At 40.5% G+C, this 117770-nt stretch overlaps 4 protein-coding genes across 8 annotated transcripts; 3 read left to right on the plus strand and 1 right to left on the minus strand.

Annotated features, from left to right (window-relative positions):
- Positions 1–14508: 14508 nt before the first annotated feature.
- Positions 14509–25922, minus strand: LOC128510426 (protein Wnt-7a). The gene is made up of 4 exons (XM_053482699.1): positions 25835–25922; positions 24274–24500; positions 19555–19826; positions 14509–15893 (listed from the first exon to the last, which is right to left on the minus strand). Exons 1-4 carry the CDS (start codon positions 25903–25905, stop codon positions 15411–15413), a joined length of 1053 nt encoding a protein of 350 aa, XP_053338674.1. The 5' UTR covers positions 25906–25922; the 3' UTR covers positions 14509–15410.
- A 2945-nt stretch (positions 25923–28867) lies between these two features.
- fbxw12 (F-box and WD repeat domain containing 12) lies at positions 28868–36379 on the plus strand. Its single transcript, XM_053482725.1, has 10 exons — positions 28868–29037; positions 31450–31487; positions 31576–31745; positions 31872–31993; positions 32447–32653; positions 32739–32903; positions 33258–33468; positions 34106–34287; positions 34372–34502; positions 35043–36379. Exons 1-10 carry the CDS (start codon positions 28939–28941, stop codon positions 35140–35142), a joined length of 1425 nt encoding a protein of 474 aa, XP_053338700.1. The 5' UTR covers positions 28868–28938; the 3' UTR covers positions 35143–36379.
- A 6792-nt stretch (positions 36380–43171) lies between these two features.
- On the plus strand, positions 43172–49657 carry adtrp1 (androgen dependent TFPI regulating protein 1). 2 transcript variants are annotated; one of them, XM_053482726.1, is made up of 6 exons: positions 43172–43357; positions 46607–46747; positions 46840–46941; positions 47742–47857; positions 48438–48598; positions 48868–49657. In XM_053482726.1, exons 1-6 carry the CDS (start codon positions 43172–43174, stop codon positions 48909–48911), a joined length of 750 nt encoding a protein of 249 aa, XP_053338701.1. In that variant the 3' UTR covers positions 48912–49657. The 2 variants fall into 2 exon arrangements, with proteins under 2 accessions (XP_053338701.1, XP_053338702.1); XM_053482727.1 differs by having other exon boundaries at positions 48883–49657.
- Positions 49658–62215: 12558 nt separating this feature from the next.
- LOC128510484 (nuclear receptor coactivator 3-like) lies at positions 62216–111229 on the plus strand. 4 transcript variants are annotated; one of them, XM_053482807.1, is made up of 22 exons: positions 62216–62345; positions 93206–93256; positions 93527–93631; positions 93726–93886; positions 97163–97263; positions 97348–97522; positions 97762–97938; positions 98174–98260; positions 100523–100663; positions 101229–101376; positions 101465–102030; positions 102112–103196; positions 103284–103395; positions 103926–104138; positions 104224–104326; positions 106505–106676; positions 106828–107163; positions 107240–107356; positions 108549–108759; positions 108997–109180; positions 109427–109565; positions 110355–111229. In XM_053482807.1, the coding sequence occupies exons 3-22, from the start codon at positions 93546–93548 to the stop codon at positions 110364–110366; spliced, it is 4326 nt and encodes a 1441-aa protein (XP_053338782.1). In that variant the 5' UTR covers positions 62216–62345; positions 93206–93256; positions 93527–93545; the 3' UTR covers positions 110367–111229. The 4 variants fall into 4 exon arrangements, with proteins under 4 accessions (XP_053338782.1, XP_053338787.1, XP_053338786.1 ...); XM_053482812.1 differs by having other exon boundaries at positions 108552–108759; XM_053482811.1 differs by lacking the exon at positions 62216–62345 and adding an exon at positions 69011–69029.
- The last annotated feature ends 6541 nt before the right edge of the window (positions 111230–117770 follow it).

The following is a 117770-nucleotide window of genomic DNA, read 5'->3' on the forward strand; positions in this document are numbered from 1 at the left end:
ATAAACACACCCCCGTCCTCAGAACCACAATGCTGAAAATGTCAAACTGTGAAAGAGCGCTTCCTCAGCATGGTATGTGATAAGTCATTTAGTAACGCAGCTCAGTCGCCTTGTACCTCCAGGTTCCGGGTTCGATTCCTGCCCTGGGTCTGTGTGCATGTTCGCCCTGTGCTTGATGAGTTTCCTCTGGGTACACTGGTTTCCTCCCACAGTCCACGACATGGCCTAGGTGGGCTAGGTAGCTCAGTGGTTAAGGTATTGGACTATATTTCAGAAGGTCCCAGGTTCACAGCCACAAGCAAGTTTCCAATGTTGGGCCCTTGGGTTGAGTCCCCTTTACCCATCTGCTCAGATGTATAATGAGACAATGTAAGTCACTCTGGATAAGCGTGTCTGCTAAATATACATGGAGATTAGGCTAATTCCAAATTGCTCTTTTAGTGTGTGTGTGATTGTCCTGCGATGGATTGGTACCCTGTCCAGGCTTGTGCCCTAAGTCACCTAGGATAGGCTCCAGGCCCCACATGACTCTGCATACAGGATAAAACGGCAGAGACGATGAGACAACAATGAGCTGAGCTGTTACAAAGCGTCATCTGCCATACAGTAAATAGACATTTTAATTAGGGTGCCAATATTTTGATAGCTAGTCTGGTTTAGGTATTGGTTTTAAAAATTGCTTTTAAAATTATCATTAAATTGTTGTGTAGCTGAAAATATGTAGTGATTTAAACTTATATTTATATAAAAATACAGTAAGTTTAACAAACGATCTGAAGATGATCAGTAGAGGTTCACGTTAATGAGACTTTTTGTATGCAAGCGTGAACAAAAGTGTCGGGTTACAAACATTTTCCCAACTATCTAGATTTTCATGAACACAACATTTCTTGTTTTAAGAGGGTAAGGCATTGGACTGCTGACCGGAAGGTCACAGGTTCAAACCCCACCACCATCAAGCTACCACTGTTGGGCCCCCGAGCGAGGCCCTTAACCCTCAACTGCTCAGATAAATAATGAGATAAAATGCAAGTCGCTCGGGATAAGGGCATCTGCTAAATGCCGTAAATGTAAATATGGGAATGTGGGCATTTCCTAACTGTGTATATTTTAGTCCATAAAAGGAAGAAAGTCTCAAACAGGAAGTGTGTTGCATGACTGTCTGAGATTGTCAGATATCTAACAATAAAATCTTTTTTTTGGTGTTTATTTTTCGAAGCGTGTCTTATACGCGAGTTCATACATGTACCCAAAGACATGAATTCGTATTTGGTAAGAGGAAGTAAAAGCGTAATATCCTATGTTTTATTGTTGCTTTTTTTTAAACACATGAGTGATTAAGGCCGTGACAGAAGCAGGATGCAGTCGAGACTTGTTTCAACCTGCGTATTCTTCTCAAAATCAGCTCCGAGTCAACAAAACACACCGAGTAATTAATCATGTTAGTTACACTCAGGCTGACAGAGAGCGCTCAGGTTCTCCTGCACAGGTACAGAGGCTCCGGGGTGTGCTGTAGGAGGAAAACAATCAGCTTCGGTGTGGGAACAGGAGGTCTGCTCCATCGCACCACGCTGTCGGTGATTATTTTACTACAACAGCAAGAAGACAGTGTTTATCCCAAAGCAGTGAAACATAAAAGAATTTTTAAATCTCTACATTTAGACTCAAATCTTTATTTACTGTTCCTGCTGCCTATTTTTACTTTATTTCACATAAATATTGTTGAAAAAAAAAAGCAAGCTGCAGTTTAAGTGTTTGTTAAAAAAAAGTGTAAATATACTTTTTGCTTTCACCATGAGGGCGGGGTTTTATGGGGGCGGAGCCATACCATAAACATAAAAAATGTGATCCAAGATGGTGGCTTCTGGAACATTCCAATGTGCAGCTCCTTGACTGTAAACTACCCTGGGTTCTAAATCACATCAAACTTCCAGAATGTTCCATTTTAGCAAAATAGATTTTTTGTAACAGTCAAGTTTTTTTTATTTTTACAGTTTTCTGACTACATTAATTCACCTTAGCTGTTAGTTTTAATCGAAGTTTTTTTTCCCAATTAGTGTTCAACATGAACTAATTAGCAGAAATTAGTTTGCTAGCAATCATGAACACTGATAGCACGTGAGGCAGTCAGTAACAGCCTACTGATAGCTTTAAGCGCTAACTTGCAAGAAAACGCTACCATTTACAAATATGCTAGTGTGCTAGGAATTTTTTTCTCAATACGTTCTCTGTAGGTTAAATCGTTAAAGCTTTTATTTGACATTTTGCTGTATGGCTACAAAAGATGAAAATTCCAAGATGAAAATATTTAAATTAAAACGTTGATAATTTATTTGAAGTCGACTCTTGTATTTTAGGTCTTCTGTAATGACAAGTTTGATATTTTTATCATCTGATGCTTTGTTTTGGAAAATTTGAATTACAGTACATGAATAATATGATCTTGGGATAACGGTGAATAAATCAATGCTAAAGCAACGCCCGAGCAACAGAATATTAACCTTTACTTGCAGCGTTTATGTCACGTAATTTATCGTTCACACAACCTCCAAACTGCAGAATGTCCAGGTTGACAGAAGGGATCTTAGACATAATTCCGCCCACAGCTGGACATCCTGTACACGCTCACACTGCCCATGCTAGGGTTGTTTTGGTTAGTGTGTTTTTGTTAGTGTGTTTTTGTGTGTGTGTGTGTGTGTGGAGTTTGCATGTTCTCCCTGTGCTTGGTGGGCACGCTGTGTACCCTGGGATTGGCTCCAGCCCTCCTGTGACCCTGTACAGGATAAGCGATATGGAGAATGAATGAGTAATGTGGGCATGTAACCATTGCCGCAATGTTCCGAGAGCCACAAATTCCTCCTGTTCAACAACCTTTTTATCTGAGATTTCACCATCGCCAGGATTGTTTAAAGCTCGAGCTAATGAACCCTTACAGAACCTTTAAAAAAACATTTTTCAAGAAAATACTAAGAAGATGTTCTAATAACAATGATAATTATAAAAACGTGTGGGTGTGCATGTGTGTGTGTGTGTGTGTGTGTGTAACAGGGTATTATAAGTTACATAACCACCCTGAAGTTGATTTAGTATTTAGCAATATTTAGTCCATTAAAGAATGACACACTCGGCTCTTTAATCTCTTTATCGTTAAATTTAATGTTCTTGAGAGTTCCTGTCCTCACTCAGCAGCACCTCTTCATCTCTTTCTCTTGACATTTAAAAGACAAATGAAAGAGTGACGTGGGAAATCTCCTCCATTCTGAAGTTGGTCTGAAAACTTGAAGTTCCCACAAAGCCCTGACACTGGAGACTCCTTCTGTCTCCATTAAGGAAAACTTCACGGTTTAATTTCATGTGTTTATGATCAGTGGAGCGTCCAGCGCACTCGTCCGTGTGAATGAGCTGTTACTATGGAAACGATAACGTATTAGAATGAGTGCATTAAAATAAACCTGTGATTTGCAGCTAGAAGTTTTAAAGGCATCTATTCAGGACTTTCGAGCTTCTCTTAAGCAAATCGAGTCTGTAATGGTTAATGGATTTATAACATTTAAACAAAACACAGTTTTGGGTTGTTAAAGCTGAGCTGCGCATTAGCTGCTAATGAGGCTTTAACAACAGCAGTGTAAAGACAATGTGGCTAATAACCTTTGTGTGTGTGTGTGTGTGTGTGTGTGTGTGTAGTGGTAATGTCTTTACAGCCCTGCATAACGTCCTGCGAATGGCTATTCAGGCTCATTGCTCTTCCCACCCTGGTGCTGCTGTCGTCTCTCGGCTCTGTCCCGAGAGAAGGATCCGGGTTAGGTCACCTCTCCCTTTAGGATGAGAATGTCACCGCACTACATTCGACTCCTGAAACGCCATTGACAACAGAGGACGGCGGTGGAGTTAGCATTGGCATCGGTGTCGTTTTCCTCCTCTGGGACACGGTTTGAAAGCCGTCCTTTTGACTTTGACACCTCTTCTGAGTCGACACACAAACGGACGAGGACGGCTGTGAAACCCGGGACGCTCCTCCAACAATGACGGACTTTTAATTTGTCTCTGTTGAACCCTGCCTTTAGGGCCCATTGTAACCTTCTCAAAGTTCCCGGGCTTGTAAAAGAATCTGACGTGCAGCTAGCGAAGCTCGATAGCCGTGGTTACAGGTTAATACGGATCGCCAATGGGGGCGGAGCTTACTATTACAGCCTTTGTTGGTCGGCTAACAAAGATGCATCTGGCTTCACTCCCGCACCTTTTGTCCTGTTCAGTTTCACCATTAACATGACTGAGCACTGCATCCAGCTGGCCTGCTCCAACACTGAGCGTGACCTTTGACCTCTCTCTGAACTGCTTACTGCAGGAACAGAGGCCAGGGTATTTAGTTTTAAGTGCATTAATTGTAGTCTAAAACCATGTGCTATAAAATATTTATTAAATTTAGTTGTAAATCACAAGATCTGTTTAAAATCATGCAAAATTAGTCAAATATTTTTCTGTTTCATTGTATGTTATTTAAATGAAACAGATAAAATTCCAAAAATATTAAATTCTTTTTTTTTTTGTGATTAAAAAATTAAAATATGCTTTTCCAACAAATATTTCAGTCTGTCTCTTGATATTGTCCTTAATATGAAATAAATACTTTAATTTAACCTGTCTAATCTATGTAAAAACTATTAAATTTAGACATATTTTATCAAACAAAGGCTCATTAGTATAGAAAAATGTTTTTTTTTAAATGCACAATGAAAACAGCAGCAGTGAAAAGAAAAATGTTAGAATATCAGCAATAAATTAAGAGTGAAGTTAATTGTTATAAAAAATATTTGGCATTCCTCCCCTAATCATTGATATTATACTGTAACATGGAAGTGTGCTGGTATGACAATAAAGAATCCTTGAATCCTTGAAAAGTAAAAAAAAAAAAAAGTTAAATGCCATGAAATAGAAAAAAAAGCACTGTTTGCACTATATTAAGTTTGGTTTTAAGCTTTATAAAGGAAACTGGTGCGTCTTTCATAATTATATACTGATATACAGATCAGGAAACTAGCTCTTTAGAAATTATACTGTATAGGATGAGATGGTTGTGGAGTGGGCAGAGTTAAATGCCATCTTATTTATTTAAGAATTAATGAACTTAAACCTCATTATTATTATATATGCATTTTTTTCCCTCAAAAATTCTGAAAAAAAAAAACAGGTTTGACCAACTTTGCTATTTTTCTGCATTTTTATTACTAGGCGTGTCCTCAGGGTACAGAAGAGAAGTGGCCTTAGCTCGATTGTGTCTGATCAGAAACTACAACCAGTCAGGTTAAACGCATCAGAAATTTCTATTTTGTTGAAAAAAAAAACCCTGTTAATCAAAAATAATTAACCTCCTCATAACCAGCCAAAAGCATGCTCAGAAATGCTCCAAAGGAAATCAACTGCTATCTAGAGTCAAGACAGTGAAGCAGGAAAAAACAAGCTCTGTGATTTTTGTGCATGTAAGGACCTCCAAAAAGGATGCTGAAAAAAATGCATCACACTCAATATGATGTTATTCAGGAAGCTTCTAGCCAATTTTCGGCATAAGTTTAAGTTAAAATCCCTTTACACTTTTGCATCTTGCGATCATATGGGCCCAGGTTGTGTTTGCGGTTGTTTAAATCCACTAGGAGGAGTTTATCAAAATCTATTGCGTGTGTTATGCAAACAACCCAAAATAACGGACCTCCTGTTGAGTAGAGCCCATGACATACACGATAAAAATTGTTTTGCCCAGTGATTCAATTCAATGCAATTTTATTTATATAGCGCATTTAACAATGGTCATTGTCTCAAAGCAGCTTCACAAAGTGAAAAGAAAATACGATCTATAAATCTCCAGAGTTTAATGTGTATATGTGGAAGTGAGTATAAGATATGCACCAGATTCTCCTGTACAGACCCTGAGCCACGCTCTTGGCCCAGACCCAGTGTGGTGATTTTCATGAGGTTTTAAGCATGTTAAAACCTCCAAAAATGCGGATGTTTAAAAAACAATCACTTCATACACTATGACATAATAGGGCTGATGTCATGGTGCTTGGGCCCTAATAATTAATGGTTTAATTGTTTGTCCCAGGAAAATCGATACATTCGTGTGCTCCTACTTTACAATTCCTTCAGGAATTGTCTCTAGTTTTAATTACTATGTTTAAAACATCCAAATAAATAATATAAAAGAATAGTTTTTCATATATTTAAGATGATTTAATTATGGAAATTATTTCAATTTAAATTCATAAGATTTAATTTTCATGATAGAAAAATGAGCCGCGATCACAAATCTAACCGTGGACTGATGGCAAAATCAATGAAATGGTCTAAACACTAATGCCATCTTTAACCCCAACCAATTAGCCCCACCCACAGTTTAACCTGTTTTAATTTATTAATAACATGCAGTCATAAGGTTTTACTTTGCCGTAAACCACACCTTTATCCCCGCCCAACACACTCTTCTGTTATAAGTTATATGAAAAGGTACAAACACTAGCCCCGCCCACAGTCACATTATTGTTGTATGGTACGATAGTGACTCTATATCTGATCTGACCCTTAACCCCGCCTACAACCCAACGTTTTGCTGAATTGTTAGAAAGGCTACGAACGCAAACTCTGGTCCTAAACACAACCCTAAACGTTTATTTTATATACTTGTCTTTGTAATAAAAGGCACAGATAATATCCTGAAGTTCATATATCGCCCCCCCCCCATCCACAACCCCTTACAGATTTCACCCAACCCTGCCCTTAACCCCACCTACAACTCAAACCTTTATACTGTAAGTAGCTACAATAATCTGTGCAAATTGAAAGTCTGAATATTTTATACACTTTATTAATTTAAACCTGAGGATAATTTTAATGACCTAATTACATGTTTAATTGAGTTCCCCTCACCCTTCTCTGCCCTTATGTGCATTATATACTGTAGTTTTATCTTATTCATGGTGTTGATCTCTGTATGAAAGGTGACATTGTGTTTTTCCTACAATAAGATGCTGTCATGTTTTCCAGGAACGTTTTGAAATGTAAGAGGCTTTCTTTCCTGTCTCGAGACCATCTTGCCCGGGCCTGTTTTAAATGTATCGTAGCAGAAAGCCATGAAACAATTTAAGCTGATACTGCCAGTTTCAATTACTAAACCATGTGCGCTCAGTCATTATGCTATCAATCTTCCATCTCCTGCACATGCAGTATGTTCATGCTAACCAGCTCGAAAACAAAATCTAGAGGTGGGATGGTGGGGGGGTGGGGGGGGGTGTTGATGGTGTTAAAAAGCATCCCGAAGGGCACAGGAAGAAATGATAAAACATATTTTTTCCATAAATGATGTTACAGGTTCTCATGAAGTCCAAATGTAAATACACAAAAAGCATGATGACTTTTCTTTAACAAGTACAAGTTAACATTTAATTGTTAACGAATTGCTGTTATTCATTTACTAATGCATTTCTCATGGTCTGTAATGGTACCTTACTGGCAATGTATTGTTCCTAATGTGTTTAATGTGTTCTACTGGTGTGTAATAGGAGTTTATTGTGTAACTTGTGACATGTAATGTATTGATTGAATTAAACTGAATGTGGTTTAATTTAATGTGTGATTTAAAAATGGTATGTATTGGTGGTTTAGTGGAAATATCCTGTTCTTCGTTGACTGTAATGTATTTCTGAAAGTCTGCAGTTCAATAAAAAAAAAATAATAATAATAATAATAATAATATATATATATATATATATATATATATATATATATATATATATATATATATATATAATTAAAAAAGTTGTTTATAACGAGGTTGAAGCTGTTTCTCTTAAACTTTAACAGCAATGTGTTGTTCCAAATGAAGTTTAATGTCTTTCTAATCATCAATGAGAGTTTAATGGACTGTGTTAGGTTTTCTGTTGGTCTTTAATGGTGATTTAATGGAAATGCATTTGTTTGTATTTTGGTTTAATGTGTTTCTGGTGGCCTGGTGGTGATCATATTAAGGTTTAATGTGATCTTTTCGGTCTGGAATGGAGGTATAATAAATGTTTGGTTCCTAATGGGGTTTGTTTGGTTTCTAGTGGTCTGTAATGGGGGGGGTTCAATGGAATGTTTGTTTTTGCATTGAAGTTTGATGTGTTTGTCCTGATTAACAACTGAACTTTATTGGAATGTGTTGTTTCTAATAAGGTTTAATTGGATTGGAGTGATCTGTACTGAAAATTAAATGGAATGTGTTGATTGGACTGAGAAAAAAAGTGTTTCATTTGGTCTGTAGAAGAACCATTTAATTGAATATATTGATCCTCCATCCATCCATCTAAGAACCTCTGTAGTCCAACTAGGGACCGTGGAGGCCAATGGTAACCATTGGAAGCCAATGAGGACAATTGTGTTTATTCCCATTTGTACAACTGTGGTAGGACCTCCCACAATTTGGAAACGCCAATTAGCCTAATCTGCATGCTTTTGGATTGTGGGAAGAAACCAAAGAATCTATAGGAAACCCACCAAGCACAGTGGGTTAACTCCATGCACAAGTAAAGTTAACTCCATGCACACAGACTGAATTCAGGAATCGAACCTGGGACCTGGAATTGCAAGGCGCCAATGCTAAGCACTAAGCCACCATGCCGCCATATTGTTCCTGTTGTGGTTTTTTCATATTTCTGGGGGTGTGTACATGAGTAAATGTGGTTTAATGGGAATATGTTGTTTCTAAGGGGTTTAATGTGTTTCTGGTTATTTGTAATGAAAGTTTAATGGAAAGTGTTGCTTGTACTGAGACAAGGGACAAGCAACACTTTCCAGGGAGAATCTTTCTAATGGGGTTTATTGTACATGTTACGGTCTGTAAAGGAAGTTTAATAGAGAATGTTGTTTATACTGAGGGTTAATGTGTTTGTAGTGGTCTGTAATTGGGCTTCAATGTTTTTTTCTAATGGGGTTTAATATGTGCATGGTGGTCTGTAATGAATATTTAATGCAAAGTTTTGTTGGTACTGAGAATTTAAAGTTTTTTGTTGGTCTTAATAACAGTTTAATGGGAATTTGTTGTTCCTAAGAATAGAATGGAATAGAATAGAAGAGTCTTTATTGTCATTGCAACAAGTACAACAAAGAGGTTTAATGTGTTTCTTGAGGATTGAAAGGAAAGTCTTAATGGAAAGTTGCCTTTGTCCTGAGGTTTAGTGGGTTTCTAGTGGTCTTAAGTGGAAGGTTAATTAGAAATTTTGGTCCGAGTTAATTTATAGCTGTTGTATATACTTTGTGTGATTTTTGCCCAGATTGGCTCTGCTTTATGGGAAATATAACACCCCCCTCCCCTGCAGTCTGAAGTACAGAAATATTTATTTATTTATTTATTTATTTTTTAATGAGATAAACAGCTGTCCTACTGCTAATATTCTTGTCCTTCTAAACACTATCGCTTTTTAGAAAAGGATAAAAGTTGAGCTGTTATGATTAAATATAACCGTAACCCTGAGTTTAACCAGGTGGACCGTTTGTCTGTTTGTTTTGTCATGGCATTGGTATGAAAGTGAAATCACGGGCATCACGTCACACGCCGAAGGGCCTGCAGGAGTGTTAATTATTAACACGAGCGCTCCACAGATGCAACCCTGAGACAACCCCCGCTCCGACTGTAGTCTTTATCAGGTCTATCAGGTCGCTCCGAGGGAAGTCGTGTCGTTTCAAACGCCGTCGTCTACAGCGAGCTGTCGTCATGACAGGACCGATCAAATCTATCATTAAATCCATTACTTTAAAGTCACGCTGTAGCTCAAAGGTTCAGCCGTAACAACCTGCAGGACGTGAGAGTGTTTTATTCCTGTAGTTTCGAGACTGATTTACACTTCATTATAGGAAAATTTACTTTTAAAGTATGAATGAAGTAATGAACATTCGGTGTGTGTGTGTGTGTGTGTGTGTGTTACAGTAAAATCCTGAGTGATGATCTGTTATGATGAAGAAGAGTCACTGTTACAATCCTGTAGTTGATTATTTTCCCCTAAAAGTGTGTTCGATTAGTGTTTTATTTCTTTTACACCACAGCAACAATTATTTTTTTCTCTTATAAACGCATTTATGTTCAGAATAAAACCTTAGATTTATAAATGTACACTGTTTTTTGGAACATTGTTTATACTATAAATTCAAATAATAAATAAATGACAGTTTGACGTGAGATGCCAAGTTTTAATATCCATTTAAAATAATTAGTTTCTTTTTATTACATACTAACATTAAAGTATACTTACCCAGACAACCAGGAATAAATAAAATTTTAAATAAAATAAAATATTTTAAGTGGTTCATCGAATCTGTGATTTTCTTTAAAAAAAAAATTGCACTGCTGCAAGAATTATATATATATATATATATATTTTAAAGTGGTTCTCTTTACATTTTTGCTCAAATCGAAACATGTTTAGATTTTTCCTGCAGTCATCAAAATAAAAAAAAATATAGAAAAGGACACAAAAACTTAGACAAGTTCACTTAGATATTTCTCACTTTTGCAAAATTTCAAATTGTGGATGAAAATTTTAAATGGAAAAAAAAAATTTGAACCAAATATTAGACTTGATTTGACTTGTTTCTGCTTCTGATTTTCTAATTTTAGAAGAATTTTTAAAAGTATCATTTGTTGTTAATGTTTTAAATGTTGATCGGTTGGCAGAAGGACAGCGATTCATCTCATGAAGTTGCATAAGATAGAAGAGTTTGAAGGAGAAAAAAAAGAAAAAGAAAGTGGTTTAGCTTTAATGTTCTAAACGTTTCACGTCTAGCGCCACTTCACTTCAGACCCTGATTGATATGCAGGAGGAGTGTGAAGCATGCATGAGGGACCACTATACCCCACACACAAGCGCGGGAAAGTATCATATGGGGTTCTCGGATGCTTAACAATCCCACAACACACAGTGCGGAATGCACGCGAGCCACCTTCAAAGAGCGCCGTTGCTAACGTTCGCTTAGAACGCTGGCTCCTCCTGTCTCGGACGCCACACTTTAAGTGTTTTCTCGAGTTTGTCTCGGTGCTGCGCTAATCCCAGTGTCTAGTGATGTTCCCTTCGGGCTCTACCGAGCTCTTCTTGGAATGTTTACAAGCAGCAGTCCGGCCTACATGTTGGCAAAACACGTCGGATCGCTCGAACCAACAAATGTGACGGGAAACAAAATGGCGTTAACGCTAACACACATCACGGCGGTTATCTCGCAAAGGCCAACGTGATACAGAGAGTATGCGAAGAACGTGTTCGAGAGGCACAAGTTTTCACACCGCACATCTCAGGTGCTGTACATGTCCAAACCAGACGAGACAGAGAGAGAGAAAAAAGTACGACTGATGGAATTATGTGTCATGATTTATGGACTAGCAGAGCGTGAAGTGAAAAACACATTCGCAGCGTTCTCCTTCTCTTCATTTCATTCAACATTCAGAGAAACGTTTTTATCTTCCCGTCCCAATTAGGCGTGTTTAAAGCCGTCGTTTATCTTCACGTCCATGCGTAATGAGACTTTATGAGAGAGCATCAGCAGCCAGGATTTTTGATTAATGATAATAAATTCAAGAGAAGAAAAACAAGAAGAAAAAAAAAGGCCTGTGGAACGTTCTGGAAAAAAAAGGGCCGCCTCGAGCAGGAATTTTTGGTCCAGGTTCAAAATTCAAAGCTTTTAAAGATCCGTATCAGAATATGAAGCCATGGCAGAACTCCAGCATGAGCTCCTGACTCGTCTACAAACCCGAATCAAAGCTTCCACATCAGAGCAGGACGAACATCAAGCGCTTTCTGTTTGTCTATCCCAAGCAGTGTGTGTGTGTGTGTGTCTGTTTGTAAAAACAGTCCTGAGAACATAATTGTTTTTCTTGATCTCTTGTACGACAGAGAACATCTCCAGCGCAGCTCGTCAAACTAAACCCACACAAACCGGAGATTAAGAGAGAGTGATGTCGCACCCGCAGCGCCGCCAGGTCCCGCGCTCTGATTGGCTGATCGGTCAGAAGGTGTTGATTTATTCTTTGTAACAGTAGCGTGGGTTTATATTAATAAGCTCGTTGTCGTTTCCATAGTAACAGATTGTTCACAGGTTGGTCTACAGCGTACGTGCCACTGATAATAATAATAAAAAAAATCGTAACGAGTGATCACAACATTTATTTTTTACGTCACATAACATGTTTTACGATAATCAAATTTGATAAGAAACTTCGAGAAAAAGCATGCTGTGCAACATTTAATGTGTATTATGTTACTAAATATCAATTCTTATAATGAATTTTCTTTTTTAATTTTAAAAACAGTTTGATTGTTTGGTGCAAAATTCCAGTCAGAGGTTTGAATTTGTAATCTTAGATGCTAATATCCTTTCAACTTCAAAAACAGTTATTATATATTGTATAAGTCAATAAGCAACATTTAGTTTGTAATTTGGTAAAAAGTAACTGTAATCGCTATGGTTTAAGAGGAATAAAGCGCCTGAGGTCAGAAAAAGGTTCCAAAAAAAAAACAAAGGAAGAAAAATGTTTAATTAAAACCCCCTTCATGATGAAATAATCTGGAATACAACTGATGTCTTAGCGTGTGTTAATCTGATTAATTCACGGCCACACCATACCAAACTTCACCGCCACGCCCCATAAGCCCCCCAACCCCCCACCCCCACCCGAGTGATGCCGTATTTTAAAAGTCAGCTGTAATTTTTCCCTTTAAGGCCTCAGACAGCGTGATCGATCCCCTCAAAGTTAAATGGCCCTGAGTGACTTTACTTTTCACTATAAATGAGCTCGAATTAATCGTTAACTCTGCTCTCCGCTCATAGGACGACCTAACGATGCAGCCGCCGTCCTCAGTGATGCAAACGAGCGCGCATAAAGCTTTACGCTTTTACAAAACCGCGTGATTTATACCTTTAACTGTTCTCTTGGTTTTCTGGTTTAACTTTAACTAAACGCTCCGCTCAGACCTGCTTTAATTCAATCCTCTCGATTCTTCCGACAGCAGCACAGAGATCTTCCATCCGTACATCCTTACATCTTTACATCTTCACTTTGAGTTCCAGGTTTTGGAAGTTAGTATGCAGGACATGTGCGCGGTTCTGGAGCGTTAGCGTTTGGCCCGGCTCTGCATTTCGCGTCTCTCTGAACGGGTTGTTGTAGCAACACACAGTTTAAGGGTGTGAAGTGAAATGAAGAGGAAGTCAGAGTCGTCCATCACCTGAGAGTCGCCAGAGATAAACAAGTTCTCACCGGGACGCCTTTAGAACACTCTTTAGGCGCTCTGATTTAGGAAAAAACATTCTCCTGTTAATGAGAACCATAAGAACAATGTTGGAATGATTAAATACAATCAGATTCATTTGCATGTTGTTAAATGCACAAATCCTTTCCAAACTCTAGAACCGTTAAGTGTTCCCCTTAAGGAAAAGCCTTTATTCTCCAAAGAACCCAAGGAGAACCTTGTCTATTTAAAATAACTTTTTGTAAAAGGAACCACTAAAGAAGGCTTTTTGTATCTAGATTTTTTTTTCTCCTTATTTCTTCTCACAATCTAGAACCCATGAGGAGTTTAACATTTAGTTTCTTGGTTCTAAGTGAGCTTTTAGGATTGAAGGTTCTTCAAACTGTCTTATAAAAAACACTTTTTCGGAAGTTCTAGATACAACGTTTAAGCATTCCCTGTTCTCTGTCTGTGCCTCTGCTGAAAACCATGAAGCTTTCAAGTAGAACTTTCATGACATTTTGAAAGCAAAGAACCCTTGTTTATTAAATAAACCCCTTAAAGAACCTTTTGTGCAGTACAAAATCTCTAGAACCTGTCAGGAGTTTAAAAATGACCTTCCCAAAGCTTGATGTACACTTCAGAACAGGACTTGTCCCTTCTTTAAAGTGTCTCATCTAAAACCCTTTATGATAAGGATAAAGGTTCTACCAGAGGAACCTTGAACTAGAACCATGTGTCATGTGTGGAACATTTATCTATCAGGTACGGTTTTATTAAAAGCAAGGTTTCTGCAAGGGTTCTTTGAAGGGTTTTATGGATCATGGTTCTGCTTCGTCTTTTACAAGGGGTTCTACTTGTACTTTGGAAGAACCAAGAAGCTAAATGTTACACGACCATTAGGTTCTAGATATTAATAAAAATAAAAAATAAAACATTGAGTGTGAATTTAGGAGAATGTATTACACACTCTTACATTCTTACATAATGGGCACCTTTTCTGCTGAGGAGAACCATGTGCTGTAGGGTTCTCTGTAGAACAGATCAGTCAATTCAGGTATTTCCATTAAGATTTATGTAAATGAACAGTTTTGTTCAGAGTAACAAAATAAATCTGGATTATATGATTTGAAATAATTTATGGATGTTGAGGATTCTCTCAGAGGGAGAACCGAAGAACCTCATAAGGGTTAATATAATTTAAAGAAATAGTGGTAGTAGTAATTTCAGTTTGAGATGTAAATATATTCTAAAATAAAATTCTAGCCAACTCGCATCCCGATCGGCTCAGACGTTCTCCCCGATGAGGCGAATCCTCGACACCTGGATGATAAAAACAGACGAAGCCGCTGGAATGCGTTAGGTTGATTTTAATGGCGCTAACATCTGCGAGTAGAACCGTGTAAAAGTCACCCATAATTCCACAGAAGTGTCGCGGGAGCGAACCGAGGGGCAGTGTGCACGACCAACAGGAGAAAAAACCGACAGTATAAATAAAACATTCATATAAAAATACAAATACTCTTTTCACAAAATATACTCTGAGTGTAAAGTTCATTTCGTCTGGACTTTTATCGCTACTGCGGTTAAAAATATACATCGAGGTTTTAATCAGGAGTTATTCCACTAGCGCACTGTGCGTGATAATCCAGACTAGCAGCAATATAGAGCGGAGATTATTTATAAAAAGGCATGCTGTTGCTACAAAGGAAAAATCCGGCATGCCAGGAGTGTTTCAGTGTGAGTCGGGTTTCAGTAGTAATGTGTTCAGTAGTATTTTCAGCTTCCAGTGTGAATCGAAACAGCTCTCGCTACCCACGTTTCATATCTCAAGCCAAAATAAATGAATAAATAAATAAAACTCATTTCTTTAAATGAATTCTCGTTTTGTTGAGCGTGTACACGCTCATTATCATCGATCGCGGGTGGAGAAAAGTCTTAATAGCGGAGCATTAAACACGTTTCAGACAGCTCCAGACTCGCCCGGACGCCGCGGGGCCTCGCAGGTCAACAAACCCGCCAGAGTGCTCGGAATGCACCGGGATGGACGTCGCTCAGGCCAGGAAGTAATCAGAAAGTCATCCAGTGGTTATATTGTGCAAAGTAAAAAGGATATCGTCATTAGCGCTAGCATCGAAACCGCCATTCCGAGGTGATTCGGCGCGGCTTCGCTCACTTGCACGTGTACACCTCTGTCCTCTCGCTGCAGGTGTTGCATTTGACGTAGCAGCACCACAGGAACTTGCAGTTGCATTGCCACACCCGCGAGTACTGGTGCGTGTTGTAGCCCCGCCCACAGCACATCAGGTCGCAGCTGTTGGAGTGATGCGTGATGGTCTTGTTGCACACCCGCCCGTGCGTCCCCACGCTGCCCGTCACAGGGTCCGGTTCGCAGTAGCTCGGCGACTTCTCGATGAACACCAGGTCCGTGTCCATGGGCTTGCGGTAAGAGAACGGCTTCTTGATCTTCAGGAAGGTGGGACGCTTGTTGCGGCTGGCTTTGACCGGCTCCACGTGCACCGCCTGCAGGTACTTGTCCTTTAGGATGTAGCCCAGCTCGCGGAACTTGGGCAGAGTTGTCCAACATGTTTTGGTGGTGCAGGAACCCGACACGCCGTGACACTTACACTCCAGATGCATGTTCCGCTCCAGGACCTGTTCAGAGGGGAACATGTGGAACAATTCAGGGGTTTATATAAAGCACAAAAAACCTGTAAAGTCAGATTTGGCTACTAAAAGTGTTTCCTGCTCTCAAGGTATTGAGAACCGTCTGACCAGAGACGTCCACTCAATCCATAATCACACCTGATTCAATTTCACCTGTTAAACATTCTACCTAAATTGTCCACCTGGACCTGTTCCCTAAAACCTATTCCTTTGCAGTCAGGCATTTTGTTAGAAGCTTCAAATTTCTCTAAATCCATACTGTATGCTTTAGAGTTCTCAGTGTCTATATAGGGGCTTTTAAAGAGCTTTGTAAAGAGTTCCTAGAATGCTTGTTTCCATTGTACGGTTTTATATAAAAGTTAACAGTCCTACACAAGGCGTTCGAGTCAAAGCAGGACTTTTGATAGCAGTGTAGAATAACAGAACAGGGGCCAGGGGTAGCTCAGTGGTTAAGGCATTGGGCTACGGTTCGGAAGGTCCCAGGTTCAAACCCCACAACCACCAAGTTGCCACTGTTGGGCCCTTGATCGCGGCCCTTAACCCTCAACTGCTCAGATGTATAATGAGATAAAAATGTAAGTCGCTCTGGATAGGAGTGTCTGCCAAATGCCTAAAGGTAAAGAACACAGCTCTAAACCTAAAAACTCGTAGAAAACTTTTGCTCTTAGGTAGCAAGGTAGAAAGTTTTTATTTCTGAAAAGCCAGGCTCCCAGGAAAATCCTTTAACGGCCCCAAAACATGTGGAATTGGTTGGTGATCGAATTAAAGAAAGAGCCATTATGGGAGTTCCTGGAAGACCAGCATTTCAGATGTTGTTGTGTGACTTTTAAGGGTGTGTAGCAACTGCTAACGTTGTCGCTTGTGGGTGTGAGACAGTCACCAGACACAACAACAATCACTGGCGCTTCCTTAAAGCCTTCATGTGTCTTCCAAACGTCTCTGTACACATTTTTTCTGAGAGGTTGTATATGACAGGAGAAGATGAAGTAACGATTATACGTGTCAAACAGTCAACTGGAACTAATTGCAAAGTAGGAGTTTGTGAGCCGGGACCTGAAGGAGCGTCGCAGTAGAGCTGGACACAAGTACACAAGTCCTGCACTTAAGTAGAAGTAGAGATTCCCCAGGACAAATAATACTCAAGTAACAGTAGACCCACTCTACAGTATATACTTACGTACCTAAGTAACAGTACACAAGTACTCAACTTCAAATTCACTTTGTATACAGAAATGTAGTTAAGTAAAGCACAGATTTCTGCGGTACTTTTAAAGAGTGTAAAAGTAAAAAGTATTATATACAGTAATAAAACTACTAAAGTAAAGTACAGACACATGGAACATGTAATATGTACAGTATCGGAGAACACGAACTCAGTTACCTCCCACTTCTGCACCAGGCTGAGTAGTTTTTAAAGTGTTTTTCTTTAAATCTAAAAATGAATTTAAATGATGCAGACAGCTGGGTAGTTTGATCAGATCTGTTAACTGAAACGCTCAAGATATTAGATTTCCCTTTTCGGTCTAATAATCCTCATAACATTCCACGAACTTGTCCGATTTTACACCCGACCTGAAGAAAAGGAGTTAAGTGAAACTGCTTTAAATGTCACTTTAAAAGTTACCCTGCGAGACGAGGCCAGCGTTTTAAACCGTGTTCTCACCCTCGCACAAAGTTCCTCTCTTTCCTCCTCACACACCACCAATCAACATGACCTTTTCAGAGCCACTTAGCCGTTAAATGCAGTGGCTAAAACGACCGATGGCTTTTGTTATCTCCTGTTTAGCGGTGAGCAACGACAGCCAAGATGTCATTACATCAGCCAGCATACATTAAGACTCCGAGAGAGGAAACGTCCCAACAGAGGCTTCTTTTAGCAGCCGAGAGACAAAACCTACAGATAGAATGAACCTGGAAGCAAACTCGGGCCACTAAAAGCCAATTTAGTCGTGTAGATAAGCCAGTGTGAATCAGACATGAGCCAAAAAGACGGAGAGAGAAGGGGGAAAAAAAAGAGCATGGATGACTGAGGAGCCATGAATCGTCTTTATAAGAACTCGTGGAACAAACAAGAGACAAGACGGAGACTTCTTTTCCTCCTCATTAAACCCAAGCACTGGGATTTATTGAGCTGGAAGCGATGTTGGGCGTCTGAACACGCTGAATTGTACCGCTATTGATGCGAAGAAGAAAAGATGCATGACACACACACACCCACCCACACACACACACACACACACACACAAATACACACACACACACACATACACATACAAAAAAAGCTTTTATGGAGACGATTTAGCCTGGAGATATGAACTCGCACCACATCAAAGACCGCAGGAGGTGGGACGGAGAGAGGCAGAGTGGGAGAGAGGGACAAGTTTCATGCGATGCAGGTGAAAGTGAAAAAAAAAGAAAGTCATTTAGAGAAGCTAAAAGGTCTGACACACAAAGGCAGGGCGTGGAAGAGATGAAACATGTCGCCGTTTTTCACCATTAGCCGGAGAGATAAAACCTATAGGGGATCGCGGTGTGAGTCAGTGCCTTGTAAACTGAGCAGAACATGGGGGAGCCAATGCTTTTGTCTAGATCCTCTGATCTGCTCTGGTAATCAAACTCTGCCACTTAAACTGCTCTTAGCCCCTAAAAGCTTCTCATTATTGAGCTGCCAGCTCGAACTCGAACTCGCCCTCGGACTCGGTGCCAGGATGCTGACGCCCGAGCGCGAAGATGCCAAGAGCACTAGCGCAGAGCCTGTCTCCGCCCCGACTTCCTTCTAGATCCGTGAAGTGCATCAGGTTTAATTCGAGGTCAGGATTTGCGTTAGCTCTCAGCAAATCACAGGTTTATATTCTAATAATATAATTGAGTCTGTAGTAACAGCTGATACACACAGCACATCAGACAAAAAAAGGCACGCATTCCGTCAGGAGAAATGTGCAGTTACAGTATTATCACATTCATGGAAGGAGTCTCCAGTGTCAGTGCTGGTTCAGGAGGCAACCTGTTGCACTGGGATTCCACAATATACTGCACAAAGAAAAGAAATGAACTCTTAGCTCCGCCCGGTTCGTCTCGAACGCCCCTCGTATGTGTACAGTATAGTATGTACGGTTCGAATCAAACTTTGACTCAGTGTTCAGAAAGAAGTATGATATTCTACTCCTTTCTAAATTATTTGCTATCTTTACTAAGTTGCCATGCTACAGGAGGAATAATCATCTTTTGATGATTTTGTCTGTGCACTTAGCATTAATAACCTTATCAGCTAGCGCAGCGTTAGCGCGAGAGGCAGAGTGTTCCTGACTGATAAACATGATGGGGACATTTACATTTAAGCATTTTGGTAGACACCCTTATCCGACTTAAATTTTTATCTCATTAGACATCTGAGCAGTTTAGGGGTTAAGGGCCTCGCTCAAGGGCCCAACAGTGACATGGGGTCATGGGGTTCGGATCTGGGACCTTCTGAAACCTTCCGAACCTTCCGAACCTCGTCCAATGAACCACTGAGCGACCCCTGACCCTAACATCCAACGTCCTGAAAATCACAGACCGCTCCTTTAATATAAACCACACTAGCGCTTCTTGTTTCTATTCTACTTTAAAGAATGATCTGGTTTGTGTTTTTCATCTGTAATCTACGTACCTTTCGTCCCACCTCGTTGTTATGGAGGTTCATGAGCGTCCTGGCGCTCTGTTTGATCTCCCGAGCGTCCATGAACACCTTGGAGAAGCCGAGGCCGTAGCGGATATCGGCCGAGCAGCCGCCCCACTTCCACCCGTCCGCCCGGCCGTGGAACCCCTGCTTTTCCTTATCGCAGCTGCACTCGCTCAGGTTCCCCTGCGTGCATGCTGCTGTGATGGCGTGGGCCACGCCCGCTGCAATGATGGCGTACGTGAATGCGGCTTCTTTACTGCCTGAAACAGACCAACACACACTTCAATAACTAAATAATAACTCATCACCACTGCAACAGACCGTACCATTTCCCCACACGTGTGAACCCCTCACCTCCACTGTCACACAGGAACAGCTTAGCATCTGAGAAAAACTTTTTAAAACATTTTTCTAACCAGTTATTCACATACATAACTTTTCTTGAACATGTAACACCGTAACATGTAACGAAAGCTGCTAAGCACATGTAGCTGGCGATCGCGAGCAGCCTCTCATTGTCTTTGAGCTAATTTCATGTTCGTTAAAGGCTGGCAGGCGCTTGCTAGCGTTTCATTAACTACACGTTTAACACACTGTATAATCACGTTTTATACAGTAGCTGAATCATCTGTGTCAGAAAAACATCAAACATGATGGAGACGGATTTTATGTGAGGTGTGTGTAACCTGATCTGTACACACACACACACCAACACACACACACACACACACTAGCTTCGGATGTGTATTGACAAGCACAGTTACTGATTCTTCACGGAGTGTATTATTTACACACCTGCATTCTGCATGAGCGTTGTTCATTGTCAAAGTGACAGGTGTGTGTGTGTTTTCACAGATACAAAACCATCTTTGACTATTTTCTTAAAAACTAACAGTAAACCCCGCCCCCTCGTCAGCCATCTTGGTGACGCTTCTAAACCGTTATTGATTTTTAATCCTCGAACGCTTTCACTCTGAACAAACGTGATCTTTGGTTAAGATCATTTAATATATAAAACAACATAGAGGTATTATATTTACCAACAAGGTGACAGAGGGGGCGGGGCTTGTGTGTGTCCAGTCTCTGATTTCCAGTTTTTTAGAGTTCACTAATAATATCAAATTCTTTTTAAATTAAGTCTTTAACTGCTAGGTGTGTGAAATCGTTTAGAACCTTCCAGTGTTGCTGCAGGTACTCGGATCGCTTGTCACTCGTATATACAGTAATTATTGATATACATGAGTTGCTTTATAGTTTGGTAAATATTCTACAGTTTCTGTCTCGTTACAAAAATCCCAACTTTAAGAAAGGAGAGAGAGAGAGAGAGAGATCCTGAGGTTATCACACATCTTCCTTTTGATAAATCATTTACACACACCGGAGTGTTTTGTGTAATCGGGGTGTAAATAATGTAACTTAAAACAAAAAATAAAACTGAAATCATCAGCTCATGCTTTATAATTATATAAAACATATAAAATATAGAGAATATTCTTAATAATAATAATAATAATTATAATAATAATAATAACAAATATATTTTTTACTTAATTATTGTTACTGATAATTTTTTATGTAAATATATATTTTTTTATTATATTTTATAAATATATACTGTATAGTTATATTGTATTTAATACTTAATTATTTTAATAACAATGTGCGACGACTATCCTTATTTTAACATGTTTACCAGATTTTTTATTTGTTTCTTTTTTATATATTATATAATAGTATATAATAATAAATATTTATAAATATTTGTATAATTGCTTTAGCTTAATTGTGTACTTTAACTGTGTATGATTTTTGTAACTTTTTAATAATATTTTCAAAATATTTCTATTTGTTTATATGTAAATAGGTTTTATGTCAACATTTGGTGGAAAAAAACAGAATAAAAGATCTTCTTGTTTGGTCTAAGTGGAACTTTATGAACACATTCTGAGTTAAAACTTTCTCTCTGAGACGTAACGAACAGGAATTTATTTTCTGGTTTAAGAAAAAAAAGGAAAGAGGGATTCTCCTGCACTTTAATCGCACTAAATAACAGAAATGTGTAGAACGTGTGCAGCAGAACGTGACAAACGCAAACAGACGTGTTGACGGTTTAGTCTGAACTCTTCTCGCGTCAAGCCTCTGTGCCGGGTGGCGGAGCTTCAATATTCATTTACAAAACCAACAAGGACACACCTGGAACTCTGTCTACCTGCATGACCTGAGGGAACCAAACACACACTCATCTCATCTCACAGACATCTCAGGCATGCAGAACCGTTCCCTCGCTTCGTGTGCTTCTCAGACCTGCTGCTGGAAAACCTCGAAACATTTACACGTCTTCAGGGTTCTTCACCTGCTCTTCTGCTAGAGAGTTCTAGTTAGAATTCTAATACAACGTGCTAAGAACGATTTTAAGCAGATTTAAACTGTGGAAATTTTTATGTAGAATTCTGTGTAGAACTATTCTACGTCAAGAACTATTTTATGCTGCCAAGAGCCATTAATTATCTAATGAGCAGCTTAACCTTCAAGGTTCAATGTAGAAAGTTCAGAACAGGTTCCATGTAGAACCATTTAAGTGAAGATAAACCCTTAGCAGCTTTTACACTTTTGAAGGTTCTATAGAGAACTCTCCAGCAAAGAGGTTTTACTTTTCAGTGGCTGAGAACCTTTACAGTAATTATCCACTAAACCATTACAGCTATTAAACCAAGCAGGTTCTAAGCCTTAAAGCCTTGATATAGAACCTTCAAACAAAAAAGTTCCTCTCATGCAGAATCATTTAAGTGGCTAAGACTCCCTACCTGCTTCTACCCACTTAAAGGTTCTGTGGCGATCTCTCCAATTAAGAGCTTTTCAGTTAAAAGTCTTCTGAGAACCCTTTCACACCGTAAAGTGTTCAACAGAACGCAGCAGAATGCTTACCTGGTTGGAAACCAGGAACCTAAGAACCCTGTGCAGCTTCAGTACCGCATCCTAAACCAGTTATAAACTGTCATAGAAACCAGAAGTTTCTTTAATGGTTGATTGGATTATTAAGACGTCATAGTTTCCAAATGGTTCTGTGTGGAACTGTTTGTGAGAGAAAAGCACTTAAACTCACTGATTGTTAACAGAGAGCCAGGGACTGTCGGGAAACTTCAGTTAAACTAATAGAAGATATAGAACAAGTTTCCTTAAAGGTTTTGGTGCTTTTAGTTTTAGAAGAAAGCCCTTGTGTGAGGTTCTACCATGAGCCTGTTATGTTCATCATTATGACTAAACCATACAAAGCACAAGACGTTTCATTTGTAAGCTAAAAGTTTCTTTGAAGCTTACTACAAAGGCTCCACAAGAAACCCTTTCTGATAGAGAAACACACAATCTGGAGTTCTCCAGTGGTTCCCCATGGACTCTTGGGGTAGTTAAAGATTTGCAGCTTTCCAAAAGGCTTCTTCTTGGATGTCTTCATGAAAGGGAAACCCTCTGTAGTAGGAACTACATAGACTTTTAAAAAGAACCCTTCAGAGATTACATGTGGAGTTCAAAGGTTTATTGATAACTATACATTTATTGCTTTCTAAAATTATTCAAATTAGAACCATTTCTTGTAGGAAAACGAAAAGAAAACAAAAATGCTTATAAAGCGGATTGTGGAAAGTGAACACATTTTGGAAGATCTTTACTTGTGACTTTTTCATATCTCTACACAGAACCTTTAAAGAAACTTCTTTTAGTGCTTTGTTTTTTTCAAAAAGTTACAAACATGATTACTGTACACTCTTTAAAAGTTTTTCAAAAGGTTTTTAAAGGGTTCTTGAAGGTTTGTAGCTTTCTAAAATGGTTCTTTAAGGGATCATTATGGGAAACAAGGGTTCTTACTCTTCTGTAGGACACTAAAGGTATTTTATTTCTTATTCAGGAAAGTGATGCAGATAATGTGTGTGTGTGTGTGTGTGTGTGTGTGTTAAATAATCACAAAAGGTTTCAGTACAGAATGAAATGTTCACACTGGCCAGAGGTAGAGTTTGGTGAGAAGGTTGTTTCTCTCTTTCTTTCTCTCTCTCTCTCTCTCTCTCTCTCTTTTAAATCGGAGATTATACAGATTATTGCTGATGTTTTGAGAATGTAAAAGATTTGGGTGTGTGTTTAATTACTAAGAGTATTTTGTAACTCTGAGAAACACAAGAGTGGGTTTTTGGAATGAAATATAAGTGCTGTGATCCTGAACTCACACCAGGAGTTTGATTCAGGAGTTGATTCAGAAGTTGATTCAGGAGTTGATTCAGGAGCTCATGCATTTCGCAGCTTTTCCTTCAGCGTTAAAGGTTTAGCTGTGTGTTTTCACATGTTGTCGTTTCAACTGTTTTTCGCCTGGGGTTCAGGAGCGAGCTGTTACTCAACTCTCAGAGCACATTTTCTTTACAGTCACACTGTTACGCAACAGGTGTTGTGTTCCCGAGCACAGAAGGAATCGAATCCTACAGGGTTAAATGAACACCTAGAAACTGCATAAACTCTTGTGGAGAGAGAAAGAGAGAGAGAGAGAGAGAGAGAGAACATCTGGGGTGATGAATGAGTCCTGAATTAATGAAAAGGACATCATGTTTAATTTTACAGCGTGCGGTGCTGAAGGAACTCCTGCACTGTTGCATTATGCATGCATTCCTGCACATCTCCACCTCAACACATAACAACAACAACAAAAATTTGCATTTTCCAACATACCCACTTTGAGCTCTTTTCCGAAGACGGTTCTCTCGCCGAGGGCAGAACAGTTCCAGCGGCCGTTCCTGAATTGAAACTGGCACTCATTGATGCCCATTTGCACTCCCTCTCCTATGACTATAATGGCATCCGGGCGACTCTGGCAGATGATCCTCTGTCGAGGTGCGAGTCCTGGGATTTTGTTGCAGATGATGCTCGCTCCCAGCGCTATCACTGATGAGAACCCTCTACAGCAGATTTAACAGAGACACAGAACGTCAATCTGCTAAGTGATTACACAGGTCCACGTGCTGACCGTGATATACACAGGATGGACAAAAGCATTGATTTATCACTCACATCCTGCGCTTACTGTAGACTGTCAGAGTGAACGGTACCAGCCTGAACCTTCCCTTATGGACATCAACATTTAAAATCACATCGGCTCAACTTCAGGAACATTAATGAACCTTTAAATGTAATGTAAAAAAAAGCTGATTACAGTCGCACCGTGTGCGTCTTTTACGGGTTAATAAGGGAACAACAAGGCCCTCTACGGTACCCTTATAGTAATGGGGGCAATTAGGACAACTTTTCTTCTGAGACAGTGGATGGTGTATAATTATGGATTCTGTTGTTACTTTATTTGTTATTGCTCTATTGCTCATATGTGTGTCTGTATCGTTATTACAGGTTATTAAGGCATTAGAGGATTAACGAGCAGATAAAAATACAATAAAAATTCCTGTCTTTATATCTATCTATGCAAACAACTACAAGTATTGGCACCCTGCTTATCTATATACCTAGTTATCTCTCTATCCCCTTTTTAATCTTTCTTTCTATCTATCCAATAAATTGTCCAAATATTTGCATTTTATCTATCTATCTATCTATCTATCTATCTATCTATCTATCTATCTATCTATCTATCCAAACAACTCTACAAGTATTGGCACCCTGCTTATCTACAGTATATACCTATTTATCTATCTAGCCCCCTTTTCAATCTTTCTTGCTATGTCTTTCTATCTATCCAATCAGTTGTACAAGTACTGGCACCCTTTTTTATTTATCTATGTCTGTCTATATATTTACATATCCAAACAACTCTACAAGTATTGGCACCCTATTTATCTATTGAAATTGAAGGGTCCAAGGATAAGTTATTTTTAGGTTTTTATAACGAATTATTCTATAAGATTATTATTATTATTATTATTATTATTATTATTATTATACTCCTGGTACCCCGAGCGGTGTTGATTGTCATGTGGAGTATTTGTTTATATTAATAGTAAATCTGTGAGCTGAGATGAGTCTAATGATCCTGAGAGATGTTTAGAGCTGATACACTGCAGCTCGATGCAATAATCTTTATTTATTTGTTGTTGTTTATTTTCCGAGTTTACAGTGTTTTTTGAAAAAGCGCACCGAGCTCGTGCAGGGATTTACACGTTTCACACACACACACACACACACACACACACCCGACTGAGGGATATACCGTGTGTATAGCGTGCTGTGTATGTGTGTGTGTGTGTGTGTGCAGACCCATAGCTCAGTGTGTACAGTCACTCACCCGATCTTCAGGTAGATGATCCCGAGACAGAGGAGAATGCGTGATATCCACCGGCGCGACCTGCGGCTCATGATGAGGAGTGAGAGGAACACACACACACACACACACACACACACACACACAGCCGAATGTTTGATTTCAGGTGTCAGAAGCGGGTTCCAGTGTAAAGTTCCTTCATGTGCAGGAGGTCCGGGTCAGGGTCCGAGCGGAGGGCGGGAGGCTCGTGAGGGGTTCAAGAGCTCCAGGAGGTTCTCGGGAGGTGTGGAGGTGGTGTTCAGGAGGTTCTCAGGAGGTTCTCAGGTGTGTTCAGGTGGTTCTCAGGTGGTTCTCAGGTGGTTCTCAGGTGGTGTTGCGGGCGCATGGTGTCGGGTCTCAGTGAGGAAGATGAAGCTGATGAAGATCTCTCCTCTCCTTCTCTCTGCTCTCAGCCTGTGTGTCTGTGTGTCTGCCTCCTCCTGCGGGACCTGCGACTCTGTCTGCCTCCTCCTCCTTCACTGTGTGTGTGTGTGTGGGTGTGTTCTACAGTACACAGATCTGAGCCCACCTGTGGAGGATGAGAGCTACTGCAGGGATGCTGCCTCACCTGCTCTCTAGAGATCATTAAAACATTACATTTAGATAAATTATATTATTCAGTCCTATTTATTATTTTTGTTACTCCTCCTCCTCCTTACCATCATCATCATCATATTATTATTATTATTCTTTATTGATTTGTGCATCTTAAAGCAGATTAGTCAGTAACTATTAGGAACAAGGAACAAGGAACACTTTTACAGTACTAATCGTAACCTTTATTTCTTCTAAAGGTGTTTTACAGGGATGACGAGTGTAAAATCCTGGTAGTTTCATAGTTGCAGATCCACAAAGGTTTCACTCTTTAAAAGAAATACGGGGTTCGACGTGGGTTCTGGATGATTTTATGGATCACAGTTTTTATGAGGAATTTTAAGTAAAATTAATTGTATAAAATCAGACATTTCTTTCATTTCAACATCTCATATGAAGTTGTTTCAACTGGAAAAAGCCTCATTATGAAGCTAAGGATCCTAACAGGTTAATAGGATAATTAATTAAGGTTTCTGTGCTTCAAAAGAAAAAAACCCATCCGCACTTAAACTCTTAGATTATTATTCACTAGAACTAAGAGAACAGATACAACAGTGTTCCTCAAGGGTTCTTTAAATGATTCTTAAGCCAGATTTCTAAAAATGTTTCTTTCTCTCTCTCTCTCTCTCTCTCTCTCTCTATATATATATATATATATATATACACACACACAAACACACACTTTTAGAAACAGTACCTTTGTCACAGCACTCTATGTGGAACACCAACACTGGAGTCAACTTATAGACTTTAAACATTCCCAAAAATCAACATAACAAAAGGCACATCAGGGCAGCATTGTGGCCTCACACCTCCACAGTGAGGGTTCAATTCTCATCTTGGGTCTGTGCATGTGAAGTTTCCATGTTCTCCCCATGATCGGTGGGTTTCCTCCGGGCACTCTGGTTTCCTTCCCCAGTCCAGACACATGCATGGCAGGCTAATCCCAATTGCTTGTGTCCAAGCTGAAGCCCCCCTCATGACCGAGGTCTCCTTAAAAAGGCTCCAGGCCTTCTGCAACCTTCCTGCGATAAGTGCTATAGAGAATAAATTACCAGAACTTCAGGATACTAGGATGTTTTTTTTTAAAGAATTCCTTAAGGGGTTCCTCATTAATTATTTGAATAGTTAACCGTTTGTCACATTTTCTGAAAGCACTTCACAAAATGTTTTATGATAAGTATGATTCCACATGGTAACTTTAAATAAAGCTTTAGTCTGCCATGTGTAGCTAGAAGAAGTAAGAATGTCTTATCTGGGGGAAAACCTAGAGTTGTTCAGAGGTTCCTCATGGTTTCAGTCTAATAATTAATAATAATAATTAGAACTTTATTAATCCCAGAGGGAAATTGCTTCTTTGCATATCCCAGCGTAACTGGGGTCAGAGCGCAGGGTCAGCCATGATAGTTGAAGTGTTTGTGAGTTTTTAAGGCATTCTGTTCTTCAAAGATTGTCAATACATTTTTTATTTTTGTTGCATTTACAATGTCTTTTTATCAGTTTCATTATAAAACTGTAAATCAGGCGAAAAGTTGTTAAGTTTACATGTTTTAAAGGTTTTCAGTCCTTGTGATGTAACAAACATTTCAGAGATCTACAGAAGCTGATGAAGAAGGTGGTTTACAGAACTTAACAAAACTTTACAGACCAGATCTTCTGATTTTTAGGTTGTTGGTTCTAATCCCGAAGTCCCAGAGAGCAAAAGGTGTGTTTTTAAGCAGGTCTCTGATCTGCTCAGGGATCAGGTGCTTGGAAAGCACTTCGTTTGGGTTCATACTTTAGATCAAATAAATTATATAAATAATAATAAAAAAGTGAGGAAAGACGTGACGTTAATCATAGCTGTTATTATTGCTATTAATCATAACTGCTATTATTGCGCCCCCTGCTGACTGAAAGAATTCATTACTCTTATAATAAACGGTGTATTCGGATATCAAAACGGTTTAATACATGTTTAGAATAATTAAATAATGAAACTGTATATGCAGGTAGCATTAAATTGCTTTCTAGCAATTATATATATATATATATTATTTATTTTTGTTAATAAATTATATATATATATATATATATATATATATATATATATATATATATATATATATATATATAATTTATTTAAAAAAATGAATATTACATTTTGATATTAAAATGTTAAATATATTTAGAAATTAAATAAATATTACATAAATATTAAATTAAATGAATATTAAATAATATTAAATAAATAACATATAATTAAATATTTTTTAAAATAATAAAATATTAAATATTTTTATTATATAACATTTATATTTTATATTACATTTATTATTTATTATATTACATTTTAATAATTGGTTAGTAGTTAGTTAGTATCTGCGCGGCACAGATTTTAAAAACGCGATTCTAACAGAATGTCCTAGGAGGCCTGCCGTAGCTTTCGAAGTGCCGCAGAAACAGATGGGCGTTCGTGCACTTTATTTTTGTTTATTCTCATAAAGACGCACACGATGGAACACAACGAGCAGAGTTTAACTTTAGACTGTTTAATAAGTATATTTTCTTTTCTCAGTGAAGACGATCTAATCAAAGTGTCGTGCGTTTGTAAGGTAAGGCGCTGTTACACAACGCGGAAGTTCAGGTGGCAGTAATTCGTTCCCCACCCGTATTCCGACAGGCCTCGCCCCTTCTGCAGGGATTAGCTAGTTATGTTTGGACCGTTTGATGTTTTGACAGATTGTATCCAATTACTGCGCGGGAGGCGGGGTTAATCAAACGCGGAAGAGAAAAGAGAATAAATACAAGTTGAGTTTTCAGTGAATCCTTTCGAGTTAAAGATCAAACTTCAAAATCACTTTATTGGTCAAAACATTAAATACTCTCTGTAGCTCGAAATTTACTGTTTTTATGTTCATGTTTTTATGATACTTTTTGTAGTAATTTATTTAATTTAATGAGTTAAATGTTAATATAAATAACTTAGTGCAAGTAAAATGAGCTGTATGGAAAATAAGATGTTTGTAATAAACTACTGAAATGACCAAAAATCTCGACCTGCAGATGAAGTTTTGCACAGACGGTCCTCGGGGTCAAGTGTCGGAAACTGAAAGCGGCTTGATAACATTCTTGGGACCCAAAGTGACGTCTTCACTATAATCTCACACAAAATGCAAAACCAACCCACAAAAATATGTAAACTCACTTCGCTTGGCTTTCCACTGATGCAAACAAGTTCAGACTGGCTCCCGGGCGTACACGCGGCTTTACCTGGCGTTCGGGCCGACGCAGTTTGGTCGATCGTTTGCCAAAAATGCTTTGTATGCCGCGGCGAGTTTAAATTCTTAAAGCTAAATTTCCTGAGGGAGAGCATTCGTATGCCGAGGTTCAGCTGCACGTATATTATAAAAACCAACAGAAAGAATGCGTTCATCTTTTTATTTTTTACTTCTTTAGCAGTGCGATCTTTTTGGTTAATACTTGAAAATGCTATTTTTAGATATATTCATGAATCTTACATTCACATTGTCACTTTTAGGAGTATAAATTTTCTATAAATTTTTCTCTGCCACAGTAATAAATGTGATTTAAATAATTTTCCCAACTTTATATTTTAATGGCCAAATTCTGCATTCATAAATATAAACTTTCTAAATATTTTCCTGAACTATCACCTTCGCTCTGTAAAATCCAAAACCTCGTTCACTTATTAAATCTAATAGAAAACCAGAAATATTATTTATTTAAACCATAATTTCTTTTAATTGTGTAAAGCTGCTTTGCAACAATTGTTAAAAGTGCTACACACAAAAAAAAAATTAAAAGAAAAAAAAATTAAATCTTTTCTGTTACCGTCTCAGCATTCAGATGTAGTCAATGTGATTTGTTTCCCCATTTAGGTTATTTTTTCAATTTTTTAAAATAAGTAATTAATTTGTTAATTTGCTCAAAATTGTTTATTCTATTCTTATCATTTATTTATATATTTTCTACATTTTGTATATCTATATGTCTTGTTATGTCGACTCTGGATAGTTAATTGTATAATTATACTTTTACACCTGAATCTCGCACCTTATACTTTTATTCTTTAAATTTTACTCACTATAAAAAAAATTGACAGATGTGAAATTAGCAAAAGTGTGAAGACAGATTTCATGCAAACATTAAAGCATAACCTAAAATAGAATCGTTAATAAATATTCAGTAAAAAAAAAGTAACATAGTTGAAGATGGTTAACGTCCAGTTTTATGTCTTAAATGTATACATCTTATATGGTTTGTATATTTTTTGTTAATCTGTAAATATAGTGATTTTAAGTTTAACATTTTCTTCTGAGTGCAATAAATTTTTTCATTCATTATTTTATTTTATCTTATCTTTCCTTTTATTAATATTAAATTTTTTATTTGAATTTAACATCACTGTAGGAAAAACATCAAACATCATTTACATCAAGCGAATAATGTTTATATATATATATATATATATATATATATATATATATATAAACATTTTGGTTATATATACACAGTGGAACCTTGGATTGTGACCATAATTTTTTCCGAAGCCTGTTTGTATATCAAAACACTCGTATATCAAAGTGATTTTCCCCCGTAAGAAATAATGAAAACTCTGATTATTCGTTCCACAACCCAAAAATATTGTGACTGTGTACATGATTTGTCAATCAGTGCGCTCGATTTATGAGTCCGCGCGCTCGGTTTAGTATTTGTTGTGAACATTTTGGTTCAGTTATTTTTTACATTTTCACATTTAAACAGTGAGTCTCTCTAATGACACTTGCTTTTGCTTGATTTTTCCTCTCCTGCACTGCTACAGCCAGTTTAACGTCTTTCTTTCACCACATTCACTGCACTTGGACACAAAATAAATTTTTTTTTAGCAATGCTGTTTATAATAAACAGTATACGTGCACACATCCGTTGACTATAAGTGTGATGGACTCGTATAAATGATATTTATTTCTATTTGTTTCTTTCAAATGTCACATGTTGCTCAGGACTGGAATGAAGCTGCAGAGACACAGTGGTTATGGAGGTAAACTATCACTCTGCTATCCTTTTATCCTAACATGTTTCTTAATATTTAAACAAAAAATATAAATATGAAAATGTTCTCGGTTCAGAGAGATGTGCCTGCGTCGCTGGGGTTTCTGTAACGTGGCCCAGCTGCTCTCAGACACGACCTCGTACACGTGGAAGCGTTATTACCTCCATCGCTCCTCCCTGGAGCTGAACATGAAGTGCGGCCGATCAGGAGGAGATTACAGCTGTAACAGCCTGAGGGGACACACAGGTACACAACATCTGCTTCTGCTGGCTCTTTCCTCAGGAACAGTGCTTCGGATTCCTAAAAAGCGCTCAGAGGAATCGGCGAGAGAGGAATGCATGTATTTTTCTAAATAATTTGTCGTTCTTTAAGGCCGGATCGTCGGCTTCTCGTACCTGATGGGAAACAGCGCTTTACACGACATGTGGAACGTCACGCCGATCGTCTGCAGCGCCTCCTCTGACGGAACACTCAAAGCCTGGGACATACACAAGGTCAGATCCACTTTTATAACCATGCTCAACCTTTTTAACAGGTGTTTGTGTCATTAAATTATTTTTTTAAGGTATTTATTTGCATAGAAAACCAGCACTGATGCCGGTGATGTGAGTGTTGTTGCATCATAAAGTGTGAGAACCAATCAGGGATCAGTATGCAAATGAAGGCCATGTAACATGAGAGGAGTCTATTTTTCTTAAATTGTTTAATGATGTTTATTATTCATTTTTAAATTCTTTATTATAAAGAAACCATGTCTTATCTAAAAATTCAAATAAAAAGCAAACATATTGTTTAAGTGAATTAGGTGTGGCATGTTTAATTAGCATATTCCTATATCAAACCTATATTCCTGTATGAGAGAAAACTATTGGCACCCCTGTCTATTTATTACGGTATAATAACTGATTTGTAAATGTAAAGACTTTAAATTGCGTTTCATGTCGCAGGGTGTTCCTCTGTGGTCCAGCTCCGCTCAGAACCCGCTGACCCGTATCATCACGGACCCAGAGCAGAGCATTGTGATCACGTCGGACAGCGCCGGGACGATCAGCACGTGGCAGGGACGGACGGGAGAGCCGCTGAACTCCTTCACCTCGGGCTCGTCTCAGTGCACGTTAATGACCTTCAGCACAGAGGGAAACGCTTTCGTTACGGTAACCAGTGTAGACTCTGTACACACACACACTTTCACATAGCTACAAATGACTAAACACTCGTCTGCTTCTGTTCGTGTTCGAGGTGGGAACTTCGCTGGGGTCTCTCCTCGTCCTGACGTCACCGCAGCTGTCTGAAACATCTCGGCACGTGGTGTGCGACTCGTTCGCTCTGAACGTCCTCCTCTCTTCTCCTGATAAGAAGTGGATCCTCGCTGCATCTAAGGACAACTCGGACCTGAGCCCGAAGGTGAAAACGTTCAAACTTCTCGCACTGGAGACTCCTTTCTTACATGCTACTGTTACTAAACATCTCATTACTGTAAGGAATCTTTACTGAAGTGTGCGCTTTACCCTGTGAAGGCGCTGTTGCCATGGAAACGATAACAAATCAGAAAGAGCGCTAATACAAACCTGCACTCCTGTCAGAGCTGCTGTTATAGAGAATTAATCACTGTGTGTGACATCTGTGACCGCTCATTTGTGTGTGTGTGTGTGTGTGCGTGTGTGCGTGCGCGCGCATTACTTATACTCATGTTTTAATAAATCTGCTTTTCACTTTCTGGGGCAGTGAACTTATTATTGTGTGTGTTTCTGACGGCAGGTTTTCAGCACTCAGAGTGTGTGTAGTCCTGAGAAAGACTCTGAAGCTGTGTGTGTGTGTTTGCCGGTCCGTGGCTGCGCGTCTGCGGCGTTCTTCCCCTCTCAGGCCGCGCGAGTGGCCGTGGTTCACAGCGGCTCCGAGCTCAGACTCAACATGCTGTCTGTGTTCGAGTTCAGCCTGAAGAAGTCCAGATACAAGCAGGAGGCTCAGGGTACGAGTGTGAACCTCAGACACTGCCGACGGCCCTGTGCAAAAGTTTACACACCCTTCACATGAAGGAATGCCATTTATAAAAGTTCAAGCCTTTAAATATATTTTTTCAGACATTGCTTTATTTTAATTCTTTTACATTTTTTAACAGCCTCTCAATATTAAACTAATAATAATAAAACTGAAAAATAACAGTTTAATGCAAATATCCTTTTATAAGTGTCACATCATTGTTTTCCTCCTCATGTTTTTCCCCTTTCTTTTTATTTTGTCTACAGAAATGTTTTTAAATAATTTATAAAACCCATTTTGTCCCATTAAATATCACGAGGAGCTGCTAACTTTTGCACTAAAATATTGTTTGGAACTTTCTTTTTTTAAAGCCTGTTTTAAAATAATGCATATAAGTTATTTAATATTTATATGTATTTACTAAATGATATTATGTGATTATTATATTGTTATCATGATTTCAGTTTATTAATGTAATATAGATTTAATAATAATTGTAATTATAATAATTATTCAGCTTAACATTTAATAACATCATTGGTATTATAATTGGTTAATGTTATTATTGTACTATTACTTATAATGTATGTAGTTTTGTTTATACATATATATTTTTTCTGCTTCAGCTCAGCAGGTCGAATCTTTCCGTCTGGATTTAAGCAGCTGGAACTCGGACCTGACTCTCCAGACGAAAGGGAACAGCATGGTTCTGATTGCAGACGGTACCGACCTGAAGGTCTACACCCTTAAAGGCGAGCTAATCTCCAGCTTTAAGGAGCATCTCCAGCCCATCACGTCTGTGTGTGTGGTGAGAACTTCCTCATCCTCCTCTCTCACATCAACCCTCAGGGAAACGAAATGAAACACATTTACGCTCCTCTGATCCCTGCAGGACGATTTCCGGGTTGTCACAGCGTCGCGTGATTTATCTCTGCGAGTGCTGACCTGGAGGAAGGACAGAGAGAAAGGGTTAATGCTGGAGAGTCAGTATCACCTGCTGGGTGGCTCTCACACCATGTCCAGGTACGGGCGCAACTTCATCACCCGCATCTGCCCCTCAGCCTCATGTGTGTCTTTTATCTTATCTTACAAATTTATCAATAAATGTAGCTTACAATCAAAAACATTTTAATGGTAAGTCTGTCATTTCTTTTTTACTAAATGTTTAAAGAATAAATTAGTTAATTAGTCATTTATTTTAAATAATCACAGTAACATTAAACCACTTTGATTTGGTAATAAAATGGAAAAAAAAAAAAGAAAGAAAAGAATTAAAGCCAGTTTCCCAAAGTGTGGGCTGCTGCCCCTCGTGGCCAGTGAAGGTAGTGCAGGTGGGCAATGAAAGGGCATTTACTATAAATAAACAAAATATTTAGTTTAAAATTATCATACAATATTTACATTAGTTAAATATTTACATTCAAAAAAGCAATCGAAACCCTCGTCTCATTTCAGGCCATTTAAATCTAAACAGTTTCATATTTTAAGATTTTCTTAAACATGATAATTACTGTGTGAAGCTCCTTCTGCAGAACTCTGATCATGTGACGTGTTTATTTGCAGAGGATTCACTGCGGTGGCGTGCGATTATGCGAGCATCGTCGCCTCGGTGGAAGCCGTTAATGGAAAGGACGTCCTGAAGGCCTACGTCTTTAATTCTTGAACAGATCTGGAACAGACATTTACAGCCTCCAGATTAAAATACGCCTTAATGCGCTGCTTGTGCTCGAGCATGTTTATTGATGTGTTTTAGAGTGAGCATCGCTGTGCACTTTGAAAGGTTTAACATATCTTTTTTCCCTTTAAAAATTTGTTACTAGAGTAATTTGTAGAAACAGGGTGTACTGGGTTTGTAATGGTGAGATCATTCATTGCTCGGTGAGTGATAATGATGATGATGATGATGATGATGATAATTTGAATTACTATGCCTGCCATAAAGCTGCTTCACAGAAAATCCACTAGATTTTGATTCCTAATGAACAAGCCAGAGGTTACAGTGCTGAGGAAGTAAAAAGCTTCCTGAGATGATGTGAGAAGAAACCTCTGGAAGAATCGCTCAAAATGGAACCCGTGTTCTCCTGGATGATAATGGATAGTGTGATTATAAATCATTACAGTATAGTCATGTAGTGAAAAAGTCAGCATCCTCCTGAGACTATTCACAGCTTCAGGAGACGAGGTTTAAGTGCAGAAAGCTCCAGGAACACACGGGTTGGCAGGGATACAGGAGCTGTATCCTGCATCACTAATTTGAGACACAAACCAACATTCACACACGCATTCACAAAAGCCAATTAGTCTAACCTGCATGTCTTTGGACTGTGGAGGAAATCCACCAAGCATGGGGAGAACATGCAAACTCCATGCAGACAGATCGGACCCTGGAGGTGGAAGGCAACAGTGCTAGCCACTACACCACAGTGCCGCCTTACGAGCGCAATATGAAGTGTTGTCTGATCTATCTTGTCAACATGCTGCGTTGGCCTGCGGACCTGCCACTTATGTTTTTTGTTTTTCTCACCATTCAGTGTAACCCAGCACATCTGGCACCACAGCCACGGCGTGTGTAAAGTCACAAGGACGATCAAACATGTTTAATTTGAACATTAACTAAAGCTCTTTTTCTCTATCTGCGTGATGCATATGCATTATTCTGCTGAATTAGCTTTGTGGATAATTGCATGAATTAACAGGTGTACTGATGTAAAATAAAGCACTACACATACTTGCGCAATATCTGTGCTGCGTTGACGCGCCTAATGCACCGCAGTCTGTCTGATTTTCATTTTGAGGTACAGTTTTCAATTCAATTCAATTCAATTTTATTTGTATAGCGCCTTTAACAATGGTCATTGTTTCAAAGCAGCTTCACAAAAATAAAAAGAAAATTTATGGAAGTGTGTATGTGTGAGAAAAATGTGTCTAAATAATAATGAGATTGTCTCTGTTGACGCTCATGACGCAGCTTCTGTTGGATTCTGACCGTTTAGAACTTGCGCTGGGAAGCGCTTTAATTCCTGCACGAGACGAAAATAATAAATATAAACAAATAACTATGTAAATGTATAAATAATAACTCCAGTTTCCTATGAAATGTGACACGTATTTACATTTACACACTGAAATATTAGTTTATTTTTTTCGCAGGATGTTTAAAATACAGTGACGATAAGTTAAGGCTTCAGTTCTAACTGCAAGATATTATTATTTAAAAAAAAACATGGTTACATTTACATTTCAGTGACGCTATAATTAAATAAGTATGAAGTTAATTTATTTGCACATGTCTAATAATACAGTTTACAGTCCGACACATTCTGCAAAGCGATTTGTTTCTGTACAACACTTTTAATTAGCATAATGTATTATAAATTTAATCTGTTCCGGAGGCGAATTCTTAAGATGAAATCTTGTATTGTGAGACACATTGTCCCAGAGGAAATAATCTAAATGGGGACAATCCGTTCCAGCCACCCAAAAATATTACCAATTTCCAACCTTATCCATATTGTTGCATATAAAAAAAATCTAAACATTTAGAAGAGACATGTAAATGAAGTCAAATATAAAATAAACACTAAATCTCATTTAACAATAATTTTTGATTCTTCTTGGCACCCTCTGCTTTAAAATCCAAACTAAAAGCGGCTCCTTTTAGTTCTTGCTACCGTCTTTAATAACCTTCTTGGGACCTGCGGTGCTACGTCTTCACTAAATCTCACACAAAATGCAAATAATAATAATAATAATAGTAATAATAACCCCACAAAAAATACATAGCTTGGCTTTGCTTAGCTTTCCACGTACACATACAAGTTTTGAACAGCTCTCGGACGTACACGCAACGTAGCTGGCATTCGGTTTAACTCAGTTCCGTCACGCGTATGGCTAAAATGCTTCATATGCTAAAGCGAATTTCTTTGAATATAGTTTGTATGCCGAGGTACCTCTGTACAGTGGAACCTCGGATTACGAGCATAATTCGTTCGGGAAGCGGGCTCGTATTTCAAAACACTCGTAAATTAAAGCACATTTTTCCATAAGAAATACAGTGGAACCTCGGATTACGAGTAACGTGGTTTACGAGTGTTTTGCAAGACGAGCAACAATTTTTTATAATTTTTTACTTAAAAAACGAGCATTGTCTTAGTTAACGAGCACCGAGTATCATGTTTTACGCATGCGCTTCTTGTTTTAACAACGAGCGTTACGTCATCACAAGTGAGCCAACGGTTTTTCTCTCTCTTGCAGCAGAATTGTAGGTAATCGTCTCTCCTGCTGGGTGAATACACACACGCGCTGTGTGTGTGTGTGTGTGTGTGAGATGTGCGTGTGCGCGCGCACACACACACACACACATTAACCGAGAGACCGTTTTTAAAACCGTTTAAAAATTACCAAGGAACATCGCTAGTCACACTCGCGTGAGTGCATACTAACGGGATTACTACTGTAAAGTAAAACAACAACAACAACAACAAAAATTAAACAGCTCCTCACCTTTGAAAACAGTCGCGACAGAGAAGAGTTTGTGTGTTTATTTGGCAACCTGAGAGAAGGGGAGCTGTAAAGCCGAGACCTATCGTCTCCCCTGCTGGGTCTTAGTGCCTGCAGTGTTTTTGCGTGCGCGTGTTTGTGTCTGTGTAAGGCAGAGAGTTTGTGTGTTTGTTTGGCAACCTGAGAGAAGGGGGCCGTAAACGCGAGCGAGCCCCCCCTTCATCTCCCCTCCTCTCAGGTTGCCAAATAAACACACAAACTTCTCTCTGTCGCGATTGTTTTCAAAGGTGAGGAGCTGTTTAATTTGTTTTTTGTTGTTGTTGTTTTACTTACAGCAGTGATCCTGTTAGTATGCGCTCACGTGAGTGTGACTAGGAATGTTCCTTGCTAATTTTTAAATGGTTTTAAAAACGGTCTATCCCTTAATATGTGTGTGTGTGTGTGTGTGTGCGCGCGCACATTTTACACACATACACTCTGCATGCACAAACGAAAACCCTTACCTGTCGGGGTTTAATTTTACATTTTTTTAAGGTAAAGTACAGGTTAATTTGTTTTATTTTTACTTTATATTTTGTATTAATTATATTTATGTATTTTTTTTTTGGGCTGTAGAACTAATAATTTAAATTTCCATTATTTCCTATGGGAAAATAAAATTTGGTTTAAGAGTGTTTTGGAATATGAGCCCACTTCTGGAACGAATTAAGCTCGTAATCCGAGGTTCCACTGTAATTGAAATTAAAATTCGTTCCACAGCCCAAAAAAAATACATAAAAATAATTAACACAAAATATAAAGTCAAAACAAAACAAATTAACCTGCATGTTACCTTCAAAAAAAGTAAAAATAAATCCCGACAGATAAGTGTTTCCGTTTGTGCACGCAGGCGCTGTGTGTGTGTAATGTGCATGCACACACACACATCAACAGAGAGACATTGCTAGTCACACTCGCGTGAGTGAATACTAACGGAAACACCACTGTAAAGTAACAAAACAAACAAACAAATGAACCTGCACTTTACCTTTGGAAAGAATCGCGACAGAGCGGAGTTTCTGTGTAAGGCAGAGTGTGTGTATCTGTATGTGTGTGGGAAGGACGAGGGGGTGGGAGGGGTTCTGTAAAGGTGAGAGTGTGTCTGTGTGTATGTTGGTGTAAGTGAAGGAGCACGGTGTCAAATTACGCGCGCGCACACACACACACACACACACACACACATACACTCTCTCACCTTTACAGCCCCTTCCCACCCCCTCCTACTCTCGGCATATGTATAGTAGAGCAGTCAGACCATTGAACATGTGATTTTTTTTCCTACACTGCCAGGACAAAAAGTTTATTTTGATTAATTAATTAATTAATTACTGTAGAAGGGTCATTATTGGGCTGCTTCAAACAAAGGAAACAACCAACGATGTAACTAATGAAATCTCAGAGTCTGCGACTTCTTTCTGTGCAGGCAGTGTGTATAACTGTGCTGTAAGCTACATTTCCTGGAGGCAGGATTTGAAGATGTGATCTTAGTTCAGATGTCATCTTCACAGAAGCTTTAATTAAGAAAAATAAATCCTGAAAGAACAAAGTGAATCACCAATTACCAACCCCCAACCATCACCACTACCACCGAACCCCAAGAGAAATTTATAATTTAATGTTATTTTTTTTCTAATTTAACCTTAATGAAAAACTTTTCCTTTCAGATACACATGGTTCGCAAAAAAAGAAGACAGAAGACAGACAGGTGTTTAAAGTTAAAAGGTTCCTCTGTCGCTGCTAAAGATGACATCGCTCTCACCAGCCTGAGCGGCAGGTCAACAGTCTCAACAGAACGTCATCATGGATGTAGCATTGCTCATGATCTCGGAAGACAAGCTTCCTTTTAGCATTTTGGAAGGATCCGGGTTCCAAAAGTTTGTGGCTGCGATCAGTCCCAAGTACCCAAGACTTTTCCAGAATAAAGTAGGAATGAGTTGCGTTCCAGCAGCTACGCAACAAAGACGTAGACAGCAGTTTCACACGTGAGCTTGAAGCCGTGCTCCTGAGCTATGGGCTGTCCCCACAAAACATCGGTTACCTCATAGTTTACGAGGCCAAGAGCACGATCACAACACACACCGCGTTCTGCGACCACAAGCTCATGCACAGCAGCCTATGGAACGACCCAGACGAAGACAACATACATGACTTCCTCAACAGTCTGGGGTCTGCCCTGGACATCTCAGAAGTCCAGATGGGCACGAATGTTGATTGCTATAGCAGCCTGTTAACCTTAGGGATCAAGAAAGCTCTGAAGACCTCAAAGTCTGCAAACTACGTCTTTTCTCAGGTCTGAGATGTCGTGGTCTTTTTCTGACAAAATGCCTACTGGAATAACATTCTCATGCAGGACTGTAAGTTCTCTTTCACAGATCCTCACAGCTACAGCAGGTACAGTTGGAGTTCCACCTTTGCTGCTCTTCATCAGCTGCTTTCCCAGAATGCCTGGGACGGCGCGATGGCTGTTATCGTCTCTTTCCCATGGTCACTTGCATAGTTCAAGCCAATAGAAATAAACTTCCTCAGTACACTATAGAGGGACTGTTGCTTTATAGAGGGAGCCTGAGTTTAAGGGATTGAGGACACAGAACTGGATTGTAAACAGCCTTACTTTTTACTTCTACTCCTTACATTTTAAAAATAGCCTCGTTACTCCTATTTTGTTTCAGCTTGTCATTCAAAAAACAAACAAACCAAAAAACATCTGGATAAATCGCGCCATCCGGATGGAGCAAATTTGATTGTGGTTGGATGAGAAGTATAAACATACCATTCCGACACCCTATTGGTTGGTATGCGATCCATCGCACCTGCAATGACGTAAATAGCAATAAAATAGCATTTTCGGTTGATAAGGTTGTGATAAGTAGACGAAGATGTCCGTGATAGAGACTCAAGATTCGAGCGAAATGTCACAACCAAGCACCAGCGAGGAAGGTAACAGCACCAGGAAGCTAACAGGAATGATATATATATATATATATATATATATATATATATACATTTTTAGATTAAATCACTTGTATTAATCCTTCACTCTGACAGCACTAATGTTTATTGTAGACAACCATACAAGGGTAATTGTTACTTAGCCTGCCCTGGGTGCACTAATTTTCCTGTATGTTGCCCTCACAGATTCCTGCAGATAAGCTTGGATGTACATTAACATTCCAATAAAGATTACCGATGATACGCCTCTGAAGTTTGACTTTTTGCACCATTAAAATACTTATAGGCAACTAGTTATCATATCTTCTTCTCCATGAAACATGTTAATGCTCAGTAGTACACATATATGGTTCTTTAATGTATTTGCATTGTACTAAAATGCATTCTTTTGCAATTGCCATATACAGAATCCCAAATCACTATGGCCGTTAAAAAATACAACAACAACACAACAACACATTTTTCTTTTTGTTTATGAGGTGTTAGTGCAGTATATAGGCCCGTGGCACAGCCTAATCTTTTATCCTTAATGCTTTTCCCCCTCACGTTACTTTTACTTTTATACCTTTACTTGTAAAAAAGCTTGAGTTGATACTTCAACTTCTAAAGAAGTCTTTTTAAACCCTAGTATCTATACTCCTACGCAAGTAATGAATGTGAATACTTTTGACACCACTGGTGACCGGTAGCATCAGTACATCTTCATTATCTTCAACAACTCATGCAAAAAAAAAAAAAAAAGCACAATAACATTTTTGTAAATAATACAAAGCAGGTGACAATAATCAGATTAGAGTAAGTAAATAATGTTTATTTGAGATTGGAGTCCTGGTTTTAGCTTCTTTTTTTTTTTTTTTTGCTTTTTTATTTAACCACATCCGCATTTAAAAGGCATCTATTTTTTAGGCTTTTTAAATGTAAAGTATGCTTAGTTAAGCTGTTATAAACACTTTGGCTGAAGATTAAAGATAACAGATGTGAGCTTTGCTAGGTTTCCATCTGACCAGGTGTAAAAACAGCAGGTAAAGAACAGAATCCTTATGAATACCTCAACATCAGATACCTGGAATAGACATGTTTTATTTATATTAATTTTATTTAAAAGAAAATTATATATATAAAATATCAAATAAAATATAATATATATTTTTATAATTCTATTTAAATAAATAAATGTGTATTTTATATTATAAGTATTTTACATACAAATAATTCAAACTTTATCTCAACTTATAAATTACAATTACACGTGAGCTACTATTGTAGAGCAGTGCTAAGACTATACAGAATGGTCCTGCATGCTAGTTTACTAAGGGAAACTTTCAAATCTAAAACCCTAAAAACCAGACCTCTCTTTATTTTCAATGAAATTAATTACATTTTATTTGTGTAGCACTTTTAACAATTGTCATTGTCGCAAAGCAGCTTAACGCAGTGAGTATTTTTACAGGAGACCAAGAAAATAATGTTCTCCCTTCACAAAAACACATGGAGAAAATGAGATAAAGCTCCTTAATGTATGTCAGGAATTTCAGCATCATCACTAAAAATGTAATGGACCCTCTAGCAAGCACCCCCTCCCCTCCCCCCCAACTTATCATTACTACTATTTATTTTTTATTTCCTTATTTGATTGTACATTGTACTGTTGGCTCGGTGTTGACAGGAATATAACAAATAAACTAAACTTCAACTAGATTGATTTATTTGTATTCATAAAGTATCATGTTAATGTTATTGTAATTATTTTGTACACTTATTCTGTGATTTGCTTGTTTGAATTCTCAAAAATTCTAGTATTTCAATGTCAAATTGTTTGTATCATGATAAAAAACAAAACAAAAAAAGGAACTCCCTGATTCATGGAGGCGGACATCTTTCCCCTGCACACGTGTGTTACAGGAAAATCAGTCCGGGGAGAGAAGTGGGCCGAAGAAAAGGTTCCGAATTTCCCAGTTAAAACGGTGAACGGGTTATTATTATTATTATTAGTAGTATTAGTAGTAGTATTTCGCTCGCTTCCCACATATTATTTATGGTTTGTAAAGTTTATTTGGTTATTTTATAAAGCTGACATACCGCTACTTCCGTGTCACGACGTTTGTTTTTGAGGCTCGACCAATCACAGCGCGGTATTCCATGAGAGGGCGTGGTTTACCGCGAGGAACATGACGTGATGCGGAAGTATTTGTTCAGAATGAAAGATGGCGGGCGGCTCCGCTGCTCTCAGGGCCGCTGTGAGCTCGAAATACTGTCTGTTTGCGCACGCGGTCATCTTCGCCTGGTACGTGTTCACTCTGGATGCGAACTGCGCCATAGCAAGGTCGGGGTTACACCCGGGGGCGCGCGCTTACGGAGGCAGGTGGAAGTATTTAACCTTCATCAACCTGGTGAGTCGTAGAGGAGTCGTAGAGGAGTCGTAGAGGGGTCGTGAGCCATGTAATACACTAATTAGTGTTCAAAACTTCCTGTTTTATTTTCAAGCGTGTAAAAGCCTGCAGACCTTTAACTTCAGTCCTTTCACATGGACAAGAGAAGACATTAGACATAACTGTTAGTTAAGATATTACTCAGTTATTACAGAAAAAGCTGTTTTATAATCTAATAAACGATTGAACACAGTAATGATTGTGTACAATAATATTTTTTGCCGTTTTAAACAACTATAATTAATTTCTTATATTATTTCTGACATTTGCACCAACAGAAGATATATTTTTTAAACTTCTAATCTAATTATTTCTAGGTTCAAGTTGACTTTATTCACCAGGTGCTAGGGCTATAAACTGTATCACAATATCAGTGTTTCATATCGGGCGATATCGATAATTATTGATATTTTTATGACCCATTTAAAATAAGGACCAGAAGAAAAATAAATTACATTTAAACATTTTTATTTTAAACTTAACCTTCCTCTGATCTTAGTCCCCTCAGTTATTAAAACAGTAATGTCAATAACCGTGGAAAACTCAAATTATTAAAATGTAAACATAAGTCTAAAGTCACATCGAACACTTAACAATTATCTCTTAACATTTACGGTGCAAAATGAAAGAAAATGTAAGAAATGTGTAATAAAGTGTAATAAAATAAGTGCATTTTCTGCTTTTGAAGAGGAATCCAGCAGACCAGCACGAGACAACGACATGGCGCAACCAAACGTGATACTGTTACATGATTGACGTTACTGTATCACTCCCTAAGTTGCTAGGTTACCAGAGAGCGAGTGCCTTTGTTAATGCAACTGTCACGGGCAACCGGAAGCGGAGCAGAAGACTAGCAGTTAGCCCTTGTAGCGTGGACGGTAAATCCAAACGCGGAAATAGCGCGAACAGGCAGGATAACCACGCGAGTCATTGTAAGAACTCTCTCACGCCGAGAGCAAGAGTTTACACAATTATACCCGCTGTCGCGGAAATGTGAGATGAGCTGGAATATAGAGCCTGAACCTGTTTTCTTTTAGTAGTTTTTGGTTTGATTTAAGTACGGAATCCACCCAGAAGTTTGTAATATCGCCTGACAACGCAGAAAATAAAAGAATAGACATAAATCGACTCGTTTGTCTTTCCCATCACTGCATGGGCATGAATTAACGGGCTGTTGCGCTGCCGCGAGAAACGACAAAATAAAGCGGATAAGCTAACACCGCGTTCTAGCAACACGCACTCAATCAGGAATTGGACCCAAAATCACATAAGATCCGGCGAAGCGTCGGAAACAGCATGGGCAGACTCAATTACTGAGCGATGTGAAGCGCCATCTTGTCTCCTTTTATACTTCCTGAATTGCGACCACCGTATCACTTCAGGGTCGAGCGAGTGCGCATGACAGCAACCAAACTAGCTTCGCGACCTCTGTTTTCTTCCGACAAAGAATCCAAATTATCGAACGTTTTATCGAACACATTTTTTTATTGATATCGATCACGTGTCTATCGCGATACATATCGTTATCGTTTTATCGCCCAGCCCTAATCCATGCTACCGGTCATTTTGACTTACTTATCTACAGTTCTACTCATGTGAAAACACATTCCACTACTGTGACGTCATTTATTAAATAAATTAAAACTCCACACTTTGGCTACGTTTACACTGCAGGTCTCGATGCCCAGTTCTGATTTGTTGCCTATATCTGATTTTTTTGACCGTCTGTTTACACGTTCTTTCAACTATGACTCATATCCGATACACGTGTTTACACTTGCCATACCACCTGAAACATCACGCATACTTAAAGGGAGGTTCTTGCGTACAGAAATGACGCACAGAACGCAATGCCTTAAGAAATCCGATCTGTCTGTTTACACGACAATCACATTAGCACATATCTATATCTGATTTATTTCCACATATGAAGGAGGCCCGAAACCGATCTCGAAATATCGGAATGCTTCCGTTTTTTTTTTTCTTTACACGGACATAGAACATATCCGATATGTTTCCACAATTTACCGTGACCCAATTCCGATTTTTTGCTCATATGCGACACATATCGGATATGTTCTATGTCTGTGTAAACAGGAAAAAAAAAAAACGCATGCATTCCGATATTTCGAGATCGGCCTCAGAGAGAGATCCGTGTTTCCAAAGATATCTTCAGGTCTCCAGTTTTGGATTTTACGATCTTTCCATCGTTCTTTTTAATTTTCCCTCATTTTTGTTCCAGTTATTTTTCTTCTCCTATTTGCTCTTGTTCCTGTTTGTCCCTGTTCCTTTTCTGTTTGCTTTTCCAGCTGTGTTAAAGGCCAGTCGCTTCTGCGTCCACGTGTGTGAGAGCTGTGTTTCTAAACCTCACTGACCCCTAGGATTACTAACCTACCAAAAACAGAACGTGATTGCGTTTATGAGTAAAAAGCTCTGTCTTCTAATAAATAACCAGAATTTTCCTGATTAGTGGGCCTAGTGTTTGAATCTGTGATTCATGTTTATAAAATACAGTTAAACATCATGAGCCGGCCTCCGAGTGGCGCAGTGGTAAAGCGCTCGCCCTATCAACAGGAGATCGCTAGTTCGAACCCCGGGTGATGCTGTTTTCCTGTTACAGCCGGAGGCACAGAGAGAGCTGATTGGCCGAGCTCTCTCAGGAGGGAGGGATGAGAGGTACTTGCGCTCCCACATTAATCACGGCTCTACAGCTAATCAGGGGCGTCTGTGAGCTCGGCTAGCGCTTTCCTCCGAGTGTGTTACTCCGCCCCTAACGGTGCGTGAGCGAGCAGTTCGAAAAGATGCGGTCGGCTGACGTCACGTGGTTTGGAGGAAACACGGGATAGTCTTCGCCCTCCCGGCTGAGTGGTGGTAGTAGCTTAATGTGGGAGCCCCCTAGTGACGGGGAGGAATTGGCCACGACTAAATTAGGGGAGAAAATTGGAAAAAACAAACAAACAAAAAAAAACATCATGAGCCTTTATTGTCCTTTCTCTGTATTAAGTGAAACGAAATGTGGTTTCTTCAGGACAAATAAAGACAGATAAAGTTCACAGAACGAGGCAGATAAGATGCAGGACATAAAGCAGAAATCCCCTAGAGGACAGATGAAAGATTAAATCAAAAGAACATGGAGGTACAAACTTTTGCTTGTGCTGTTTCGTTGTTGTTAAATATCCCTGTTTGACTCGAACCCTGTTTGTGTCACAGGTGATGCAGACGGTGTTTTTCGGACTCTGTGTTTTAAACGATTTAATCCGCGCGGCGTTCCCGGGGAAAAGCAGCATCTCGGCGTTCCTCGTCTCGGCGCAGGACTTCCTCTTCACCGTTCTAGCTTTTCCCATCGGAACTGTGAGTGTCCCAGATTCCAGATCTGATATTAAACGTCTTTTATTTTCTTTAAGTAATGAGGTTTGTTATGAACTTCTTTTTTTTTTTTTCAGTTTGTCTTCACTTCCTTCTGGTCCATCTACTCCTACGACCGGGAGCTAGTCTTCCCCAAGGTTTTAGATGACATCATCCCTACATGGCTTAATCACGCTATGGTACGAGTCGTCCTCGGGGTCGGGGTTCAAGCTGGTTAGGGAACAATAATCAATTATTGATACTGTTTAGTTAATTATTTAAACAGTTCTAGTGGCAACATCACAACAAATTACTTATTGGGGAAATTAATAAAAGCTAAAAAAAACAAAAAAAACAATAAGGCTGTCATCTCACTGTTCGTATTCGAAAAGAGACGGCTAAAAAATACAATCATCAATGCTGTGCCTCACCAGAACTGTAAGTGTGCACATGGTAATAGATATCTGACCCGTGATCAGTTAATGTATTTTAATTGGTTAATTTTTCCAGATGACAATCAATAGATTCATTATCAATCAACATATTTATGAGTTAATACCATATGGCTTGTCATTATTACATTTTTGTCACATCAGATTGAGTTTCAGGACGTGTCCACATCCCAGCTTTGCGTTTTATCCCACAACACAATATTGTGTATTTGTTTATTTCTTAGTATGTGTGTTGTATGTGATGTGTTATCGTTTCTATAGTAACCACTCGCTTATTAATTTTTCTGTGAGGAGAAATGTATGTGTAACATTAGAGGAAGGAGTCTCCAGTGTCAGTGCTTATGTTACACCCAGAGGTGAAGCTGTAACGTTGATGAGTTTTGTAAATGATGATTTATCTTATTAACATTAAGAAAGAGAGAATGAAAGACTGTGTAGCTGCGATAGCGCAAGTGTTTATCACACTGCGTATTGTTTTTCTCTTTATTAGTTCTCCTGATGTTAAGTATTTATTATTTCTGACAGTAAGGTGTTCTCCTCCTCCACAGCACACTGTGATCCTGCCGCTGCTCCTGGTCCAGATGTTCCTCCAGCATCACAAACACCCGAGTCGTTCCACAGGGATCCTCACCCTGGCGCTCTTCATGGCGCTCTACTTGGCGTGGTAATTCTCTCGATCAGAGCAAACGAGCGAGAAAATAAAACCTGTTTCACTCACACACACACACACACACACACACACACCCTGCTGGAGGTGCTGAGTGGACAGATTGGGGTTTAGTCTGGATTATGGAACAGGTCCAAAACTTATACCCGAAATCAAGGCTTTCACTGAGTGAAGTAAAGAAATCAAACAGGAGCATAAAAGCATAAACACAATCCACACAATCGCCACCACAAAAAGGGTTCAAAGTGATTTCCTGCTTAGTTTATATTTTCACATGAGCAGGATTTCGATTAGGCCGAAACACTCCGTGATTAATTACCATAATAATTAGAATAAAAAAAAGGCTTTAGAATTATAATCCTTTCTGTGATTTAAATAAAAAAGGTAAATTTAAAATTTAGAACTGCACTTTCAACATACGGAACTTTACTGAATTTTATAACAATAATAATAATAATAATAATAATAACGGATCAAGTCCAGCATTTTATAAATGTTCTGTAATTTATCTGTGTGTTTAGTGTGTTTATCACAGCGATCTTTATACACTGTGTGTGTGTGTGTGTGTGTGCTGTAGGGTGTTGTGGGTGCATCACGTGTCGGGGATCTGGGTTTACCCCATCATGGCTCACCTCAGTCCCGTGGGTCTCGTGGTGTTCCTGGGCGTGTCGTCTCTCAGCATGGCTCCTATTTACCTGCTGGGGGAGAAACTCAGCCGCGTGGTTTGGGGTTCTACAGGTGAGGCGGCTCTGTGATCACATCTCACGTCATTAGTGTACGCTTCTGTGTACGAGCGCTTTCACACTTATCAGTGTTTATGGTGAAAGTCAAGAAAGAAGAAGGCGGAGCTGAGCTCGTAGTCATGGATACGTAAATTCTTTGATGAGTAAATTTATAATAAAATTTAATGAAATAACAGAGCTAGTGCTGAATTAATCTGTTTTTATGAATGTTATCTTTTCTTATATGAAAGATCCATAGATATTAAAACAGTTTTTCACTTTCAGTCTGTTCTCTCAAAGCAAATCAGAAAAAGAAGAAGAAGAAATGAAGAAGAGACTAAAGAGCGCAGCATCAGGATCCTTCACCAGCACTGAGAGAGAGCTCCGCTGTAGCACTGAGACATTTTACATGAAGGGATTTACGGTCAATAATATAAACATGTCCAAAGCTAAGGGTGATTCAATAGTTGTACAAACTGTACACGTCAGTCACCGTACATTCGATTAAAAAAAATAAAAAAAAATTAAGTGGGTAATTCACTGATTGTTTATTGAGATGATTCGTTAAGTGTTGGTGTGGATGATTCCATAGTCGCACACTCACGTGATTCACGCAGATTATTCCATATGTGTACGTGTAGGTGATTCACTGAGTGTCTCCTCAGGCAACTCATCGTCACGGCAGTGTTTATGTTGAACATCAGGATCATTTGCACATTTATGTCCATTTTAAAGCTGCTTTTACACGAGGTCTTTTTTTTTTTTAAATAAATAAATAAAAAGCGATATTAATGTCAATATCCAAAATGTTTTGTGTAAAATGTCTGGTGAAGGTTAAAGAGTCGATCACAGACTAATTCACTACTGTTCAATGTTTTTATGTCTGTTCTTTTAAACCCTAAAGTTCTGTATGTTGTGCTCTCCTAAAACTCTCCTAAACCTTTCCCCAACCAGCTCCTGGAATCATTGATCATGTTTTTAAACACAAATGAATAGCATGACATCATCATTTTATGCTGAATTCTAATGTGACTGAATGAAGTCTGATTTTAATAAAAGATAGAGATATATTTCATATTCTGACGTTGTCTCTCATTATTGCGGTGCTACTTTAAGTGTTTATAGGCTGACACAGACCATACATGTTTCTAAAAATGTACATTACACGTGTAAGAATCTGTGTTAAAGTGAAGAGAAAAACTAAAATAAAGGCACTATAGCAAATACAGTGTGTTGTATAAACATTCTGAGTACACGCCCATCTTTGGCAGACACTACTGAATATTAATGAGTATGCAAAATGCATTGGTCACATGACAAGGTGTCAAAACAAATAAGATGTCATAAACCAGGGGCGTTTCTAGGATTTTCAGTTCAGGGGGGCTCAGCCCACATGGATGTTTATCACATAATTGTCTTGTTCAGAATCAGAACTCAAATGAGTCTCTTCTTGATCACACACACTGTTTACCGTATAAACCTTTTTCTATGTACAGGTACAATCAGGAAACAGCATATAACTTTAAACTTCCATTGATTATCAATATAAACACCACACCTATGAGGCTGGACGATGGAATAAACTGTGTGGTGCCAATAATGTCCAACATTTATCTGTTCATTCTTTGACAATACTGCTGCATTTTGTTGGAAACTAACAGACATAAACAATGTGATAAATAGTTTCTGAGAACTGGAGATCACATGGGAGTCGGGTTCAAATGAGCCGCAGGTGAGAATAGAAGGTTTTTTTTATTCATGTGGCTTGAAAAACCTTCCATTTACAGTTAAATATAAATATTAAAACTTTGATCATCATGTTATCTAGTTTAATTTAGTGTTTTAGATACATAAATAAGACAGTAGGTTCTCTATTCAACCCCTTAAAATGTTATAGCTACTAGGCCATTTATTCTAATTCATTCATATAGACAAACATTGTTTTAATGTAATTAAACAAAGCATCTTTTTAATATCATTCTTTTTTGTTTCTGTTTATTCAAAAAAGTAAAAAAAAAATGTAATCAAAGTGACGGAAAAACCCTACTCTAAAGGTAATAAATGTATTTTATGATTTGGGACATTATTTAATACAATACAATATTTATTATGAAAAATATTTTTTTTTCTATACTCGTTAAAGCGAGTGCACTGGATGCTGTCCGTCACTATTTTTAATCATTTATGTGTATAACTCTATGGTAGTAAATGCCATATGCACTGTGTAATGTTTTATATAGACAGTTAGGTTTTGATTGTTGTATAAAGTAGACTACAGGTTTATAGAGTATGATGTATTAGGGGCTTCATGTTCACTAGAGGAAACAGCTGGTGTGATGAGCGTGAACACAGCGAAGATTTAACTCATTAATCCGTCAGGACATTTAGTGAACTGTATTTATAAGAAGGGACTTGAACTGATGCAGGTATAAAAATTTATCAAAAAACACACACCTGGCCGTAATCCTCCCTCTGTGATGGTGAATTAAAGACCCGCTGAATTACAGGGAGGAGCCGAAGGAGCCGAAGTCTGTCACCGCTTTCATATCAAATTTAAAGGGGACGATGGGGGACCAGCAATTTGAGCAAGTTCATGGAGAATTTTTAGGGGGGCTGAGTACAATGTATAATACAAAAATAGCCTAGCGACGCCCATGTCATAAACCCAAACAAGTGAAGGTTTTATTTTGGCAGATTCCGTAAAAAGCTTGCGTCTTTTTTTCTGGGGTCTCAGGTCACATGATCTCAGAGCCATGGCCAGGAGGTTGGACCTAATTAGCATACTACAAGTACAGGATGCACAAAACAGCTTTTTATAGGTTGATGTGCAAGGCCAAGACAGTAACAGTATCACTCGCCATTTTTATAAATATTCTTATTTATTGTGTACTTGTGTCGTCTAAATCAATCTTTAACGCTTAAACATCATTTTAGAAAGAAACTAGTAAGATTGCGAGAAAATGAGAAAACCACAGATTCTGATAAGGAGAGTTGTGACGTCAGAGTATTTGGAGGAAATTTAATATTTTTTAGAATAAGGTGTCCAAGTTATAGAAAAAAACTTTAAATAAATAAAATGCGTACGCAGAGCGTCCAGCACAGACGTCCCTGTGACTGACATGTTGCCATAGCAACCACTGTCAGAGCTGCTGTTTACAGGAAACTAACCTGACCAGCTTCTGACCAATCAGAATCCAGACTTCATAATTACAGTAGGTTAATCAAGAATCGAAATGATTACGCCTCCGTCCTGCTTCTGCCTGATCGCTGACTTTCTCATGCTGTTTCAGAATTAAGTGGATTAAGGGATTAAACCCGAGCAGTCAGAAAGAGCACCGTATCTTTACTAATGACACGTGAAAAGCTTTTCGCTTGATATTAATAAGGAGCGACGGTGAGGAGACGAGCTGCTGATGGAATACTGGACAAACAGAACCGGGGTTTTTTATTTTTGTTTGTTTTAATGTGTGATGTTGATTCAGGTTTAAAGATCTGAGACTCCGAGATCCGTGTGTGTGTGTGTGTGCGTGTGTATGAGAAACCTGAAACACAGTGTACGCTCCCTGATCTTACACATAACTTATTTATCTATTTATACAGATCAGATCCAGCAGAGCAGCAGAATATTTAAAAAACATTTAAAAACAGTATAAAAATGCATGCGGTATGAAAAATGAAAACTACAACGAGCAGCTCTGAGTGCAGTAAAGTACATTAAATGTGCATTATATCCAGTGTACATGTATAAAGAGCTTCAGACCTAATTTATGTCTTATTTGCCTATTTTTATTTCTTATTTAGAATATTTATTAGTTTATAGTACAATTACTGATCGTGGATTTTTGTTTTTATTAATGCTCTTTATCGTACATCACCGTTTTCATGCTCATGTTAGCTATTTAGAGATTTTGTTTTGGTTAAATATCCAGCGACAGTTTTATTTCCTTATTATTGCTGATTATTTTCCTTGTATTCCACAGAAGTTTAATAATAATGCAATCTTTATTCATTCATGAATGTCATAGTTTTTTGGTACTTTTATAGCTACACTTTCTTTTCCTGTTGTCACTTACGTTACAGCAGCTATAAACACTCGAACCCTCACCAGTCATTAAGTTTATAATATAAATATTACAGCATGTTTTATCATGTGACTGTGAAACTACAGCTGTGTTAGACTCCCCTGACCTGAATATAAAATAATAAGTTTAGACTCCAATAACCCAACATAACCATCAAAAGAACCCTTGAGGAACCACACAGAAGATGGAGCTGCAGTTAGCACTCACTTGGTTAGACGATCTCACTTATCAAAAGGAGCCATGAAACAATAAATGTTTGGCAGGAAGACAAGACACGCCCTGATCTCAGCCTGCTTTGTTGTTGTAGACGTCTCTGTCATCTCCATAGACTCCTAATCCAGATCCTCTCAGGGTTTTTCTGTCTAACACAGAGCTGAAGCCACCCAGACGTCTAGCTGAACTTCTCAGAGTTCTCCTCCTCTTACAGCTCCACACTCACTCCTCGTGGTGTTTAGTTCTGGGTCCAGAGTGCACAGGAAACACCAATATTCAACATTCATTTGTGATGAGTTTCCCTGTTTCCTGTTTCGAGGTAAGGATGATGATGTCAGCGATGAAGAACACGGTGGTTCCTACCTCATCCCCTTCCACACGCACTGCTCCATCAGACGCCGCTACTCCTCCTGGTACCTGAAATAATGAATCACGATGGAGTTTATACAAGTGTGAAAAAGAGGATGGAGTGTGGAAGTGATGAAGCCTGCGCTCACAGGGGGACACGCCCACAAGGGGACAGTAAATTAATACTAAATTATAAAAAGGAACATAATAATAAAAAGCTTAAAGTCGCCATTTAGCAATTAAAAACTGATAAACAATTTGTTTTTAATTCAATTCGATTCAATTTTATTTATTTAGCGCTTTTAACAGTGGTCAGCTCCACAAAATTTAATTTAAATTTTTATGTTTTATCTAAAAAAAACCTTTAAAAAATTAGAACACTTTTAATAAGCACTGTTGTGCGTCCAGAGTCAATCCTGAGAAATCTGAAATATTCCAAATGAGCGATCTTATTATAGACACTATAATAATATAATAACAGCTCTTAACTGATATCTGATTCTGGAATGATTGACAGTCCCAGAGCTGTTTTGTGCTCTCTGATATTAACTAATCCCCTAGAAGCCCCGCCCTCTTTCCCTAATTTCAGATTAGTGATATTTCAGCCTGTTGTCTCGTCTTATCTTGTCTTATCTCGTCTTATCTCGTCTTATCTCGTCTTACCTCATCGCTGTATTGCCGTTAAAAGTTGTAGTGATGTGGCGTCCTCCGTTTGTGTAACAATAAATATAGAATGTTTTGAGTTAACATACATTTTAACATAACATGAATTTCTATGATTTTGTTCTCCTTGGCTAACAGTACACACACACACACACACACACACACACACACACACACACACACACACACTCTATTAGAAGTGAGTAAGTGAATGACACTAAGGTCTTTAATGATCATGGCGTGGTGACGATCACTTCAGAATGAAACGCTGTCGCTGGTTGTAAAACAAAATCAGCAACATTTCCACCATCACATTGTGAAACTCCGTTGGAAAGCCGAGATTTCTTTTTTCATCAGATTCTTGTGTCTTTAGGATCACAGACGAGTTACTGGCCACGGCACGACCCTCAACTGAAATTATACAGAGGTACGGCGTCATTCAGCAGGTCCGCAGGTAACCGAAGCGTCAGTTCCAGTTCTTTTATTGGTAACCATGGTAACCATGGTAGTCTAATTAGCTCAGTGTCTGTCCTTGTTAAGGTGTGGTGTGAGGACACTCGTTACCCTGCAGCGACCTGGAAAAGATGCCGTCTGCAGACACCGTCTACTCTGAGTCTGATAGACCCATGGGCTCTCCTAAAGAGGAGGGGTAACTCAGGGGTTAAGGGATTGGACTGCGGTTCGGAAGGTCCCAGGTTCAAACCCCATGTGTAAGGATATATACAATGATGGAGACTTTGAATTATGTACAGTACAGTAAGGATAAGAGCAGTTGTCAAATGCTGTAAACTTAAACGTAGGAGGCTTCCTAGAAGTGTGGGTCTGATCACTAACTGTCAGTCTCAGTGAAAAGGGCGTGGCCTCATTACAGATGGAGAACGTCAGAGAGGGTCAGGACGTCTAGGAGACGAAGACGAGCGTCCTAAAGCATGTTTTACTGGACCTGAGGAGGAACGCCATGGACGAGCAGAACATCCGCTATCGTCTGGGGTTAAACACTAAAGTCTGTGTTTCATTCTGATGCACAAATAAATATTATAAACGTTATGATCTCATGTCTGTTATTTTGGTTCCTCTCAGACCTGGTTAATGATTTTCAGGACGGAGGAGTTGCTTTGTGGTTTCTAAGTCTGTGGCGTATGAGAAGTAAAACACTTCGCTTTAACACACAGTAACTTTAACACTGTAGTTGATTGTTTTACTCTAACAGTTTTCTGTTTCCTCCTTTTTTTCACTCAATAATAAATAGTTTTAAACCGCAGATTGTTTTGCTCATCAAACAATTTGTGTCATCGTGTAATCAGGATGAATTCCTTGCCCTGGTGTGTGTGTGTGTGTGTGTGTGTGTGTTGATCTTTAGTCTATTATTTTTCTCTTTTTTGAACTTTATTTACAGCAGGTTTTTTTATTGTCAGTGCAGCATGTCTCCACCAGAGGGCGACATTGACCCTATAAACTTGGTGTTCATCATAACTCCTTAGAGCTTCACAAAATCTGAGGTGTTTCCACACAGCTACTGAATGACAATGAACAAATCAGAGAATTCACAAATCATGTGTTTTATGCATTTTCATTTGTTTATGTAAAAAAAAAAAGTAAAATAAATTACACTATGTATGTGTGTGTGTGGGCGACATGGTGGCGTAGTGGTCGCCTTGTACCACCAGGGCCTGGGGTTCGATTCCCACCCCTCAGGGTCAGTGTGTGTGTGTGTGTGTGTGTGTGTGTGTGGTGGGTTTCCTCCGGGTACTCCGGTTTCCTCCCACAGTCCAGATTAGGCTAATTAGCGTTCCCAAATTTCCCGTTCTCAACTCTACTTGCCGCCAGTAGATTCAAGATTCAAGATTCAAATAACTTTATTAATCCCAGAGGGAAATTGCTTGAAGTAAAGCGCTTCTCTTCAGACTGCTCGCTCACACGCCGCTGAGAGCAGCATAACACACTCGCACGACATCGCTATTGATGTCAGAGTGCTGGAGCCCCTCCCATCCCGCCACTCTGAGAGAGCTCAGCCAATCAGCTCTCTCTAAGCTCTCGGCTGCGTCACCCGGGATCATTATCACCTGTTACGTGATGCGTCTCACACACACACACACACACACACACACACACACACACCACTCTGATGATGCAACACAGTGCCATGCAGAAATGTAATGAAGTAAAAGTACAGATATTTGCTGTAGGATGTAATGGAGTAAAAGTTAAAAGTATCCTTTAATAAAATGACTCAAGTGAAATACAGATAGATGAAATATGTACTTAAGTACAGTAACAAAGTGACAATACTCAGTTTTTGGTAGGTCTTGACCACAACAGACCAGGAACATCCCACAGGACCTGCTGTTTTCCAGCCAGTCGTCTAGACATCACAATCTGGTCCTTGATTATTAAGAACTTTAAATTTAATTTTAAGAAATAAAGTCTACTTGTGCTACCAGCCTAACACCGCTCAGTTTTTATATTAACGATCAGTGTTACACCACAGAGTTCTATTGATCAGAAGGTGTTGATTAATTCTCTGTAACAGCAGCTCTGACAGTAGTGCAGGTTTATATTACTTAGCGCACGCGCAGCTGATGATAAACAGATTTTAAAAACTTAAAATGTATTTTCTGAAAGCAGAAATGAGTTTCTGTAACGTACGAAAGTGGTTGATTGCAATAGCACAACACACAGGATGTTAAGCGTGGCTAATAATTTCAGTGACACTAAACCGAAAACAATCACCTACTGTAGTTTCATCTGTTTCTTTTGTTTTGTTTTTTGTCTTGTTGTCGTCTATCGTCGAGAAAACGCGGTGGCCTAATTTAAGCAAATTAAATCATTATATCGAGTCGTTAGTTTGGTCGCTATGTTAATCCAGTGTTACTAATGACACGTCTTATACGCGCTCCTCATTAACTCGTGCGTGTGTGCGGAAGAAAAACCTAAACAGACGAGTGAGACGTTCAGTGTTAATGACGTGAAAAGTTTAACGCACATTACAGCCCTGGTTTTTAGATAAATATGAAATATTCTCGCCAAACTTTCCCGCGCGTTCATTTACTCAGCTACAACCAGCGAGCATAAATCTGCGTGCGATTTGCGGCGCAATTTCCATATAAATGAGCTTCATTAAAAGGCGAGAACTTTCTGATTTAACGCGCCTCATTTGAAATTCTCTATTTAATAAGACACGTCATTAGCTAGAGTGGAGACTAATAGCTCACAATTAGCTGTGTGTGTGTGTGTGTGTGTGTGTGTGTGTGCCAGCTGTGCTCCATGCATTATACTATTAATAACTATAATAAACTTATTTACATTCAAGCGCCAGTTTATTAGGTATATGATGCAGTAAGTGAAAAGTGCAGTGTGTGTAAAAGGCTTTCAAACATCCAATACAGCAAAAAAATAAATAAACAAAAATGTAATTAATTCCCTTAGAGAAATTTCTGCCGTTCATCTGCATGCTAAATCCCGATTGGATTTTATATTTTATGATGCAACAACACTCCTGAGCCAATATTCATGTTTAATATTCATACAGATAAATTTGTAGATTATAAATGTAAATGTGGAAAAATTTAATAAAAAATTAATTTAAAACAATATACTTTTTTAAAGAAAAAAAATTCTATTGAAATTAATTTATACAATTTTTTTTTTTTTTTTACATTTTTACATTTAGGCAGACATAAGTGTGTGTGTGTGTGTGTGTGTGTGTGTGTATGTGTGTGTGTGATGTGAAGTGAGGTCACTGTTCCTGCCCTGAAGTTGATTATTTACTCTAACAGCACTTCCTGGTCCAGTCCTGTGTTTTATTCCGTGTAGCTTAAACCACTAAAGTAAATAAAAACTTTCACTTTTGAGCTATAAAAGTAAAAAAAACTCTTTTAAAAAAATCTCTTCTGATAAAGAAGTCACATGTGCACTGATCCTGATGCTTCATACAGTATGTTTGAGTTTTGCACATCATCTTTTTCTCCCTTTTTATTATTCCTTCATGTTTGTTTTAATATTATTGTGATTTTTTTAAATCTGGTTAATTTATTGTCACATTTTTTTTTTTTACAAATAAATATTTCACACATTGTGCTTTTAATTCTTATACCTGTACTTAACCTGTTAGCTCTCTTTCTTCTTGTCTTATTATCCTTCATTTCTTTCTCTCTTCTCTTCTTTCTTTTTGCTGATCTTTATCTCTCATCTGTTATCTGTCCATTTAAAAAATCACATTGTCTCTATCGTTCTTTCCTCTTTTTCGCCTCCTTTGTATTTGCTCTCTCTATTCCAGCATTGCATTTTATCACACCGTTTATTTCACTTTTCTCCCTCTGTTTATTTCTCTCTCTCTCTCTCTCACTCTCTTTGTTCACTCTATCTCTCTATTTCCCATTCACTCTCCTTCTTTCTTTTTTCTTTCTCCATTTCTTTCCCTTTTTTCTTCATTTATTTTTTTCATTCATCTTCTTTTTCTTTTCTCACTTCTCCATCATTATTTTCCGACTTTTGCTCCTTTATCTCTCTTTTCTCAATGTATTCCCTTTTGTTCTTCCATCTGTCAGTGTATTCCGTTTTCTTTGTTGACTTCTACCTGTCTTTCCTTTACTCTTTTTTTTCTTTTTTGTCTTCTACCTGTCCTTCCATTCCTTTACTCTTTCTATTCTCCGTTATCCAATTTCTCTCTGTTTTCTCTCTATCTTTATTATTTTTTCTTTTTTATCTCTCTCATCTGTTCATCTATTCCTTTTCTTCCCTCTATTTCTTTTCTTCTCCTCTTCTCCTCTCTCTCCCTCGCCTCCCTCGGCACTACCTGATCCGAGTGTGATGCCAGCGTGAGGCAGTGAGGCGTCTCCATGGTAACGGGTTAGGATGAGAGCTGTGGCTGTATCAGGGAGCTCAGGCCCGGGTTCAGTCTCGTCCACGCGCTGACCCTCGTCTCCCCTCTCCCATATGGACCTACTGCATCACACTGCTGCGCAGGGTCCTAGTGCCCACCTACTCACATTCTCACTCTCTCACTCTCTTATTCTCTAAATCACAGTCAGACTCTCCTTCACACACACACACACACACACACACACACACACACACACACACACACACACACTCTCACACTCAGTCTTCCTTTAAAATTTAGTAATGAATAATATTACTGTTGTTCCCATTATTAAAAATACATAACTTAAAAAAATACATAACTTGCTTGTATTTCTTAAATGGAAAAATAAATGACTTAAAAAGATATGATTTAACAGGAAGGAACGTTTTTTTAATTAAAATTGACTATGTTAAAATGTTATGTCTGTAGTAGGTTAATAATTTAGTTTTTACATTTTTGTGCTGGTTCTGAGTTCATTAAACCCGACCTTAGTGAGACGTTGGAGCTGATTCTGTGTCTCGTCTCATATTTACGACTGAACGCTGCACAGACTTGATCGATCTCACACTGACTTCTCTGAAACTCCTGAACATGTTCCCACGGTGAGGTTTATACTGAGACCTTTCAGAAACGCTCCATCATCATTCTCAGAACTCATTGTTAAAATTAATTATGTTTTAAAACATCTATTGTGAGAACAGCCCGGTGTACTGGAAACAAAATACAGGAATAATTTGAGTGTGTGAGGTCAGGAATTTATATGGAATTATTACATTTTATTTGTCACATTCACAGCCATACACGGTATACTATGCAGTGAAATGCTTATACGACCACTCATGACCTAAAGTGTATAAATTACATAAGTTAATAGGTTACATTTTTCTATAGAAAACAATACAATTTTGATAATTAATTATGCATTATTTTATAATAGTAACTTTTAATAGCATGAGAATTAAATCATAATATAAAATATTTTAAAAGGTTTTTTGATGTAATATTTAATACATTATTTATACATAAAATATCTTAAATGCATACATTTATAGCAATTATTAATATAATAACTATAAGTATTAGCATTTGTTTAACACAAATTAAATTAAATACATAAAACATAGAAATATATACAATTTTATACATTATATAATATAAAATAACTTTCAATACCCTAAAAATGTTATTAAATATAATTTAATAATTAAAATAAATATATTTAATAATTTAATAAGTACATTTTCGTTCTTTCGTCCAATAATAACAATTATATGTAAATGCTATATGCATGCTTTTAAAATAAAATAAAATAAATGTCTATATTGTAGTTACATAAAATATGCGCTTAATTACATTTTTGCACATTATTACACTAAATTATTAATCTGTATAAATAAATGAAAGGTTTTGTCTGTACAGTGGTCAGAACTCGGTCTTTCTAAGATATCTTTATGTCTCATACACTGTTATCGTTACACTTGAGGACCAGAAACCAGTCTGTCTGTAAGTTTGTTTGTCTATTCAGACAGATTTTGTTGCAGCATCATGCAAAATTGGCTGGACAGAATTTAATGAATCTTTGGCATTCCTTTAGTACAGTACTTGCCTGGAGTTAATCCTGCGGCCTAAATTAAATCAAAACATTGAGTAGAAGTGAAGTTATGAGCAGTTATGTGCCAGATTTTAAACCACAAGTTTTGACAGCGTACTTCACAAGTGTCAAACTGTGGGCGTGTCTTAAATCCACCAATGGACAAAATTAAATGAATCTCCTGCAGTCCTTAGATCTCTGCCTGAAGTTTAATCTGCACCATCAGTGAATCTAAATGTGGAGTAAAAGTGATGTTATGAACAGTTATGTGTGGGATTTAATAATCTACTGTAAAATAATCTACTAATGCGCTACTGTCTCAATGTAAACAAACACCTGCACCAATAGATATTAATTAGAAAAGATAAAGTGAATATTTTGACTGGGATTAGTTCATATTTTCACTTTGGCTGAAATAACAGCGCTGAAGTGGTATAAGTGAATTTTAACATGCTGGAGTGGTTTTAAGACAAAACTTCATCTTTATCCTTTGATCTACTTTTTCCATTTCTCATCTGTGATTCACTCTCCGATTACCGAACAGGGAGTGTATTTGTCTGAGCACCAAAGAAGGACAACTTAGTGTAAACAAGGCGTAAGATACTCAACCTTACAGAATGGGATTTCTTTGTATTAATAAGTTAGACAGAGAGTTCTGCTGTACAGAGAGACACACAGACATGGACGTGGGCTTCAACCTCAAATAATAATATAATAATAATAATAATAATATTACTGATTACATTAAAAATCAGCAGATTATTTACCTTTTTTTACCTATTTTTACAATTTTTAACCGTCAAAAATATTTTTATATTTTATTATTATACTAGCATAAAATATATACAATTATATACAATTATATAAATACATAAAAAATGTTATTGTTAACTAATTCAAATTCTGTAATACCCTAAAATGAAATTTGATTAACTTTATAATTTAATCAATGTAATTATTGATCTTTAGTGCAATGATGATATACTTTTCTTTTTTTACACAACATATGTGGCTGATTTTTATTTATTTTTTGCACATTGTTACTCTGGTTAAATAAATTATTGCTGTTAATTAGGAATATAATTGTCAACTAACAGAATGAAAATTAATAAATATATTACATAAACATAAAATGCACAGTGCATTGATATAATTATATAATTATGATAGTTACATAAATAAGGTTTAAAATGTGGGTAAAATATAATTTATAAATTAATATCTGATTTTAATTTTGATAAATAAGATGTAAACTATGACTGGATGGTGCTGTGCAGTGTAAACACGTGTAGGTGTGTGATGTTACACAGCTGTGTGAGTATGAAGGTTATAAGTGTGTGTGTGTAATGAAGGCTTTGTGCTGGATCTATCAGGTGAGCAGCGCTATAAATAAACCTCTCTCTCTCTCTCTCTCTCTCCCTCTCTCTCTCCCCCTCTGTCTCTCTCTCTCTCTCCCTCCCTCTCTCAGTCTCTCTCTCTCTCAGTCTCTCTCTCTCTCTCTCCCTCCCTCTCTCAGTCTCTCTCTCTCTCAGTCTCTCTCTCTCTCTCTCTCAGTCTCTCTCTCTCTCTCTCCTTCCCTCTCTCTCTCCCTCTGTGTCTCCCTCTCTCCCTCTCTCTTTCCCTCTCTCTCTCTCTCAGTCTCTCTCTCTCTCTCTCTCTCTCAGTCTCCACAGGACTGTATTATCGCTCCACGCCGCAGTGCACGCTGGGACATGTAGTTTATTGTGAACGGCACGCGCGTTGAGAAGCGTAAGGCCACGCGCGGCTTCAGACCACATTACCCAGAATGCACCGGCGTCGGCTTCCAAGCTGGCTGACTCGCTCTCGGCAGCGTCTCTCATTTAAACAAACAGCCTCGGAAGATGGCGGAGACAGGAGCGGAGCTGGGCTAGAGAGACAGCGGGGACACGGCGGAGACACGGCGGGGACACACAGGGGACACCGCGGGGACACAGAGATCAGTAGCAGGATTATTCCTGTGTGTGGGAGGAGGAGGAAGCTGGTAAGGTTGATTTTCTGGAGAGCAGTGGACTGTGCGTTAGTGATGATGTTGAAGTGTTCCTCCAGGCTGTTAGAGAGATCTGTGATGTTAAGTTACTGTTTAACACTTTCATGTCTTTAGATTCTGTCTGTTTTTACTGATTTTATGAATTGCATAAAGTTCCAGGTTAAATGCATGAGAAGTTATTAACATGCATAAATGCTGCAAAGTCAAAGTTTGGATAAAATCTGTAAGAGACTCCATCTTCATACATACATACATGTTGCTGTGTGTGTGTGTGTGTGTGTGTGAGAGAGAGACAGAGAGGTTAATGCATGATATGCATGATGATGCATGATGTTCTCCTCCTCCTCCATGCAGGTAATAATGACTTTCCCCTGTCACACACTGTAAGGTTGCACAGGTGCATGCATGCATTAGACCGGCAGGTGAGACTCGCCTTCACGTTTCATCATCGCGACTTAATGCATAAAGGTTTCATTAAGAGGCAGCGACCCTTCTCCTCCGACTCTTCTGTTCCACATTAAACCTCGGCAGGTCAGACAGATTGTTCAGCAGGTGTGTGTGTGTGTGTGAAATCAGGAGTCGAGGTGCCCGAGACGAAACGAGACGAAACGAGACAAGGCTCTGCATGCTCATGCACATCTTTATTTATTTATTTATTATTTTTTTTAGTGGTTAGTGTTGGAGGCGCTGCATGCCGGGCGTCTCTGCATGCACCAGGATGCACACACTCGTGGATATTAACGTGGGGTAAAATTTCGCTCGTCTCATACGGACCAGCCTGTGATGAACCTGATTCATTTCTGCTGTGGAGAAACAGGGAGACGTGTTGCATCGTACTAACAGTTATGAGAGGAATTGGGATGTTTCGTGTCAGGAATGCTTTATTCCTTTTAAAAGCACATTATTTACACTGTGAGCACTTGTCGGATAAGGCTGAAGGTCATTCCTGCACTAGTTAAAGATAATGACTGCACTGGTCACGTCTGTGTCTGAGTGTGTAGAGTTCGAGCTTTGTTTACCTTCAAGTCAGAATAACCATGTTTAATATCAAAGTTTTCATGGATTATTATCGTAACCCTGCTTTTATTTTAGTTAAGCGCGACCCTGTCTTGTGAGGAATGTAGTTAGTTTGGCGTTTGTGGGCGTGGCCGATCCAGGATGTGTTTTAAACAGTTTCAGCGTGGGGGCGTGGCTCGTTTTACAGCTAACAAGTTTAAGACCAATTAAATAACGAACTAATCAGAGAGAGAAATTCTACAGTGACCTTCGCAAGTGTAACCCTCAGGTTAAGGGGTTTTCGCTGTGGACGTGAAGCTACAGTAACGTCACGTTAATGATAATAATAATTGTTCAAAAAGTCTTGAATAGAATGTTTAATGTTTTTTGTGCTAGAAAGTTGTAATAGTTTAATAGCCTACTAAAAAAGATAATTTTTCTTTGGTCAAAAGTTTTTTTTTTTTTTTTTTTGGTAAAATGAAAGTAAAACAAAAAGTGAACACCAGAAAACCCCGTCGTCTCCTGCGTTCCAGCATGCAGCAGAATAAAGGTCGATACTGTCGCATTAAATCAGCTTTTAATATTTTCAGTAAGATAAAGTTTGAAAACTATAAAGACATTTCAAAATAGATATTTAAACACACAGAAATCTAATGACCTTTCAGGTTAGCTAAGCTTTTGGAAAAAATTATAAGATTTAAAATTTAAAAGTTTTAGTTTTTAAAAAAACTAAAACTTTAGCTCTAACCTGACAGCTGATATTTATGTGTAACAGAAGAACAGTCATATAAAAGTCTCTAATAAATCAGTCCAAAGAGTTTCTAACAGTCTGACTTTAACAGGAAACTGAGCTAAGTTAAGCCTTTATTTGTCACATATACTTTACTGCACAGTGGAATTCCTTCTTCCCAGCGTAACTGGGGTCAGAGCGCGGGGTCGGCCATGATACAGCGCCCCCTGGAGCAGACAGGGTTGAAGGCCTCGCTCAGGAGCCCAACAGTGGCAACCTGGTGGAGCTGGGGATCGAACCGGCGACCTTCCGATCAGTAACAAGGATTTGCATGTTTTGATGTTGAAAAGAGATTAAGGGTGTGTTCACACTTGTAGTTCGGACCAAAGTATGAAATGATTACATTAGTGTAAAGTCCTGGTTTGCTAGGCGTTCTGTATCAGCCTGAGAGATCCAACAGAATGTGTGTGTGTGTGTGTTTATTATATACAGTGAACGCAGCCACGCTGTACTATCACGTGCGCTCCTGTGCTCTCATGCGCGGTCCATAGTGAATGTTCTGGGACAATCATCAATTTAAACATTTAATCGTAGCTAGGACTTCCTCCTCTACGTCAGACGTCACAGACACAGAGCGGAGCAGTGAGAGTTCTCAGCTTCAGTCTTCATCATGAGATGACGCTCGCGGGGCAGACTCGATTTGTTCACATATTTTTGGTACGTGGTGTTTATTAGGCAGCCGAGACAGGTGGTTACCGAGAGAATCCAGTCATTTCTCAAAAAAAATAAAAAAATTTTCAAAATAAAATATCATTCAGACTCAGATAATACATAGAACGGAAATATTTAATTATTTATTTATCTATATCTATGTATCTATCTATAATCAAATAGAATCAAATAGAATCGAATCACCCTGCACATGATTCCCAGCTCTAGCGCCCCATCGAGCGCCGCTGCAGGTCCCGGGTCAGCGTTAGTCCAGACATATGGCAGGCTGCGCGCTCTCGGGCGTCTGGTCTGTGAGTCCTGGAGATCGTTAGACCGTTTTTCATTCCTGTCGCGCTGATCTTTTGTGCTTCATGACCGAGGTTTTATTTTTGCTCACTTTATGCAAATATGTTCAGACTCCACCGCGAGTGTGCCGTAAGAGTTAAGAGGATGTAAAGTGGCGCGGCATAGCGCCCGCTGTGAGTTCAGACCGAGACTAATGCTTCTCGACGGAGCACTTGTCATATTTTATCTTTATTTATCAACTGTTCTGTACAAAGCTCCAGGCAGATATTAATGAAGTGTAATCACCCACTTTCCTCATTCTCGCTTTATTAAAGTGTTCTCTAACGCAGGACGCTGCTCTTATTCCGGTTCAGATCCCACTTTTAAACCTGCTTGTTGCATCGCGGCGCGACACACCACTGAGTGTTTATTACGGCGGATTATTATAGAAGCGTCCTGGAGAAGCGTCCTGCTTGTTGTGTTCCATGTTCATGTCAGATGGTGACTTGGGGTTATACGCATCATAGAGTTTTTTTTTCTCATCCTGTCTGAAAGACATGGAGAGAGAACATTACCGTCTCATCTTTATCTCCATACGGTTCTCAAAGTTCTCCGCATTCCACGCTCCTCCACGTTATTTATGAAGTGTAGACAAGAGAGCCACAACAAATCAGTTCCAGAGAAAGATAATGCAGCGCTTGGAACAAATGGTTCCTCAAGGAGTTCTTTGGAAATGGCATTGCTCTCGAGTTCTCGGGGTTCCACCGCTCTCGGGGTTCTCTCTATTAACTGGTCTACAGATCTCAGGTTCTTTTTAGAAACTGCTCTATGGCTTTCCGGTTCTTTCCAGGAACTGCTCTAAGGCTCTTGGGTTCTTTCTAGAAACTGTTCCATGGCTCTCAGGTTCTTTTTAGGAACCCGCTCTATGGCTCTTTCTAGGAACCTGCTCCATGGTTCTCAGGCTCTTTTTTGAAACCTGCTCTACGGCTCTTAAGTTCTGTGTTTAATTCTTAAAAGTTCCTCTGATAGTATTTTACTGTTACATCTGTTTGAAATTTAGTGGCTAGTCCCAATGCTTGAAGCTGAATTCCAGTTAATTTTAGCTAAATCTTATGCCTCGTTATTCCCTCCAAGGTTTAGCCTGTGATGTCATAACAACAAGGCTACTCACTCCACCAACACTAAACGCACAAACTTCTACACTTTAAAGTGAAAATATCCTATATATGAGAAGTATTTGCTTTGGATCAGTCCACCTAAAGAGCAGCGTTAACTTTCTGTGACGCTAAAAACATCATGACATTATTAGCGCCAACGATGAAGAGTTCATGTCTGTGTCCAACTTAAACAAGCCAGAAGTCGGAAATGACATTATCAAGTTTTGTCCTCATTTCGAGTTTTAAGCTTCATTAAGTGACTCATGTTTGCTATGTTTTTGTTTGTTGCTTAGCAACCGTGTTTAACAATATAAACCAACAGCACAAACTCCAGTGTTTTGGTTTCTCCATCCTGATCCGCGTTCTCCTCTAAGAGGTCTTACAGGAACTCGAGAGGATCTGTTCGTAAGAGAGAAGTCTGGCGGTCATGAAGGTCGCCAGTTTGTCGCGTTAGCGAGGGCGTCGTAAACTCGTGACCCGTCCAATTAGCAGTGTCCGCGCCCCTGTTGTTTGGTGTAGCAGCGAGCGGGTCAGTAAATCGTGAGCTGAGACACGGCCGCGCTGCCGAGCCCCGTGTGGTCTGATGGAGGAGTCAGGAGTGATGGATGGAGGTGTGTGTGTGTGTTGGGGGGACGGGTCATGCGCGCGGGGGGTTACAGCAGTGCTACAGCAGGAAATTTTAGTTTATCTTTCTATTGAGATCTAATGAGATTTCTCATTTAGTTTCCTTTTCAGTTCTTCCTGACTTCTCTGGGTTTTCTTTCCCGCTGGCGCCAGCTTGCATTCCCTCCTCTTCAGTCCATCAGCGTGGATTAAAGATAAATTCACTGTCCTTTGCCCTTTTTTACTTTTTTTTTTCTCCTGATGAGTAAATTTTGATCATCTCCAAGAATTTGTGCTAAAAGATCTGACACATCCTGTGAAGAACGCCACGAGCCTAGGATCACTCCTCTGGCTTTAAGTGCGGCAGGTTTTCATTTTTACGATGCAGGACTTCTCGAGTCATATCAAAAAATGTGGAGAGTGGCCTAAGAGTCTCATCAGACCTGAGAATTTTGTTTCTCATGGTCTGAGAGTCCTTCTGGTGCCTTGTGGCAAACTCCAGACGGGCTGCCATGTGCCTTTACTAAGGAGTGTCTTCCGTCTGGCCACTCGACCATATAGACCTGATTGGTGGATTGCTGCAGAGATGGTTGTCCTTCTGGAAGGTTCTCCTCTCTCCACAGAGGACCTCTGGAGCTCTGACAGAGTGACCATCAGGTTCTTGGTCACCTCCCTGACTAAGGACCTTCTCCCTGATCGCTCAGTTTAGATGGCCGGCCAGCTCTAGGAAGAGTTCTGGTGGTTTCGAACTTCTTCCACTTACAGATGATGGAGGTCACTGTGCTCATTGGGACCTTCAAAGCAGCAGAGATGTTTCTGTAACCTTCCTCAATCCTGTCTCGGAGGTCTACAGACAATTCCTTTGACTTCATGCTGGGTTTGTGCTCTGACATGAACCGTCACCTGTGAGACCTTATATAGACAGGTGTGTGTCTCTCCAAATCATGTTTAATCAACTGAATTTACCACAAGTGGACTCCAGTTAAGCTGCAGAAACATCTCAAGGATGATCAGGGGGAACAGGATGATCAGGGGAAACAGGATGAGCCTGAACTCAATTATGAGCTTCATGGCAAAGGGTGTGAATACTTATGGACATGTGCTTTCTCAATTTTTTTATTTTTAATACGTTTGCAAAAATCTCAAGTAAACTTTTTTCATGTTGTCATTATGGAGTGTTGTGTGTAGAATTCTGAGAAAAAATAATTTAATCCATTTTAGAATAAAGATGTGACATAACAACATGTGGAAAATGTGATGTGCTGTGAATACTTTCTGGATGCACTGTGTGTGTGTGTGTGTGTGTGTGTGTGTGTGTGTGTGTGTGTATAGTAAGCTTGTTTAAACTCATCTCGGCTCTCTGTGAGGTTTTTGTGGGCGGAGCTACACGTTGGGCCACATCAGTTCAGTTTCTGAGCACTTTTATTGGGGACGTGGACGGGGACAGGGGACAGGGAATGTGTCCCCTCACAGCGGTGCAAGTGTGTGTGTGTGGGGCCTTCAAACTGTGTTTTCCTTTAAAAATAATAAAATCTGAGAGTTATTTCAGCGATATCATCTCGCGAGTGTGTGAAAGCTGTTTCTCTCTGTTGCGTAACCGCATTCAGCCGTGACCTGCACCGTCAGGACGTCGTACAAAAATCTGACTCGGATCGGATTCCTCTGAGCGTGACCACGGAGTGACGTTCAGCTTAAACTCGTGTCCCGGGTCTTTCTGTCTTTATATCATCATATAATAATAATAATAATAATAATAATAATACAGTTTATGAAGCCGGTTAACATCTGCTTCGCTGAAAAAAGTCTCTTCGTTTAGGCCATTAATAAATTAAAGCCGTTTGTTAAAGTGCGGCCTCGTCCTTGAGGCAGAGAAAGAGCCGGGACTCGTCTTGTCTTCATTTCTTTCGTCTTTTTCAGATGATTATTTTATTTCCTCCACCGCGGCGGCGACTCCCGCCAAACATTTCTCTCAGTGCTTTGCATCCAGCTGTTCCTGGATGTGTGAAGCACCGTCGCCATGGTAACGCACTCCCGCATGCTGGCTCAAGGTCGTTCGTTCCAGAAACGCTCCGAACCTGCGGCACACTACACACACACACACGCACACGCACACACGACGCTTGGATGGGAGACGGGGAGACAGAGAGGCGGAGAGAGAGAGGAAGCGAGAGACCAGGAGAAAGAAAGATGTGACAGGTGAAGAAAGAAAAAACGGAGAAGTGATTCTGGATTCAGAGCAGCACTCAGGGTTTATATGGAGACACTGAGCTCTCAATCTGTCTGTCCCTCTCTGTCTATCTGTCTCTGTCTGTCCTTCTTTCTCTGTTTAGTTCAATTTTATTCCTATAGCGTTTTTACCAGCGGTCATTGTCTCAAAGCAGCTTGAGAAGGAACCTCGAGAGGAACCAGGCTCAACAGGGAACCCATCCTCATCTGTCTGTCTCACTGTCTTTCTTACTAACTGTCTCATCGCCATCTGTCTCTTAATGTGTCAGTTTGTCTGTCCATCCGTCTTAATGGATGGGATCATGGCTCTGTGTCTAAATAGACGAGTGTTCTCTGTTGGTTTTGTTTTTTGATTAATAAACGAGTGTTTGTTCCACGGCGCTGTTAGAGGTTTAGAATTCTCACACGTTACAGAGTGTAAACTCCTCTGACTCGCACTGGAGACTCCTTACTCTCAGTGATGTCTTTGTACGTCGTGTGTGTGTGTGTGTGTGTGAATAATTGTGAAGTGAGGAGGAGGAGATGGAGGAACTGTAGTACAGTAGACGGCGGTGTGTGGATGAGGTTACGGCGCTTGGCGAGTGTCGGGTGGCGCGGCAGGAACACGCCGCCTTCGTTTCGTTTTCCGTGGTGAAAATCAGAACCGGCTCGGTTTACGGGTCTCTGCTCCTCCTGGGCGCTTCAGCGGCAAAACGTTCCCAGATGTGACTTCAACTCTGTGTGAACTTTTCTCTCAGCTCTGACCGAGCACTCCGATTTCTGCAACACCCGACACCGCTCGTGTGTGTGTGTGTGTGTGTGTGTGTGTGTGTGAGAGAGAGGGAGAGAGAATGAAACTTTTCACACCACTACTGCAGGAGTCCCACAGTGAGAGATCTCCAGCACAGAGCATGAGAGTCTCTTATTCTCTACCTTTTTTTTTTCAAATAGATTTGAGTTTGTGGCGTTCGAGTCAAAGTGGGACTTTTAATAAAATTGGTGCAGAATAACAACACGGCTCAGAGTAAGAACTGCCTTCATTTTCCCATATGATCCCCGGCTAGAGCTCGGACACCAACAAGTTAAAAGTTTTCTCAGTCCCCCTGAGCCGTGTGTAAGGTGTGTCCACTTCAGTTTGCAGTGGTTTAAGTCACCTCTCTTTATTCTCTCATAACATTAAGAAAATGGCGGGAAAAATCTTCTTCCTAAAATCTGTCTGGAACTGGAGACTCCTTCCATAAACGTTAAACATCTCCTCGCCACATCAGGAGCGTAAATCCGTTCATGCGGCGTCTCCGCGGTTCACGTCCCTCTTTGCCGGGATTGTCGTTACCATGGAAACCACGTGCGGCAGCTGGATTCTGACCGATCAGAACCCGGCACTCAGCAGCTCGGTGGTGCAGCTCATTAATAATCAGGGTGAAATATTTCGCTCGTAGCGTGACCGCTGGTTTGCAGTGGAAAATTACAGAGTAGTGAAAATGTCCATGTTGTGAGGTGCGTTGTTGTTGTTTCTGTTTTATTATTTTTTTTCCCCTAAAATGGAGGCGCGCTGCCTTTTTGTCATGTCTACAGCGCGTCAGAACCGTCAGGCCTCATTAGAGCCGCGAGAAATGGGCTGTGGAGAATGCACTCTCCTCTAACTCTACATGCAGGTACATGAATAAAGAGACGGGGGGGGGGGGTGGGGGGGGTAGGGGGGCTGCTCACTCCTCAGAGACGTCGTCTGGAGCATCGCGGCGTCGTGTCTGATCCTGCATGGTGGTGTTTAAGTATGAAACTCTAAACCCCGCTGATATCAGAGCTGTTGATGCAACGGTTTGTGAAGCTGCAGTCATGATCACGGTCCAAAGCAGTCTCTCTCCGGGACCACACACACACACACACACACACACACACACACACTGAGCTGAGCACGATCCACTGACAGTCTCACGAATGACTGACAGACGTGTACGTGTTTAACACACCGATGTACCTGACCCAGAGCCCCGCCCCCTGACACGGCAGGCCACACCCACAAGCTGTATCTTAGTTTCCTGATGCTCACTTTCTGGCAACAGATCACAAAACTCAGGGTTTGGATCAGATCGTGTTGGGTTTCGAGCCACGGTTTGGGTCAGGGTTTGAGCCTGGGTCGGATTGGGTTGGGTTTTGAGTGACGGATGAGAGAGGGAGTTTGTGTTATGATCGGATAGAGTTTGTGTTATGGATGAGATCGGATCGGCTCCGATTGAGGTTTGAACGAGCGATCGGATTGGGGTTGAGTCATGCATTTGCGTTGGATCGAGGTTTGAAGCACAGAGTGGATCAGGGCTTGAGACTCGGATTTGAACAGCTCTGTGTTTGAGCCATGGATCAGATCGCTCTTCAAATAATCAGAAACAAGACTGAGAAAAAACATTAAAAACACTTTTTTATTTGCTTCCTGTAGAACTTACACTCATGGTTTGGGTCAGGGTTTAAGTTTAAGATTGGATCAGGGTTTGAGAATCAGATCCGGGCTTGGGACTTCAGATCATTCTTCAAATTTCAAAATTAGACAAACAAGGCAGACAAAGGCTTAAAAATGTTTATTTTTTTGTTCACTTCCAGTAGAGACTTAAATTAAATCGTGCAGGAGGTTCAGTGTTTTTAAAAATAAAACTCTAAAGATAAAATGTCCAGTACTCAGTTGTTATAATATATACAGTATATATATATATATATAATTGCAGGATGAGGCTTATTTTCCTCTTTCACTATTACTCAGAAGAAAAAAAGTTCTGACTTTCTTCCTTTAAACAGCTGTGTATGAAGAAAGAAAGAAAGAAAGAAAATCTCTCCTTTTTTCATCTTGTGTTGAAAAAACATGTTTTTTTAAAAGAACTTTAGGGTAAATTAAGTGAAACAGACTTTATGTTTAATTAAGCTGACTCGGGTTCTAGTAATGAAGTTCAGTTTTGCGCGGTTCCTCGGCGGTTTCAACGCTGCCCAGGTGGGATTTTATCAGTGTAATCTGGCAACCCGTGTGATCGCAGAGTGAGTACAAAAAGAGTCCGTGTAAGTGAAAGTACAGTTTTTGTACATAAAACTTTTTCACTCAGGAATGAGGCTCAAATCCCTCACACACGCTTTACCTGAAGTCTTAAGGGGAAACTTGTTGTGATGGTTCTCTGTAAGTCGGGTCTTAGAGATGCGATTTATCAACACTTGGTAACGAGAGAAAAGCAGGGACGAGGTGTTGCTCCGTTCGCTCTCAGTGAAGTCACAACGCTGGACCGACGCCTGCTAAAGAAGAGCGTAAGCTCATGAATGATTCAGACAGGGGGCGCCGGTGTGTTCTGGCCTTTCCATCTGTGGAGGCTTTGAAGTGAAGCTTCTGATGCGGCGTCCACCTCGACCACTGGACCTGCTCTCAGATCTGTCCCGTTAGACTGGAGGCTCGGGGAGGACGCCGCCGCCGTGGCTAGTTACGCTCTTACGTGCGGAAACGGGGAAGGGTTTCTCAGTCCCGCTCCGTCTCTGTGAGCGTGCAGGCTCGGCTCGGACGCCGGTGGTTTAGGAGCCACTTCTGTTTATGCAAAGCGTCTGGCGTTTGAGGGGAAGTTAGCACGGAGTTAGTATTTCCGCAGCTGTGGAATTTGCATGCTGAGGTGTTGCAGGACGCGTGGAGCTCATCGCTGTCACTCGTCAAACACTCAGGCTCTCAAACCGTCTGCCTCGTTTTACAAACACGCTGATTTTCTTCTCTTTTTGTGTTTGTACACGTTATCGTCATCAAGCAAAGAAAGAAATGAAATCTCTGGCGTTTCTCTTCCCCATTGTTACGGGAATGTCACATGTTTATTTATGTTCAGGTGAACTCGCATTATAATTTATTATCCAAAAAAACATTGTGTTTGTGTATTTGATAGCTTGTTGGCTAACTTTATTTCATGATCTAGACCTAGCCGCTAATTAAATGCATAAGCAGCGTGAAGGTAGTGAATATCCTCTTATTGATCTGATCATGTTTAATAACGCAGTCCTGTTAGATTTAAAACAATTAGCCGCATGAGTAAAGAGTTCATTATTAATTAATGCTCACAATCGGTGCCGTGTAGACTGTTAAGGGTTAGCTTTGGTTGCTAAGCAACGTAACCGACAAACAGATGATTAGTGTGAAGTTTTTCAAATAAAAGGTTTTTTATTTTTTTCGTTCTAGCATAAGAGTTTGTAGAGAAAATAATCTGCTGATCTTTAATGTAATCAGTGATATTATTATTATTATTATGATTATTATTATAATTATTATTTGAGGTTGAAGCCCGCGTACATGTCTGTGTGTCTCTCTGTACAGCAGAACTCTCTTTCTAACTTATTAATACAAAGAAATCCCATTCTGTAAGGTTGAGTATCCTCATCCTGTCCTTCTTTGGTGTCCTCCCTGTTCGGTAGTCGGAGAGTGAATCACAGATGAGAAGCTTATTAAGTGTTTTATAGTTTTATAGATTAATATACAAACACATCTCAACCAATCAGATTCAACTTAACCTACTGCGTTTAATATATATATATAAAACCCTTGTGTTCACACCAGAATGAAACCGAATCAGGATCCCGTTGTATCCGGATGTGGGCGGAGCGTGTCATGGGGGTTTATTTCCGTAAGCGTGGAGATGGCGTTTAGTGAGGCCCCCTCACATTCATCACGCTTCCTCTCCCTCTCTGTCCCTCTCGCCGTTTCCGTGGCGGTGCTGATGATTTCCGTGTAATTGATGATTAATTAACCCCGCCCCTAATTGCGAGCTGATTATACATGAGCACACAGGAGGCTGGAGAGCAGAAACGTATTGATTAATGGCCGGGATTGTGTTCGCCACACATTTTTCATAAATAACGAGGAGGAGATGCAGATTAAGAGCGTTGAGAGCGTGCGGCGTCTCCCTCAGGGGGATTGTTGGTTTTCTGCATTTATCCCCCCACCACCCCCCCACCCCCGTTACTGGGTTCTTTTTCCCCTATTTTTTGCTCCCCCCTCTCAATCAGCTCTTCCCTCTGTTTCAGTCTTTTGTCTCATTTACTGATACCTAAAATAAATAAAGAATCCAAGTACAAAAAAAAAAAAAAAAATTTCTGTGCAGTCGAGTAAGAGGGAGGGCATAAAGAAAGAGGGGGCTGAAAATGTGCAGCGGGGTGTTTAGAATAAAAAAAGACAGAAAGAGAAAGGAGGAGGAGAGAGAAGAAAGAAGAGGAGAAGAAGAAGAAGGAGGGGAGGAAAAACCCAGACGAAACGGATCGCTGTCATCTAATTCGCGAGCGTGCAAAAGTTCGCCAGCAGCCGCCGCCACCGCCGCTGCCGTGCTCTGATTGGCTGAGGAAAGGTGAAATTAAAACCACGGTAAACTTTTGACCCCGAGATGGAAAGGAGGAGCTGAACAGGAACGCCCGTCTCTCTCTCTCTCTCTCTCTTCTCCATCTCCTTTTCAGAGGCAGGGATGCGTGCAGCTCAGCATGGAGGAAAAGAGACGAGGCGAGATGGAAAGTGCTAGAAAAAGATCGAGAGATGGAATGGGGGAAGGGACGAGACGAGGCAGTGAGCGGGCGAGCGAGGAAGAGACAGACAGACAGACAGTGAGAGGGAGAGGAGCGGGGAGTGGTTTTTATAAAAAAAAAAATTAAACATAATTGCTGGTCCTCCTGTATGAGAGGGAGGAGGAACGCGGTAAAGATGGAGGGGAGCGCCGCTTCCACCCTCTCGTGTTTCCCTTCATTAGCGATCAAACACAGTGGGGGGGGGTAGTGGGGGGGCGTCGAGGCTCAGAGTCTGCTGGTGTAACAGGATCCAGCTGAGTTAACGAGGAGGGCAGCGTTCTCTTCCTTCACTCTCGCACACACACACACACACACACACACACACACACACACTTTCCCATCGCTCTGATCCTTTCATTCCCAGACATACACAACTCGCCCCGCTGTCATCTTCACTTCCTTCTTTTTGTTAAAATTAAAGCGTTTCTTGTCGTCATTACTGCATGTGAGAGACGTTTTTACTGGAAATGCTCAGATGTTCGGTTCCGCGCCTCGTGAGGGTGTTACGACTTACGAGCGCTCAAAAGAGAATCTGTGTAACGATTTGGAAAACCCTGGTTACACTGAGACTAAACCCATCAATCCATTTAAATCAACCCTTTAATTTGAATAAATTTTTATGTGAAATAATTTCAGTAAACTTACAAAAATTGAATCGTCCAAAATTTTATCTACAAATTCTTCGAAAATGTTCTACAGCTTCTGCAGAAAATACAAACATAATGCGTTAATTTCCCGAAACCATCACTTCATCACTTCTTCCTTTGGCGTTTATAAGTGGTTTGTGTAATGCCGCCACCTACTGGACTGAAATGTAGAGCAAAAAGATTACTGCTTTGAACAAGACGTGACTGTTAAACACTCAGCAGCATTTATTAGAAGCGTTTAGTCTTTTTTTGTTGTATATTTGTGAGTGAATTAAAAGTCATCCCACGATTCCCAGCTGTAGCGTCGAGGCGGCTCGTTCTCTCTAAACCGGACTGACCAAGCCGGAAGCTCCGCCCCCTTTTAGTGACATGCTGACGTGGCCTTAGAACGTTTTGAGTTCAATATAAAAGTTAACGTATTGATTTTAGCTAGCACGTGTTACTGCTACTGTACGCGCATCAGGGAACAAAATGGAAATGTAATAGTTTGTGTTAATGAAATGTGTAAAGATTGTTTACAGACAATGAAAACGTTAGATTTATTTATTTAATTTTTTTTCCACTTCTGTTGAAATAGTAGCTATACAGAACCGCGCTGGTTAAACACACACACGACTGGGCGCACTGCTCGGTGTTAAAAATGTAAAATTGTCATTTACAGTGTGTGTCGTGTGCTCCGATTCATACAGGACTCGTTAAAATAAAGAAATATCAAAAATTACCAAAAAATGTAAACATAGATTTTTTATTATTTAAAAAAAAAAATTTAATTTTTGTATTAGAATCCAAACCCTCCCCCCGTCCCCTTTAATACTAATGTTACTTTAGCTTTTATTAGGTATTTTTAAAGGATAATCTGAAAAAAAAAAAATTAATAATCACTTATTCAGTTTATTATTTTTTTTACATTATTGCTTTTATTTATTTATTTATTTATTTATAATGTAAATGATAGTTGAAAAAAATAAATTTTTCTTTAAAATTTTTCTTTAAAAAATAGTTTTTTAGCTAGATTTAGGCAAAAACATTAAATATTCAGTATTTTTAATCTTATCATTTCTATTTATTTCTTCACTACTTCTCTACTATTTACTTGTAAGTGATGGTTGTAAAAGAAAAATTATGATCAAAAAAAATTTTAAAAAGTGATCTAAACTCCGCCCCCTCCTACTTAAGACAAACGTTATTTTATCCCCAGGTTTGTTAAATAAAGGTAAGAAGGTTCAGAAACCGAAAAGCAGAACCGAGAGGAGTTTCAAAACACACACACACACACACACACACACACAAAAAGATGAAAGAGAAGCGGGAGGGGCAGGGAGAATGGAGGATCTGTGAACACTGAGAAACTTCTAGCACTTTGTCTCTGCCGTGTGTGTGTGTGTGTGTGTGTGTGTGTGTGTGTGTGTGTGTGTGTACAGTTCGTACCATATGGTGGTGATAATATATGGATTTCACGCGGCTCTCTGCAGCCAAACAGTTTTCTCGTCCAATTAGCTCACCCTGAAGAGACGGGCACTGAACCCCCGCCGAACAGGAGAGAGAGAGTGTGTGTGTGTGTGTGTGTGTGTGTGTGTGTGTGTGTGTGTGAGAGAGATATTTAATTAAAGTGAAGTTGTTAAAGTGACATTTGATTTAACACCAGCGATGTAATAAACATACAAAGAACACTATGTTGTCCTTATTTTTTGTTCTCGTGTGTTTGTGTGTGTGTGTGTGTGTGTGTGTGTGTGTGTGTGTGTGATGGAGACGGAGACAGAAAGCGAGGGAGTGGGCGAGAGAGAGAGAGAGAGCGAGAGAGAGAGAGCGTGTTGCCATGCAGTTTTCTGTCGTGTCTTTTGTGTCCAGGAATGATGGATGACGGGCAAGGCATAAATGTGATTTGGATGCTCCACCAGGACTGTGTGTGTGTGTGTGTGTGTGTGTGTGTGTGTGTGTGTGTGTGTGAGACAGCACATTGTGAATGCTCCTGTGGGTTTGTGAGCGTGTCTGCTCCATCAGGACTGAGAATGTGATTTGAATACTTTAGCTTTCTCTGTGTGTGTGTGTGTGTGTGTGTGTGTGTGTGTGTGTGTGACATGTCGTTGCCGGACAGATAAATATTCCGGACACGCTTCCGTTTTTCTTCCGCTCTTCTTTCTCAGTGTAAATACAGGAATCTCAGTGGAAACTCGTTCTGTTCTGCGTCTCAGCTCTGTGTTTAAAATTGTGTGAGAAATCACACACACACACACACACACTTAAATTAAAATAGGTGATTTGATTAGTCCGTGAAAAAAATTAATAAATTTGACGAGTCATCCCACGCTCGTCTTGTGTTCGTCCAATGAAACGCTCTTGATTGTTTAAGCCCCGCCCACAGTTAAGAGTAAACATGATTTCTTAGTGTTTTTGGCTTCACACACACACACACACAGAATGGAGTTTATTTATTCAGAAGTGGGCGGAGTTTGTGAGAGGTATAAGTGTTAGATGAGTTGTGGGCGTGGCTTGGTGCATCTCAAACACTATTGGCTGCTGTTTAAGGAGTTTAGGAAAAACATCTCTTCCTGTTTCAGAGGGAACTAACGGTGCTCTAGACGTCACCTGGATTCAACCAGCTCATGTTTAGATCAGAAGTGACTCTCCTGTGTGAATCGGGCAGCTTTCAGGGGAACGAACAGGTGGAGGAGTGATGGAGTGATGGAGTGATGGAGTGATGGAGAGATGGAGTGATGGAGTGAGATCAGGACTATAGGGAAGACGCTCAGTCCAAGGTTTAGTCTTCATTAAGCATCTCACTGTAACGACTCTGTCGATTGTCCAACCTTTTTTCTGAGGTTCCAATACTTCTGGCCCCCGAGAATCCCAGAAAACTGTAAGCGCTGGTCCAGTTTCCAGCTGATGGTCGACTTTTGAACTTTTTCTCGGCCTGTGATTGAGGATGCTTCCGTTCCAGACGCTGCCGTTTACTCTCAGACTCGCGGTGATGAATCCGTGTCTCGTCACCGGTAACGATCTTCTATAAGACACTTTCACCTTCATTAGGGTGTCGCTCCACATTTAGTTTGTAGATCTCCAAACCACCAACACCAGGTACACACTCGGACCTCAGTACCCAAAACACTTCTCTCTGCACGCTGCTCTTCTGTCAGGTAACTCACACTAGAGTGCTGATGAGACGGTGCGGCCAAGAGAAGGTTTAAGATAACCGGAGTGCGGATAATTTTTGACTCGCCTTCATCTCTAATCAGGATCATCGAAATGATTCCTGTCTCTCAGTTGCGTTACTGCTGATTACGTTTATCACCTGATTATTTCTAACTCTTTAGTTTGATTTAAAACTGCAGACGTGTGTTGCGTCTGGCTCAGAGACGAGGCACGGAGGAGGACCGTGATTCATGACTGCATGGGTATCAAAACTACACCTGTGGTATGGTGAGGACACGACCGTGATGAGAACGACACCATTCAGCTAAGTAGAGCTTTATAAAGTGGACGGAGCTTCCTGTAGACAGATGTTTACAGGTCGTAACCTTCTAATTTTACAAGCACCAATTTTAGACACTGAAAAATATAAAGTCATCTGTCCAAAACGGCCGAAGCGAGACCGGTCACTTCTATGTCCATAAACTCAATAAGTAGCTTCTTTGGCCACACACATTTTCTGTATTATATGTATAACATAAAAAAAAATGAATAAATCAGCAGCAATATTGTGTTTTGGCCGATTACAAATGAGACGCTTTAGCTAACTCTCAAACGCGTCTCACTCCGGAGTCGGACGTCTACCACCTGGAACGGGAATGTTACAGCAGGCGAATGCAAATCCACATGGAACTTTACCGTCACGGGTCGCCTGCTGGAGAGCAAGGGGCGTGTCCTACAGCGCGGAGAGTATGCTAATGAAGGGTGTGGACAGGGCGGAGCTTTTCTTTGTTTTCTTTCTCTCGACTCGTGCCTCAGCTCTCTCCGTCTCACTCATCAGTTCCCACTTCTTCCATCACAAACCGTCTCAAACCAGAGATGCGGCTCAGGAGTGGGCGGGGCAAGCAGCACAAAGACACTCGCGTGAGAATCGTGTGGATGAGGTATCGATTGGTCGCGTTATTGAGATTAGATCGTCTCTCACTTCCTGTGACCCTGACTCGTACTTCCTGTTTTCCTCCCCAGTCGTCTGCGCCGTCCGCCCGTCCCCTCCACACGTTATAAATACTCTTGGAGTTATATTTGGGCTAAACAGAATGATTATAATTTATACGCCCACATTGTGGCCCCGCCCCCTTCCCCACATCAGGAAGTGCGGTGCGTTTGGCAGGTTTTAACGCTTAAGTGTGAGAAACCTGCACCGCTTCACCACCAGTTATTTCTTGCTTACCTCTGAGCGTAACTTTAATCCTGTTCGGTTCGCTTATTTCACCTGTGCTTAGTTTACAGTCAGATAAAAGAAAAAAAGAGGAGTTAAAAAAAAAAAAAAAAGATCAAAAAGAGCAGTTCTGCACTGTGGAAACAATGTTGCAAGATAAATTTGTAAAGATTTACATTCATAACAAAAAAGCAAAGGACAAAAATAACTTATTAAAAGTTGTAGAAAAAAATTATAAAGAAAAAGAACCAAAAATATAGTTGATTTAAAATCTATAAAATGTATCCATCATGCCTTGTTACCACTGTGCAGGCTGGTGATGGTGGTGTAATGGTGTGGGGGATGTTTTCTTGGCACACTTTAGGCCCCTTAGTGCCAATTGGGCATGGTTTAAATGCCACGGGCTACCTGAGCATTGTTTCTGACCATGTCCATCCCTTTATGACCACCATGTACCCATCCTCTGATGGCTACTTCCAGCAGGATAATGCACCATGTCACAAAGCTCCAATCATTTCAAATTGGTTTCTTGAACATGACAATGAGTTCACTGTACTAAAATGGCCCCCACAGTCACCAGATCTCAACCCAATAGAGCATCTTTGGGATGTGGTGGAACGGGAGCTTCGTGCCCTGGATGTGCATCCCACAAATCTCCATCAACTGCAAGATGCTCTCCTATACTGTACTTATATTAAGCAATATAAAAGCAATAATAATAATAATAATAATAATCGTTAAGCTGTTATGATATTTCAGACAAGCGTATAATCACGATGTCGATACTGAACCGTCCGATCGCTCAGACCTGCAGTGAGAACACACACCCCTCAATACTAAAATTTAATATTAAAAATAAATAAATAAATCTTTCAGGCAAGCTAGGCTAGTTAGTTAGTTATCTGGTACTAGTTAGCAGCGGTAGGTTACGGTTAGCGTGTGTTGCGTGAATACGTGAGGCAGTTTGTGTGTACGCGACGAATCGAAGCCGTCTGCAGGAGCGCTTTGACTTTGAGCTCGACCCCGAGCTTCTGCACATCCTGTTTATCTTTCAAGTCTCAAAATGGCGTCGATGGAACATTTGGCTCGGCCCGGGAAAGTGAAGTGTCCGTGACGGGCGAGAGAGAGAGAGAGGAAGAAGGGATTTGGATCGCTGCCCGGCTCCTCTCTCCTCCTTCTCATCGCTCTGAAACAACAGGAAGTCATCCTGCAAAGCTTATTTCCTGTTACTGGGCTGATTAACAGAGATTAAAGATTGTGTGTGTGTGTGTGTGTGTGTGAATGAGCTCTTACTTACAATAAGCTGGAGAACTGAAGAACGCTACAGATGTTTCCGACAGATCCGCCCCGTCAGCTCAGATTAAACCCTCAGGGTTCTCAGTAGAACCTGATTTAAGTTCTTAACCATCTGAGGAACCGTTGAGGAACCTGTTAATCCAAGACTCCTCTAGTCAGCATTTCCTGTCGTGTTCTCAGTAGATATCGCAGTAACTGTATTGTTTTTATGTTCGATTGCTGTTTTTAAAAGTCTGGATGTCAAAAATAAAGTTTTTGTTTCCTGTTTTGTTTTTAAAACACTCACAAATAGTTTGTATTAAATGTTCAACAAAATTAAGACATGCCAAATTTGCAGATTTAGTAGCCTAGCTAGCTTGCAGTGTTTCTCCTGTAATATAACCGTACAGTCATGGTGGGTCGCCATGACGACGAGACCGTCACCATGCTTACACAACAGCGTCCAATACACCTGAACAATCAGAAGTGTAATAACGTAGCTAAAGGGTAATACCCAGTAACACCACAAGGTGGCACTTGCGTTGAGGTTATTCTTCCTCGTCTCCAAGGTCTGGAAGAATTATACACCAAGGGTAACTTACATTTACATTTAGGCATTTGGCAGACGCTCTTATCCAGAGCGACTTACATTTTTTTAACATTAACTTAAAGATAACGGAAATTTTTTAACGGGATGAGAACACGCGTTTCTAGCGTTAGCGTTTGTTATCTGCTTCTGTTGCAGATGAGACGAGGGTGTGAAATGCGCTGTGCTAAAGTTACACTTTATACCATGACATACAGGTTACGTTAACTAATACTGACATTTCACACTTTTGAGTGAATAGCTATCGAACTGTTCCGCGGTTGAACCGGTTCCAAATAGCGTTAAATATAAAGCTAGTGCACTGTGTAGGGGGTACAATCTCTTGTTTCACACACCAAGTAGTGCCCTTGATCAGGGATTAGAGAAGGTTTTGGCAGTTAGCCTTGTGTTAAAGGCTAGTTAGCCTTGTAGCTTGCGTTAGCCGTGAAACAGAACGACGCGGACGGTCCAGAGGCGACTTTACTTTGAGATGAAATGATGTTATCAGATGCGTGTTCCCGCTGAAAGTGCTTCTGTGACCGGAATTGTTCGAGGGTTTTGACGCTGACATCCAGTAAGTGACGCCCCTTTAACCATATAGAAGTGGGCGGGGCCGAGGTGGACAGGCGTCAGGTGCTAAAGGTCGATATGTAGAACTTGTAGGTTTAATACAGATGCTTAATTAAATGGCAACAATTTTATGCGTAAATGTTAAGAAATGAAAATGAGTCTGACCTCGGGTCGAATCTGATCCAGACGAGTTTACTGCGGGGGGGGCGAAGGGGGACCGGGGGTGTTAGGGTGGGGTGAAAGTGTAATGCAAATGAACTGTAAAACTTCACCTCGCTGTACCGCAATTACTAAAATGCAGGATTTCTTTTTTTATTTAAAAAAAAAAAAAAAACAGTAACCGTACTGGAATGTGGAACTGATCGTGTTATTACTGAGAGAGCACAAAGAAAGAGAAATCTCATCGCTTTGCTTGGCTTTAAGTCTCATTCTCTCTCCCTCTCTCTCTCTCTCTCTCCCTCCTTCTCTCTCGCTCGCTCTGTGCGTATCTGAGCTTTGCCAGGTGGCAGATCGTGGCCTGGGGCCCATTTGCATTTCTGCGTAAATGCTGGATTTAGGTTGCGATGCGAGCTGGAAGTCAGAGAGAGTTCACGCAGCAGAGCCGCTCCACATCGCAGGCCAGGTTTCTCCGGGCGCGTTCGTGGCAGGAACACAACGAGCCGCTGCTGCATAATACGTCAGACGAAAAAAACGTCGTTAAAGTTAAAGGAAAAATCCACCCTGAGCACGCTGCATGTTCTTCTGTATAATTAACCTGAACTCCAGCAGATTTATTTTGCAATGGAAATTACCCACAATGCCTTTCAGCTTCCTGCCGAGATCGGTGCGGTCACTCAACTTTGTGTCAGTTTTTTTATTGGAGTCTGGAACAGAATAGTGATGTGAGAGATAAAAAAAAATTAATAAATTGGAAAAAGTATAAATTTCTAAATTTTAAAATGTATTCGTCAACTGAAAATAAAAAAACCCTGTAGCAGTGCGTAAGTAAGTTGTAGCGGTTGTTCAGGAGCTTGCAGGTGGAGCGAGCTACTACGTGTCATATGGGCCATTGTAGCAAACCTAAACAAATTGTCGTGGGTTCGAGAAAAATAGTAGCGTCGTAAGAAATTATAATGTAGCACAGACGTGATTTAGTGTGTGATTAATTTGTAGCTAATTGACTCATGTGATGTCACAAAATCAAGATGTGAAGAACAGTCAGGGATTTTAATTTGCAACAGTTCCAGTGTTCCAGCCTCCTAACACACAGTACGAGTGCAGATCAATCCCTGCTATCCGTTATCACCCAGATGAGGATGGGTTCCCTGTTGAGTCTGGTTCCTCTCAAGGTTTCTTCCTCCTACCATCTCAGGACCCTCAGCACCGTCACCCCGACTGCACACACTGATGAAGTCTCATTGAGTGTGTTTGCTTTTTATCCATGGTTTAACGTTGGTTCAGCAGCTGTTGGGGAAACAGTATCATACCTCCACCCCCCCCTTACCCCCCCCCCCCCAGCACCGCCCATCGCTCCGCCCTGGAGCACACTTCATACACTTAAAAAGTGACTTCACCAAAAGAACGTCCCGACCTCATGCTCGCTTTAAGGCTGGAACTGAGGTGCTCTTGTTCTTCAGTTCCAGTCCTGCTGTAAATCTCCTCAGTTTAAGTAAATCCGTCTCTTTCTCTCAATTATAATAGAGACACATCAGGGTGAGACGGGCTGCGTTGGACCGCGAGCGCTCGTACATCTCGCAAACTAGAGCGCTCCTGACAGCCGTCATCTGGTACCAATCTCAGAGTGCAAGGAACGGTCAGGAGGCTCACGCTGACACACACACACACACACACACACACTGCACTCTTGACACCACGCCAGCCTGATTCCAGTCACAATGTCCTGCTCCGTCTGATGCAGATTTCTTCCCCCTCTTTGCTGCGGCGTCTCACTGCGAGACTTCTCCACCTCTTGGACAATCTGGAGTAAAACGTTTAGAGACTGTGTGTCTCTAAGGTCTCATACAGACGATATAAAGAGATGAATCCCTTATTCTGGCGTCTGGTTCTTCCTCTTAAACACGGCTTGTGGTATTTGTGGTTCTGTAAAGCGTTTAGATCTAATAGGGGTAACGGGGACGTCAATCACCAGGGGCCGGTCGATACGGTATCATCACGATACCTCGGGGCCGATTCGATTTGTATAGCGATTCTGCATCACGATTTTGTAAATATCCAGATTTTGTCTAGATTTAAAGAAAAAAATTGTTACATTTTTAAACAAAACTTGGAAAATACTTCACTAGGATTTTACGCCTTAAGTACAGTGGTTCCTCGGCATTACAAGCGGCCCCGCCTTTTTTAAGGGATTTGCCTCGGCATACGAAGCACCTCCGACATGAGTGAACTTATTGAACTGAACGCCGGATAAGTCGCACGTGCATCTGTGAGTTTACATATCCTTTGTGGGTTTTTGGCACATTTTGTGTGAGATTTAGTGAAGTCGCAGCACCGCGGGTTCCAAAAATGTTCTTAAGGACGGTAGCAAGAAGAAAAGGGAGCCGCTTTCAGTTTGGTTTTTAAAGCAGCCGGTCCCGGGAGGAATCATAGAGTAAGGTTAAGTGAGGTTTAATGTCTATTTATTTCCTTTTTTTATGTCATTTACACGTCTTTTCTAAATGTTTTGTTTTTTTACTTAAAAATATGATGATAGTGTTGGAAATTGATAATACTGGGAATATTTTAGTGTGGCTGGAACGGATTATCTGCATTTTTATTAATTCCTTTGGGAAAATGTGTTTCACAATACAACATTTCACCTTAAGAACTCGCCTACGGAAGCGTAAACTAAAAAATAAACTAAGATTAAATGTTTTTCAGTTGTCTACATCCTCATTGGCCAGTAACCTTGTCTTTGGAGGAAATGAGAGTTTTTAGAAAAGCTAGCCAGTGAGGACGCAGCCTTGTATCTCCCACCAACCAGAAACTGTCCAATGAGTATTCAGCACTGTAAGCCCCGCCCACATCTCCCCATCACCAAAAAGTAAATCTTACAAAAGTTAAATAGATAAAAATATTAAAATTACACCACAAAAATCAATACTCGCATTTTGCGAAATAATTATTCTTTAAAATTTATTAGCAGTTGGTGCGACACTGCCACCTACTGGACTGGAGTGTTTAGCAGAAAACTAGGAGGCGAAATAAAGGTAATCATTTCGTACAAGACGTGACGTTTAAAAATTTAGACACGAATTTCAGTGTTTATTAGAAACTTTTAGTAGTTTTTATTATTTGAAAAGCTGTAAGGAATAAAACTGCTTAAAAGAACACTTGAGCTGCTGGAACAAAAATAAAAGTCATATATACTGTGTTTATTTTTATTTATTTTTGGTCTTGATCAACTGTGAAACCGACAACTATTTTTGTAGAAACCTCAGAATGTAGTGTTGTAGTGTTGTGTGTTCTATCGTGGTGTGTGGGTGTGTGCGTGTTTTTTATACTACCTCACCGGTATTCTGCGCTCTCGCCCGTCATCATGTTCCTGTCGTCCCCAATCCCCCCTAATCCCCCCCCCCCCATCCAACCACAACACCCCCAAATCCCCCCCCAATCCAACCACAACAACCTCCGCCCCCCACCCCCACCCCCCGGTCTATGAGCTATAGCACGTCTCGCACCACAGCGTTAAACCCGCCGAACGGGTCACCGAGATGCGTGGGGGGCATTGGGGGTGAGAGGGGTTGCTTTAGGATGAGGTCGTTCAGTGGACAGATCTGACACTTGAGCCTGAAGAGGGGAAGGAGTTTGTTTACGGTTCACGTAGAAACTCAAAAACAGGAAAAATAAAAGGTTCTGATGTTTGTTTGAGGAAACCAGAAGTGATCAATAATCTGATCATCCAAAACTTAATCTGATAAATTCCTGATATTGAGGTGAAACACGGAACTCGTCTGGTTTCTGTTCGCGCTTTGTTCCAAATATACGTGTTCTGTTTGTTTGTTACAGTACAGTAACCTACAGTATACAAATACTTCTTAAATTAAGTAATTAGTTTAAATAAATAAATATGTATTTTTGTTGTCAGCTAAAAACACAAACTTTTTAATTCATTTTAATAGGAACTGTTTAATCTGTTATGCATTATACTGTAATGTTAGAAACGTCTGCTGTTTTTCTTTCTTTTAAATGACAAAAAATGAGTCGCAGTCACGTTCCTAAAAAATAAAAAACTTGAAGCGCAAACTCCTGGGTCCTAAAGATGTCAAAAAAAACGTACAGTTAGCTTTACGTCTGAGACTGGAGACTCCTTCCATAAAAAAAAAAAGAACAATATCCTTTTAACAATCCGCTTATCATTATTGTTGTGAATGAGCGGTTATTATAGAAATGATGATGTCATGAAACACTGTTCTGACCAATCAGAACTCAGAATTCTGCCGCGCCGCTGGTCTGGCGCTTTATCTCGTCGCGGCAAATCGAGTCTGGTCGCTAATCTTATTTCATCAGCCGTTTTATTAATAACACTGAACAAAAGCGGCTGCCGTGCGGCGTCCTGCTCATCATTAGCATGCTAATTCTGTTTCCTGTGCCGTCATTAGCATGTTGATTAATACCATTGGCTGTTCAGCTGTGATATAATAATAATCAGCATTCAGTGTCAAACAGAAGAGCTTATTATCCTTCCGTCTCTCTCTCTGTTTTTTTTTTTTTTTTTTTTCCAGAGGCCACAGCGGAGTGCGTGTGTGTGTGTGTGTGTGTGTGTGTGTGTGTGTGTGTGTGTGTGTGTGTTTGGACAACTAGCAGATCGCTGCATCTTTTCTCCTATCTGTCACAAGGTGGGCTCCTCTTCCTCCTCCTCTTCTTCCTCCTCCTGATGATGCACCGGTTGGCACGGCAACAGTCAGGCTGTGGTGGGGGGGGGGGAGCGGAGCTCATCCTGCTTTTTAGTCGGCGATAAGGAAAAATTGTGACGGATGAAATGACCACATGATGATGGATAAAGAGCAGATTAAATGTTTAAAAAATAATAATCATTTATTGCTGCTCTTTTTGTAATCAGGCGTCATTAGATCGACATTTCTTTGCTTTTTTTTTTCCTTTTTTTTGCATGCATGCATGAGGAGGGTGAAGTGATGGAGAGAAAAAAGGAGAGATAAAGGAGGAGTAGCCGTGAAGGAAAAACATATTATTCTCTCCTGTCAGGCTGCCGAGAAGAGAGAAGCAGAGCATCAATCTCTCTCCTCTTCTGGAAAGATGATGCAGGGTGGAGGAATGAACAGAGGAGGAACGGAGGAAGGTGTGGTGGAGAGGGGAGGTGCATGACGGATGGGGTGAAGAGGTGAAGGAATAAAGTGAGGAATAAAGAGAGAGAGAGATTAGAGAGTCCTGAGAGGATGGAGGAGAAGCATGGAGAGGTGAAAGGATGGAGAAATGATGAGATGAAAGGAAAATATGGAAGGATGGAGAGATCAAGAGGTGGAGGGAGGTGGGATGTAGCGATGGAGAGGATGATTGAGAGATAGAGAGAAGGAGGATGGAAAGAGAGGTAGAGAGGTGGCACATGTAGAAATGAAAGGATGGAGAAATGGTAAGAGGGTGAGAAAAGATGAAAGGATGGAGATGATTGAAAGAGAGAAAAAATGGAGAGCACATTGAGAGATGGAAGGAAGGAAGGAAGAGGTACAGTATAGGAAACCTGAGAGGTGGAGGGCGGGGTTGATGGTGGAGGGCGGGGTTGATGGTGGAGGGCGGGGTTGATGGTGGAGGGCGGGGTTGATGGTGGAGGGCGGGGTTGATGGTGGAGGGCGGGGTTGATGGTGGAGGGCGGAGTCATGAAGCAGTCTGAGGAATCACAGAAGGGGTGTGGCCTAAGGGCTTTCAGTCTGGGCAAAATGGGCGTGGCCATGTGGACCTGTCCTGAATTAACATTTGTGCCTCAACTTCATACCATGTGCTCACACACACGCACACGCACACACACGCACGCACGCACGCACGCACACACACACAAACACAGGGAATTCTCTAAAGTTTAAGTATCTACTTTATTTAAATACAGTTTTTAAACAGTTTGATTTGTATTTTAAAACTGTCCTTAAGCTGTCAATCAAGCATGCTCATTAGCATATTACAGCATTAAGTCTGATTTAAGTGTTTATATTTAATCTGGTTTTATAAGATTATTATAATTATTATTATTACTGCAGTATTATCAAAATGTGTGTGTGTGTGTGTGTGTGTGTGTACACTTGTGGTTGGCAAACAGAGGTTAGGACACAGGCGCGCCGTCTGGGAGGTGTCAGTATTGACTGACTGAATGATGTGTAACACACACACACACACACACTCTCTGACTGACTCAGCCCAGCCGCCCACACACACTCGAAATATAGAAGTGGTAACAGGAGCAGACAGACTAGATGCCCACGCTGAATGTGTGTGTGTGTGTGTGTGTGTGTGTGTTTCACATTTACACTGACCCTCCTGTGAACCCTTACACACTTTTCCAGGGTTCACACACTTTTATCCTGGAACATTTTGATCTGTAAGGCTTACATCACACTTTGAGTCGTGACATTTCACTCTGGCGACAGAGTGAAAATGTCGGGGTGTGTGTGGAGAGAGGGTGGGGTCGTGTGGAGAGGGGCGGGGTGTGTGTGGAGAGGGGCGGGGTGTGTGTGGAGAGGGGCGGGGTGTGTGTGGGGAGGGGCGGGGTGTGTGTGGGGAGGGGCGGTGTGTGTGTGTGGGGAGGGGCGGTGTGTGTGGAATCAGTGTAAGGAATCAATCTAATCTCTGATTGGTTAGATTCTTTACTGCCTGTGAAATACGACTCATTCGGACCTCCTTTCTCAACCAGAGACGCAGTGGGTCAAAGTAGAGACAGGTGAGGGACATGTTGGACAAGGAGTTTACTGATCAGGAACGGAGCAACATCTCGTCACGTCACCCACGTGGAGCAAACGCGCTGAGAGAGTAGATTTATTCCAGTAAGAGAGAAATGATCAGATTTAGTGTTTACACTCCGTCTCATCCGGATCAGCTCAGACTGCAGCCTGTCTCTGTCTTTCTGTCTTTGTATGTCTGTCTTCTTGTCCGGTTGTCTCTGTCTGTCTTTACGTCTGGCTCTTTCTGTCTCTCTCTCTCGCTATCTGTCCCTCCAAATGTTCCTCTCGCTCTCCCCTCTGTCTCTGTGCTCTCCTGTCTGTCTCTCTGTGTGTGTTGCTCACTTCTAACAGTCTGCCCTTAACTTTTTTTAGAAATAAGTCTCTCTTTACGTCTCTCGTTCTGTCACCTTCTCTGTTTTCTCTTGCTCTTTCTCTCTCTCGGTACAGATAGTGTTTCTTGTTTGTTTTTCTCCAAGGTTCTGTTGAGTGGATTATGTGCCCCAGTCATGTGCGGATTAAGTGCTACTGATCTCTCTCTCTCTCTCTCTCTCTCTCTCTCTCACTCTCACTCTCACTCTCACACACACACACACACACACACATACACACACACACACACACACACACACACAACTTTCCCGTATTCTTTTTGTCTTGCATTGCAGAACGATACACAAACTGAAAACAAACTCGAGTTACGCTACACATCACGAAACTCAATCCTCAAACCCAAAAAGCTGTTCCTGAACCTCTTGCTGTGCGATTTATTCAAGAACAGTAAACACTTTTTCCCGGATCTTTTGGTACCAGAACATGATGGAAAACGGACGGAGAAACTGCACCAGGATTTGGATGCTGTAGCTCATCTTTCTTATCATACCACTAAAGTTTTATCTTTAAAATCCAGTTACAGACCCTTTTAAAGGATTTTCCTCCTCACTGTAACGGAGACGTTTTTGTGCTCTTTTAATTCCAGCTGCATCATCAGCAGTTCTCGCCCCCTAATACCTCATTTCCACTACACTGGTGCCAGGTGCCGGTTCTGGTGCTCGGCCGGTGCTGGACTGGGAACCACAGTGAACCGGCCCGTATTTACACTAGACAGGAGCTCAGCGGGAGCTGCATGATAACACGTCACAGGCCACGCCCACTAAACAGAAATGACCATGGCCGAAGTCAGTTTACTGGTTATTCTCCAAACTATGAAAATGTATTTCAAAATGTATCCAAAAGCAGTTTATTCGACGTGTTTTAACCGCTGAAAGTCTTTCTTCAGTTTTTTTTTTTTTTTTAGCTTATTCACTATTTGGTCGGCTGTTCATGTGAAGCCTGTGACTATTAGTTCTTCTCTTATGCTCTCATACACTTTTTTTTTTTTCTTAAAACACTTTCCAATTTCTGCTGAATCTCTGCGAATGTCCAAAATGCCAAAAGCGCTTTTGTTTTGTCCGCGCTCCACATTAACGGACTTTGGGTCTCCGCCATTTTTTATTTTAACATTCCCTATAACTCTGTCCACCGCTCATGACGTCACGGGTTCTCGCAACTAGACCAGCAGAGTTTAGGGGCCGGTTCGGTGCTTATTTTAGGGCACCGGCACCAACTTTTTTTTGTGGAAAAGTGCGGCACTGGTTCTAAAATTGGGAACCGGCACGGGAACCAGAGCAGTGGAAAAGGGGTATAAGAGGTTGTAGGTAAGGGTCCAGCCTATGAGCAGTTTACAGCTCTGTATGTAACTGTCCATTGAGGTCCCTGATCCCTTGTCCAGAAGAGGGAGACCATGTCGCCACCCTGGAACCCAGACTAGAGATTTAGCGAACGCCTTACGCAGCCAGACACAGCCCAAAACATGTAGAGAGGATTTGCTGGGAGCTTTTTGCAGAGGTCCCTGTCTGGGAGATCTTCAACTTTTACCTCCGGCAGAGCTTCTCTGGTTCTCCAGGCTGGAGACGTTAAACATTTGCAAAAAGTTCCAGACCTCCATTCCTGAGGTCCTCGTGATGGTAACCCTCCTCCCTATTGGTCGACTCTGGGAATTGAAGGTGCAGCCTGGTCACAGAAGGTGGTCTTTTGAGCTTAACTAGCTTGAGTTCTAGCAAACCGTTGGTGACTTGAAAGGGGTGTAGAATTGGAGAAATGTTGAGGCATAATTCAACTGGGGACCAAGGAATACTTAAGAGGATGTCCTGAATTCTACTGACAGGACTTGACTGTTGAGAGTGTAGAGTTTAAAGGCTTCTGAAGAGGACTTACTCATACCTGGGCTAAGGTTGTTAAACAACCCCTTAGTGCCGGGACTCCTGGGGGAGCAGAGATTTACCCTGAGTTCCTGAAGGCTGCTGATGTTGATGTCCTACGTAGATGATGCGCCTTTTTGACATTGCGTGGAGGTCAGGGAGAGTGCTTCTGAACTGGCAGACTGGTGTGGTGGTCCCTGTCTTTAAGCACGTTGATCAAAGATTGTGTCCCAAATTTAGGAGATCACACTTCTTAACTCGATGGCAAAGTCTGTGCCAGGGTACTGGAAAGGACAGTCCAGACATTTTTCGAATCTTGGATTGTGGAGTAGCCATGGAGACTGCATCCTGTCTGTGACACAACTGGATCAGCTCTTTACGCGCAAATGGATATTGGAGGGCTTGTGGGAGTATGGCCAAGCAGTCTACATGTGTTTTGTGACAGTGGAAAAGCTATATGACCAGAGCCAGAGTGGGAATCTGGTCTTCATCACCAACATCAGGTCAGACTCACTCCTGCTATGCCAGGGTTCCTCTATGTCACCGATTCTGTTCACGGTTTCCATGGACAGAATTTGTCTGATTTGTTAACCTCAGAGTTGCATTGTTACTTGCAGGTGATTCGGTTCTGTCAAGGTCATTGAGTAGCGTCCTCCAGCACCCCAAAGGACAATTTGTAGTCTGGGTGTGAAGCAGCTGAGATAAGAGCCAGTACCTCCAAGCCCGAGGCCATGGGTCTCAGCCAGACAAGTCCCTTTTGGAATGGGAAGAAGGCACTTTCTCAAGCAGACAAGTTTTACTGTCAGTGAGGGCAGAGTGGATTGAGACATCATCAGACGGATCAGTCCAGCACCAGCAGCCATGTAGCCACTGGACTGGTCTGTTGTTGTAGCGAGAGAGAGATGAACGGTAGCGTCCACGGGTGCAGGCGACAGAATTGGGACTTCTTTATAGTGTGTCTATGGGAAAGACGAAGTGGAAGAAGACGGATGGATGTGTTTAAGAAGGTGGCAACATTTATTATTGTTAACAATCGCGTGTTTCATAAATGAATACGGACAGTGATTGGCTGATGGGTTACACTCATAACAAGCCAGAAAACATGGATGATGGATAAAACGTCTCTTTCGCTTCTTTTTCTGTCTCTTGACTGTCTCAGTATCCAACTCATTCATTCTGTCTGTCTCTCATACGCTGTCTGACTTTATTCGCCTTTTCTGTTCTGTCTCACGTTTTTTCCCTCTCTCATCTGTCTCTCTGTCTTTGTTTGCACGTCTTTGTTTTTATTATGGTCTTTGTTTCCTTCTGTCTTTGTCCCTGTCTTTCTGCCAGTCTTCATCTGTCTGTCTCTCACTCATGCTGTTAGTCTGTCCCTGTCCATCAATCAGTCAGTCCGTCTCCTGCTGTCTTATTCTTTCTTCCGCCCTCTGTCTGTCTGTTTGTCTGTCTGTCTGTCTGTCTCACACTGTCTGTCCATCTCCGTTTCTTTATCGATATCGGTATGTCTGTCTCTTGTCTGTTTTTCTCTGTTTGCCTGTCTCTTCGCTGTGTCTGTTTCTGTATCTATAAGTCTGTCTGTCTCGATCTCATTCTGTCTGTCAATTCCTCTCTGCCTTTTCTTGTTTACCTGGATCGGTTCCTCTGATGTTCTCTCTCTCTCTCTCTCTCTCTCTGTCCCTCCGTCTCTCCCTGGGTGAGTGAGACAGCTGTGCTTGACGCGTGTAAACACCTGCCTAATGGATCTCAGACACACAAACATCATTAGTCATGGGGGACTCTGCTGTGGGCTTCATCCTTTTCCTCCTCCTCACTGTCCTAAATCATTCATGTTCACACACACACACACACACACACACACACATACACACACACACACACACACACACACACACACAGGGAGTCAGATGCTATTCCGGTGATTCTTTTCCACCACATGTTCACACTCCAGAGCTTTATTCCATCACACACACACACACACACACACACACACATACATTATCATCTTTATCATCATCACACTGATGTAGAACCGGGGTTCTACTAAGTTCTCGCCCCTGAAACTCTGCTCTCTTCTCATTTGTGTTTCAGGATGTGAAGCTGGACGGAGCAGAAGCTCGTCATTAAAACACTGCTGAAGAGGTGTGTGTGTGTGTGTGTGTGTGTGTGTGTTTTAGGAGGAACACTTATGCGTCAAAATATACAATTTCATAACTCTTGCTCCACATAAGTTTGGGAATTATTACAATATTAATTATAATTATTATATTTGTATGATAACTTGTTTTATGACCTGTTACCATGGAAACAGTAACATATCCGGACAAGTTCCGAATTGTAGAGTTCAGCATCGCTGTGATGTAATGTTTTGGCCCCGCCCCTCATTGCCCCCCCCTCCCCCTCTCTGTACAGGTGCTGATATGTGCAGGAGATGAGCGGCGTGGGGGAGAACTCCATGGAGCCTCTGTGCCCCGATCGCAAACGCAGCCTGTCCACCTGTGACACGCCCGGCCTCGGGTACGGCCACGCCCTAAAGTTATGACCTGTAACAGCGATTAAACATGGCTATGTTTTTTAAAAGGTTAAGCGGTTCCTCTTGCGCCCCCCGCAGGTGTGAGAAGCGTCGGCGAGAGCAGGAGAGCAAATACATCGAGGAGCTCGCGGAGCTGATCTCGGCTAATCTCAGCGACATCGACAGCTTCAACGTCAAACCGGACAAGTGCGCCATCCTGAAGGAGACGGTGCGGCAGATCCGACAGATCAAAGAGCAAGGTGGGGGCCGCGTAGCGTGCTAGCATGCTAACGTTCAGTCTGGAGAATCGTTATCACAAATAAACAGTTCATAAAGAACGTCATCAAAACAAGTTCAAGTAAAATTGAACAAAATGGACATCATGTAGCTAAAAGCAGCGGAATCTTGAATTGTCTTTAATCATAATATAATAATACAAAGTTTTTTGGACTGCATAACCATAAAAAAAAAATAAAAAAATTAAATATGGAAAAAAAACTATTTTAAAAGATGAGGGAAATTTTTTTTATGTTCTTTATGATTTAATAATAAAATATGTATTTTAAAAAAAATATCATTTATTTTTTTAAATACTATATATTTAATACTAAATATTTATTTTTTAAAAATATTTATTATTAAATATATGAAAAAAAACTGGTTTAATAAAATTAATCCAAAATATCTATGAATTGTGCCAAAAGTATTTGTTCAGTAATGCTGCAGTCACTCCAATCTTGTGTGTGTGTGTGTGTGTGTGTGTGTGTGTGTGTGTGTGTGTGTGTGTGCGCGCACTGTGATGGAGAGAGAGAGCGGTACAATCAGATCACAATCAGAGCAGAACTAAAGGACGATTTGTAAACACTGTCTGTAAATAGTTTGTAAAATAATGGTTTCTATCTTGAAAGAATTTTTTTGAATGTATCCCTGAGCAGTGTGTACAAACAGAGTGGAATACAATTTTAATAATAATACTCATTATTATTGTTATAAAATACTAGGGTTAAATACTAATGTATCGATTATTGAAGATAGTAGGCCTTTAAAAAGCAAAACAAATAAAAGTTCGAATCTGTTTGTAGATTAAATATTTTTTATAGTTTATTTGTATGATGGTGCGACAGCAGAACACTGCTGTAGCTAATATTAACAAAAATAAAATAAAACATTGTATTTCCTGCATATATTAACAAATAGAATTTAACAAATGCAGTACATTTATTATTTACATTATTTAAATTATGTTTCAAATTAATTTTTTATTATAATTCTAATAATACTAATGATGGTGATGTCACACTGTCCCCGCAGATCGCTCTCAGCATGAGATGAATCTAATAACATGATCACATGTCTGTAAACCCCAGTGCACCTGTATTTAACAGGGGTGCCAATACTTGTGTCTGTGTGTAATATTAGGTGTGAGTGCTCTCGCTCTCTCTGAGCCAGCGCACACAGCTGGGGCAGTTAGTGGGCAGGTGCAGGAGTGGACTGTTCATTACGCTGCTGATGGGCTGATAATGGCTTGGCATGGAGTGTGTGTGTGTGTGTGTGTGTGTGTGTGTGTGTGTGTGTGCATCAGTAAACACGTCCACACGTCTCGCTAGGAAGTAAAATAAAGCTGGGACGGACGCTAGCGTGAAGCCGAGTGTGTAACGCGCGGTGTGTGTTTAGGTTGTTGTGTTAGAAGTGTTGAGCGTCTGCAACAGGAGGAAACCGTATCAAACTGTACATGTGGCGGGAGTCTTGGCGCCTCCTAGTGTCACTGCAGGGTAACACAGTGTCAGAATTTATTGCTTTAAATGGGGTTAATTTAATAATCGATAGTAAAAATGTTTTTAAGTCGAAGTAATATGTTCAGTCGAGACTGAAGCGCATGGAAACACCACGATACATACACAACACACGGGATCCTTCTCTAATACTGTTTTTGTTTGTTTGTTTGTTTTTATTTATCTCAGTCCCTGCTAAACAAACAGGAAGTAAGGTCAAGGTCATCACTCGAGTCAAAGGTCATTTCACAGATTGATCACAAACCATATTATAGCAGAAAAAAAGCCAGATTTATATTTATTTAAGAATATGATTATTTGTTTTCTGATAATATGAAGTAAAATAAAATAATAAAATAAACCGTTAGGAGGTAATGATGATGATGATGATGGTGGTGGTGGTGATGAAGATGATGATGGTGGTGATGGTCAGGGTAAGAGCAGGAGGAGAAGGAGTGATGGAGAAGCTAAACCATGTGGAGAGGCTCGACAAGGGCCGTACAGCTGCCTCGGACTTTATGGAGGCGGTTGCCATGGTTACAGGAAGTGAATAATGAATCCATCTCTCTCTCTCTCTCTCTCTCTCTCTGCAGTCTTTCACAGGTTAGTAAGGTTCAAAAACAAATCCACGTTCTCACTCCGTTACAGTTACAGCCTCTATAAAACCGAACTGGACATGTGGGCGGGGCTATAATAGCACAACTCGGCGATTGGTCAAATCCCACACTTACAAATTTGTCCTAATTAATAATAATACTGCTAATTATAATTATAATAACAATGACTTTTTTTATCATATCAGTTAATATTCGTTCTATTTCTGAATAGAAATGTTTTGAATGTATTGGCACCCCAAGTATTGGCAATCAGGGTGCCAATGCTTTTGTTTCAGTTTTAACCAATAATCAGAAATTGAAGTATTGGCACCCCAAGTGTTTGTGCTTCCTGTCACCGTTTTAGAGAAATCATTTTCTCTCTCTCTCTCTCTCTCTCTCTCTCTCTCTCTCATGTTGGAGTTCGTCCTTTGTGTCAGGTACATTAAACATAACACAAGCCTGGCTCTAAGCTCCGCCCACTCCTGCATTTACCGCAGCAGAGGGTTTGGATTGTTCGGGGTTTTTTTGTCCCATGTCTGTTTCTTCTGTCTCGTCCTCTCGTCTCCTTCCTCTCCATCCTCGTGCTCCACGCTCACACCCCCGGGGATCTCATCAGGTGAAATCATCCCGCGGATCCTCTCGCTCGCTGCCTCTAAACCTGTCTCACCTCCTGGAGTCGGACTCATTAAGTCAACGTGTCTACCTGCGCTGCTGTCTCACCTCCATCGCTCTTCCTTAATCACAGAGAGAGAGAGAGAGAGAGAGATGCACATCAGAGTGGACTGCACTGCCCCCTCCTGGACACACACACACACACACACACACACACACACACACACACACACACACACACACACACACACACACACCAGTTGGCATACCCACCCACAATACTTCATTTAAGGTTAAACGGTCAGCGTGTCTGATGGGTGAAAGAGCGCCTCCTAGGTCTTCTGCTCCGCCGCTGCAGCTAAAATAAATTAAAATAGGAATGTTCTGATTCAAAAAATATTTTTTAATAGTGTTATTAAATAATTGCTTGTAGATATTCAATGATTTTTTTAATGGACTTTTGAATTTCTTTTTTATTTTCTTACTCTGGTTTCAGTTGTTTATTCTCCTCTGTGTGTGTGTGTGTGTGTGTGTGTGTGTGTGTGTGTGTTAACAGGAAAAGCCTCGTCAAGTGATGATGACGTCCAGAAAGCCGACGTGTCCTCCACAGGTCAGGGGGTCATCGATAAGGACCACCTCGGACCCCTGCTGCTCCAGGTGAGAAACACACACACACACACAAGCTAAATGCTGTTTTTAAACCCCCCGAGTGTACTCTAAATGACTCCCATGATCCCGCAGGCGCTGGACGGTTTCCTGTTCGTGGTGAACAGAGAGGGCAGCATCGTGTTCGTGTCGGATAACGTCACTCAGTACCTGCAGTACACACAGGAGGAGCTGATCAGCACCAGCGTCTACACCATCCTGCACGACGACGACCGCGACGACTTCCACAAGAACCTGTCCCGCAACAGCGGTTAGACACACACACACACACACACACACACACACACACACACACACACACACTTTTCACTCTCTTCTTTTTTTTTCTGTCTTTCTAGCCGTCCATCTTCATCCCTCTGTCTGTCTTTCTGTTTCTGTTCTCCGTTCCCTCCTCTGTATTGTACAGTGTATATTATTATATTAGAGACATACGTGTGTGTGTGTGTGTGTGTTTCTGATCTTTCTCTCTCTCTCTCTCCGGTCCCTCAGTGAACAGCATGGCGTGGGGAGGAGAAGCTCCTCGACAGAAGAGCCACACCTTTAACTGCCGCATGCTGGTGAAGTTCGGCTCGGGTCCCGGGGAGGACAGCGCCACCATGCCGCACTACGAGACCATGCAGTGTTTCGCCCTCACGCAGCCCAAAGCCATGATGGAGGAGGGAGAAGGTACAGAGTGTTTATCGCTGCTCATCACACCGGATACATGTTTCTCTGAACATCAGACGTGTGGAGTGTGTTCTGTTCTTAAATAAACCATAAATTATACTGAGAGACCTGCTGTGGTGTGAGAGGAATAAAACACTCAGGGACGCGAAACAACATTTATCTAAATGATTAACACAGGACTTGTGTGTGTGTGTGTGTTTGTATTACTGTAATGTGTGTGTGTGTGTGTTTTCAGACCTGCAGTCGTGTATGATCTGCGTGGCGCGGCGAGTAACTGCGTTGGAGAGAACAGAGAGCTTCAACACCAGACACGATCCGTCAGGTCAGAACATTAAAACATCAATTAAAACTCTAATGGTTTCTGTTTTTCTTCACGTGATGTCGGTCCATCAGCATTTAATGTAGAAAATCTAAACTTTAAGTAGGATTTGGGTTCGATTTGATCATAGCGTATAAATCATTCATAAGAACTGAAATTTGTCTCCGCATGCAAACTGTTTCCGGCTAAGTTGCGCGCACGTCATGTAAGCCGTTTAAAACTTGTTCACGCGCTGTGTCTTCGCTAAATCTTGCACAAATTGCAACATGTAACGAGTTTTATTTAGTAAAGACATAGCACGTGAACGTTTCAGACGGCTTACAGTGTGTGCAACTTAGCCGGAAATAGAAGACGTAGCACCGCGGATCCTAAAGATGTTATCAAGGACGGTAGCAAAAAGAATAAAGACTCTCTTTTAGTTTTCTTAAAGCAGTCGCTGCCGAGAGGAAACATGAATTTATGTTAAGTGATGTTTAATGTCTATTTATCTTATATTTTACTTTTTCTTGTCACATTGTTTTCTTAATGTTTTGTTTTTATATGCAAAAATATGATTATAGTGTTGGGAAGTGGTAATATTGGTAATATTCTTGTGCAGCTGGAACAGATGATCTGCATTGACGTTATTTCCTCCGGGACAATGTGTTTCACAATACGACATGTCACCTTAAGAACTCGCCTCTGGAACAGATTAAACTCGTAGGCTGAGGTTCTGCTTAGGGCTGCAGCAACTAATCGATAAAATCGATAACTATCGATAATGAAATTCGTTGTCAACGAATTTCATTATCGATTAGTTGGGCTGCTCACGTCACTGAGGAGCGCGACCACAAGATGCACAGATACACACAGATACACAGCGGCTCGCGCAATGGAGGTTACAGGGGCGTCTGCAGGATAAAGCGCGCGCCCCGAGTCCTCCAAGGTTTGATAGCAATTTACATTAAACGCCTCTAAGAAGACGGTAACCTGCACGCTGGGCAAGACCGAGCTTTCATGGCATGTCATGCACGAACACTTAACAGAAAACATGTTGGTGTTACGGATGGCGAAACGTCAGCAGGGTCGCTAAAAACTGTATCTCTTTATCGTGTAAAAGTTGTATAGTTTAAGTGCTTTTGTTTAACCTGTTTGCTAACTTCGGGACAGTCGCGCTAGATCTGTTCACATGCTACTCGCTAGCATCACATCGCGCAATAACCTCATGAGCAATAGTGATTAATTTAATGGCGCTACTTTAGATTAGCTTAAATTACACGGTGTGAATAACAGTAGAATATTACATTTAGTGATTGTTGTGGTTTTCAGCGAACGCAAATAACAGTAAATTTGTGACTATTAGCTTTTTGCATTTCTACAGTTTTTTTATAGTCCACTACAAAGTTAACTTGTTAACTAGCAAATGTGTTTTTAAACGTAATTTACTGTGGTTTTAGTTATGCATATATCATTTTATTATACAAAATTACATTATTTTAGCTGTTTATATCTTAACAACTGAATGTCAGTTATTTATATTTATATATATGCTGTATATAACTATAACTGTGTGTATATATATACATATAAAACAAACACTGTCCACTTGCCATCTGCAATTATTGTTAAAAACTAAACAAATGTTGATTTACATAAAATTAGCTTTAAATGTCAAAATTAAAGATCATTAAACTCTATATGTGGCTTTTGCATTTTTTTAAAGTTTACTTTTATACATAAATAATACCCTGATTTATGGTTTTATATAGTTATTAGCAAAACATCAAATTAAAGAAGCGTTTTGTTTCTATCCGATTAATCGAGAAAAAATTAATCGCCCAACTAATCGATTATCAAAGTAATGGAAAGACGACTATGAAAACTGAACCTTTAAAGATGAATGGACGGATCAGCCTATGTTTATTTATCCTTCTGGAGGTTTAAAGCCAGTTTGTCTCGCATGTTCAGTAACCATGGTGACAATAAACAGCATTAATGTGAAGTACAAACTATAAGATAAAACTCGGGTCGTTAGTGCAAACCGGAGTGCTTCACTCTCATTTAACGCCTGCAGACGGAGTTTCACTAAAGACTGATTAAAGATTGTTGTTTGTATTTCGTACAGATACAAAGAGATATGAATCAGATGTGATTTTCAATAAATGATGATGTAATACAGAATTCATTAATCACCAAATTTATTAAGTAGATTGTGTTTATTTTTGTTTGTACATGTATGTGTGTGTATATAATATAAATGTGTGTTTGTGTGTGTGTTTTAAACAGGCAAACTGATTCAGATAGACCAGAATTCCCTGCGTGCCTCCATGCGTCCGGGTTGGGAGGACCTGCTGAGACGATGTATACAGATGTTTCTGCAGCACAGTGATGGACAGCCCTGGTCAAATAAACGCCACTATCACGAGGGTTAGTGAGAGACACACACACACACACACAGCTATAGAGACCCAGGATTGGACCTGAAGCAGTTAGATTTCATATATTCCCAAAACCATTAATGAGTGGGTGTGGTTTCTTCTTTACATGTAAGGCATCTGTTCCAGTGTGTGTGTGTGTGTGTGTGTGTGTGTGTGTTTGTGTGTGTGTGTTGAGTAACAATATAAACATTTGTTTGATTTTAATTCTGTAGAGCTGCTTTGCTACAATGACTGTTGTTAAAAATGCTTTATGAATATCATTGGACTGAATTGATTTCAATACAATATAATGTCTAGTTACTGCGGAATAGAAGAATTCTTTGTTCATTCTTTAAAAATGGTCAGATATATTTCTAAAGCCGTTATTAGTCTGAAAGGGATTTTTATGGATTAAATGTGGTTTCATTTGCATGATTTATTAGTATAATGTCTGCGTGTGTCAAACTTATGGATAAAATGTTTCATATAAAAACAAAGAAACTTCATAGAACTTTACAGTTTTTGTTTTTTTACAGTTTTTTAATTTTTTTTTTATCCCCTCTCTCTTGCCGTAGCCTTTATCCATGGCCACGCAGAGACCCCCGTGTACAGGTTTTCGTTATCAGATGGCACCCCCGTCACTGCACAGACAAAAAGCAAGCTCTACCGCAACCCCATGACCAACGAGCCCCAGGGCTTCATATCTACTCACCTGTTACAGAGGTGACACACACACACACACACACACACCTGTACACACCACCAAACATCACCTGGACTTTAGTAAGAGCGCCTTGTTTTGTCCTCACAGGGAACCGAACGGCTGTCGCGGCAACCAACCGGGCAGCATGATGCAGGGTGGCATGAGGCAGCAGGGCATGGGGGGCACCAACCCCAACGGTCAAATGAACATGGGTCCTGGTGGGGGCATGGGGATGGGGGGCATGGGGGGGATGGGTGCTATGGGAGGGATGGGTATGAATCGGGGTTACGGCATGAAGGACATGGGGCACATGGGTCACATGGGTGGTGGGGGGTCCATGTACGGGGGTAGCATGGGCAGTCGAATGATGCAGATGAGTCAAATGAGTCAAATGGGTCAAATGAATCCAGTGGGACAAATGAATCAGATGAATCCCATGGCGCAGATGAATCCCATGAATCACCCTGGTCCTGGGATGCAGCATCCACATCATCATCATCATCAGCAGCAGCATCAGCAGCCTCTCTTCCAGGCCTCAGGAGGATACGGGCTCGGAGGCATGAACAGCCCGTCTCAAGGCAGCCCGGGTTTGAATGGACCTCAGCAGGGTCTCCTCATGTCTCCACGCAACAGAGGAAGCCCAAAGATGGCCTCCAGTCAGTTCTCTCCAGGAGGTAACGGAAACAGGTGTTACGGGCAGGACTTGGTGATGTTCTAATGTTCAAAATGAAGTTTAAGCCTCTTCTTCTTTACAGGCATGCATTCTCCCATGGGCCCGGGGAGTGTTGGGGCATCAGGAGGTGGTGGAGGTGGAACCACTTATTCCAGCAGCTCCCTCAACGCCCTTCAGGCCATCAGCGAAGGAGTAGGCGCCTCCTTGCCATCCACCCTGACGTCCCCTTCTACAGCACACAAACCAGACAGCTCTCCAAGTGTCCACTCCTCGTCCTCTTCCTCCCAAACCTGCAAGCCGGGACACGGAGACTCAAAAAGCCCAGCAGGAGCCCACGGTCACGGACCTGGAGATCAGCATCACTCCGTGCACCACCACCATCACCACAGCCACGCCCACCAAGCCGAGAGCAGCAGCGCGGAGCGACCCGACAGCCAGGCAGGAGGAGGCAGCAAAGAGTCCGGGGAGGCAACCAACGAAGCTGCAAATTCTTCATCGGAGCCTCCTCGGAAGATTCCAGACGGAAAGGGTCACAAGAAGTTGCTCCAGCTGCTCACCTCACCCACTGAGGAGCTGGGACTCGGGGTTGGAAGTGGACCTCCTGGACCTCCCACAGGAGCCAGCTTGGAGGGCAAGGAACCAGGGTGCGTGACGAGTCCGTCTTCCACCGGCGTCTCTTCATCCACCAATCAGAGCCAAGTTCTCGGAGGTGTATCAGGAGGACCGTCTGAAGCCCTGGGTTCTTCTCACTACACGGCATCGCTCCAGAAAAAGCACAAGATCCTCCACAAGCTTCTCCAGAATGGAAACACACCTGACGAAGTCGCGAAAATCACCGCCGAGGCAACGGGTAAGGCGATGATTGGGCAGGACGGGGGAGGCGCCGGGGGAGAAAATGGAGGCGCCAGTGCAGGACCAGGAGGAGCCTCGGGAGCGTCAGAGCCCAAGCAGGAGCAACACAGCCCAAAGGAGAAGAAAACCAACGCCCTGCTCCACTACCTCCTCAACAACAAGGACGACTCCAGCGCCAAAGAGTCCAGCGACATCAAACCAAAGCCGGAGGATCTGGAAGGAAAAGGCATCGGCGGGGGGAACAGTGGCCCGCCGCTCAGCAGAGGAGCGCAGGAGAACGTCGAGGCCAAGATCAAGTCAGAGTCTTCTGACGAGGTGAACATCTAACACTTCTCAACTTCTAAACGTTCTAATCTCTCTGAAAGTTTGGAGAGTGTTGAACGGTTTTCTCTCCCTCTATAGCTGGACACCATCCTCGGAGGCCTGAGGAGTTCTGGATCAGATTTCCCTGCGCAGGGGGACGCTGCAGGAGCTCCTGATGGAGGGAACAAGCCACAGTCGTTTCCTGATGATGGTACATGATCATGTGATATACTTTATTCCTGTGATGTCTAATGCGACATAAACACATGAAATCCAGCTCCTTAATGCAGAATGTTAATCAAAAAACATCTGAATAGAAAAGTCCAGAGGGGAAAAAAATATTGAATGTGCTAGCATTTGTCTAGCATTTTTTTTTTCAGAAAATTAAAAAATGTTTAAATTGCGCACATATTTTTGTTACAATAAGCCAAAACAAGCCTAATTTTTGTAAAAAAAAAAATTAAACATTATTCAAGGAATGCTTTCTCTCTCTTTTTTAAAGTATTAATATAAATATATTTAATATTTATGTTAATATGTAACTACATAAAAAAAAGTAATTACAAATAATTTCTGATAATATTAAAACAAATTATTAATAAACTAATCAGCTAGCAGTACGTGATATCAGAGATTTTTCACTTGGTCATTAATGGTTTTTGGAATAAAACTTGATGGACTTCTGCGTTCCACCGGAAACTGATGTCTGTGTATCAATAAATTTCCGTCGTGCTCCTTTAGGAATAATGAACAGAGGAATGGGAATGCCGGAGCGCTCGCCCATGGGCCCGGCGGGAGAATGGGGGATGCCGCGCGCCACCGGCAGCCCCTCCATAATGCGTCCTGCCGTCGATTCCTACAACTCCAAGGGCATGATGGGAGGACCCCTGGTGAACCGGTGCAACAGCGTTCCTGGAGCCAGGTCCATGCTGCAGCAACAGTTAATGGAAATGGGTACGATGGGTCAGTCTTCTCCTTTTAACTGTTTATGTGGATTGAGATGAAGCAGCGCGAGTTTACGTTACGTCTTCCTCTTCAGGCTCCGGTGAGATGGGCGTGGCCATGGGGCCGTTCAGCCAGCAGCCGTGTCCAGACAGTCAGTCGCCATCCTGGACAGACAACATGATGGGGATGGACAACAGGTCATTTATCCTCCTGTACATCATCATCATCATCATCATTATTATCAAAGCAGTTTATATTATACTTCACTCAGTCGTGTCTCACAATATAACTTCATACTTACTTGAGTTAACTCTGTAACGCTCTGCTCAGCTTTTTGGTAGAGCATATTTAGTCGCAATATCATATAATGCAATAGTTACTGTTGTATGAAGTCAGTTTTCAATTCGATTCAGTTTTATTTGTATAGCGCTTGCCACACTAGCCAGTGTCAGTGTTATACTAGCCATAGTCAGTGTTGTACTGAACATGAGCAGTGCTGTGATGCCCTTATCGCCCGGCATCAACGCCTCCCTCTCCTGTGAAATTGCTTAGTTTAAAAATGTATTGAACGTAAGCTGATTGGGCCATCTCTACCAATCGGTTGAGGTATGCTGCATAAAAAAAATATATATATATACATTTAGATGTCGTGTGTCTCTAAATAGCGTGCTGTTTCAGTTGCTAGTGGATTTAATCCCCAAAAACGTTGATATTCTTCTATCATAAAGCAACATCACAACCGTTTGGAAGAGCCCTATATTGGTGTCTTTTAAATATAATTATTGGTTTAACTACACCGCGTTCCAAATTATTATGCAAATTGGATGTAAGTGTCATAAACATTAAATGTTTAGCTTTTAAATTAAACTCATGGAGGGTGTTGTGTCTCAGGGCTCTTTGGATCACTGAAATGAATCTCAGACACGTGTGATAATTATTTTCTCAGATGAGCCCAATTAAAGGAAAAGTACTGAAGAAGGTTGTTCCACATTATTAAACAGGCCACGGATTTCAAGCGATATGGGAAAGAAAAAGGATCTCTCTGCTGCCGAAAAGTGTCAAATTCGGCATTAGATATTTCACAAAAACTTAAGCGTGATCATCGTACTGTGAAGACATTCGTAACTGATTCAGATCACAGACGGGTTTGTGCAGATAGAGACAGAATGAGGAAGGTTTCTGCAAGACAAATTCATCGAATTAAGAGAGCAGCTGCTGAAATGCCATTACAAAGCAGCAAACAGGTATTTGAAGCTGCTGGAGCCTCTGGAGTCCCACGAACCTCAGGGTGTAGGATCCTTTAGAGACTTGCAGTTGTGCAGAAATCTACTATTCGGCCAACCGTAACCAATGCTCACAAGCAGAAACGGTTGCAGTGGTCCTAGACATACATGAAGACTAGTCTTGTTTACTGATAAGTGTCCGGTCCCCCTGGATGGTCCAGATGGATCGAGTAGTGGATGGTTGGTGGATGGCCACCATGTCCCAACAAGGCTGCGACGTCAACAAGGAGGCGGTGGGGTCTTGTTTTGGGCCGGAATCATGGGGAGAGAGCTGGTAGGCCCATTTAGGGTCCCTGAAGGTGTGAAAATGACCTCGGCAAAGGTTTTTAACTTTCTTCCATGGTACAAAAAGCAGAACCGTGCCTCTTGTAGCAAAATCTTCATGCATGGCAATGCACCATCTCATGCTGCAAAGAATACCTCTGTGTCATTGGGTGCTATGGGAATAAAAGATGAGGAACTCATGGTGTGACCACCATCCTCCCCTGACCTCAACCCCATTGAGAACCTTTGGAGCATCCTCAAGCAAAAGATCTAGGGTAGGAGGCAGTTCACATCAAAACAGCAGCTCTGGGAGGCTATTCTGACATCCTGCAAAAAAATTCAAGCAGAAACTGTCCAAAAACTCACAAGTTCAATGAATGCAAGAATTGTGAAGGTGATATCAAAGAAGGGGTCCTATGTTAAGATGTAACATGTAACATGTTAGGATGTTTTTGATTTAAATAGCTATTGATTTCTGTAAATATGACCTAATGCTGCAAATTCAACAAAAGCCTATTTACAGTTTTTTACATTTATAAAATGTTTCAACTCTGTTGTGCATAATAATTTGGAACAGTGCGTTTTTTTTATTTATTTATTTATTTATTTATTTATTTTAAATAAATATTATCGTTAGTAGGTTTGTTTAATGGTTGATGGTTGATGACTGACTGTCTTTTGCATTGACTAGTTATGAAAATCAGAGAAAGATATCATTAGCGTAATAATTTGGAACACGGTGTAGTTGTAACTAGTAAATGATTAAGGGCAGGCAGTGTACATTAGTGTAATGTTTGAAATGAATACTGTATTCGTGTGTTTGTTCAGACGTCAGTTTGGCAATGCTCTGGACGAGTTGTTGGTTCCTCCCTCCACCTCTGAGGGTCAGAGTGACGAGAGAGCGCTGTTAGATCAGCTCGACTCTCTGCTCAACAACACCGACGTTTTAGCTCTGGAGGAGATCGATCGCGCCCTGGGCATCCCTGACATCATCAGCCAGGTGGGTGGAAAAACAGGATGGTGTAAATTACAGTTATAGAAAATATATATACGAAAATGAATCAGCACCTTCTGACCAATCAGAAACCAGGATTCAGCAACACTCACAATCTTTCTCTGTTCTGGTCTGCCCCCACCCCCCACTGGTGTAGGGTCAAGGTGGAGATCTGCAGCCCGAGCCGTTCCCCGCCCAGGACTCGTCCATGGTGATGGAGCAGAAGCCCATGTACCCCCAGGGTTACCCCGGACCCCCATCCATGCCCATGCCCTCAGGGTACGGTGCCAGCCCCATGCAGGGCGCGCCTCCTCCGGCACCCTACAGCCCCATGCTCAACCAGATGGGGCAGCAGGGTAACTACCCCGGCATGGGCGGCATGGGGCCGATGGGGGGCATGGGGCATCCACGTGCTGCCATGATGAGACCCAGGATGATGAGCGCCACCAAACCTACACGCTTGCAGCTGCAGCAGAGGCTACAAGGGCAACAGGTAACACACACACACGCAGTGTGTAGAGTATGTCCTGTAAAAAACCCATGAGCCTAACGTTAACGTCTCGTCTCAGTTCATGAGCCAGGCTCGGCAGGGTCTCGGCATGAAGATGGAGAATCCTGGTGGAGGAGGAGGGGGAGGGGGAGGCCCTGGCATGAGACCTGGCATGCAGCCGGGAATGGGAGGCCAGGTAGGCGCTTTAAAATCACCAACTACACACCACAATGAGTTCTGCACGATCTACAGCTCTGCCATGTGCATCCAGCAAACAAACCTGAGTGTCGTGTTTAGGGCACGCGGTTTAAAGCGAGCATGAGCGAGAACAGGCACATGGAGCGCGGGTTCACTTCAACTCACGGGCAGAGTGTAAAAGAGTGTGAAAATACACCCTCACATATACTGTACAACAGCTTTTATACACTCTCGCTTGTGTCACACATGCATTTACAGCCGTTCTTAAGGTGACATGTCGTATTGTGAGACACGTTGTCCCAAAGGAAACAATGTAAATACAGATAATCCGTTCCAGCCACCCAGAAATATTACCAATATCACTAATTCTCCACAGTATAATCAAATTGTTGCATATAAAAACAATCATAACATTTACGCGAAAAAACGCGTAAATAAAATATAAAACCTCACTTAACATTCATTTATAATTCCTCTCGGCAGCCGCTGCTTTAAAAACCAAACGGTAAGCGGCTCCCTTTTCTTTTTGCTATCGTTCTTGATAACATTCTTGGGACCCGCGGTGCTTAAAAAGTTAAATAGCCGATGCTCGGCTCGATACAGTCGCTCATACGCTGAAAATGTATCGCGTGTCGAGGCAGATTTCTTTCAAAATTTCAGTTCTTAAGGCAGAAATTCCTAAAGTGGGAAGTTGGTACGCTGAGGTGATGCTGTACGTGTGCTGTACGTTTTATAACCACCTGCAGTGATGTGACTCTGCACAGGCTCTCGTTAAGACGTTGTACCAGGTGACCTGTAGGTGTTGTAGGAAAACACTTTTGTTATAGTATTTACTGATCTGTCTCTCTCTCTGTCTCTCTCCCTCTCTCTGTGTGTCTCTCTCTCTGTCTGTCTCTGTCTCTCTTTCTCTCTTTTTCTCTCTCTGTCTGTCTCTGTCTTGCGCTTTCTCTGTGTCTCTCTCTCTCTCTCTCTCTCTCTCTCTCTTTCTCTGTGTCTTTCTTTGTTTCTCTCTGTCTCTCTGCCTGTCTCTGTCTCTCTCTCTCTCTCTGTCTCTTTCTCGCTTTTTCTCTCTCTGTCTGTCTCTGTCTTGCTCTCTCTCTGTGTGTCTCTCACTCTCTGTGTCTCTCTCTCTTCCTCTTTCTCTCGTCTCTGTGTGTGTCTCTCTCTCTCTCTGTGTCTCTGTCTATTAGCAGAGTTTCCTAAACGCTCAGATGATGGCTCAGCGTAACAGAGACATGCAGTTGCGGAGACACAGGATGATGATGTTGATGCAGCAGCAGGCAGCAGGTGGAGGTTTCAGTCCTCCGCCCAACGTTACGGCCCCCACAGGCATGGAGGGCATGGGGGGGCCGGGCATGGGCCAGCCGGGGCAGCAGCAGTTCAGCTACGGAGGAAACTACGGTGAGGAGCGGATTAACGTCACAGGGGATGATTTTAGTTCTTTTTTTCCTTGATTTTAGGTGAGGAGTAGGAACAACAGGGCTGGACTGCGGGGGTGGAGGGGTGGGGGGGGGGGCTGTTTATTTGGTGCAGGGTGGGAGGTGGGATCTCGATCCTGTGTCTCAATAATGGTGCTGCTCGTCTTCCGTCCTGGTGAGGTGTCGTTTAAACACTGCGTTTCTGTATGCGTTTCTGCAGGAATGGGACAGCAGGGCGATCCGTCCTTCGTCCCCGCCGGAGGTCCCAGTCCCCCCAGCGCCATGATGGCAGGTCGCATGGGGCCTCCACAGAATCCCATGATGCAGCAGCACCCACAGGGCGGGCCCATGTACCAGAGTCCGGACATGAAGGGCTGGCCTCAGGGCGGAATGACGCGCAGCAGGTGAACCGTCTCACACACGGCGGGTCGTTTCTCATGACCTCGGGTCATAAACACTTAGACACTTAATCAGGAGAAATAAAGCTGGTGAGGTTCAGATTTACATAACGTTAAACGTCCACCCTGGACACGTCACGCATCAGACGTAAAAATCCTTAAACCTGGTACCAGAACCAAAACAGCACCGAGTCATTGGATCACTGTGTGTGTACTGGTGTTCCTAATAAACTGGTGTGTGTGTGTGCGCAGCTCGTATCCACAGCAGGCGTTCCCACAGCAGGGCTCGGCCACGCCCTACGGCTCCATGATGATAAACGGCGCGAACGCAGGTCACATGGGTCAGATGAACATGAGCATGATGGGGAGGATGTCGATGGGCCCTGATCAGGTGTGTGTGTGTGTGTGTGTGTGTGCTTAAAATAAATATTAAAACTTTTACTCTATTTTTAATTTTATGTATATATTTTAATTTTTGTTTTGTTTTATTTTATTTTGTCGCCAGTGCAAAAAATATTTGCACCCCTGTTCCAAGATTAAAAGTGTTCGTTAGTTAGATCGACAGTATAAAAAATACACTTTAATTTAATTTAATTTTATATTCTCAATTGTATTTTTTTATTTGAATTTTAAGTATTTAATTTTATATTTGTTTTATCTGTTAATATTTTCTCAGTTACAGTTTTAAAAGTTGAAACTTTTTCTTACGTTTCTCAAATTCAAATTTAAATTCAAATTTTATTTGTCACGTACACAAACATACACAGTACGAAATGTAGTGAAATTTTAAAATTTAATATACCTTTTCTTTATTGTTTTTTTTCTTGTACTCTTTGATGTATTTTTAGTAATAATTTGTTTTTTTATTAAATGTAGAAAAAAAGTTTAGTTTTAATGCAGGGCTGTAATTTAAACCACACTTGAACTATTTAGCTATTACACTATTCTCTTTAGCTTAATTACTTCTTTATTTTAAAGTTACTTTTTATTTTTTATTTAATTTTGGTGTTACATATCATACTACTTAATTTTTCTTTCTAATTTCTTCTTTTTTTTCTTTTCTAAATCATTTAATCTGCTCTTTAACCTCTGAACGACTGAAGAAAAAAAATGATATTGTAACATTTTATTTTCATATTTTAATTACATCACTTCATTTTTATTGTTTTTAATTTTACAGAAGTATTTATGAAGAGGACAGAGAGAGGGGTAGAGACCCGTTGCCATGGAGACACTGTGAAGCAATGTAATAACACCATACACGCCTGGACTATCTTGGGTGTTAAACTAAGCCTAGCAGTGTAAATGCACACACACACACACACACACACAAACAGAAGTACTAGATTGGTCTACATTCTCTGTCTCTCTCTCTCTCTCTCTTTCTCTCTCCTCGTGTACGCTTTCTTCATTCTGTTTCTCATCAGCATCAAGCTGTTTAGAAGAACACACACACACACACACACACACACACACACACACCTACACACCGAGACACAGATATCCCTGCGAATGTATATCATGCCGTGTCGACCGTCTGGATGTAGCTCCCCCCGTCCTGTTAGAGGTTCGACCAGAGACCCGAGCTGTGATTGCACTTTAACGCAAAATCAGAGCTGTTTCACGCCGCTAGGAGAGTTGCAATATTGATTTCGGCTCGTTTGCGAGCTTTCCGGTCGTTCTCCGGCGGAGCGGGACGAGTGTGAGACGCGAGAGCAGCAAGCACAGACGATCTGTTCCACGCAGATCCAAGCAATAAATCTCGTCTCGCCGGACGCTCCGATCTCTCACCGTAGACGTCCCGCAGTATTAGGAGTCTCCTGATCATCGTCGCTTTTCTTTGGGTTTTTAGTACTTTTTGTTTCCTTCTTCTTCTTCTTCTTCCTTTTGGGTTTGTGGTTATAATGTGTAAATAAAGTGCACATGTAATATATCTGCTTTTGTAGCTCACACACAGGTTTTGCACAACAGGCTTCATATTTAAATCGCGTTAGAGCTGTGTGTGTGTGTGTGTGTGTGTGTGAGAGAGAGAGAGAGAGTGTGTTTCAGTTAGCAGCAGGCTCGGTGGGGGGGGGGGGGGGGGGTTGCTTTGTTCATTATTTTTGTTTGTTTTTTTTTTTGTTTTTTTTGAGTAATTTTGTAATTTTGAAAGCCGCCACTTTTTATTCTTTAGACTTTAGCACTTTTATCTAAAACTTTTATATTTTATTCCTGAAACTCAAACACACACTCAAACATCAGCTGAGAAATCTCCATGGTGTGTTTTACTCTAAACCTGACGCACTTCACTAAAGACGTTTTTGTTTGTTTGTTTGTTTGTTTGTTTGCTTTTGAACCCTGTTCCTCTATTAAAAGGTCCTGAACATCAGATTAAACTCGCGCTGTAAGACGTAAAAACTTCATCACCTTCTGTTCTGCTGAATGTATTTATTGTCAGGTGGAAATTTGTGGGATTAAACTCACAACCTTAATATTAAACATGACGAATCATTTATGAACCTCAGCCGGCCGCGCGTCTTAACCCAAGTCCAGTCATTTCTGTCTCCCTAGTTGTTGTCTTTGCTTGATGCTGGACAATAATGTGACGGTTCTGAAATCGCAGCTGTTTCGGCCAGTTTCAGGCTGTTGCATCCCACTGTAGCATAATGTTCATGGGTTCATCCGAAATTATCATCATTATTTTTTTTTTATGTAAAGTTTACTTTATGTAAATAATTTGTAGTTGTATATGACCAGCTTGTTTATGTCCCCATTTTTTATTCTTTTTATTTTTTTTTACTTTCATCTTTCACTGTAAAATAAGATAAAAATATCAACATCTGAGATATAATCTCCTTCTCTTCTGTTAAACGTATTTAATTTAAATGGATTTAAAGTGAAATGATGTGAACGTTCACTATAATATCATACACACACACACACACACACACACATGTCATCTGTAAGTGCAGTGGAAATAATGGTTTCATTTAAGAAAAACAGAACATATACGTGTCACTTGACTCTTGTAGCGTAATTCAAGGGATAATTTACACCAGTTTTGCATAACATTATCTAACCAACTATTTTATGTTTTTATTATATTTCTTATAACGTTTGTGTAAATTATTTTCACCAATTTGTCTGTATTCATTTCGCCCTTTTTTGTTCTCCTTGTAACGTTTATTAATTCACACGTAAAACATTTCCAAAGATTTATTTTTCCAGCTGTGTGATTAACATATCGGTTACATGAACATTATTAATGTATTTGTTTTTTCTTTTTGTTTCCGTGAGCCAGTGGAAGTTGAATTTTATTGTTAAAAAGGTTCAGTACGTATACAGAAGACTCCAAACCGTCTGTCTGTTGGTGTTCTGTGGTTAAAGCCGCGTCAGGTTTGGTAATTATTTGTAACGAGCTCCAGTTAATCTGAAATCAAACTCCCTTTAGAAATTGTTTCTTGTTCTTTAAAAAGAAAAAAAGTCCATTTAAAGTTAAAATCTCTCTGTGCAATCATCTCTGTTCAAACAGGAAAGTGAAATAGATTTTAAAACGTGACTAAGCGGTGACACACACACACACACACACACACTCTCGTTATGGGGTCAGGATGTAAATGACTTGTGCATTTATCATGTTTCTTGATGTTAATATTGATGTAAATACAAATTTCTATTTAAACATGCGCACAGTGTTGTGTGTTTCTTATCGCTTCTGCTCTCCAAGTTCTTAATTTATAGTTTCTCCTTGTCTAAAGACAATCTTTGTAATAAATCTAGCTAAAAATCTTAAGCGTAGTAATGATTATTATTTTTTTTTTTTCTAAAAGCTCAATCTGGTAGTTCTTGTGAGTGTAACACTTCCGTTTTTATATTGCTGCGTTTGTGCTAATGCGATGCGTTTCTCATAATTAGCTTGAAGTGACTCTGAAGACGATTGTTTTCCTACACCCTAAAAAATGCTGGGTTAAAAACAACCCAATCTGGATTGTTTTTAACCCAGCTGCTGGGTAACTATTGGACTAACTAAATGCTGGGTCATATTTAACTATAATGCTGGGTTAATTCTACCACATAAAGTGGTTAAATGTTCTACCCAGATGTTGGTTCATTTTAACTGGAATGTTGAGGTAATTCTACCTTACAAATAGGTTATTATTATTTTCATGTTTTACAGTGAATCTGTAAAAAAAAAAAAAAAAAACTACCCACATCTATTAAACAGTTAAATTACTTTGATATACTGGTTTATTACAAAAAAAAACTTAAAAGTTTTGCAAACCATACATATAGGCAATAAACAACATCCTATGAAATGTTTATAGAAAAAACGTTTATTTTTCAAAAGCACAAGAACAGATAATCAACAGCGACATCATTACTATACTATTACTCATAAGGGCAGAATGAAGTAATAACACAAATAGGCTGAGGCACCTTCTACAGAGCAGGATCTCTCTGTGACATTAGATATCTTTTCTGCAGAACAAAACTATCCGGCCCTGGTTTTGTTTTAACATACAAACACTGTCTATGACTTTTCAAGTAGGCCTCGCTATTTCATAGCAACATTACAAAAGGTTCTATACAGATGCACACTACTTTAAATAGTTAATGTCAAAAATATAAAATGCCTTGAAGCACACATCAACCACCCCAAGTAGTGTGCATTACTCCAGAGCCTGTCCCACCAGAATGACGAATGCCTGAGAGCAGCGCTGGTCATCATCTCCCAACGTCAGGATGTACAGTAGGGGTACGGCCTTGACACTTCAGCCTGTTGTTCCTATGAAATTCACAAATGTTGATGAGATGTCGACGGTTGTACGATAAGAACTCGGCTTATTCTATTGAATTCTATTTTATTTTATTTATATAGCGCTTTTAACAACGGTCATTGTCTCAAAGCAGCTTCACAAAAATTAAAAGAAAATTTATGGAAGTGTGTATGTGTGAGAAAAATGTGTCTAGATAATAATGAAATGAATGAATGAAGGATGAATGAAATGTCTCTGATGAGCAAGCCAAGGGTGACGGCGACAGTGGCAAGGAAAAACTCCCTGAGATGGTAATAGGAAGAAACCTTGAGAGGAACCAGACTCAACAGGGAACCCATCCTCATCTGGGTGATAACAGATAGAAATAACATCATGTGTGTTGTGCAGCTGAAAGTTAAATATAACAGAAGTTATTTAAATTAACATGAAGTCCAGTTCAGCACAGGGAGTCAGTAGGTGCAGAGGGCAGATGGGGTCAGGATCACTGGGAGCACAGGAGCAGGATGTGTAGCTCCAACCATCATAAAGCAGAATCCAGCTGGAGCTGGTCCTTCTCTGGATGCCTCAGGATCCTCGCAGGGTTGGCCTTTGTCTACTGAAGCTGGTACAATCTCCAGATGCCTCGGGATGGGTAGAAAGTCATTTTGGTGTGTGTCTGTAAGTCTGTCTGGTCATCTGTGACTCCCGTATTCAGTCTTAGGCAGCGTAGCGCCACCTTCTGACGGAGGTTTAAGTATCAGAATGATATCACTGGCAAGTGAACTTTAATATTTTTCCCGTATGTTTCCTGATGTTACGCAGATTAAACTTTTGTACCATTTGTGACTTAATGATCAGAGTGATTAGTGATTTTAACTCAGTGTTTCATGTAAAATCCATAAGTATAATCCCACCTGTGTCACCGCATGCATCGGGTATCACAGCGCCCTCTGTAGGGATCCGTAGACCCTCACGGCGCACCCTAGAGTTATCCGTAAGTGTAATCGTAGTTATCGCTCTCCTTATCGTAATAAATCATGGGCTTTTGCACCGATGTATTTCATCCTAAATATGCCTTAAGCCGCTGCTACCGTCAAACTGTTGAGATCGAGGCAAACATTGTGAAAGTTAGAACTGAGCTTCAGTTCCAGCTTTAAATCCGACGGCTACAAAACACTGAAACTGGAGACTCCTTTTGTAAATTTTAAACAAACAAACACACCCTACAGGAAACTTCATATCAAATCATCTGTAAGGTTTTTTCATGTGAAGTGTTTAACTTAAAACTCAAAAGATTCTACGATCTAAAAATAACGAACACTTCTGTCTAATGCTAGTCCTTTGTTAATATAAGGTTCATGTTTTCTTAGGTATTGCTTTAGTTTGACTGAATAAGATGCAAATCGGTAGTTATGATGTTGTATCTATAATTGTTTAGCTGTAGTTACCAATATTACTGAGTTTCTACTCATTCTATGATTTTTGGCATTAGCAAAATTATTCTTATTTAAACTAATTATAAAAAGTCATCATAAATTGTCACAGTGTCTTTTTATTTTTAAATTAGTTAGATCTTTCGTGCACTGTGTGAATTTTTACTTTGTAAATCACAAGAAGCAAGTTTAGCAGTTTAGTGTCACATTTATAAAAGTAATTTTATTATGGTATTAATAGAGAATGCAGTAGCGTGTAAATGAGCCATGTGACATGCAAATAAAAACAGAACAATAGCTAAACTCATTATACTAACACAAGGTTTTAGTAAAATACAGTACAGAGTCAGACAAAAATGTAAACACACATTAGGAAAAGAAAAATGTGTTTAAATATTTTAATAATAAATAAATTGCTATGTGTTATACATACATATGTTAATACAAAATACATCACACTTTTTTTTTGGCTGACTCTGTGTGTGTATCATGATTTCTGTGTATTTTGTTCCAGTAAAACAGTGAGAGCCTTTTTTCTAATTTATTTAAGTATTATTAATCAGTGATAAAGCGATCTTAAATTGACTTAATGGACTTCCTGGTCAGTGATGAGCTCTGTTCACTGTAATGCACTGAACCGAGTCTTTCAGTCTTGGTGTGTTTATATGATTGTCCAACAGGGGGCGGTATGCCTTATTTTATTTTTTTTGTAGTAGACAGGGTGGACCTGATGAAAAGGAAGGAGTGGAGCATGTAAAGACTTCAGTGTTTCCTAATCACTTATCCCAAACACCTCAATGCTTTTGGAGAAGTTTTAATACGCACTTGATACGCGGTCACTCTTCTTAACATTAAACCGTTTTTCTTTCTTCTTTTTGAAGTAACACTTAACAGAATAACTTGTTTATTCATTAATATATATTTTTATTAATATATTGAGAAGACGTCAGCATGCAATACTTGATCTGTTTACCAAATCACACCAGCAAGATACAGCGATTATCTGCCATAGCAACATAGAAGCGAGAACAGGAAGTGACGACCATATAAGGAGTGTACGGAAAGTGGGGAAAATATGACTATGGAAGGAAATTGGGATCGAAATCATGGTGTTAATTGTATTTAAACGTCGTCCCAGCCTGCGAGTTAAACTGTCTCCTCCTAATGATTCACAGGATTTCAGGACGGCGCTTTTTTATCTCAGCAGCGTTAGCTTGTAGATCAGATTTTTATCACAGACTTTAAACGCTCTCTCAGTCGTAGCTGTCGTCCCTCTCGTCCTTTCTTAGCCTCGTGCCCTCATGATTTTTGACTCTGTCCCCTTTTACACACTCTGTTGGTCCCCTGACTGACACAACTACCAGCAGGGCTGAGAAATGTTCCACTACTTGCACAAGCGACTGAAACACATCAACGTTTCAAAAGTGAACGAGTTAAGAAACAGAGTCGGGTCTTTAGAGTTTAAACTGGGAGTGTGGTACGGTGTCTTAATCTTTTATAAAGCACAGGAAAGGTGTTGGTGTCTTATTGGTTGTGACCGTGTGTTAAAATCCAGGGATGTTCTGATCCAGGTCGCGGCCCATCACGACTACCTGCTGATACTGTAGAGTTTTATGAAATTTAAACCGCAGTTTATACAGGACGCATTCGAAATGTCCCCTGTCCTCGTGTCTGCCGTGGGGGCTGTGACTGATTTCAAAGCAGATGATAATCTAAAGCATGCTGGATTGAGTGGAAAACTCTAAATATTAGAAATATAATGACATGACACCTGAATTGCTGGTGTTTATTCAATTTAATTCAGTTTTATTTATATAGTGCTTTTTTTCCAAAGCAGCTTTACAGAATAAAAAAATTATAGAAATGAGTTTAAAAAGTGTGAGGAAATGTGTATTAAATGATCAGATTGTTCCTGATGATCGAGCCAAGGGCGAAACCTTAAGAGGAACCAGACTCAACAGGGAACCCATCCTCATGTGGGTGATAACGGATAGCATCATCAGTGGTGTCAAAACCTGCACCAAGATCAATCAATCAATAATTTATTAATATGTCACTTATTAACAACTTTGAGTTCACCAAAGTGCTTTACATAACAAATAAAGAAGACAAACAATCAAAAGGAAAATATGAAATCAATACAAGCTATTTAAATAAATAAACACAGGAAATTGAGAAGTCAAGAAAATTAAGAACTGGAAACATAGTATAAAACAGAATATTAAGGATATAAATCAGCATGGGAAATTTTTTAAGAGAATTAATATGATGACTGTATAAGTAAATTGGAAGGACAGAACAGAGAGTGTAATGGATGGCTTGTTTAAAAATGTAAAGTGTGGAAGTTTAAATGTTTCAGTGTTTCTGATTGTTGTTTGTTTTTGAGTTATAAGATGTAGTGATGCGGAGGAGCCGGCACTCAGATCC

Source organism: Clarias gariepinus, chromosome 22, assembly GCF_024256425.1.
Source record: "Clarias gariepinus isolate MV-2021 ecotype Netherlands chromosome 22, CGAR_prim_01v2, whole genome shotgun sequence".
NCBI classification, from domain to species: domain Eukaryota; kingdom Metazoa; phylum Chordata; class Actinopteri; order Siluriformes; family Clariidae; genus Clarias; species Clarias gariepinus.

Bases quoted from the DNA above. Each gene is read 5' to 3' on its own strand.
- LOC128510426 (XM_053482699.1), bottom strand. From the start codon at position 25,905: ATGAGCCGCAGGTCGCGCCGGTGGATATCACGCATTCTCCTCTGTCTC. The intron at 24,501-25,834 runs GTGAGTGACTGT...AATCTGCTGTAG, and splicing joins ATCATCTACCTGAAGATCGG to AGGGTTCTCATCAGTGATAG. The intron at 15,894-19,554 runs GTACGTAGATTA...CCCTCTGAACAG, and splicing joins ACAACGAGGTGGGACGAAAG to GTCCTGGAGCGGAACATGCA.
- fbxw12 (XM_053482725.1), top strand. From the start codon at position 28,939: ATGGAACACAACGAGCAGAGTTTAACTTTAGACTGTTTAATAAGTATA. The intron at 29,038-31,449 runs GTAAGGCGCTGT...CATGTTGCTCAG, and splicing joins AAGTGTCGTGCGTTTGTAAG to GACTGGAATGAAGCTGCAGA. The intron at 34,288-34,371 runs GTGAGAACTTCC...TGATCCCTGCAG, and splicing joins CCATCACGTCTGTGTGTGTG to GACGATTTCCGGGTTGTCAC.
- adtrp1 (XM_053482726.1), top strand. From the start codon at position 43,172: ATGGCGGGCGGCTCCGCTGCTCTCAGGGCCGCTGTGAGCTCGAAATAC. The intron at 43,358-46,606 runs GTGAGTCGTAGA...TTTGTGTCACAG, and splicing joins ATTTAACCTTCATCAACCTG to GTGATGCAGACGGTGTTTTT. The intron at 46,942-47,741 runs GTACGAGTCGTC...CCTCCTCCACAG, and splicing joins CATGGCTTAATCACGCTATG to CACACTGTGATCCTGCCGCT.
- LOC128510484 (XM_053482807.1), top strand. From the start codon at position 93,546: ATGAGCGGCGTGGGGGAGAACTCCATGGAGCCTCTGTGCCCCGATCGC. The intron at 97,939-98,173 runs GTACAGAGTGTT...GTGTGTTTTCAG, and splicing joins CATGATGGAGGAGGGAGAAG to ACCTGCAGTCGTGTATGATC. The intron at 103,197-103,283 runs GTGAACATCTAA...CTCCCTCTATAG, and splicing joins AGTCAGAGTCTTCTGACGAG to CTGGACACCATCCTCGGAGG.